At 49.5% G+C, this 117,056-nt stretch overlaps 6 protein-coding genes across 7 annotated transcripts; 2 read left to right on the forward strand and 4 right to left on the reverse strand.

The window, feature by feature from the left end:
• Positions 1–10,523: 10,523 nt before the first annotated feature.
• LOC104343918 (carbonic anhydrase 15) lies at positions 10,524–17,517 on the reverse strand. Its single transcript, XM_086474412.1, has 8 exons — positions 17,451–17,517; positions 15,732–15,767; positions 13,314–13,484; positions 12,944–13,104; positions 12,146–12,238; positions 11,755–11,821; positions 11,386–11,552; positions 10,524–10,742 (listed from the first exon to the last, which is right to left on the reverse strand). Exons 1-8 carry the CDS (start codon positions 17,515–17,517, stop codon positions 10,524–10,526), a joined length of 981 nt encoding a protein of 326 aa, XP_086330538.1.
• Positions 17,518–25,806: 8,289 nt separating this feature from the next.
• On the reverse strand, positions 25,807–71,079 carry DGCR2 (DiGeorge syndrome critical region gene 2). Of its 2 annotated transcripts, none has more exons than XM_086473923.1 (10): positions 71,001–71,079; positions 50,027–50,149; positions 41,376–41,501; positions 38,997–39,207; positions 37,957–38,033; positions 35,246–35,422; positions 34,007–34,210; positions 29,973–30,125; positions 29,050–29,286; positions 25,807–28,254 (listed from the first exon to the last, which is right to left on the reverse strand). In XM_086473923.1, exons 1-10 carry the CDS (start codon positions 71,077–71,079, stop codon positions 28,013–28,015), a joined length of 1,629 nt encoding a protein of 542 aa, XP_086330049.1. In that variant the 3' UTR covers positions 25,807–28,012. The 2 variants fall into 2 exon arrangements, with proteins under 2 accessions (XP_086330049.1, XP_086330050.1); XM_086473924.1 differs by having other exon boundaries at positions 38,997–39,216.
• An 11,185-nt stretch (positions 71,080–82,264) lies between these two features.
• Positions 82,265–84,980, forward strand: TSSK2 (testis specific serine kinase 2). Its single transcript, XM_009957992.2, is given in 3 exon segments — positions 82,265–82,334; positions 82,914–83,334; positions 83,336–84,980. Coding segments are annotated over 3 exon segments (978 nt in total). The 3' UTR covers positions 83,823–84,980.
• Positions 84,981–85,274: 294 nt separating this feature from the next.
• ESS2 (ess-2 spliceosome associated protein) lies at positions 85,275–94,774 on the reverse strand. Its single transcript, XM_086474446.1, has 10 exons — positions 94,538–94,774; positions 94,051–94,219; positions 92,982–93,077; positions 92,189–92,355; positions 90,202–90,319; positions 89,312–89,445; positions 89,066–89,168; positions 87,558–87,667; positions 86,530–86,645; positions 85,275–85,983 (listed from the first exon to the last, which is right to left on the reverse strand). Exons 1-10 carry the CDS (start codon positions 94,772–94,774, stop codon positions 85,698–85,700), a joined length of 1,536 nt encoding a protein of 511 aa, XP_086330572.1. The 3' UTR covers positions 85,275–85,697.
• A 1,279-nt stretch (positions 94,775–96,053) lies between these two features.
• Positions 96,054–98,049, reverse strand: GSC2 (goosecoid homeobox 2). Its single transcript, XM_009951295.1, has 3 exons — positions 97,740–98,049; positions 96,681–96,928; positions 96,054–96,158 (listed from the first exon to the last, which is right to left on the reverse strand). The coding sequence occupies exons 1-3, from the start codon at positions 98,047–98,049 to the stop codon at positions 96,054–96,056; spliced, it is 663 nt and encodes a 220-aa protein (XP_009949597.1).
• Positions 98,050–108,704: 10,655 nt separating this feature from the next.
• On the forward strand, positions 108,705–112,203 carry LOC104346517 (myosin regulatory light chain 2A, cardiac muscle isoform). The gene is made up of 6 exons (XM_009951294.2): positions 108,705–108,788; positions 109,480–109,555; positions 110,464–110,568; positions 111,770–111,845; positions 111,928–111,976; positions 112,105–112,203. Exons 1-6 carry the CDS (start codon positions 108,753–108,755, stop codon positions 112,201–112,203), a joined length of 441 nt encoding a protein of 146 aa, XP_009949596.2. The 5' UTR covers positions 108,705–108,752.
• The last annotated feature ends 4,853 nt before the right edge of the window (positions 112,204–117,056 follow it).

Here is a 117,056-nt window from a genome sequence, read left to right on the forward strand (position 1 = left end):
GCACACGCGGTGGCTTACAGCCACGGCTACGCCGAGAGCACCAGTGCTCAGCCGCAGTCACCGCATCAGAGCTGCCAGGAGCCACTCCGGGAAGAGGGGTTGGGAGCACCCAGCCACACCGTGTGCAGTTCTGGGGGAGACATCCCCTTGCCAGCCTCTTGGAAGAGGGGGTACGGCCCCACCACAGTCCCCACCCCCCAGGCTGTGCCAGTGCCAGTGGGGTGCCTGGCCCCTGCCAGGCTTTGGGTAGCCACGTGTCCCTGCAGGCACCTTCTAGGGACACAGAATCATAGAATCACAGAATGGTTTGAGTTGGAAGGGACCTTGGAGATCATCTAGTCCAACCCCCTGCCATGGGCAGGGACACCTTCCACTAGACCAGGTTGCTCCCAGCCCCATCCAACCTGGCCTTGAACACTGCCAGGGAGGGGGCAGCCACAGCTTCTCTGGGCAACCTGTTCCAGTGTCTCACCACCCTTACAGTGAAGAATTTTTTCCTTATATTCAGTCTAAATCCACCCTGCTTTAGTTTAAAACGATTACTCCTTGTCCTGTTGCAACAGGCCCTGCTAAAAACGTTGCCCTCATCTTATAGGCCCCCTTTCAGCACTGCAAGGCCGCTCAAAGGTCTCCCCAGAACCTTCTCTTCTCCAGGCTGAACAACCCCAACTCTCTCAGCCTTTCTCCATAGCAGAGGTGTTCCATCATTCTGACCATTTCAGTGGCCTCTTCTGGATTCACTCCAACAGATCCATGCCTTGCTGAGTGCTGAGTGCTCCAGAGCTGGACGCAGCACTGCAGGTGGGGTTTCACGAGAGCAGAGCAGAGGAGGAGAATCCCCTCCCTGGACCTGCTGGCCACACTGCTCTTGATGCAGCCCAGGATGCTTTTGGTTTTCTGGGCTGTGAGCGCATGTTGCCGGTTCACGTCCAGCTTTTTATTCACCAATACCCCCCAAGTCATTCTTGGCTGGGCTACTCTCAATCCCTTTATCCCCCAGGCTATATTGATACTGGGGCCCAGGAGGGATGACCAGACCCCCAGGAGCCCATCCATGGGGAGTGACTCCCAGTGAGGTGCAGAGCTCAGCCCCACTTGGTGCAGCCCTTGTGCCTGTCCCAGGGACCTGGACCCCCCATGACCACCATGGCTCCTCCCTGCCTCCTGCTGGCAATCGGCTGCCCTGGGAAGGCCAGGGGCCAGCCAACACCTTCACCATGGGGTGGGGGCTCCCCACGTCGGCCTTGCCTAGGGGTTTGCCTAGCTGGCAAGGAGAAAGCACAGCTCCGAGCAGTGCTGCTGGCTGTGTGTCATCCCTGCTGCATCCATCTGTCCTGTCCACCCCAATGCCCCTGTCCTGTCCACCTCAGTGCCTCCATCCATCCTACCCACCCAAGCGTCTCCATCCATCCCAGAAAGCTCTGATGGAGCTGCCCACCCCAGCTCTTTAATGCTCTTTTTTACCCAGCCATCCAGCAACCACTTGAGGATTTCTCAGGAAATGAAGCCAAAACGAAACAAAAAATCTTCTGCCAAGCTCAAACTCTACCAGATCCGAGGAGGTAGTTTCTGCTCTCTGCACTGTTCCTTGTCTGGCAAAGGGTCTAAGGGAGTGGAGCCTCCCAGGGAATGAGCATTGCAACAGCAACCCCAAATCTGTCAGGAAAGCAAATACCAAAGAGGAACTTTGAGTGGAATTGAGTTGCTTTCATCTATCTTTTGCTCACATGGACATGCCAGGGTGGGTGGGGATGACCCGAACAAAGCAGTGGTCCTGCTGCCAGCAAAATGAGCCAAGTGGCCCCTAGCGCTGCTGGGGACCTCCCAGCAATGGCAACACAGTGTTTCAGCGTTTCAGAAGACTTTATTCTGGTGGGAAGATGATGCTGTCTACTCAGATAAGGTGCTTTTCCCAGTACGTATTTCTGCAGGGTGTGCAGCTCTCCAGCAAGCCGGGTCTGTAGTCACATCCACAGTGCCTGCCTGAGGCTCCTGACTGGAGTAGCATCCCTGTTCCTCTCCCCATACCCACCCATTGCTGCTGAAGACAGCAGCTCCCCACTCCATGCTGTCCCAATGTCCCCATGCCCAAACTGCTCCCTCCTGCTCTGCCTATTATTTCCCCTGCACCCAGAGGTCACCCAGACAAACACTGCCACTGAGCTTGCGTGGATGGCCGTGTTTGCTACACCCCCCACTCCATTCCCACACTGGTGTTATCGCCACGTGCACTAAAATCAGCTTTGCCCAGCAGCGGGGATTTTGTGGCTGCCGTTTCTCTCTCGCTTCCTGGTGACCCTGCAGCCCCCAAGGATGTAAGGCACTGGGACATGCACCGAGTGCCCCAGGCCTCTGCTGGCCTGCCTCCCTGCCTGCGGGCCACTGAAGGAGGTCATCTTGGCTGGTGCAGGCACACACTCAGCCCCCAGAGCACTGCCCCACTCTGACCCCCACCAAAGCCTCACCCACCACTGCGCCTGGGGACGCCCTGGAGTGCCCCACTCTGGAGCTGCTGGGGTTTCCCTGGCTGCACCAGGCATTTTGTCCTCAACGGGGGACACCATGAACCTTCCCCAGGAACCCCGGTCAGCTCCAGGGACACCTGCCAGGCCTGCAGGGATGTGTGTCAGCCCTGCGGGGGCTGTGGGCACTGTGCAGCCCTGGCAGGGCATAGAGGGGAGGGGCGGGGGGACACACATGAGCCCTGGTATGCCCTGGCTCTCCTTCCCTCCTGCTTTTTGGCAGGGAACTGGCAGCAGGGCCTGGACCCCATCAGAGGTGCCAAGAGGCACCTTGTCCTCCAAAACAACTTTATTTGCTTTAGTCTGGCTTTATCCTGCTTCCCAGACAGGCAAGGAAGTCCCTGCCATGGCACAGACCCGTGCATGGGGCAAACCCCCTTCCCAGCGCCCTGCACAGGGGACTGGGCCCATGGAGGCAGTCCTAGTGTCCCTGCCTATGTGTGGGGTGACAGGCTCATGGTTTTCCCACCAAACCCCATCCCCACAGGGCAAACCCATGCCCAGGCTGGATCACAGACCCCTGGGCTGCTGCTGGCCACAGGGAAGGAGTCAGCAGCAGGATGCTCAGCCTGCAGTGGCACCCAGGGAAGGAAGGAAGGGCAACAGAGGGATCTGTCCTGCTGTGTTTCAAGATGAGCTCCTTTAAGACACACTTTCCCAGACAGAGAGCTAGCCCAAAGCAGCAGAGAGCCAGCAGAGTTGGTCCTGAGGGGCTGCCAGGCTTCATCCAGGAGGCGAGGGTCCCTGCAGCGTGGCCACATGTGCCCATCCCCCTTTGCTGCTGGGGGAAGTGGACTCAAAAATGGCACCAGCTCCTCTCTCCTGACGCTGAGCCCCTTTCCTTGCTCAGGCGAGGTTATTCCCCAGCAAACGCCTGCCTGCCGCATCCTCAGCCGGCCTCATGGTGCTGACAAGGCTTTCATCCAGGAGAGCGACTGCCTGGGTTTCCGCCAGCCAAAACTGCCCCAAGAACCGAGACCTCTTGCCAGGAAAGATACTTGCTTTTTTTTTCCACTGAGAAAGCTCAAGCCTCAGTAATTATTGATTCCAGTAGTTGGCAAATCACACCCTTAAGCAGTGGTTGAAGCTGGAGTGAATGACAGGGTAACACAGGAGCCCCCCATCCCAGCCACGCTGCCAGGTTTTTCCCCTGCTAAATGCTACATTTTGGGGAAGCAGCTGGCAGGGAGGGGGCGGCAGGGCAACACTTCCACAGGCCTTGAAATCCGTCTCGGTATCCCACGGGCAAAGTCTGTCCCTCAGTCACAAGACACTGGACTGAGCTTTCCATGTGCTCAGCCTGGGCCAGGTCCTGCTGGGCCACAAGCCGGGGTCTCACTTTGGCTCAGGTCTGGGCAAGCAGAGCTCAGGCACATCTCTGACTCCAGGGGCAGGAAACCTCGTTAATTATAGATGAAAAGATTTTGCTAAATCCTTTCCGTAAGCAACAACTGGCAAGGAAAAAACCTGCTGAATTACGGATCAGTGGCCCCAGCCCCACCAGGTCTCCCACACTCCCCTGCCACCCGCAGGACAGCGATTTTCCAGCCACAGTTTTACCCTAATAAGCCTTCAGCAGGGCTGCAGAGCCACTGCTGGGAGCCACACTGGGATGCAGGGTGATATCCAGCCCCCAGCAGGGAGGGAGGCACTGCCTGGGAAGAAAAGGCCCATTCCGCTCCCACAGCTGCCCTTGGTGAGGTTTTCTGGTGAGCAACTGTGCTGAGCGAAACCAAAACCCGTGCCTCTCCCCAGCTGCAGCTCTCACTCTTGTTCTGCCATCTCTTGTGCTGCAATTTTAAGGTCATTTATTTTTTCGTTTTCCCAACTTACCATTAATTTTAAAACACGGGGGATCTAATTTAGTAAATGAGATGCCTCAGGAAGGTGTTAATTAGCTGCAGAGAGAAGCAGTGGGTCCCATGGTGGGGTCGGGGCTTGGCAAGAGCTGCACTCCCAGGCTGAGGCTTGCAGGCGAGGGCTTAGCAGGGCCTTTGGGGGGGGGTGGGGGGTGGGGGGTGGGGTGGTGTTAATAAACCCTGGTGGTTTAGATGCTTTGGGCTTGGAGGGTCCTCATGGCAGAGACCAGAGGGAGGGGTGGAGGCAGAGGGGCGTAGGGCCACTAGAGCTCTTACAAACCTTGCCCCAAAATACCGCCCCCAGCCCCAGACAGCAAAGCTCTGCTCTGGTCCCCAAACCCTGCCCTGGGGTGAGGGTAGCTCCCACACCCATGCCCTTGCACTTACAGGTGGCTGTGCTGGAGCCCCTCTGTGGCGGCCACCTCTGGCCAGGTTTGCCCCCCCAAAAACCAGCCCAGGCTTGGTTGTTTTTAATTGCACATCACTTGGTGATTTCCCCAGGCCCCATGGGTAAGCCCCAGCATCTCACGCCAGCAGGATTTGTGGAGACGTGGCGGGAGTGGAACGAGTGCAGCTGGGGCTGATGAAACACCGTGTCTGGAGAGACTTGGGCAACGTGGCGCAGCCGGAGGGGACGGGGACATCCCGCCTTGCCCTCCCCGCAGCAGGTGCAGCCACCCAAACCGCCACCGTTCCTGGAGGCAGCAGGGCTGAAACTCGAAAGCAAGAGCTGGGGCTGAGAATAGCCCCAAACCCCAGGCTGGGGGGGGAGCAGTGCAGAGCCAGACCCCGCTGGGGTGGCTGTGGAAGGACAGCATGAGTCCCCCCACTTTGGTTCTGTGGCTGTGTCATACCCAAACGGCCTCTTGGGTCATACCCAACCGCCTCTGCCCTGCCTGAGCCGGGGTGGGTGCAGCCCCCGAGCACCCAGGCAGGCAGCTGGTGGCTCCTGCACCCCACCCCGACATCTCCCCTGCGCACATAGCCGCCTTCTCTGAAGGGTTTGGGGAAAGGCTGTGAGGAGCCCAGGCTGTGCCACGCCAGCGCTGGCCCCTCCCGGCCCCCCCAGCCAGCACCGCCATGCAGCTGTGTGGCCGCGGGGCATCCCCCAGCTAAATTTACTCCTCGCCCCCCACAGTCTCCAATCAGAAACTTGAAAGGGCCTCAAAAAAAGGAAGCGAAACTGTCTCCAGTGGGTGCTGACGTGTAAAGACGAGTGGGTGCCACACGGCCGAGCCCCGAGTCGGCTCAGCCCCAAGATGGTCGCTGTCTCTTTGCTGCGGTGAGCTTTGCCCCTGCCTTGCTGGGCTGTCACCTTGTGGGGCCACCAGCCACTGCGGCGGGGGGACAGGTTTTGGGGCAGCCCGAAGTGGCCCGAAATTGGCAGGGTGGGTGGTGATGGGGGACCAGGGACCCGCTGAGGCCGGTGGGGCTGTGTGTCATGGAAAGGTGTGTGTCCCCAGCCCAGGGTCACCCCTCCTGTCTCTTGGAGGGTCCTTGGCAGGGCCCTCCCCAGCAGGGACTCATCTGGCAGACCGGTCCCTGCCTTGGTGTGGAGTGTCCCAGCTGCTGCACACGCACACACACATATGTGCACACACACATATGTGCACACACACTCGCACCCCCCACACCCCCTCAACCCCCAGTGATCCCAGTGCATCCAGACCCCCCAGGCCAGGCACTGCTCACCCTGCTCATGTGGGGTTGAGGGCCAGGCCTGACCCTGACACTGCTGAGCTCCTGGCCTTGTCCCCCTCTGCCACCACCACAGGGCCTCCTGCTGCCACTCCACTGCCAGATCACCCTGAACCCTCTCTCCTTACCTGAATTAAACTAATCAGTCCCTGCCTCCTGCCAGGCAGCCCCTTAGCTAGGCTTGTCTGTTAATCCAACCTGCTGCAAGATGCACGGGGCAGCCTCCAGACTCCCACAATATGTGGGAGATTTCCCTGAATCTGGGAAATAAAATACAGACTGCAAATTAATAAAATATAGGTTATAAATTATAAAATACAAATTATGAACGCTAAAATACTATCAAACCACCCCCCTGGGCAGCCCTAGGTCAAAGCCCCAGCTGGAGACAGCCAGAGAGCCCTAGGCTGAGGTTTAATCTCACACTGCAATTGAAAGGGAATTAAAAGAAATAAATAAATGTTTGAGGCTGGCGTGGTTGAAAACACGACCTGAGCAACCAGGCCCACTTGTGAAGACGAGAGCATTTGCATAACTCTGTCAAAACAGCAACCGCCGCAGCACGCAGCTGGCAGGAAGGCACCAGGAGGGGCAGCTGGACCCCTTGTTGGGGGTTTATTTAGATGTGTATTAAACCCTAGCCACAGCCTGGGGAGAGGTAAACAGCCTCAAAGATAAATGCCTGGCCTTGTAAACAGGTTGCAAACAAGCTGAACTGACTCAAAAATAAACACCTTTCAGTTGCTTCAAGATATTTATCATCTCAAGTTTAGCGTGATAATAAAATAAAATTCCCAGTAGAGCTTCAGCCCTGGTCTGGGGACCGAGCAAACTCTTGTTTTCTGCACATACTTGGTGTAAACAGCTGCATCTCCCCAGGCAGGTGTGCCGATGGAGAGGTTTTGTCACAGGGCTGGTACTGCCCGCCTGGAGAAATATGATCATGAAGTTTGAGCCTTTGTTAGGACTCTCAAGATGGGTTGTTTGGGGTTTTTTTTAGCTTAATATTAAGAAAATTCTAGGTAGAGAACGTTGATTGCAGGGTGACAGCAAGGCTGTGGCAGCGATGGCTGGTGGGTGTGACAGAGGCAGCTGCTATGGTCTTCACTGGGTGCTTGGGAGGGAACAGAAGGGTTTGACTCAAGCAGTTAGGGAGGACTTTAAGCCAAATTTGGTTTTCTTCCCCTTCATGGCCTGCTGGGGTGAGCAGTGCCCATGCCATAGCTTTTGCAGCCAGTGCAGGGGAGGATTGGAGGGCAATGAGGGGTGCACCTCGGGGCTGGATCCTGTACCCAGCCACTGCCACCCTCACCAGCAGCCTCCCCACGCTGAACAAATGCTACCGGCCCCAGCCACAGCAGAGCCCCAGCCCTTTCCTCTTCCTCTGCAGCCACAGCAGGGGAAGAATACCGAGTTTAAACGTTTCTGCCATATTTTGGGCACTTTTGACTGGACACCTCATTCAGGCTGTGGGCAGGGGGGTGCCGCCATGCATCACCACCCCCCCAGCTGAGCCAGAGCTCCCCCGGGCAGCTGTGTTGACCGCAGCCCCGCTGCTCGGGAACAGCCTTTGCTAAAATTACAGCCTGGCCGAAAACAAGAGCCTGCTTTACCCAAACACCAGCTGGGAGCCAGGAATAGCCCCGGCCCCGGCACGTGCTACTTCCTCGGCGCAAACTTTCCGGCAAGCGGCACCCAGAGCATCGCTGCCCAGCCGTGCCGCGGGCAGGGCAGGCGGCGGGAAAAGCCATTTTTCAGCCACACAGCTATGGCATTTGGTGCTGAGGGGTTCCAGGTGCCTTTCCCAAGCAGCCAGGGCAGCCCAGCATTCCCAGCGGGAGGCGCAGCACCTCCCCAAAGTTGAGGTCCCAGGAGGCTGCGCAGTGTGTGCTGAGCCCGTGGGGTGGTTTTGCTGTTTGGCCGTACAGAGGGTCTTGGCTGTCAGAGCCTGCCCGGTGTCACTACTGCCCTCTGCCAGGGGCACTGCGGCTGGCCAGGATGGGTCCCCCAGGGAATGGGGACCCTAAGCACAGGGATGTCTGCTCCCAGGGCTCCTACCAGGCATTTTGCCCTCCTGCTGCCCTGGGAGAGACACAGCCTTGTGCCCCCGATGGACCCCCTGGGCAGGCAATGTCTAACCCTACTGCCCGGGTGCCACTCACACCCTTGAGTGGTACTGGAGAGGCCTGGGGGGCTGCAGCCATTTGGGGCTCACTGTGGCTGACCAGGTCCCACCCTGCTCTGCAGCTGAACCTGCTGCTCTTGCCAGCTGGGCCTGTGACCGCCCTGGGCTGGACCCGGCCACATTCATGGGCCAACTGCCCCACAGCCTGTGGGCGCGATTTGGGGGGACAAGGGACACATGATGGCATATGGTGGAACAGAGGGCACAGTGGAAGGGACATAGAGGGGGGCACGAGGACACGGGTGACAGTAGCATAGGTGACAGGGGTGACAGCAATGCAGCTGACAGGGGTGGCAGCAGCATGGGTGATGGGTGCAGGTGGCAGGGGTGGCAGCAGCATGGGTGACAGGGGTGCGGGTGGCAGGGGTGGCAGCAGCATAGGTGACAGGGATGGCAGCAGCATGGGTGACAGGGGTGCGGGTGGCATGGGTGGCAGTAGCATGGGTGACAGGGATGGCAGCAGCATGGGTGACAGGGGTGCGGGTGGCAGCGGTGGCAGCAGCATGGGTGACAGGGATGGCAGCAGCATGGGTGACAGGGGTGCGGGTGGCATGGGTGACAGCAGTGCAGGTGACAGGGGTGCGGGTGACAGAGCGCCCGCCGCCTGTAGGCGGGCGCCCCCTGGCGGCCGCCACGGCGCTCCAGCAGCCCCGCCGCGCCCAGCCCCGGCGCCCCAGCGCGGCCCGTGTCCGACGGGAGGGGTCTGCGGGGGCACACGGGTGGGGACACGGGGACAGCCCGAGCCCTCCGGGGCGGTGGCAGCCCGGGCTGCCCGCGGGCACACGGGGGAGCACGGCCCCACTCCCGCCGGCTCTCGCCGGGCTGGCCCCCCAGCGCGGCGGGGCGGGCGGGCAGGGCCGCTACCGCTCTAACGAGGTCTTTAACGAAAGGTCAACAGCACCGGGGCCCCGGGCGAGGCTGCCACCTCCAGCCGGTGCCAGCCGGAGCCCGGCGGGAACTACCGAGCTGGGCGATGGCCACCAGCACGCCGGCGGCAGGAGGCTGCTGCCCTGCACCACGCTCGGTCTTAGCCCAAGGGCCGAGCGCTCGGCACCCGGCGTGTGCTGCACGCCCAACGGCACACGGCAGCCCAGGGCATCAGCACTGGCTCTGCCCTCCCCTCTCCGGACCAGGGCGACTGCTCCGAGACACCAGACCCAGGCTCTGGGGTGGGTTCATAGAGCCCCAGCGCCCACAGGGGCATTGCGAGCACCCTGGCGTGGGGATCACGGGGTCTTCGGCTGGGCCCCTTCCCTCCTGGAGATGCCTCTTCCCTGCTGCCAGCTTCAGAGGGAGCCCAAGACTCGCAGCAGGAGGATGCTCAAGCCCCCTGCACCCATGGGTGCTGCAGCCACCCCTTGGGCTGGAGACCTGTGCTGGCAGGAGTTTGCCCCCAGAAATTATGAAAACCTCAACCTGCCCAGCTCTGCTCCTGGATAACAACCTGTGCTCTTAGATCCATAATGCAGGAGGAGACGGGAACATGCCTGGAGCTGCAGCACATTAATTAGGAACCACCCCATTCACCCAGGCCCTGGCTCTGCCCCTGCCTTGCCGAGCAGTGCAGGAGCAGCACCGGCAGCTGCAGCTATTTCTGCCAGTGTAAAATTAGCTCCGTGGAAAGAGCCATTGGTTCCTTGCATCCTGCCCCAGGGCACTGAGGGGTGCTGTGTCCCCAGGGACAGCCCTGTCCCTCCATCAGCCAGCCCCAACCCTGGGGAAAGCAACAGGGCTGTGTCTGCAAGCACACGGACTGCAGGGACACTGAGCCGCATGCAGGGCCAGGATTTGGCCTTGGGGATGTATTGCAGAGGGAGGAGGGAGTCTCATAGCCACTTGCACAGCCATGTATCCCCGAGTGCCACCCAGACACTGTCCCCCAGCTCCCTCCCCACTAACCCCACACCCCCGTGCCAAGCACCCTGCCCCTGCAACGCCGAAGGGACACAGAGCCAAAGAGGCAGCGACCCGCAGCCACCGGCGAGGACCTCGGCTTTATTCCAGCCCCTCCAGCATCCCCTCCTGGTGGCTCCCCCCGCCTGGCTACAGGGGCACTGCAGGGAGGCTCCGGGCTTGCAGAGACTCACCTCTGCAGAGATCCAGGTTTGCAAAACCTTCACCCAGCCAAGGTTTCGACGTGCTCTTTTTGGTATTTTTTTTTTTTTTCCCATTTACCCATGAACCAGGTGTGCTGCCTCCCCATTGCCTTTGCAGCGGGGCGATGCTCATGTGGAGACTGGTGAGAGGCTGGGCCAGGCCCTACGGGGTTGGTGAGAAGGGGCCAAGCAGGGCCAGGAGCAGCAGCGGGGGGAGGAGCTGGTGGCAGCCCCCACATGGGGACCCACCACTGGCCGTGGCCGCCCTGGAGGCGAAGACCTTCCGGCTGCGGAGGGGCTGCGGTGGGCGGAAGTTGTTGGTCATTTTTAGGAGCGTGGGACCAGCGGCCGGGAAGTGGAGGGTGCTGACGAACGCCTGCAGCTGCACAGGGGGAGAGGCAGGGGTGGGCAGCCGCTTCGCCAGGCACCCCGAGCCCCCGCCCGCTCGTGAGCCCCTATCCGTGCTGCCCCGCAGCCGATGGCATGGCATGGCCCAGTGCCAGAGGGTGTCCTCCCACCACCCCTCACCACTCTTCCAAAACCAGACCCAGAGGGTAAGTACACAAGGCAGGCTTTGCAAGGATCGGCTCTTGAGTTTTAAAGGAGCTAATGGTGTTTCACTGCCTGTGCTGAGCACTTAAAGAGCAGGTGGCCCATGACACCCTTAAGGAAATACGTCTACTCAGATGCTTGGGCAGCAGAGGAGAACTCCCTCCGTCCATCCATCCACCCATCCACCCACCCACCTCCTTGGAGGCTCTTCTGAACTCCAATGTTGCTTTCTGAATAGCAGGGCTGGGCGGGAGAGAGCTACGAATGGGATTTCTCCCCGCTGGCATCTGGCCACAGCTCCGTTACTTAACCCTCATAAAACTAATTAATTGCCAGTTTGCCGGGAGCGTTAGTAGAGAGATGACTTTCCTTGCTTAGGGGTCAGGTGAAGCACTAGGAGAGGGGCTGCACTTCGGCCACCCAGGATGTCCAGCCCTTTGGGTGCCAGAGCATGGGGCTGTGTGTGCAGGTACCTGCTCCCGGCCAATCTCCACTGGCTCCTCGAAGATGGTCCAGACGACAACCTCACTGCAGTCAGGGGTGGTGAGAGAGCCCTGGTAGCGGTAGTACCCAGAGAGCCGGCCGACATGCGGCAGCAGGGTGCTCAGGCGGAAGGTGGAGGCCAAATCCACAGAGTCCCCTGTGGGGTGAGACACAGGCACTCAGCCTGTTCTGTGCTGGGGACATGGGGGAAATGGCAGGGCTGTCCCCATCAGTTTCCCCGCAGCCAGATGGCCCCATGGACCAGCAGGTCCCCTGCACCCAACCCACGGGGTGCTCCCCTGCCCTCCCGCACCAGGATCTCCTCTTTCTGCCCCTGCCCTGGCGAAGAGGTGACTCACCAGCATGGGAGACATTACTCAGCCCCGCCACGATGGTGTTGTAGTTGGTGTTAGGGGTTTCAGAGACCTGTGGAGGGAGAGAGTAAGCAGCTGGGGCAGGGCAGAGCCAGGTCATCCTGCAGCACCGAGCATCCACAGGCAGGGCATTGCCACAGAGCAGCGGTGGGGATGGGTGAGCTCCCAGCTGGGACCCCCTTGCACGAAGCCGGTGAGGGGGGGCTCACAGCACCTTTCACCACTGAGGCTCCCCAGCACCTTCTGGCCTTGACCCAGCCTTCCTGCCCCTTCTCTTCCCTCGGGGCAACCATAAAATGCTCCCCCCAGCTGCACCGCAAGCAGCGTGTTCCTGGGGTTCCCCTCACGCTGGCAGCGTGAGTCCCCGCAGACTCACCTGAAAGAAGAAGCCGAGGACGGCCAGCCCGTTTGGATGCCCCTTGGCCTCTGCCAGTGTCCGGTACTTGACATTCATGTGGACAATGTGCAGCTGGGGAAAGCACAGAGGAGCCAAGCGTGGGCAACTGCCCCCAGCCGACCCCCCAGCAGCGGGGCACTCACCCATGGATCTCCCCAGCCAGCTGGATCTGGGGCAGCTGGACACTGAGACAACCACCCCCCACAAAAGCCCTCCTGGTCCTATGGGCGCTTCTGCAGGGCAGCTGCTCGAAGGGTGAAAGCACCCCAATGAAGCAAGCACCCTCTGAAGGCGGTCCCAGGGTACCCGCCAGCCTCAATACATAAATTTTGCTTTCCTCTGGCAGATAATTAATATTTTAGAGGCGCAGAGCCTCTTTCACCCAGAAGGATCCCAACGCACTTGGCACAGCACACTCCTGCACGCTCTTGCTTGCATTCACTGACTCAGCGTGTGGTCCCGGCGGGGCGCAGAGCCCTCCAAACCCTGCTAAGCGCCTCTGACAAGGCAGCCTGGCCCACGCATGGAAAAGAAAAACCTTGAGTCTTGTGTCAGCTGCTTTTTAACCACCCAGGTGCCCTGTGCAGTGGCTGTCCGTATCCCACCATCAGCACAAGCGGTGGTGAGGGGGAGTGCGGCCGAACCCACCGGTGCAGCCTCACCAAGCCTGCTCACCCCGCTGCATGGCAGCCTTGGGACACACCAGCATCACACCTTCCCGTCACACCAAGGACTCGGGCCACCCAGAGAGTGCGATGGATGCTTTTTCTCGCCTACCTCCATGGGGAGCTGGCGCCCGTCGAGGGTGTGCTCAGAGCCGTTCCCAGCTGGGCTGCCCCAGTGGAAGTGGAGCTGCAGCGCACGGTAGGTGCCGGGGAGGCCCCCGCTGCTGATGGTGATGTGCTCAGAGGCCGACTCGCTTGCCAGGCTCAGCATCACTGCAAGGGCAGTGGGACGGGATAAGGATGGGGGACAGCCCTGGCACACCTGGGCTCATCCTCCCCAGGCTTCATCCCAGCCCATGGGGCAGGAGCCACCCTGGGGCCCTGCAGCTGAGAGCAGCCGGGAGTGGTGGCGGAGCTGAGCCCCAGCCAGGACGGTGCCTGGGGAGCCGGGGTAGGGGAGGGTGCCCGGTCGCAGCACGCACCCGTATGCCCATCGTTTGCCAGCCTCCACTTGCCCGGGGGTGCTTGGTCGTAGCCCTCAAAGAGGATGTCCCCGAGGCCACCGTCCCGCTGCAGCCGGCGCCTGTCGATGTTCACGGGGGACTGCTTGTCGCCGCCGCACGTGGCTTTCAGCTCCTTCCAGTGGCTGGGGCCTGCAGAAGAGGAGCAGGGGCACTGCGGGCAGCCCCCGAGCCACTGCAGCCCCCAGGAGGGACACAAGGCCAAGGGTGGCTGGGTCCCCAGCCAGCCCTGCTGTCCCTCTTGTGTGCTCGCCTGCATCCCGCAGGAGCAGCTCTCCCACCCGGCCAACCTTCCTCCTTATTGATGAGCGGGGGCTTATTGCAGCCTCATCCATAATTCAGCAGGATTTCCTCGTGGGGCCGGGGGCTATATTTAGTCCAGCAGCAGCGTCCGTCCCTCCACACTGCTGCTGGTGAAGGGCAGGCTTTTCTCCCAGCCCCTTCTGCCTGTCCCTGCCAGCAACCCCTCACCACGGCCCCTGGGCTGGGGCTCACACTGGGGCTGAGCGGGGGTTGCTCTATGCAAAGGGAGCAAACTACTCCATACAGCACCTGGGAGAGAAGGACAGACAGGAGCTGCTGAGAAGGGGACAGAGGACTTGAGGCCCCTTCACAGAACATGCAATTTGGGTTTCACCACATTTCAGCCTACCCACACTGGTTTTGTCCAGTTGTGGCAGGTGTCTGCACCCTGGCCACACAACTCATCCTGAGGCAAATCCCACGTGGTGTCCAGCGTGACCACACGATGCCTGTCGGCACCTCCCAGGGTGGGAGGTCGCTGTGGCAGGAGCTGGGCGAGGATGTGGTGGTGCTGGCAGCTGGCTGGACCTGCTGCAAACCCACAGTGCTGCCTGGGGACTATGAGTGGAGGTCCCCACACCTGTCACCATGGCTAGACCATGCACCTCGTATGTGCAGCTCACTGTCACCATCACCCCAGCATCACCTCTTGTTGCAACACTCGTTGTGGTCCACAGCTGTGGGACATAACCAAGCACCCTGCTGGTCACTGCTCCAGCATGGCTGCCCTGACACCCTGCTCCTTCGCCTGGTGGCCCTGGGGCAGCCCGAGCTGCAGGTGCTCAGGGTGGAGGTGCCAGCACTGGGCACTGCTGGCGGCTGGGCTGCAGTCCCACCTGGGTTACAGGAGGTCTCTTGACATCTCCAGCCCTGCCCACCCAGTGCGGCCCCAGCCCCAGGTGAGCTCAGGGCGTTCCTCCGCGGGCAGCGCTGGCTCTGCTCTGGCACACGTTATGGCTGGACAGCCTTTGGCTGACCCATACACCCATTACCCCCATCTCCCCTATAATCAGGATCTGGGGGGCCATTCCCCCAGCAGCCCCCAGTCCTTGCGTTTACCTGCCTTCCTCTTGGGCAGACAAAACCACTGGCACACACTCACTCCTACCTCCTAACCACCCCAGGCTCAGCCCTGCCTCGTTCCCTTCTACTCTCATCACTCCAGGCAGCTTTTTGCCTGGAAAACCCAGGAGCTGCAGCCTGGTCTTGCCACTGCCCCACCAGCTCTCCAGCATGGCGCTACCAGGTGGCTCCACAAATTACCCAGTGCCTTCATTAAGGGACCGTTCCCCACAGCCCTGTCGCGGGCACATGGCTGGCTCTGTGCTGCCCAAGCCGCTTCCTGCCGGCCTGGCTCCCCTGCCGAAATCTGCCCTCGCCGCCGGCCTGATGACGTTAAATTGCTGGTAATACCGAGCGTTGGTCTGGCAGGGACAAGCGGAGCCCAGCGATTCACGCTCTCCAGCCATGGTTGATGTGCCACGGCAGCTGGGCACGGGGCATGTAAACCTAAGAGCTATAAAACAGTTGGGCCGTAACAGCTGATTAAATGCTCGTTGATCCCTAATTAACCTTTTACAAGCTATTTGCATGCTTTGAGACAAAGTGCCCCCAGCCATGCTTCCCTTCCCCAGCACAGGCAGGCAGGGCTTGCTGCCTGCCCAAATGGAGCCATCCCTCCTCCAGCCAGGCCCCTGTGCCCCATGGCCACCTCGATGCTGGTGCTTTGGTGGGGTTGCTTATGGCATGTTTTAAAGCCAGGATTTAATTTGCTTCATGTGAAAGAGGAGAGGCTGGTGCTGCCCCAGGAGTACCCAGACCTGTCTGGGGTAGGGGGCCAGGGACAAGCCTCTCCAAGGGGCTCAAGCGCTTGTCTGCAGTCTCTGCATCAGCATGGCTGGAAGTTAAGCTCTTCTAACCATTTCCACCTTGGTGTGATATGGGTGAATTCATGCTCCTCACTGCAGCCTTGCTGATGCTGCCCAGGGTGCCCTGGGCTGGGCACTGTGGGGAGACGCGGGGGTCCAAGCCCCGCAGAGCCCCAAGACCCCCCATCCCACACATGGCACCACTCACCACATTTGGGGTCCTGCGAGTCGTAACACCACTGCCCTGCGGGAGAGAGGAGAGCTCAGGGCAGGTGATGGAGACAGGCACCCGCTCCCCAAACCCACCCACGGCCATGCCTGGCCCCCCAACAGCACACGCACCCCTCATCACAGCCGGGGATACCACCAGCGCTTGCATTCATCCCAGTTATTCTTGGCGCTGCTGTTTTTGCACTCTCCCTGCCTCCCCCGGCCACTCCACAGGGAAACCTCCTTCAGCATCACTCTGCTCAGCTCCAAGGCAGCCAAGCCTCACTGCTCGTGGGGCTCTTTCCCGAGCTGCTGCGGGGCCACCCCCACCTTACCCATCTCAGGGAGCCGAGGCAGCCCCTCACCCCACACCGGATGCCTTGCCCGGCCCCCAGCAGCCCTGGGTGAGCAGGGAGCTGAGGGGGGGTCTTACGCAGCCCTTCCCCGGTCCTTCCCGTGGCTCCCTGCAGGTGGGCTGGCAGCAGAAGGCGGTCGCTGGGGGCTGCAGCAGGCAAAGGGTGGTGGTGGGCAGGCCTGTGCCCACGCTGCGGGGATGACGGCTCCCCCGTCACTCAGGGCCACCTCAGTCAGAGCTGCCGAACTCCCACCAGCGCTGCTGCCCGTGCTCGGCGCGGCTATGGGGACCGTGCACTTGATGCCGGGTGCCGGTGCAGAAGATGGAGGGATGCCGAGGAAGCCAGAGCCCTGCTCCTGCTGTCTACGCGGCCACCCAAGGCCATCAGCTCTGCAATGGGAACTGGGGAGCTCCCCCCTTCCCTCCTCAGCTCCGCGTCCTGCTCCTGGCACGAGGCACAGAGAAACTCGGTGCTGCCCAGGGCCAGCCTACACGAGCAGTCCCTGCCGATGGCTGAGGGGCTGCACCAGTGGGCTGGCTGCGGATGAGCCGAGCCACGCTCTCATGCCAGCCACGGCCGCTCGGACTGGCAAGACACAGGCAGCCCTGCCTTGCCTCCACCTGCGCTGCTTGTGGCCCCAGCCTGCAGCACTACATCCAAATCCCCGCCATGGAGGTACAGGAGATATCAGCCCCAGAGGAGAGCTCGGAGCGGGACAGTGCAGGACTCGGAGGGTTCCCAGGGCAGGGACTTCGGGCTTCCCTCCCTGTCCAGGAGCTCCTGGGAGACCCTCAGATCGGCACCCACCAGCCCTCGCCTGACCTCGAGCAGCCTCTGGCAGTGCTCGCTGCCACCAGCCCGGCCCAAACGCAGGTGAGCACCCCAGTGCCTCGGACCCGGGACGGCAACACCAGTTTGCTCAGAGTTTTCATCCTCGTTGGCTTTTCCCAGTGGTGCAGGTCTGTGGGCTGAAGCCCAAGACCCAAATGCCCCAAGGGGACCCAGGCCCAGACTCCTCCTGCCAGGACAGACAGCCCCAGGTGGGCTGAGACCTCCCTGGGCAGCGCAGCGGGGACATCCACCAGTGGGGAGGAGGGTGGTGGGAGGGCAGGAGGCGGCTGCTGGGCCAGACCAGGTGCCCCCCATCCCTGCCTCCAGCCCTGTTGGCGCGGCTGCCCCCAGCACCTCGTCACCCCCCCCCCGGCGGGTGGGAAAGGGAAGGGAATAAACGGGGCCAGCACAGGCGCACCCCAGCCCCGCACCCAGCCACCCCCCGCCCTCTCCCACCGCAGGGACCCACCGTCCCCTCCGGGGCCACCCCAGACGCCCCGGGAGGAGGGCGGGCGGGCAGCGCATCTCACCTCCCGCGGCTGCTCGCACGACGAGAGGCAAAGTCAGGAAAGTTATCCCCAGCCCCTGCGAACCCATGCCGGCGGCAGGGACGGGCAGCAGCGGGCAGGCGGCCCCCGCCGCGACGCCCCGTCCTCCTCCGCAGTGCGCCCGGGCAGGCGGCGGGGCTGGGGCGGGAGGCAGCGCTGCCAGCGCCCAGGCAGCCCGGAGAAATCCTCCGCTCCAGCCTGTGCACTGCTGTTAAATATTCATCACAAGGGCTGAGTTTTTAACTCCTCGGCTGCTAGGAGAGGGAGCGGGGGAGCGGCCCGGCCCCCAGCCAGCCCCCCTGCGCCGTGCCAGGCCCCTGCCCGGGATGCCAGCCCAAGGGCAGGCGGCAGGGATGAGGTAGGGGACCAGGGGGCTGGCAAAGCCTGGGGGTCAGCACGCTGCCCGGCCCGCTCCCCTCCGAGGGGTGAGGGGGTACCCCCCCCCCCCCGGTACCATCCTGCTCTCCATCCCCAAAGCAGGGGTCCAGCAGCACCCCTGCTGTGCCCTGTCCCACCCCACTGCATGGAGCCATGGGGCCACAGATGGGCTTCAGGGGGGCTGTCAGTAGTCAGAAGGGGCTGGAGGCACCAGCTGTGCCCCATTGCCTCCCCACTCTTTGCAGGCACATGCCGTGGGACAGCCTCCCCTCCCACCCCAAGCTTTTGCAGCCCCCCCAGTCACCAGCAGGTCCTGCATCTTCCACACAGGGAGACTGGTGGCTCCCATCAGGGACCTGATGAGGGGCAGGCAGTGCCATGGGGACCCACAGGACAGATTCAGCTCATCCCTGCAAACAGAGGCCCCTCTCTGGGCAAAGCCCTGTGGGCACCCACAGCCACCCCATCCTTGGGGCACAGGCGGCCTCTGCAGCCGTGCTATGGGGGACCTTCATCCCCCAGGGTCACCAAGGAGCAGCACACCAGCGGGGCAGGATTTGTCCCTTTCCCCTCCCGTGGGCATGAGGCTGCACTGCACTGTAGGGACTCAGGCTCTCACAGACACGCAGCGCTGGCCAGCCAGGGCAGGGGCACAGCGCCGGGGCATTAGCCTCAGCACCCCCCCAGGCATCACAGGAGTCCCACGCAGGCATCCCATGCTGGTGGATGTGGCTGTTCAGCTCCTCAAAATGGAGGCAGCACACGGCGTCCCCATTGCACCCGTCCAGGCAGGTCCCATGGGAGCCAGTATCCTGCCAGCAGAGCTGTGCTCTCGCAGCAGGCAGGTAGGAAGCGGGTGAAAACACAGGAGCATAGTGTTGTCACATTCTCCTAAAATATCCCTGACATCTTCAAGCAGCAGTGGAAAGGAGGCCACAGGGCCCAGCCTGCAGCTCTTCTCACCGGCATTTGGCCCTGGCCGGGAGCACTGCCGAGTCGCTGCCAGGATGAACAAACCCCGGCAGCAGCGCAGGGGCAGCGGGAAGAAGCCTCCTGCTGCCGGCTTGGCCGGGGACAGGCTCCGGCTCAGCAGAGCCACTTGGCTGCTATGTGCTGCAAGGGGACCACACACACGCTGGGGCTCATCCTGAATGGGGGCTCTTTGGGGGAGCTTTGTTCCCCCCCTGAGCAGAGCCAGCCCCAGGTGCCTGGGCAGCACCAAGCTGTGCGTTTGGGCACCGGTGCAGGGCACAGTGGAGTGCGGCAACGCAGGGCTCCCCCAAGGTGCTCTGGATCTGCGCCATGGCTGACGCTTGGCCCCTGCTCCGGGGATGAGGTAGTTTGCAGAAGGCTGTGATCGTCCTTCTGGAGCAAGCTGCAAAGGGTGGGCAGGCAAGGTAGAGAGTCTCACCAGGTCTGCAGCCTGTCGCCTATTGCTGCAGGGGAGAGGAGCTACTCTGGCACACAGGGGTGACCAAGATGTCCCTTGGAGGTGGGAGCCCACCAAGCGGTACAAGTACCTCCACCACCTGCCTGCAACAGGACAGCTCACAGTGCCAGGCAGTGGGGGAAAAACCCAAACCCTTGGGGCTCAGGAGCCAATGAAACCCACCACCCCTGGCCTCTTGCCCCCCAGGGCATTGACCAGAGCAGAGGTGCTCCCCAGAACATCCTTTTAGGTCTTCAGGCTTCTCTGGTGGTGGTTTTTGACAAGGAGGGCATAAGCAGAGACATCACCTCAGAGACTGTGTGGCCAGGAACACTAACAGCACCATGCTGCAGCACACGATCCAGCACACAGTGGGAACAAGTCCCTTGTCCCACAAAGAACCCCACCAGGGCAAGGAGCAGCACATCCAGCCAGAAGTCCTGCGGTGCCCAGAGAGCCCCACATGGCTGGAGGGAGACACAGAGCCCTGGCAGGGCTGAGCACAGCCCCGCCGAGGGGCAGGAGCAGAGCAAGGAAGCAGAGAGGGCACCGAGGCACATGGAAAGGCAATGGCAGCACTGAGGCGCTGTGCTGTACCCCACTGCTGCCTGTCCCCAGCTGCCCTTCTCCCCAGGGAGCACTGCCGGCTGCTGGCACCAGCACCAGGCAGGAGCAACCTCCAGTTTCTATAGGAACCAGATCAAACCTTGAAAGAACCACTCTGTACTTGTCGGGTCTCCTGCTGCCGCGGTGGTGGTGGGGACCTCACAGCCAATCCTCCAGGTCTGCACTGTCCTCGTTGGGAGAGACCACATCCATCGTCCTGCTGCCATGGAGCCAGGAGGCAGCCGAGGTCCCTGCAGGCACGCATGCTCACAGCGCCAAGGGCAGGAGCCACGATAGGGGAAAAAAATACCACTGAAAAATAAAAATAGTTACTTGAGCTGCAGCCATCGATCAGTCATGGGCATGGTGCCACCCTGCTGGGAACCCCCACCACGTGCACCGTCAGCAAGTGCTGCACCAGCACACAGCAGAGGTGCCAAGATCAGCTCCTGGAGGTAAATCCTGTGCTACCGCCTGGGAGCCTGGCCAGGGACCTGGGCTGACAGGGATAGCGACAAGACAAAGACTTGAGCCATCAGAGTGTGGCTCTCATTGCCCAGGGATGGGTGCACAAAGGGTTGGGGGCATCCAGAGAAGCAAGTGCAGTGAGGAGCTGAAGTTCATGGGTAATAAATACTCCATCCGCTTCTGATTTTCCATGAAGATCTTTGATCTCCATAATAAGCTACTGCTAGCTGGGGCAGAAAGCGTGGAGCAGGGCAGGGAGCGCAGCAGGAGCCCGCTGCAGGCGCCGGCACAAAGGGGACACTGTGGCCAGCAGATGCGCGCTGGCCGCACACCCCGGCACAGCCCCTTTATTCATCCCGTGCTCCCGCCGCCGGGGTCAGTGACATCTCCTCCCCCACAGCCTGGCACCCCCCGGGGTCACTGCCAGCACGCAGCCCCTACACGTGTCTGACCTGCACCCCCAAGTCCCCGCCCTTCTCCCAGGGCCCCAGACACACTGCACTGAGCGCAGCTGCTCATTACCCTCCCAGGAAAAGGCACACAGGTAAGAGCTCACAGCACCAGGCTGCCCAGCAATGCCCCTGCCACAACATCCAAGTGTCAACGCTGACAGCTGCCCCCTTCCCATGTGCGTCCCCGGGGAGCGGCGGTGAGCCCTGAGAGCAGTGGCTGCGCTCCAGGCACTCCTGGCTGCTCCCTGCAGCCGCAGTGTTGCCCCTGTCCCCAGGCTACGAGAGGGCAGGAGCAAAGGGCAAGTTGGATCTGCACAGGGTCTTGCAGCATCAGCAGAGCCCCACAGTGTCCCTGTCAGAATGAGCCCCCCCGGGTCCCTGCCAGATTGAGTACCCCCAAGCACTCGTGACATCAGGCAGCTGCTATAGAGAGATGTTTGTGTCCCACCTCCCGAGACCAGCAGCAAAGGAAAGGCTGCATCCCATCACCCTCGGCTGAACCAGCATCTTGTGGCCCGGAGTGGAGATGAAGCTCCAGGGGCTGCGCTGGTTCAGGTCCAGCAGTGATAGAGGCGGCTGTGGTGGCAGCTGCCCTCTGCGGGCACAGGAAAGGCAGAGCGGAGCCCTCCGCGGCACCCGTGGTGACAATGACACCGCACACTGGATGGCTTTCAGCAGTGAACGCATCCTGCGGCCACGAGCAGGGCACAGGGACAGCCCAGCAATGCTGTGGGGGCTTGTTCTGCAGCACTCACAACAAACACTGCGCGCCCAGCAGCTCGTAAAGAAACGGTGAATGTTTCTAGGGCCTAAGCTCCAAGCCTGGCGTGACCGGGGCCCGGTCTGGGCCGTGCAAAAGGTTGCTGGCACTCCTCCCATGCACCCAAAACCAGCCCCTCTCATGGCAAGATGGGATCAGGAGGCCAATTTTTAATTCTTCAGCTACTTCCCCAAGGTAAAGTGGATTTGACTCTTCATGGCTCAGGAAAATCTGATTCTGGCACTTGTACTGCAGGGCATGGACAGAGCTGTCACCAGGACAGGGGTAAGGAGGCAGGGGCTCCATGGCCCCGTGGCACTGCACTCGCTGCCCAGACGGTCGCAAGAGGCAGGGGTAGGTGTCAGCAGCACGGCTTTCCCCGCTCCAAAAGTGCCCCTTCTCCAGCCACCACACTGACCACGCCAACGTTTGGAGTCCCCCGTCGCGTTGCTAGGAGTGTGTACCCAAGGACAAGTAACCCGCACAGCAGCACTCAGCAGCTCTGCTGAACGCACCTTGCTGGACAGAAGAGGTAACGAGTGACTTGGACCTGCTCTTGCTCCAACCCGCATCCCACCAGCCTGCCAGCTCCAGCAGCAAGCCTGCACGACAAAACCAGCCCAATTGTTTTGAAGAGGCTTATCTATCCAGCAAGTTCTTTTGGGGGAATAGTCCCTGCTATCAGCCAGCTCTTTTCAAAATAATTTAGAGTTCCAGGCTCTTTCAGGAGAGGCAGCATCACCTCCCAGCTCGCTGCGGGCCAAGGGGACTGGCGGGGCAGGAGAGCTGCCTCTCCCACCGCACACCCTCCCAAGGGAATTGCCCTCGCCTGCAGCCTGGAGCATCCCGGGGCCGGTTCGGGCAGAAACGCCACCTGCTGTACATCTCCCTGCAAGACAGACGGATCCCGGCGCCGGACGGCAAACCCCCCGCACACCCCAAAACCACGGCTCTTGGCCAAGGCTTCTCCTGCCAGCCCACCCCAGGGCCCTCCCTCCAGCCCCCGTACCGTGCAGGAGGGGTAGAACACAACCGAGGAAAGGGCAGAAGTACCCAAACGCTTCCTTTTGGAACTTGATTAAAAGTTTGGAGCTCGAATTTCAGAAGAGCTGAAGAGGTCACGACAGCCGGACCTCTCGTCAGGCTTTTCCACCAGCTTCCCCAGCGCCTGCTGGGCGCATGGAGGCAGCATGGCTCAGTGCCACCACCGTCCCCCGCCGACTTCACGTCAACTCTCCACCAGACTCAGTTCACTCCCCAGAGCCCTGCTGCCCCACCGGGGGAGCTGGGGGGCTCAGAACACACTCTGCATCCAACACAACCACCTGCACCTCCTGCCCAGGGACTCGGCCTCTGCCCACAGGTCTGGAGAGGACAGCAGGAGGAGGCTGCACTTGACCTTCTTGGGTACACAGCTAAGGTTTTCTTAAAATTACACTCATAGAGGTAAAGTCCAGCGCTATTTACGCACAAAGGGACTTCGGCAGCCTCCCTGCTTGAAGTTAAATGCATCTATTGATCTTTTTGCAAGATCACAGCTCAGAAGCACAATTTAACAAGACCTCCCTTTGCAATGCTGAGGAACCACATCCGTGGAGAAATCAGGAGACGCTGGAACAGGCCATTTCTCTTACAGAACACAATTTATTTGGCATTTGGATGAAATGTTTCTCACAGCATCTTGAGAAAAAAAAAAGAGATTAGTGCCAACCCCAAAGAAAGAAGTTAAAACAAAAAAGTGTCACAGGGACCGAATTATTATAGTATCAAATTTAAATTCTACATGGTATTTCACAGAATATCAAAATCTTTTATACACTGCCACAGTTAAGTCCAGTCACAAACCAACTACACAGGAGAAGCCTGCAAATGCAGCGTTGGCCAAAATTATTTTCCAGAAGGTAAAAAGCAGTGTCTCATTCTCACAGCCTCCCAGGCACCTTCCAGCCCGACACTCGGGGCACGGCGCAGCACGGCCATGCACGCAGCTTGCAAGCACAGCATCTCCACTGGCATCAACTCCAACCCACTCAACATTCAAGGTGCACAACACTGGAAAATTAAAGCTATGTCGTATCGTAGCAGGCAGGTAATGCGGATTGTTGTTAGGGGAAGCACATCTTTACCACCAGAAGTGTCTATTCCAAAGAAGCACCTATTTCATTTGGAACTGGGAACATCAGAAGCCGATGTGTGAACTTTGATTCACATCCTCTGCACCCATCTGCTCTAATTTTAGGGTCCAGCTCCCAACTTGCAAGGGAAATTTAAAAGAAATTTCTGTATATTGCATGTTCCTTCGCTAGGGAGAAAAAAAGAGATGTTTCAGCAACTGACGCGTGTTACGGATTGTACGAGGCAGCATTAAAATGTCAGTGCTTTGGCCACTGAAAAGCCACATCTGAAAGACAGAAAGGTCTTTAAAAACAGCTTCAAATTAATTTAACATTAGGTGGGAAAAGAATGGTAAGAATTACTGGTCACAAAAACATCTTCCCAAGTGAAACTTGAGACACATGAACAGGCCATCACCCCATGACACCCGTGGAGGCAGAGCACCCACCGACTGTAAGATTAAGCCTTCAGAAAGTTTTCCACTTACTCCATTCTTCCATCAGCATCCTGCCATGAGCGGGTAAAGGAATAGTCTGAGGCTCAAAACTAGACAAGACCGAACACGACGCAGACAAGCTCTTTGCACATCTGAACGACAGGTTTGATCTTCTAGCACAGAATGAAACCCACCGTCCTTCCCACGTTACCCTACTCTACAACTCACCCAGTAAAAGAGTTAGAGGCTGCTGTGAGACTGCGTGCAGGTACCACGGGGAACACCGACAGAAGTGAGTATCTAGGGCTGCTCTTGAAGGAACAGCAGAGACCTCAACATGGCACCACAGTATGTCGTAAGGATGGGGAAGCCCAGGAGCGGTTTTGTCTGAGGCCACGACAGGAGGCACAAGCCCTGCGCCAGAACCGAGTGCTGCGGTCAAGGACCTCCCAAGAGAAAAGCACTCCCTGCTCACGCGTGCTGCCGGGAACGATGTGGTAACGCCACCTCCCTGCTGCGTCCGGAGGGACATTTGGGATGCATCAGTAGTTAAGAAAAACATCCAGAGAAGCGAAGAGTGGTGGGGAAAAATCAATGCACAAAACTCCAAAAATCTCATCAATCTAACGGCAAACAAACCAGAAAGGTCTTCGTCAGGCAAGCATCAACCCTCTGTAATTGGTGCTCAGGACAAACTGCTTACCAGTCGCCTTGCTAAGGGCAAGGAAGGTTTGCTAAGGAGTCAACTGCTGTCAAGAAAACAACACTTCCCCGGTTGGTCCAGAAGTCTGAGTCGTTGTGCTGCTTTCTGCTACAAAGGCTCTCACTCCATGAGAAAGTACACAACGTGAAAAAGCTACATTAAAAAGGGAAAAAAAAAAAAAAGACAATTTTATTGCCAAATTAGAAGCTCACCGAGAGGTAAACAAGCTGTACTTAGTGAGCTGCTCTGTTCAAGACAAAATTTCCCTTGTTTACAGTTAAGATGAAGAAGGATAGGGGAAAAAGAGAAAAAATAGCAGCCTCCGTGCCAGTATGCAAGTGGGAAAGGCTCAGAAGCAATGGGGAAAATATCAGACCAAGGCTTCAACAAAGAAGCCTCCATTTGGAACAGCTACAACCAAGAGCCACCAAGAAGTTGCCCGTTGTAACGGAGCTTACTTTCAAATAAAATTCACCACAGAGCCAAAAGTAAAATAAAAAAAAATATCGAACAGATTCCCGCAGTGTTAGGAGAAGTGTGAGGTAAGGTATCTGTTCACCTCAGCCAAAAAACACAGCTTCAGAGACTAAACCAAGCCAAAAGGCCTTTTGTTATTGCGCTAGGATCGTACAAAGAACAAATATTCCATCTGGCTTCAAAAGAAATCGGAAGTTTTCTATTTTGCACTGCTAACAAAATATTTTCAGGAACAGATTGTAGTAGCATAGACTTTGCAACCTACTTAAGTGTACACTATCACAGCCTGTCCTACAACAGAGTGTAGCCAGCTTGAGGGAAGTATTAACCCTAACAGCCTAGTTTATATCCCAGTGCTTAGCTTCACCTAGCTGGACACAGCACAAAGGTTACAGTCTACAGTATGTATGTATGTATATATATATATATATATATAATCTCGCCACCCAGAAACACACACGCATACACGCATTCGTACCTATAAAACTAAAGAAAAATCAGTACATACAATGTATAAAACGTATGAATGTGCTCAAAAATGCACAAAACCCGCTTTATTTTCATACTTCAGAAATGCTCAATAATTTGTACGCATGGTTCTGACTACTGCTACCCATCCGCTTCATTAGACCAGGACTTGAACTCAGAGGAGGAGACGGCAAAAGATCCCACAGGGTGGAGAATTGCTCCCCTCGTTTCATGCCACGGCTGTTAGAGCCAGTCAACCCAGAGAGCGGGAGGCGGGCGGTGGCACGGCTCCAGGCAGAGGCTTCCTAACAGCGCTTCGTCCCACTCGTGTGCCAGCAGCGCACCCCAGAACTGTGACTCACGTTCTCCGATGGACTTGACGTTGTTAGCCAGTGTCTGAACGTCGAGACACCAGATATGATCTCAAGAACAAAACTCACAGTCTTCTGTGCAAAAGGAGCTGAATTGTCAAGACCAATCCCCAAGTACAGTATAAGCCCATAGGCAAGACGCAGAATAGAAAGTAGCAGCATAATCAATGGGGAAAGAGTCAGCTGCACAGGGAAACCACAAGAGTGGGTCAGGATTTGTCATACAAGTATGATTTCTCATCATTAGTAGAAAAATAGATCACATACACATCCCCATGCAGTGTTTTCTTCCTGTCCCTCTAGGCATGTACCCTTCATAAGGCAACAGGAGAACGCTCACAAGGGGCATTCTTTACAAATTCCTTATAATTCATCTCATCCGCTGACTGCTACAGTAAGTCAAGGAGAAACAGAGGCAAAAGGAGGATGGGGGGAAAGGGGAAATTATTCGTACACTGAAATCCAAACTTAAAATCACCTGTAAAGATTATTTTGCACTCACCAAAACCGACAGTGTTTGACTTTGGGTTTGGTGAGGGAGTGAATGAATCTTTTTGCCATCTATAAATTAAAGAGTTCAATCTGAGGGGGAAATTTAAGATGATATATCAGACTGAAGCAAACTGCTTTACTGATTTAAGTACACTAACCCAATTATAACCCCTTGTGAGACGTGGATGAATGGTCTGGGGGACATGGGGAAATCCCTAGAATAGGGATGGCAATTTATGGGACTCAGATGAGAAACAAGTGTCCAATTAGAATCAAACATCATGTATAGTGCATGTTGATCGTCGTTTTTAAATGCTATTTGCAGAATTGTAAAGAAGTGAAATGGAGTGGAGGGAACACACTTACATGCTAAATACAGCATGCAATAAGAAAAGCAAGAACAATGGTCTTTTATCCATCCCAGTCTTGTGCAACTGTTCGCTCTAAAGGAGTTAAAACTACAAAGAAAAACACCTCAACCCTCCTTATGGGATTACAACAAACGGGGGCTTCGTATATTGAGGTCAGACTGCATCAAAGTTAATCGCTCCCCTCCTCTTCCCTAAAGCATCACCTACCACATGAGGATTCTGCCAAATGGACAAAGTGTTACACAGACCCAGTTTTCTTTATGGGCCACAAGTTTATCCAACAACATGAGATTTTGAAGCTAACAATAACAAATAACTGTAATTGCAAATCCTAGTTTTCTTAGTACCCACTTGTCACATATTGCTTAGATCATTCATCCTCCAGTCCCTACGGTGCTCCGAAACAGCAAGGCAGATCAAAACAGGCAAGTGTTTTATACCGTGTAACTCTTACTTGGTGGCATGTGTTTCAACTTTGAGTCAGTGTTCCTGCTCTGTAAAACAGGCCCTCAGCCCCTTCCCCTGCAGTTCCATCTTCTCTGCCTTTTCCAAGTGTAGCACTGAAGCAAGAGAGAAAGCAATTGATGGAACGTTGACAGCCCCCACCCTCCTTTTCCATCGTCTGTTCCCTGGGTCCAGTGGTATCCAGCCAAATCCAAGCAGCTTTTTTCTGATGTAGATTTTGTTTCCTCTCAGGTTAAGAAAAAAGAAAAAAAACCAAACCAAACAACTACCCATACTTTTCACCTCCTTAGAAGTCAAAGGAATTCTCTGCACTCTTTTCCATAGCCAATGGAAGAAAAGAGCAGTTATACAATCCATATTTACAGGACAAACCGATTAGTGAATGAATAACGACAGCCAAAAAACGAGAGGCACAATCCTAATCTATAACATAAAAGCAGTGTTCAAAAAACAAAGTGGAGATTCCTTCTGAAGTTCAAACCACGGCTTAGTGTTTGTCTGTGCAAACAGTTGCTAAAACTCTTTCTGACCAGCGATGGGCATTTTCACTCCTTTATACAATGGTATTGAGAGAACAGTGGCTGTGACGGCTGCCCGTAAGAGTTTCTGCCGGTGTGTTTTCATTTAGCGGTGTGTCAGGGGGGACAAGAAAGGTGCTGCTGTCAGCAGAGTCTTCCAGCTCCACTGGAGAAGGACCAACTGAGGGAGGAAGCGATCCCTCTGTAAGCTGTGGGGATACATCACAGTTTCCTAGTGATGGAGGACTGCTTTGCACAGCCTGAGAAAGAACTCCATCTGCAAAGGACAAAAAACAAGCAGAATCAGAACGTGCAGTGTATCATTTCACAGTCCCAAATAGATTTACTATCTGTATTTCTGGCAGCTCTGAGTCTTTCCTGGTTTTGCATTACTGCACAAAGAGATGACACTGCAAAAGAGGAAAATTATTTATCAAAAATAAAACTTGGATTTATAAATAAGATACTTGTACTAATCAGGCTCACTTATCTTGCGAGATATGCTGCTATAAAATCCCAAATTGGAATGATTTCTACAGTATGTGAATATAGCAGCTGCAAAACTGAAGAGCACTGGGTGAATCATTAGAAAGTGGTATTTTTGGTCAATTTTTGGGGGGTGTGGGTGGGGGAAGTGGAGAGGAGAGAAGACACTGGATATATTTTGTTCAAAATCTCTTGTACTTGACATTTGTTCTACTTTTTAAAACCAGACCCATCTCCAAAAGGCCAGAAAAGGCACCAGCATAGCGGAAACTAGATAACCAGGTAACCCATGCAAGGTAAGGCTTGAAAATAGGTAAGGTCTAAGAGTTAAATTGCTTGCAGCACGCATTCCACTTGTAATTTAGGTGATCCAAAGAACCTTTGGGAAAAACAAGCTTAATGAGACATTTTAACGAAAGACTTTTCCATCGCAGAAAGCAGAGATTTTATCATGAAATATATTTTCCCACCACAATCACTAAAACACATGATTACAGTCCAAATAAATAAATAAATAAATAAATACATACATCTACCCTCTAGCCAAAATGAAAAAGGAAGAAAAGAGAAGTTGTTGCCTGCATACCTGGAGTGGAATAAAGGATGCTGTCTGGATTGACAGAAGCCTCGTAAGGAGGAGGTGGGTCATCTGGATGTTGAATATCTGGATACTTGTAAGCAGTATAGGGTGGAGGCGGATCATGGAAATGAAATGCCCCACCTTCCCCATCATCTGAAAGGTGCAGCGGAGTAAGGCCAGTTCCAAAACCATCAGGACCATAATCAAAACCAGGCATCCTGCGGCCCAAGTTAAAATGGTGCACTAGTTCAGGAAAAGACAAAGAAGTAAGTGACTTTATCCCATGCTTTCCTCTTCAACTTAAGGCAGATCTCAACACCTTTTTCCACTTTTCACACCCAAGGAACTCATGTCTCCTAAAAAAAGTCCTAAAAAAGTCTACATAACCTATACAAGTCAACTCACTGCAGTTACACAATGATACCCAGGTCCACCTGCTCCCAGCCTGTTTGTCCTGCATCACATCTAAATTTGAATCTGACCTCTTCAAACTAAGGAGATCATTCACACACAGAAGACATCCCAGATTTGGAGCACAGACAAACAAAAATATTTTTCCATTAGCAGCTAAAAACATTCAAGTTCGAAGAACCTAGCAAGACAAACACACAGAGGCAGAGTCAAGCAAGACCATGACATTTCTCACCTTCACATGCATCAATCTGTCAATAGCAGACACAAGATATAAGGTAAGTGTTGATATAAAAGTTTTTTCTTTGAATGTGGAGTGGTTCAGAGAACCAACACTTGTATAAACCATGAGCAGTTCAGGCAGCCAGCGCAGAGCTACATCTGGGTACAGGACTGACCAGAGTCTATAACCAGACTTGCACTGATGTTTTCCACAAATTTGTATTTCTTCTGCTTTCTTTATTCTGAAGCACACACACTACTTAGATCAAGCCTCACTACAGATACAGGCTACTTACAATTTGCTCCAATCAAAGACTCTATGCGCTCCCTCCGCCTCTGGCGCAGCCGGTGGACCATGAAAAGCAGCAGAGAGAGGATGAGGAAGGAGGAAATGCAGCTAACGATCAGACGCATTCCACCAGCCATTGAGTCAAACAAACTGTTGCCATCTGTGACACAAAACATATAAAAGAAGCCTGTTACTTTTGTTCAAGACTCGTTTTTCTTCTTTTTCTGTCAGTAATGGAAAGATAAATGCAGAGTGGAGATTAATTCATTAGCCTGGTTTAACACTTCTCCGTATTTCAAAAACGTAAGAAAGTTATGAATCATGAGGTGATTTATTTATTGCAAGGAGATCTAAATGTTTCTAAAAATATCTTAATCGGCAAAAGGGACAAAATGTTGAAAGTCTCTGAAAATGGGAAAAAGGAAAGGTTAACAGCATTTTGCACATCCACTTGTCTCCCTGGCATGGCTGATGAAGTTACACTAACAAGGACAGCGAGCCTGGAAGCTACGGGAAAGGCCTGAGAAATGGCCTATCCACATGCTATTTCTACACGACTTCTGGACGTCTTAACTTCTACATTTCCAAGAACAAAATCCCTAAACATTGTCATTATCACCAAGATGTGGTCATCTAAACTCTACATGTCGTTGGTACTTCAGGAACTGAGGAGATTAAGGTACTCAGGAATTAAAACTTTTCCTAGAATCACTTAGAAAGCAAGTGGCAGAACATGAAACAGACCCAGGAGCTTAAGAATTCGAGAGCTCTATACCACCGCTAACCAGATCTGCACTTGGAAGGCTGTTGTGAGCAAGTTATCACTGTTCTACCAGGGCCAGCCATAATTTTTCACAATTTGGCTAATCACACTTGTTTATGCTTAAGTACCACGTGCACATACAGATACACTACACAAAGAAAAATGACCTCGAAACAACTGTGCTGTGTTCTTTGCACCAATTTACCATTAAAGAGTTCTGAACGAGGAATGTGCCCGGGTGAGGTGTGGATAACAAACAGATGAAGTGGCTGCACAACCCGGTCACCTACTGCTACAGGACACGAGCACTGCCAGGTATGAGAACCCCTCTCCTCAGCCACTGCAGTGCCACCACGCTTCCCTAGAGCAACCAGCCAGATCCTGGCCACCTCTCCTTGCTCACACCCACGACAGCTGCAAGAGCTCTCTCAACACTTTTCCTTTCACTTACAGCAGCTAAAGCTGTATCAAAGATTCCTTACAAAAGCAAGCTAAAAGCCTCACAAAAATTGTACGTACTGACGTGCTACAAATTCTAGTAACAGAAAAATCCACCTAAATTTATACATTGTTAACGTACATGGCTAACAGGCTGGTATTTATTACGTAAAGCTTTCCTGGCAACAAGAAATTCATTTAATAGCGCACTATGCATAGAGCTCGAACATTACACCCTCTCAAATCTGGCTGTGCAGTACAAAAGCCTCTGTGCTGTCAAATCTTTTAGCAACTCTTCCTGTCAGAGCTTAAGCCGATGCAGTCACACACCTACCAACCAACACACCCTCCCGAACATCACAGACCCGCCGTTGTTCCTCCTCCATTTTATGGCAATGCTGTCTTCATTAACATCGTAAATCAGTGCTAATAACTGCCTTAAATAAAGTGACTGAAGTAAAATGTACACACAGGCAAGCATGACGCAATCTTGTAGGCAGAAAGCCCGACTTCTACGCATTCTCTTTAAGCCAGCTTTTTTTAATTAAAACTGCAGTTCTTGGACCTTCCGGGGCGTCTTGGGCCTCTATCACACTGCTCCCAGCCTGTAAGAGCTCCTAACATTCAGCCTGTTTGGCTGGATAAACTATTGTGGAGTCCTAAATTTAAAAAAAAAAAAAAAAAAAAAAAAAGCCAAAGTCCCAGCTTGTACAGAACAAAGAGAAGCCACCACAGATATTTCCAACCCACATAAATACAAATAGATCATTTCAGAAAGGCTGTTTTACACTCAATACAGTAGTAGTACCCTGTAACCGCACCAGTTTAGTCACTAGAAAAGCTTCTGCACCATCACCTCTTTCTTTTATTACCTCTTCACAAATAAAGAGTTGCAGGTCTGTCTAAACAAGAGCCACACAGAGAAACTATATTCTACCACATCCACGGAGCAGCAACAGACAGACTACCTTGGTTTCAGCATCAGTACGTGAAAGATTTTCCTCTGCTATTTATCTTCAACTAAATGAGGAGAAGCATCTTTCAAGAGAGTATAGCTGTGATTGCTCAGCTTACTCCTACCACTGACAAATTCCCCTACTACCAAGTCCTTGAGTAATATTCGTTATCCACTTGTAATCACTGCTCACCCACTCACATTGCTAGAGCTGATTACCTGCCAACCCAACAGCAGGATTTATTTCCCCCTGGTTTCTCCTTGGGTGATTAATTTACTTACTGTTGATTAGTAAACTGTTTTCTTTCCTTTGCAACAGAGCTTAGGGAAGATATATGTAAGAACTGGACAAAGACAAATACACACTGATTAAAGAAAGTAATTCATTAATTTTGTCATCTGGAATAGTCATTTATAAACGCCCAGAAGGAAAACTGAAATGCCTCATTTAAAAATTTCAGTGTTTATCACTAGCTGAAGTAACTTCATTAGGAAGGAAGTTTGACAACTGCTTGATCATTCTTCTCTCAAAAACTAAGTTACTAAAAAAATCAGAACACTTCAGGCAAGAGTATAATGAAACAGTCTTATTTAGCATCAGTACAGAAAGAAGAGCTTAAGGATCAGAAAGGATGTGCTAAAATACACTCTTCAAATCAGTATTCATGAAATAGTTGAGACCCACAGCAATAAGCAAGGATTACAGAACACGGCATGAGGTTATCCCAGGTCATCTTATCCTGTCTGCTGAACGATGCTTTCCTGACACTGTTCCTGAAGGTAAAAAAAGTGAAGACAAAGTCTTAACTCTGCTGATAAGAGTGGGAGGAAGACTCCTGACCAACCTGCAAACATTAGCTATGAACATCTGTTAAGCTTAACCCTCAGAACAAAAGTGAATGACAGCAAGGAGGAGCTAGTGGCCTTTAATCATTAACTTCTGTAGTTAAGACAAATATGAAAGACTGCAAATTTGGAAGCCAGTAAGGACCCCCTTTTTGTAACAGGCCGAAACAAAAGCCTCTGATGGGAACAGCTGACCTTCCGGGTTTTCCATAGGAGTTCAGAACAACAGTTTCTTAGTGCACTCCAATAAGATTAGGTTCTTTTAAAGTACCTGGAAATAACAGTATCACAGAGTGGTTGGGGTTGGAAGGGACGTCCTGAGACCATCTAGTCCAACGCCTGCTCAAGCAGCATCAGCTAGAGCAGGCTGCCCAGGACAGAGTCCCATCGGGTGCTGAGTATCCCCACAGATCTAGATTCCACAAGCCATCTGCTCCAGTATTTGACCACCCTCACAGTAAAGTATCCAAGTAAGATACATTTCCTTTTGCAAGTCTCTTTACAGAAAAATACCCCCCCGCAAAATCTACATCCCCAAATGGTGACTGACAAACAGTTCAGTCAATCAACTGAAGATTTTACTGATCCAAAACAGGAAGCTGCACTGAGATACCAAATCCAATTAGCAAGGTTGCTTCCCACATGATCCCTGCATGCAAACTTACACACACGTATACGCTCATGTCTAGAAAAAGATTAATTAGTGCTCAAGAGAAAAGCCTTTTCTTTTTGTGACAACTAAACATGACAAAGGAACCATGCAAGATACTCTGCTAAAAATTCACAGTAGTGTCAACCTCCATACAGAATATAAGCGACTGCTTCTCCTATGTAGCATCAAGGATGACTAATTATTTCTAGTCACAGTCTGAAGTGTTTCATTTCCCATGATTCAAGATTTTTCCCCACAGGGGGTTTGCACCCAGCAATATCGAGGCATTGAAGGGATGCTTCATTTCAAGCAAAGTTATACCCAAAGATAACCAAGTTGAGCACTGAACTCAGTTTTCTTGACAAAACTGTAGCAGTCGAGACTTACCTGGGTCTAAACACGTAAATTTGCAGCACTCCTTAGGGTCTTTGCGATACTGCTGACACCCCTGGGGCCGTTCGCACAAAGCAGCCACGCACATTTCAGGTTCACCATTGTGACACGTGCAGCTCAAACAGGGATCATTCCCTTTGGGAGTGAAATAGTAGCCTTCATCGACAATGTTGTCTTTGATATCAACGCAAGTCTGGCCTAGAACAGAAATGCACATCAATATCCAAGTGTCTGTGAGCCTGCCAGACAGAAGTCCATTTTATTCTGTTACATTAAGTGATTTGTAAACATAAGCAGACCACCAGTTAAAAGCCATGCCTTCGCATTAAAACAACCTTGAAAAGGGATCTCGAAGGAGTGGGGAAGATAATGGATAGTCTGGAGGCACAACAGGAATGATTTACTGCTCAAAATTGACAAAGTGAGTTTTAAGTATTTAATGGAATTGACACTTTCAGGCATCCTCTCCAAGACACAGGGAAGCAAGTGGTCTGAAAAGTTTAAGCTTCACTGTCAATGCCTGCTGCAGCTCACTCCCTCTCTTCTGATACTTAGGAAAAAAACTGGATCTTTTCTGGACCAAACCTGAAGGACACTCTTAACAGACCAGACCTAAAAAAGGAAGCCAGGCAATAGTACTTCCACTGCCCTAGCTGCATCTTGATCCCTGCCCAGAAGAGGAAGTTTAGGTGTCTTCTGTCCACTGTCCTTTCCTCCCACTGACCTAAAGGCAGGCACCAAAACCAGAGAGGGAACACAGACAGTGCTGGGACCTGCCCGCTGAAGCAACTGCTCAGGGAGGGTGGCCTGCCCCCTCCACCCTGCGCACAGGTCCGCTGTCATTCTAATAACTGGCTGGAAAGAATTTAACAGAATTCGCCATATCCAAAATGAACCAGAAATAAGTGGTTCCCCATTTTCATGTGAAGTTAGTAATTTAAGAGTGATATTTATTAATAAGGTGCTTTTTCCCCAACTTTAAGTCTACTTTATTTTGGGCTTGATATAGCTGCTTAACAATAAGTTTTTAGTGAAAATCTGTACTGTGGCTGACAATCACACATTAAGATACTCTTATTTATTTAAACCAAGCAGAAATGTAACTCTCCCCCCCCCCATTTATTTTTTAATTCACTGAGCAAAAGGTAGAAAGGATAACTAACCAGTTTCTCCATATTTGCTATATGTATATTTAAACATGCAACACTTAACACTGAACTAAAACCAACTTACTCCTTTTGCAGAGGAATGAAGATTTCTCATAGCAGTTTTCAGCATACCAGCTGTGTAAACCGTGGTGCCGAAGGGTAGGAAAATGGAAACACTGAAGCTGGGCACAAAGAACGTTTTCATTTTCAGACATAGCCGTACCAAAGATAGGGTCAGGGGGCAAAAATACTTCTGAAGAGCCTAAAACAAGATGCATTGGTATAAGCAGCCTGCGGGTATGCAAAGCTTTAGAAAGGCTCTGTACTGTCACTCACTTCATGCACACCAACTCTGCTACAAGGCTACTGTCCTCTAGCTTTAGCTTCCATTAGCAACATTCCTCCGGGGGAAGGCAAACAGCAGGCACGGAAGGGGTGACTCACAGAGAGAAGAGGCTGCTGTTTTCAAAGCAGTGGGTAATTTTGTCATTCTGAACCAGTAGGAGCAATGCTCTGGTATCTCTACAAGTGCTGCTTTACAGAGTCCCATGAGGTTTGCCTGCTAATACTTATGCACACCTTCAAACATTGCCACGCTTGCTACAAGTGGAGCAAGAACCCAGGCCAGTCTTGTAGCTGGCACTCCAAACGCCTACTAGTGCTTCCAAAGATGTGTGTACATCTACCCTGTGCCACTGCCCCACGTCTCGCGCTGCTCGTTCAGAGTGCAGGGCAGTGCTTTGCAGAGAACAAGGCTGCAACGCTGCTTCTGCTGCTGCAGTGCTGGTACGGACTATTTGATTCTTCCAACTCACATAATTGTTAAGAGACTGCACTGTGATGGCTTCCAAACAGTGCAAGAGGTGTTGAGGGCATTTTATAACCTTTAAAATGTTGTTTCCAACCAGCGTCTCGCTTCACTGTTAAATCTGCTGGTATGCAAAGTTGCAGAGATTAATGGGAGACCAAAGACACAGCACTTGTGAAAGCCTATTTTCTAGGTTTTCAGAAGCCTGCTTTCCAAATCTGTGTGCTTAAACATTGACTTTAACAGCTCTTGCAGTCAGCATATTACATGGTCTTCTCACATGATGGTCCTTTCAAACAGTTAGGTATGACGGGGTTTTGTGGATTAAAATTTCCAAGCTATATAAAATTTCCAAGACCCTAAATCAACTTTTCAAACACACAGCAGGAATTCAGAGTCTGCTTCACGACAAGTCACTGAAGTTTAAGTAAAGTTTTTCAGAAGCTAGTGAATGCTACTATGTACTACTACAGACTATTTCATACAGGTATCCCTTTATTAAATAGAAATCTTGCAAACAAAAGAACATATGGTATTCAGAAGGCTTAAACTTATATATACATCAAATTAAGTAAATCTTATAAAAACAGGTATCGTGACTTTTCCATCACGTATGCCTCCCTGGTGGTAAACACTCTGTCAGCAGATGGCAGTGCAGTCAGCTTTCCAAAGAGCAAAGAAAGGTTCTTTTAAGGAGAATGTTTGGGTTGTTTTTTCTTGGGCTTCACGGGAGAAACCTGCCTGTATAAATAGTTTTGTCCAGACCAGAAATCCCTATGATGATAACAAGCTTGACCTTCCTCCCTCCCTTCCCCTGCTGTCCAAAGACATCTTTAGGTGCTCTACCTCAAGGAACTAATGACGTTCCTGCCTGCACAAGAAGGAGCACTTTCCTCTGAATATTCAGTAAATTCTGTTCACTTAAATGACAAAAGAAACCAAAATTTTTGTGCATGGCAGCACAGCAAACAATTACTGGCATTAGAAAGCTATGCAGGGTTCTACTACTTCGCATGTGTCAAAGGAAGTATTTTTCAAGACCCAACCGTTTAGCAAAGTTCTGTTCATAACTATGTATCTGTACATAATGGAGTTTTCCTTCCAGTTTTTCTGTTACTGAAAACTGTATACGAGAAGAAAACTGTTCAGATTAGTTTTCAAATGCTACACTGGGATTTACAGTGCTCATGCTTTAAAAAATCCCTCTGTTTTAAATTTTCAGTTACCTAAATCAATACAGCATTTAGACATTCAATTCTACACGTAAGAGTTCATATAATGACTTTAACATTAACTAATCCCTCAATTGAATTAGTTAAAAATAAAAAGTACAGAAACATAACTTTGCATTTTCAGCAGAGGGAGCCGCTTTTTGCAACTGAAAAACTTCAGCCAGTGATACCTATCACATTAATGTTCAGTTTTTCATATAAACTGGGATTTATTTCTGGGATTAGGCAAATTTTGTCCTGTTTAAGTAAACTACTTCAAGTACTTTAACAGGAACAAATCTGGGTAATTCTTCAAAATACAAGATTTTTTTTTTTTAATATATAAAAATCTACTGATTTTTAAAAGCTAAAAACCCCAAATATCCTACACTAGTCTGTGCAAATACTAGAATCAGGAATCAGCAGTTCATCTATACATTCACCACAAAGAATTACAGAGTAGTTTCATTTTTCTAAGCTTCATCAAGAAGAAAGCCTAAATAAACTGGAAAACCACGGGTTTGTTTTTTTTTTTTTTTTTACACAAGCCATCAATGTGAAAAACTATGACACTTTCCACACTTGAAAATACAGTTGCATCGGGTATTTTGTATCGGGTATTAAACTCTTCCATTTGGATACTGTAAAGCAAAGCAGCTCCCCTACGCTATTTCAACACTATCACTGAAAGAAGTTATGTTGTTCTTGCAAATAACATTCATGCTTTAAGACAGTTTCCATGGGCCATTTAACAAAGTAATAATCTGAGAGGCCTACCTTTATAAGCTACTTCCCAGTGACCTTCTAGAGAGTGATTTCGATTGGTGATCACATACTGATATCCAACCCAGAACCTACAAAAAAAGAGTTAAGTTCATAAAGACACAAGCCAAAAACATACTAACAAATTAAAACAAATTATAGAACCTTACAATGTCTTTATACTTAAAAGCTAACTTTCAAAACATTCTGATGATTTTTTCCTTAACATTTCAGCCATACATTGGCAATGTAAAGAGAGACACTACAGTTAAGGAATAGAGGAAAACACTTCACAGTTTTCTGTGTTTACAAATGATAACTCACTGTGTCTTTCATTTCTACTCATAATAAGCACCTTATTTTGTTGTTACAGCAGTACTTCAGTATCTGGAACCCAAAAACCACACAAAAGCAGCCAGAAGTCAAATATTTTATAAACACATACAACTTATATCAAGCTTTTGGATCAAACCATCTAACTCTCCAGAGACAGGGATACATCATTACTGAACTACTCCCGGTGATCTGTCGTGGCAGCCCATGAGACTGACAAAAAACCCACAGGCGGAAAAAAAAAGGAATTATGTTTGTTGTGAACTAACAGAATGAGATATCTAAAACCACCAGAATGTAGTTCTTGCAACTCAACATGGCTTTTTACTTCACTCTTATCTCAAAACTGCAGTCTTTGGTACTTAATGGAAACAAAAACTGAGTTGAAAAATTTAAAGGATTATTGCTATACAAGGCGGTGCATCAGTAACTCACTGTGGAATCAGTCTTCCCTGTTGCAGTTCAAGAATACTAGGTACGTTGCTGAGACAGTCTGAAGATAAAAACACTCTGTTGAACTGTAGCCTATCTGCTAATGTTAATTAAAACATAAAATACAGATGACCACTGCCAAACAGTCAGCCAGCATGCTTATACTGGGTTATTAACCTGAAGTCAATTTTGCCATCAGATTTTCTAAGCAAACTGAGCTACCAGCATTTGTATCACACAGAATCCTTTTTCATGTAACATGAGATCTTTGTCCTTTCCTTCCTACTCACCTACGCTGGTCCTTCCTTACAAACGTCTTTTCTTCCAAATCCCACTCCTGTGCCAAGATAAACCTTAGCTCCTGGTCTGCAGTAAAGGTGGCAAGGGATCCATTTACCCGCTGACATGTCTGCACGGCGTCCCAGTAGTTCTCGCCATTTAAATACACTCTATAACAGCTGGCCGTGCCCTCATAGTGGTGCCATCCTGTTGGGCACTTTCCTAGGAAACATGAAGAACAGAAGGGAAACCATTCCCCCCAAATTAGGATCTTCAAGATAATGCATCCTAATCAGTTTATGACAATGCATAATCACTTGGATGTGCACGCACAACTTACTGTGTATACTTCACCTCACCAGGAGGAGATGCACGCATTACAGAACACAGGAGACTTACTTTACTACAGTTTTTGATAAAGGAAAAAAAGGTTTAAGCGTATTTAAAAAGATGCAGCTCCTAGTAATGTTTCATTGCACTGTGACAGCCTTTAAAGTCTTTAAGACTGATGATCTACTGTGTAAGACATTGCCCTCCACATGTTTATAAATCCAATCAGTTCGATCAATCCAAGTCAAAACAAGCAGCAAGAAGCAGGAAGAAAAAAAACAGAGGTGGCTAATTTAATGATTCTGTCTTTCTGTTAGGTGGTTAGCAAAACATCCAACTTGCTGTGAAGCTTTCAACCTACTTTTACAAACAGTCCCAGTATTCACATAACCCTGCTCCCAAGTCAACCACTAAAGATGATGGGGGTTCTGGGGCAATTGTTGTTTGCTTTGGAAAAACACTACTGCAAAGTGGATCTTCAGGAAGTAAGAAGGTGACGGTGTGAACTTCTCTCAGTTAACTCAATTGAGGGAATATGCAAAAAAAGCCTTGAGGCATTTCTGGATGAAACAGGCCCATGGGCTTTTGATGGGCATTCTTGGGGATGATGGGTAACCAATAGAGAGAATCACAGAGACAGGTGGATGAAATTTAAAACAGACATGAAATATGATTTTAGCACCTGCATTTGAGGTATTAATTTTGCACAACACCTAAGAAAGGAACTTTAAATTCACAAACTGTTTTATGCTTGTTGCACGCATTCACAGAGTTCTCAAGCCTCTTTATTCCCTTCAGAAACAGGGATCTTTATCATTAAGTCATGACATAAAAACTTAGATTTTAAGACCTTAAATTAAATATCTTCCCTTATTCTCCATTTATATGGGATCTTTTAAGATTTACTGATATGTATTTTTAATAAGCATTTTTGTCATTAAAAAAAAAATTTAAAATTTAAAAGAAATCAACAAAGAGGTGAATTTTTACTTTTGCTAATCTCTTGTCTTTTTCAGAAGATCACACCAGAGTCTAAAGCAATCGCTCCCAATTACTGCCATACTGTCTTCCTCCCATGCCCTCTTCTTAACCTGTACCATCCCTCACTCCAAGGCTAATCAGTGCTGTCTCACATTCCCAAATCACTGAATGACCTCTGGAGCAAAGAGGGAACCAAGATAAGAGGAAGAAGGCAGGGGAGACTTACATGTTTTGGGCCTGGAGAGATTCAGAGGCAGCAGTCACTGCAAGCTATGATCAGTGGGAAGGACACTTGCAGGACATTTATAACACTTTAGATAAGGCTGGGACTAGGACACCGACACTGGCACTAGCAGTGCTGCAGGTGAGAAGGTAGGATGACATCAAAGTGATATTTTTGAAGATTCCTGACCGATTGATGGGAATAACATGGTGAAACCCATTCAAGTAGTACAGACTTCCTTGTCAGACTTTGTCTTCAGAGAAGCAAGTGAAAAATTTCCTTAAGCTCCCCACTCCATAAAGAATATTTTTCTGATTAAAAAGGATACAAAAACTCACAACATCAGAGGTGCACTTAAGTAACTAATAGTACTGCAACATCTTTAACATTCTCTTCAAAATTATTTCAATCAAGAGCAATCAATTTTTGTTTCCCTCTGCTTTCCAGGGAACAATCCTCCTTTCCAGGGAACAATCCTCCACGCAAGCTGACATCAAGAGACAAAGGCTGGAATATCACCCCTGCTGCACGCTGAAACCAGCACTTAAACCATGGGCTTAGTTTTCTTTAATTGCAGTAAGTTATAATAGAAAATTGTAACTCTGGCTTCACAGTAACAGGATTACTAGGGAAGCAGACTTCCTTGCATGTATTGGCCTGCTATATAAACTATGCAATATAACAGGACATACATAAAAGAAACGTACAAAAACCTTAAAAAGTGCTGCACAAGAATAACATCTGGTCAAAAAGCTAGGCAAGAGAAAAATCTATTAATTCCTCCTTGAAAAAAATAGCCTAAATTGCTAAATTAACTAGCAGAAGGATGGCCCAGATTTCCCAGTCTGCAACTTACTACTAAATCGGACAGGCTGTGCCACATTGACAGTGTGAAAGCGGGTCGTCTCTCCTCCTCTCCCTCGATTGTGCCTGGAGTCCACATTCTCCTTCCCATGGTAAGTTCGCTGGTCCCCTGTCAAGCCTGGGGACCAGAAGGAATAGTCAGTATTGGTGAAAGATGCAAAGGCAGATTTCATTTTATCAACCTGTCTCTGGGTTTTAATTCAAGACATGTATGATAAGAAACATAGTCAGGTTAACAAAGACGGTAGATCCCTGCAAGAACAGCTTGGCCATTTTACACAGTACATAACCAAAATACCTACAATTGAAAAGAACCAATGAGACATTACACGAGTCTTGCAGAGTAAGCAAAATATTTTGGCAGATTCTCAACAGCCTGCAGTTGTACACAGGACTTGACGTTCGTCATTTCGAAAGCTGCAGCAAATGCATCATCCCCAGTGCATTTTATCTGTCCCCATTTACAGAACTGCCCACTCTCCAGCTGCTTCGCTTTTCAGTTGTGTTCAAGGATACAAGACAACTTCTCCAATACGTTTTCTGACACATTCTCTGAGATCTAGGACAAAATTAAAACCAGGAAAGGAAAGCTATCTTCAGCCAGAAGAACAAGGTTTTTCATTCACTCTCAAACTTCTGAAGGAAACATTAGTTCATTATTTCTGAAACAAAAAACATACACACCTTCACGTGTCAGGGCTTCTAAGGGGCATTCATGACAACTGGATTCAATAACTTAGCAAGAATACAGTGCAAGAGATTATTTCAGAAAAGTGGCTGGGGGGCTCCACATGCCTACCGGGAGTAAATAAGGAGCACACAGTTCAGGTGGAGACACTGCAGGATGGGCCATAGCCAGCAAAACTAGCAAGATCTTAACTATTAAGTCTGTCACAACGGTGGAGAGAAACCTTCAAGAAAGATGGAGACGAGCACCAAGAAAGATTAATCTGGAAATAAGGGATTAACCTTAAAAATTAAAAATTAAGAACCCAAGACTATAAGCATTAGAAATAGCTACTAGTGTGTTACTTAATACTACTAGATGGTATTAAAAGTAAGAGAGTTTAACCAGCACAAAGTGCTATGCAGACATTCATTTCTATATAAAAAAAATCAGCTTATTTTCCTTTAAAGCTGATTAGCTCTATTTAGCTTAGCTAAACCAAATAAACCAGTCATGGTCCCAAATAAAGAGCAGCTACATAGTCTTCTTCAACAGATTTAACTACATCTGTTTTAAATACATTCAAAACCATGTCAATAAAACTTTCTCCTTCGAGACTATCTTTAAAAAGCAAGAGGCGCACAGCAATTTCATAATTTAAACCCAGAGTTGGAGACTGCTGGGTGTACTACTTGGGGGGAAAGCCATCCAGAAGACCCATCATCAACCAACGCACTTCTTGGAGCGAATGTTAGCACTGATGAGCAAAACATCACTAGCTGAAGCCCAGGAAGGGCAGAGTAGCTTTGCGTTCATCTGGCTCTAGCATACTGAGTTTGCCCTGGGTTAATGGGATAAGCAAGGGATATTTAATTATCACATTATCCTAGGAATTACATGTCTATAGAGATCACCCATTAAGAAATGGCTGTGCATAATACATTCACATGGCCTTACAGGAATAAAGTAGTAATTCTACTGTTCAATATTAGAAGACGCTATTTATCACAGGCAAGAAGTCAGTGCCAAGAGATTCAGTTAGCGTTCATTTCAAAGGACACAAAATGGTAAAATAATTTGACAGTGAAGATCACCGATTATTTTTTATTACTTTAAAGGCCAATCTATTTTTAGTTTTAGAATTTGACTGTTCTTAATCCTAATGGTTCAGTAGCAGTATTTACACTGTGATTTTCAGAGCGATACCGAGACACGAAAAAGAGCAAATCTTTAATTATAGTAAGACTTCTAAAATAACGCTAACTAATGTAGAAAGCTTTATCAAAGATCAGCTGAGCTCAGCATGGGAAGTTCTATTTTCCCATGGCATTAAACAGTAACGACTAAACCCAAAAAACCAGTAAGAACCAAATGCGCGAAGAATTAGTTCCCTTTCAGAAGTGAGAGCAGATGCAACACCATATGGCTGACCCACTACGGCTAAACAGAACGCCCACGAGGACTTAACAATTTACCTCCCCAGGGAATAAAACAGAAGTTCACAGGTTTTAACCTGTGAGGTTAAGAAAGGGTTACTTGGGCTAACATCTTAAATTGACAGAATTTATGCCAGATGCTTTGAAAAATAGCTACACAGATCCCACAAAGTGAGTTCAACCAGTCCTCACCCAGGAAGCAGGGCACTCGTTCCTTCCCCAGCATCTGCCTGTGTCAGCAGACTTGCCACTGAAACCAGGCAGGACTGAAGAGGCAGAGAGCAGCCACCACAAGTCACTTCTCCTTCAAGCCCAACACTGTCAGCTGCCTAATAAACCGGTGCTCTTCAAATATTAAATTGCTTCTACTTGACCCGAATTTTCAGTCTCTGAGAAAAGCAACGATGACAAGTTTTTTCCATGGCAATAAAGGAAGAGATGGTAACAAGCCTCTAAGTCACTTGACTGCCACGAAAAGCCGTTGCAGATTCTGGTGGCAAAGGTGTAATTGGACTACATTTTATATTGGTAAACTTTCAGATCTGAATCACAACAGTTCAACAATTGTTCAGAACAAAAATTAAGAGATTGAAAGAGGAAGAAATTTCGCTTACTATTTCTAACTACCTTTTAGTTGAACAAGCGCTGTCACCGCAGCCTGCAGAGCACAGCTCTGCTAATTCACAGGAAAAGCTTTGTGCCATGCGTACAAGTTTTGATGTTCCCATTGGGGACACAGAAAAAACGGAGGGGACAGATGCAGTCAAGTCTGAAAGAAATATGAGCTTGCCCATTATTCATAGCGGCTGGAAGGAATTCAGTTACGTTGTCCATACTCTTCCATGTACATCCATGGAAATTATTCTGCAGCATTTATCCACAGGATCTCAGCAACGTTTTCTTTGCACATAGCATCTCATTAGGGGAAGCCAAGCACACAAGCAGAGCAAAAAGCTCCTTTTCCACCCTGCCTCAGTGCCCCCATCATTCGGGCCAAGTAAAAGGAAGCAAAAAGCCAAGTAGTACAATACGGAACATGAGCTGAGACCACACAAAAGTGAGAGCTGGCACCAGCTGAGACAGGAATAGGCCAGAACATACACGTGCTGAGCAGCACCGCATGGGAGAACAAACATGACGCCAAATGGAAAACTGTGTTCAGAGGAGCTAGAGGAGAAACTGCAATCTGCCACGCATGCCAAGGTCTGCTTTGCACCAAGAAAAGGGCAGACAGATGACACTGACTAATACAGAGAGAACCCTGTAGGGTCAGGACTCAAAGGGGTGAATATCGGATTTTGGGGATTTGAACTACTTTCCAGAGTTACTGTGCCACAGATGACAAGTCACTCAAGCCAAACTCTTCACAAGGATAGAGGTACTATGTCAAATTATGTCAAAATGAAACCATTTGTGAAGCAACCAGGCACTGTCATATCTTATTTGTTCCAAGATTTGAGTTGGTTCTGTCTAAACATATGGATTCTCAAAATTTACATAAAAAGCTGCCTTGACCCCTAAGCTTCAAATCTTCTGTCCAGCATATTACCTACTAAAAGCTTGGGAAACTTTTAATTACACTGGTAATTGGAGAGGTGAGAGAACTTCAGGTTTCAATTCAGTTTTGTGCCTAAGGATTTGGAAGTACAGTTCAGGAGTCCCCAGAGAGGATTGATTCTTCCCAGATCAAGCAGCTCCACGCTTTGTGTTATGCTAGGAAAAAGATGCCAACCAAGGACAGCATCCTGCTGTGCTGAGCACTATTCAAATAGCCTGACAGTAAAGAGCTTATAATTTAAACATCACGAAGTAGGGTAAAAAAGATGCATCATATAGGAATTCAACAAGGGCTCAGAAAAGGTGTGGAAATGATCAGAGGTTTTTAGCATTATTATCTAGCTTTAAAAAAGGAGATATACTACAAAGTGCACAAATGTCAACAGTCACTTCAAGCCAGCACAATATCCTTGGTGAAACAAAACACAAAGCTGTTTATGATCACTGCAAAACCCCGCGCTGCTGCAGCTGCTGCCTTACCAGCTACTGGCCACGCCTTCAGCTGGCTGCACAGAGGAGACTTTGCAGGCTCAGAGAGGATACAGCGTGTATGCGCTGGGGCAAGTGACCTCCAAGTCTGCACATTTCTGTCTGATACAGTGTCTGGGGAAGTCCTTAAGAGCAGCATACGCAATGACATTGCTCAAGACGTGTATTTATAGTTAGCTTCCCAGCAATATTGTGTCTGTATGAAATCGGGCTCCTAATCTCAACATAAAAACATGTAAAATCTTACTGTTTGCCATGGAACTGCAGGGCAGCTCATCCTACTGCTAGGCACTGCTTGCAACTGCTGCCCCAGGACCACGGCCACCAGGATGGCCAGCTGTCCAGTGCTGATTGTGGCCTCAGGCTCGGAGGGGGAAAAACCCCCTAAGAATTCAGCTCACTGAAACTTTCCATCAGTGTTATTTCTGACCAAGCAGGTCTAGAACACAGTACTGAGAAATGCCTTGTAAAGGAAGAATGTGGCATCAGACAAAGGTGTGCACTACAGGGCGAGTTGAAGGTTTTCACATTCAGATGCTGGGAGAAGCCAAAGGACAGCTGATGGCACATTCCCAGGAATAACTGATCAGATTAATTCGATTTTTTTTTTTTTTTTAATAAATAAATGAACAGAGGAAACAGAATGATCACCAATATAACTGCAAGCTGAAAAACTAGTATGGATAGGATTTATGAAAGGCACTGGAATTTAAGACATCCATTCTCTGTTCAGAAACAAACATCAAGCCTGTAGCATAAGAATAAAACACAGATCAATAGCCAGAGCTACACCAAACTCTGCTCCACTGGTACGGCTGAAAGTGAGTTTTGACCAGAAGACCTGCAAAGAAGGTAGGATATTTGGAGAAGCTGATCTGATACTCTGGTAAAAGCAAAGCTGGAAATCCAATGAGCAGTAAAAGGCAAACTGCAGAGCCCTTCCTTCTTATGGGTTTAAATATAGAACTTTTATAAAGGTGGAAAAGTTATGCTACTACTTTGATTACTTGTATAGAAACATAAAAGGAAGTGAGTAGAAATAGTAAATTACCATTCATGAAGTCCCTATTTAAAATATTAATGTCTGTTTCTACCATTTCACAGAACATATCACTTCGGGATAAATTAGTTTTAGGATCAGTTATTGTTGATATGGAACAGTACATGAATTTCATGAGTTTCTACCACTTAAGTAGAACAGAGTGGCAGGCACATGCTACATAAACCCTCATAGAAATTTTTAGGATGCTCACAAGAACAAACATCTAATGGTTTTAGTCTACCAGAGAGATGAACTGAGTGTAAATCACTGCTGCAGATTTCACTAACATTTGGGTGCTTAGTGGGAAGGGCAGGGGAAATAGTACTTTACACATCCAAGTTTGGGACTGAAAGGAACTCCATCTTTTAAAGGAAAATGGTCATTCTGGAAAAAGACAGTAAGAACAAAACCAGCTATGATTACTATCTTCAGAGAAATATCTGGTCTAGTAAAAATACGCATTTCATACACTTATTCACACTGTCAATGAATTAAGGTCTTACCTAATTGTGTTCTGAAAAAAGTGCCCGAAGAAATTATTCTAACAAAAACGTCCTAGGGTTTGGGGTGCTTCTTCTACTTCAGACAACACATGGCTACCAAACTAATTTATTAACTCATGATCCTCTTATTTTAATAGAAGTTTGTTACCAAGATGCATGAAAACAGGCATAAAAAACGTAAACTAAACCAACAGTTCCAAATAACTTACAACGGTTTTGTATTAAATCTCTGAAAATACCAACATGCCTAAGTAGTCATTGAAACACACCTTCGTCACCACCACAAAAGCTTAATTTGCTGTCATTGATCTTTTCTGAGCTGCTCACATTGGAGTGTGCCATTAGTAGCTCAAAGGCTGAGAAGTACCATCTTCCCAACCAGATTCAGAGCCCTTTCTTGCAAGCTTTCTTTTCATGCTTCAGAGAGATTTCATGCCTTTTAATTTAAAGGTATTTTCATTCTCCAAGTTTCACAAGTCCAGGTGGCTTCACTAACTAGTTCTTTTAGTGTTCAGTCTGTCTTTATTGAAATTAAGAACCTTAATTAAAAAGTATTTAAATGAATCATCTTACACTTGCTCATCTAAATCCAAAGGCATTTTCTAAATTTAAAGCTGCATCATTTCTTGTTAATTCAGTAGCCAAAGAAGAAAGTTACCACTCCTGAGTATGACTATGTGCTACTATTATTAGTAGTATTAGGCTCTCAATCAACATCCCAGAACTTAGTCTCTGTGTTGTACGTGACCAGACTACGACTGGTCACGTACGTTGCTTTCCCCAACATAAGGAAACCATGCTCTTCCAAACTTATTCTGGCCTCGGATTTACATTCACTTGAGCTATTCCTTTTTATACTCCACACACCATTCACATGCAACCAGCACACCATCCTGTCCTTATTCTTAAAGGTTCTGAATAACACATGCCCTTCAACGCCCATTTCAGGTCACAATGCTATCCCACCAATTTTTTGTAACAGGTAAAACGGTGTCTTTACATCCTACACTAGTAGTTCTTGTTCCTCTGGTTTGCTGGCTACACTCCTTGCATTACTGTGCAAATATCTCAGTTCTTTCATGAACACCACACCCAGCTTTCTGGCTGTTTTACTGAGCACAGCCTTTTCAACAATTACTTATCCAATTACTCTTCTCATCAAGTGGAATACTTTTCTTCTCTATGCTGTCCATCATTTTCCCCTCTACTATTCTTTATGTGTTATCCTCCTCTTCCTACATACACACATGGCAACAAATCAAGTCTCTCCCAGACATCTCTTTTTAACCTCAAGTTCTCCTTATCATGTCAGGCCAGACCTACACGCAAAACACAAAAGCAGAGTCTATCCACTGAGAAATGTTACCTTTTATAAAATCCTCTTCCTAGCCATATACCAAATATTCTTTGTAACTCCAGTCCTTCAGTCAACATCATCCTGTTGCATCTTCCATGCAACAATTTAAATTGCCAACTAATACACTAGGCAACAAGAGAAGATAAAAATACTCTTTTCTACTAATGTGGATGTTCCAACGTTCCCACGAGTAAAGCCTTCAGTGCTCTTTGAGCAAATCCAAACATTAACATGACTTCGCTTTCCCCTAGCCATTGACTTCCATTAACCTCTAGAATTTTATTATTAGGTCCCTAGTTTTTCACATTTGGCCAAAGTTAGCTAAAAAGGAAGAAGAGTAACAACACAACCATAAAAGCATCTTTCTTTAGGACATCCACATCATAAAGAATATCCGTAAACAGAATACCAACGGCACAGCTTAATTGTCAATGTCATAAGAAACTACCAGCAGTTTTTCCCCTGTGCTGCAAATACTCACACAAACTAGACAAAAGCTTTCTAAAAAGAGCACTGAACACATTCTTTTAACTATTTTTGTGTAGCACACACTGGGGAGACAGCTAACTACACCACAAAGTTTAAATGTTAGATTTACTTCTCTAATTCCACTAGAAAATATGAATTTTTAGAAGCGCTGCTTGCTGTAAAATACCAATGTTACTATTATGTAGCACATCTCTAAACCCACTCAAAACTCAGAATGATGACAGACTGAATGCTGTGATGGAAATGCCACAAAGTTCATGTGATTCTCTCCCAAGCAAATTAAGTAGTTTAGGGGCAAAAAACTTCTTAAAGCAGTTTTTGAATGTAACTTAGTCACACTGTACAGATAAAAGTTTTGAATTATGCCACAGCTGAATTCATGCTTTCAGATTCCTGCTTCATTGTTCTTAGGAAAAAAAAAAAAAATTACAGGTCCCTTCACTTTCAGGACACACAGAAAAAGAGTTGCACTGGCCTGTTTGTCAAGAATAAATGAAAATGTTCGAAATTGTGATTATATATTAACAATAAAAAATTTTTGTTTGCTTCTTTTTTTAAAGACGGCTCAGTATCCAGTACCTTTAGCTGAGAACCGCTGCTGGTGATAAGCTCCTGAAAGCATACGAACACAAGAGTTTATGAAGAGTAAATACACCAGCTTGTTTGGCAGAACAAAGTTCTCCTGTTCAACCTAAGAAGCATAATCAGAACAGGGAGCAATAAAACAACTTCTCTGCCTAAGTCCAACAATTTTATCCAGCAGTTTGAGCGAGATACAATCAAAACAGTCACTCTGAATGTAACCACAGGCCTATGTGTCATTTTTATTTAATTGCAACATGATTTTTCCTTGTCTCTTTTTAAACTACAGACTCTCATCTCCAGGATACCTACTCAGACTGTAAGAATAGAAGGATGACTAAGACAAGCAAAAAACTGTGGCATTAGTTGCACAAAATTAAAGAAGCCAACTCAAAATTTGTTAATAATGGATACCAAACAATCTGCACTTTCAAAGGAAAATAAGCAAGCAAACAAAGAGTCACAGTACTGCTGCATAAGAAGCTGACACTGGGATGAGCAGTCTTCACAGCTTTACTTACCTGGACAGTCAACTTCATCGCTCTCGTCCTCACAGGTAGGCCACCCATCACACTGCCAACTTGAAGGGATGCACTGGATGGTACCACGCTGACACGCGAACTGCCCTGGGGTGCAGCGGAGCTCTAGGAAAGAAGAAAATTGTACTTTGTTTGAAGCATTATTTATTCTTGCAAGTCGACACATACATTAATCATCCTTCATGTAATGTATCACTGAAGCGTAATGGACAAAACCTTCGGATAACTCAGCCTGTTAAAAACTGCTTTGTTTCAGATCACTTCCATGTTTTAAGCTCCATGTTTCTGCTTTTAATAATTGGGAGGGCCGGCTTCCAGTGCTGGAGAAATAATTCTGACATCTATAGTAAAAACTTCCTGATAAAGACACCATGTGAGCAGCTATCACTATAGCATTACCCATTTACTTCCTGTGGGGCTGAGAACTACTTGTTCACTTTTGTCAGAACCAAAATTCAACAAAAATAGGCTATGGTACTTAAGCTCTAGACTACGTAATAAATTCAGAATCCTATTTCCATTCCAATCACTATGTATGCCAGGACGCACTAGACTCACGCAAATGTCCAGCCTGCTTTAAAGCCACTTCACAGAACTATTTGTAAAATAATTCCTATATCCATGAACCTGTTTCCACTTTCTAGCTTAAGCTCTTTTGTAGAATTTCTGCATATGAACACATCCTTCACAAGAAACTATCAATATCTGCAAACATGTAGTTCCTGCTTCTGCGAGAGAACTGCCTACTTGCCATCACTATACTGTCAGGCCTAATTAGCATTACAAAAAGTAGACTTTTCTTTCAAAGCTTTTTTATATCAGTTCCATCTATCAAATGCCAGAACCTAATAATTCAGCTTCATTTTGTGTCCCTCAAAACATTTTGCAGGGGAAAAACATAAAATAATTTGTCTACACAAGCGAACAATTCTAAGCTTGTCTACAGACAGCAGGTCTGTAAGTTGCCATTAGCATCCATAGGCTCACTTTCACCTCAGACCACCATCTTCTGGATGGTACTTCTCAATTTTCCAATCAATGTTGGAATAATTTAGCATGTTTTCCTCTCACCAAGCTACAACAATCCTAGGTAAACTATGTCTAGAGAACAAGCACCTTTTTTTTTTTTTAAAAAAAAAAAAAAAGGTGTTTTAAAGTAAAACACTCATCCATGATTTTGAAAGAATCAAGTAGGTAACTGTTTTGCAGGGAGAATCTCTAAAAGAAAATTTAGAATACAGGTATGTTTTCTCTCATCCAGTTTACAACCTAAGAAACGAGCTGTAATTGTAGTTGTTACCTTCTTGAAACATACGTCTAAACTAAATCAAGACAGAGGTCACATTCAGGTGTTCAGACAACATGACCAGTATAATAAAACCAGTCATCATGCACTCTCAATAAAAGCTGCACCCATACACCTAGTAATTGGTACAGGATATTGATAACAGGCTTCTAATTCGATGTTAGACTAAAATCCAGTTCTAGTACTGGTTTCTCTTCAAAGCACAGACCTGCTCTTCTAGAAAAATAAAAGCAGGCACATCCTCTTAGCAACCACCTACTCGGAGCAAACATTCAGGTCACAAAATGGCTAAGAACTCACACAGACCTGCCAGACTACTGACGGCAGCAACAGACCTTACAGCAAGACAAGGGTGTTCTCTCACCCATTTAGAGTTTTACTCAATCCAAACAGCTTATAGAGAATGAGCACAAGGGAAATGTTAAAAAAAAAAAAATCTACCAGCTTAGGTCATAATTATTTCGGTCATCCCACGCCCCCACCCACTCCTCACCAAAAACTGAAGTAATTTATTTATCCCAAAGAACGAAAGGGGGAATATAAAGCTTCACTTATCCAATGCAGCAAGACAGAAAAAATAAAATTTTACATTGGGGAAAAACAAACAACCAACCAAAAAACATCACCAAACCAAACAAACAAAACCTCAAGCTGAAATTAAAACTATTCAAATGTCAAGCTCACAGAAAAGCGTCAATTCTTCAGTAAATCATTTCAGCTTCTTTCACCATTTTTGCACAATGTCAGTACGCAGTGAAAAGTTTCTTAGAAAGTTCTACTATTGCAGTTTCAAGTACAGAATTTACACTGGAGCCTATGGTAGACACTTATAGGTTCTTTCACTTTAACATGTGAAAGACTATCCTCAGCCCAGCTCCAGGTTTCCATTGCATCCACCTGCAGTTATGGCAAAATTCAGTATTTTAAATAAACTCTCTAATTTTTTTTTAGTGCTGCATTTTAATGGAAGTCACGCACGCACCCTGTGAAGAAAACTGTACTGCAGTCCTCTGGTTTCATATGCAGCATCCACCAGGAAAGCACTACAAGCCAACATGCACATGGGAAAACCAGTAAATAACACTTTCGTCTCTCCACAATTTCATACATGCTATTACTATTTTACATACAATTACATATGACTGGTTCAGATAGAAGGATGACTCCATCCCAACATGATGGGCATTAAAAAATGCCAGTTACATGCCATCATGTCATTACTTCCTGTATTACAGACACTCCTCTCTGAAGAATGTGGATACATGGAAGAGTACAAAACATTTCTATTAAAACACCACTCAAACCAGCTGAACAATTATTCCCAATGGGAACCATGCTGTCAGATGCACTAATTACTTCAAACCACGGAACACAAACTGCTATCCAATTCTATTGCAGAGGGGGAAAAAGTGACACTAAAAGGAATACTGCAAAATCAAAATTTTTTGCATATTCTGCAAATACTGCTAATAAGACCTCCTGAACCATTCTAACCCAGAGCCTGTATCCCCACGCGCTACTGAACTACCAAATCATCGTGCAGTTTCTGGAAGAGTTTCATCTGAATTGTTTCACTTCTACGTGCTGCCTATTGTGGTTTAGCACAAAGAAAAATGAGATGCAATCATTTGAGAAAATCTAACCACCTCTCTCACTTGTGCTCAGGTTGGATCTGGACAAACCCAATGGCCTCCTTGAGGACTGGTGCTTAAGATCATTTCATTTGGAAGTGGATTTCCATGACAGCCCCACCAGATGCACGCCGGCAGGCTGTCATCTGGACAAGACCCAGCAGCAGGCAGGCAGCTCAGCAGCACAGCCACCTCCTTGGCCCTGTTGCCTCACACACAGCCCAGCTAGCCAGGGCAGCTGCCTTCAGAGGTAAAAGACATACATAAAACCAGATGGAAGCCTACAATGAACCTGTGAGATATTAGGCCAAGGAACAGAGAAATGTGGGAGAGGCAAGGATGCAAAGGATAGCTGCTAGTCTCCACAACCCAATCAGGTGTTTCATTTCAGTAGCCTATTTTTAAGTTAAAACAGCAGAAAAATGAAAACATTTCAAGCCTGTCTCTTCACTGCAGAAAAGGCAAGTCATGCTGCCAGCAGCAGAACAGGATTCATGAAGACATACGAGCACTAGCAAACAACAGTACAACACAAAGCAACCATCCATCTTTCCTGAAATGCAAGTAATTACTTAACACACACTAACACTTTGTACTTTCCAGGAGTGTACTAAAGAACTGTCTCTTTACCCACACAAGATTTCCAGTTCTTCAAAAGAGTAGCAGAGTTTCAAAAATACCAGTCCCACTTCGGTATCCAAAGCCAGATATCCCACACTGTTCATAGCTATTGACAGTAACTCACAGCAAGTAAGGATGAGGAAGAAAGTATCTTAAACTATCACCTCCTAGCAGCACTAAAAACACACATTTTCCACCAGCTGTTAGAGTAGAAACATTTTGTATTCTCCAAATCGTTAGAAAATATGTAATGGCACAAGTTGAGCTACAAGCAAGCAGCTGTTGGAGCAGAGGCACCAATACAGCATTAGTTAATGGCACCAACAACTGCCTAGAAGGGAAAAAATGGAAATGCAACCGCCTCCAGCATTCACATACGATGTGATGAGTTACATCAGCAGTATTATGATTCACATATGAAGGTCTAACATAAAAGGCTTCTTTTTCTTTTAAGGATCAGATGCAATCTTTGCTATGCTACAGCACAAAATTTAGTACACTAAAATCTCATTTTAGAGCAATTAAATTCATCTGGCATTTGCTGGGAAGAAGGGAGGCATGTAAAACACCAGAAATAGCAGCAATTGTAGTTTTTGCACTATACGGAATATAAACTTACAAAACATCACAAAGTTCAAGCAATTCGAGAATGTGAAAAGACTCCAAGCAGCAATGTGTCATTACACAGTCTCTTCACTTTACCTTCTCAAAGCACTTGTACCATGTTAACCCTTAACAGCCTTGCCAACCACTCCATCCTTCTGCCAGCGGTTACAACCAAGTACAGAAAAAACTACACAGCTTGCCAAAGGCTACAGATAAGATGAGCCTACAAGCAGAAGTCAGCTGTCCTGACTGCGCTTCCATGCCTTCAGGACAACAGTGTTTCTTCCCTAAAAATCAAGCAACCTGCTGGTTCACCAGCACATCCCTACCTGAACGAACATTTGTCTTTCAGAAATATCAGCCATTAATAGCAATTTATTCTCTGGTAACACTTCACCTCTCTAGCAACAGTTTATTAAGAGATACAAATTGGCAAGAGGGAGCAAGAAACTCCTTAACTTTTTATATAAAGAGAAGAAAATCTGAAATCAGGTTCAGACCATGTATCTGTCTACAAGCTTAATATGTAACCCAAGATAAAACTCGAGTTGTATCTGTCAAGTGAAGGCCAAAAAACCCAATACCGATTTGTTGGGACACACCATTAGATAATATAACCTGCCCATGAGTCACTCACCTGAAAGAAGTCTTGCCAAAGCTAGTCGTGGACCTGTAATTTGAAATTTAAAAGAAAACTTACAAAACAGTTGGAAACTTAATTAACCAAACACCTGAAATAACAGGCAAGATAAATAAATTTAAACAGTGCCATAAAACAAGAAGTCTTCACTGCCTTTAGCTGCCAAATATTATTTTTCCAAATTCAGTGACAAAACAAGATTTTTTGACTAACAGAAAAATCAAGGTTTCATACAGGAAAAAGCTATGTTTAAGGTAGTTGCTTTAAACTCTTACAGAAAGATTTTGCTTCAAAGATTTTCCCAATGTTGAATGCCAGGTGTTTCACAGCACTCACCACATATTTCAACACAGGCCTAACTAGCTTTTCAAATTTTCTTTACAGCACACTTATTTCCAGATTTTCTGCTAAGTGCTCAAAACAGACATTTAGAACAAGCACCATCCACAGGAAGGACTTCATAACAGGTGAATAAAATACACACCCACCCACCCCGCTTTAATTTCCAGCCAGCTTCACATGTTTCATAAAACAAACACCTTTTCACCAGTATAAGATGATCCAGGAAGCCCTTTCAGGTTTAATCATCTCATGTAATCTTTCCGTGTAACTGAGAACGTTTTCCTTCCGGACCCTGAGCACTGGGAAGCAACAGTGCATCCTTCCCACAGCAGATGCACACTTGGTCATCCTGCTGCCCTGGGCACCACACTACCCACAACTGGTATTTTCTGCTTCATTTTAAGTCTTTCAGAGGTGCATTTGGACTAGGACACCTCTTGCTTGCATTTAAACTGGAACTAATTTCTTATTCATCTTCCCCTTTTTTATGCAAGAGATAAGGGACAATTAGTTACTCAAAACAATTATTTTATTTGAAAGGCAGGCAGGAAGGATCTATATCCAGTATCTGAGACTACTTTTCAACATAGTAAATCTCCTGTTAGAGCTTCTAATATCAAGTCAAGACAGCACAGGAGACAAAGTGTTGATTCAATACAAGTTCACCTTGCTAGTTCAGTTTTCTGAATGAATTTGATCAGCTGTCTTTGAAACAGCAAGCTTCAGGTCAAATTAAGCTATTGTCTGTCCACATTTATTTTAAGTCAGATCAGCTACAGTTTCTCCCCCTGCAAACAGATCGCGTGCTCCAACTAATTCAGCAGAAATGTAGTTGTACGTATTCAGCATCAATTAATGTGGAACTGGAGCCTCATAATAGTTGTCTGTTAATGAAGCGAGAACATGTACTAATGTATTTACTTTATTTTTTTCAATATCAGCTCTAATAAAAGACGTTTTCTGATAAGCTGGGATTACACACATCTCCTCAGAGGCAGAACAGCTAGTTTCAGCCCTCTGCTACCAGAAGCTGCCCCGTGAAAACAGCTGGGACCTTCACCTCCATACTACAAAAAGAGACTTGATTACTGACCAGAGTCGCAGCTCTGACCCACGAAAAGCTGTACAGGGTCACACCACCACAGGCATAAGAGAAGCAGCAGGGGTGGAAACAGATCTCAGGAATAGGCAAAACCCAGCAAGCTGTAAAAATTTCTGCCAAGTGACAGAAGTCAACTGCCCATGGACCTCAAGAGAGTCCCCTTCTAGTCTACAAGCACTATTTACTCATCAAACACTTCTGCAGAGATAGGCTGGTGGGTAAAATGAGAATGCTTTGATACTGTCTTCACAGGATTATTTATCATCCTTCAATTCAGACAGAGATAAAAAAGGAATTCAGCCCGAAGAAATACTACATCCAATAAAAATGCCAGAGGCCCTGTCTCGGGTACATATAATAAACATCTCCTGTAAAGCATTAGACGAACACATCAAAGTTTTCGAAAACTAAATTTCAGCCTTATCTTTTCAAGACATTGAAGTTTATCATTACAGAAACCAGTGGAAAAAGGAACACTAGAAAGCCAGATCTCTCCTAAAGCAGAAACGTATCCCTGACAAACAGAAGATTCCCCTTACTTACAAACCACATGTTCCTAACTCTGGTGTACAAACTACCAGCGCTACAAAAACCACGATGTCTTGGCAATTCACATTTTAAGAGGTACAGATGAGGAGCCAGAGCCCTAAACTAAAGCCTCCAAAATACGTCTCCATTCAGGAGAGTGCTTTGATACAGAGATTAAACTAAGTGACTGCCATCACCGATTATGGAAGTTTGAGTTTTTCTAGTTGCAATTACTTGATTTCTCTGTAACAAAGAGACTCACCAGTCAGTGGAGTCGGACACATTAAGATACTCTTTTGTTAGTTAAGACTACAAATGCATGTTATGTTTTAGAGTTTACACAGAAGTACAGATTTGAATCTATTCCAGATTTTAATACAAAGAAATGCCACTTTTCATTTGCTACACTAATTGTTTGTTCTTGTCTGCTGTGCTTCATTTGTATGGAAATTTAAATTTGATTAAATGTACAAACCCAGCATTTAATGTTATTTCAGTTAGGAGCTATTACTCTAAAATGCACGTATTGGAAAAGATAAGCTCGAAGTACATAGTTTGGTTTTGCACATAAGCTTTTAACAAAGAATGGCAGTTTTGTGTGTACCTCACGTATTTTACTTATTTTGGTCACGTTTCTCAAGGCTGGATTTGGAGGATTCTCTGGCCTCATTTTTTACAGACTGCAGGAAAACAGAAGACAAAAATACTTCATGCTTTCTCTGTAAGTCACTCATTGTACCAAAACAGATAAACCAACCTGTAAGAGAATATTCCATTCAGATTTCAAGAGGCAATCACAGCTATTAAAAGGTGATTAAGAACTAACAAAAACTAACTGCAAATGCTTAGGCCAGTAACTCTTCTTATTCAGATTTTAACTTGTCCAACAGGTCTTTCTTAACTTAAGTATGTAGGCTTAGTATTATAAAATATAAGACCTGTACCTACATGCTGCACTATCATTTCATATTTTAACACATTTAAGAATGTTTACTCAAATTGAAAATTGCTTTTTTCTTAAATTGCTGTTTCTGTAAAACCTGACCCATGCTAAACTCTATGAGCCCGACCAGATCCTAGCATCTTCAGCATGAAGCCTAACTCCTTAAGTTCTTAGCTCCTGGAGATTTTGCTCAAGGTATGCCTGCAAACAAGTATCAGAAACAAAAACCAAAAGGAACACCACACCCATCATCATCACAAAAACACATACAGCTCCATATCTAGTATTTATGCTCAAGAGGAAGCATAACACAACCAGTATTTCCCTAGACTGGTATTTACTGAAGTATCTGAAACTTTAAAATGTTCTTCATATTCCCAATACAACACCTCCACAATGATTTCCTTAATTTAATCCTCAGAACATGATGTGGAAAAAATGTCTTTAAACTAGTACCCTGCACTTGAAAAGGAGTTTTCATAATTTGGAATTCTCTCAAGTTCATAGGTGAAGCTCACCTGAGCAGGTACCATATCTCACACAAAACTCCTTTACGTCCTTGTAAAGAGCATGGCAGTCCAGCCCGGCCTCAGCTCGTGGTGGACAGAAGTCAGTTGCTGAACAGCTTTCAGTGACAGAGAAGCTCACTACAAACTGCACTTAAGGGTGTTCTGACACAGCCTTTGAACAGGTTTTCTTGTTTGTAACTTGTCTGCGAGGTATCCCTGATCCCACGCAAAGGCTCTGCGCTCAGGCAAGTGAAGCCATACCTAAACGGTATTTCCCCTCAGCTCCAGACCTCGGAGAAGCTTTCACTATGCATTCATCTTCCAGCAGGTTTCTTTATGTCACTTGGTGAATGTTACTTTCATTAGATGTTTTTAAATTTATCCTTACCACACCCACTGCTGCATTCAGTGTAGCAGAGCGAGTACATACAGTACTTTATAGCAAGCCACAGTAGGAGAAAAACAGACTGTGCTAACACTAACTTATTTTCAGAAAAGAAAACTATTTGTGAAGCTCACAAGTCACTGGACAATTATCCATTCCATAGATTAAGTCTATTACTTAAAGTTTCTCAGTAGAATTGGTTCTGTTTACTGTTCTTCAAATTAAAAGCCTACAGAATAATTAAAAATAAAAATCTACAGAAGAATTAAAAAGCTATAGAAGAACAGAGCACTCCATTTACATGTTCAGTTCCACAGAACATACAATGCTCGGCTATTCATCCCTGCTACTGAAAACGTGCCTAAGCACGATCCTTAGGTCATGTAGCTTTGGTTCATCATGGCCTGAGTATGCACAGGAAGGTATGAAAGTGCAACAGCGCATAGCACAGAGCCCAGGAAAAAAAAAAGGGGGGGGGGGCTTTGTGCTATACACATAGCCAAGCACAACTCATACCTATTCTCAAATTTAATTCCAGCTCCTGAAAATGACAGATTCTGAAGTTATAATCCCATTTAGTAGGAATACATCAGTTTCAAAAAAAACCAAAACAACACCATTAGAAGCATCGGCATTTTCTGCATGACCTCAGCATGCAGTTTCATGAAGTAATTAAAATTGTGACAGCACTCCAGCCGAAAACTGTAAATCCTTAATGAATAACTCTAATGAACATTCTGTATTACTCAGTGTTCTGTCACAGTAAGTTATGCTAGATGACCCTAACATCCATCAGAAGATTTTACAGCACAGTAAGGAATGGTAGCAGTTTCCTTCCCCTCACCCTCTCTCATTGATATTATACCTACACCCTGCACGAGCTTGGAACTGACCCAGTTTCTCCTTGCTCACAAGTGTCACTCACTGCAATTCATTGTCTGCTCTTTGTCTGGAGGGCACACTCAATGCCAGTAAGGATGAAAAAAAAGAAAAATCAAAACAACAACAACAAAAAAGCTAAGGCAGCATAAGAGACCCAGCATTCAGCCAAAGCAGCAACATCAGAGCTTCTTGAATGGGAACTCTGGCTATGATTTCCTAAGACCTAGAAAATACAGACTTTGTGCTTTGTGAATGTGCACACTTATTCCTAATACCGAATCAGGAAAAAAAAAAAAAACCACACAAAAAAACCCACCGTATTTCCCAATTCCGCAGTACAACTAAAACCAAACAGAAAACAAAACTTGCTACTTGAACTAAACAGACAGAATACTGTGAACTAGGAAATGCAGTGTTCCAGACCAAAAACCAGTTTATTTTCACAGCAGTGAGGATACCAGCTAAGGAACAGGCTTGCATTTTTCTCCCCGCTAAGAAACTTGTATTATGATAGCAAGTAAATAGGCAGAAATAGGCAGAAGGGAAAAGCAAAATACAGCACTGGCACAAAGAGCACTCAGCACAAACAAAACCAAAGTCACAGGTACTTGAGAACCTCTTAATATGGCTCAAAATTAAAGCCTACAGTTCCTCTATACTAATAACCTTGTTCAGGACTTCAGATGTTTTGTACAGCCTTAGGTGGGACTTAAGTGTTTTAGTACAACAGTGACAAGTGACCTAAACCTGTGCAGCACCAAATTTTTGACCCTTTCCCTAAAGAAAGCCCGCAGTAAGTGGATCAGTGAAAGTGCCAATCACACCTTACAGTTAAAGTCACAAAACAATTTCAAGCAAACTTAAGAAAGAAGTCAAGACCAGAAGAATACAGTGTGCAGTGCAAGTTTTGGAAAGCCTAGAGCCAGCATAAGGGAAGAAATGATGGCCATCATGAACTTTGGAGGTCAGGAAACCCCCTGCATGGTTTGCACTGTTCAGCAGCGGGCAGCCTGCCCGCACACCTGCGCCTCGCAGTCACCAGGCTGGGGTGGCTTCCCAGCTGGCAGCGGAGGGACGTGGTGAGCTGGGGTAACAACCCTCGCACAAGAGCCCATGGGACTCCCAGCTTCCTCGTGCCAGATGACATACTGTGGGCAGACAGCAGGGACATGGGGAAGATGTGGCCTTATTAAATCAGTAGTGTCAGGCAAGGGTACTACAGTGGAGGAAGTAGAAGGGACATAGAGGACAAGCCCACTGGAGTCCAGGTTTCATTAAACCCTGCTACTTATGAAACGTGCACATGGGTACTAAAGAAAATAGCACTATTCCTCATATAGATTTTAAATACAGTCACGCACACAACATATTATTTCTCCCAACAAACGCAGCAACAGAGAAAAAGTCCATTAAGAATGACATCACTAGTGAAATACTGAGCAAGTCATCAGTTCTGTCCAGAAAAGAGCAGGTTTGGACAGACAGATTATCCTGCATACACTACAAATACTTAAAACTACCTGGGTACCTCAGCTTAGCTACTTCCAGATTCCATCCTCAACCCTCACCTCAAAACTTCACCTTCTTATAAACACAGCTTTTACCACAACATCCTCATACTCCATTGCATCTAAATACTCTAAACCATCATATTAATGTACACATACTCTTCTTGCTCATTTGCAGTTCTTCACAAAGCTGGGGTCATTCTGAACAAGGAAAAGCATCTGGTTCTCAGCTCTGTCTTCACAAGTTTTCAGCATTACCTGTACCACCTCCTTCCTCTCAGGAGGAGGCATCAGCACTAGTCCTTCACCGATACAATCTCCAGTACATTTCAGAGTCACCTCTGGGATGTTCAGAACTACAGAGCTGTGCCAGCAGCCCTAGAAGGACCAGTCTGGTAATCAGAAGTACTCGAATACCAGGAATGTTCCTCCCCCCTGTCCCCCCAATTTCTGATGGTCTCTGCACAAGCTGCTTGCTGAAAGCCTCTAAAAAGCGATACAGAGAAACTACTGATAAAAGTAATCTAGAAAGCACTTCTATATCTTAAGCTATTACTTGGTAGCTGCCTAACCAAAATTACACCAAAAAATCTAAGCATGTGACATAGTTCCTCTCCTCTTCCATCCAACTCTATTCTCAGGATTAGGAAAAGTACACATCCTATCAAGTCAGTTTGGACCAATATTTGCTCCTATGCAAAAGAGTTTTTGCTTAAGAAGGAAGGATCACCAGGGAAAGAAGCTGTATTTCCTTTGACCACATAAACTGTAGGTGTCAAAAAAAAAAAAAAAAAAAAAAAAATTCGCTAAACACCAACAAATACTCTAGAGATCAGAGTTTTCCACTGAGGGAAAAAAAAAAAAAATCCAAAGTTTTATATGAACGATACTCGTATTTTCTTTAGATCAGGTTTCAACAAGAAGATTATCCAGATGAAACACGATAGCAGCAATTCAAGAACTGTCAGAGCAATCAAGGCTAATTTGTAGCCAACATCAAATTGAAAGTAGGAATTGCCAGATTTCAGCAGTATTAGTTAGCAAGCCCATTTACTTTCAACAAGACAACACATGCTCCTATTTTGCAGGAAAACAAATGGTTAGTATCTTTGTTTTCCCAGTACACGATTCAATAGCATTTAAACATATCCTTAAAAACTTTCAGCATGTGAGCAATCCAAACAAATCTAATGAAAATACACAATTTAAGGCCAAGTGTGTATTTAGAATACCTTGCTGAATTAAAACACGAGGAACTGTAATACTCTTTAATGCCAAACAGGTGACAAAATCCTACCTATGAAATCAGATATTTTTAATCACTCCACTCTCCAAAAACTAACACCATTTCTTAATTTCAAAACCAAATGAACATGGAAGAAGCTCCCTACAAGGCCCTAAGGAAAGTCGGGATCTTAAACAAGAATCTAACAATTCAGGGAGACAGGAAACCTGCACATGAGCACTATTCAAATGCAGGTCACACTAAAAAAAGATTCTGCTCCTGTTTCGTATTTTTTCTTCACCTCTTGTACAAGACTTGATGAGCAAGCACCTAGGACAATTAAAAGCAAAAATTTGATATACAGAAATATTTTGGCCTCAAATATGGAAAACTCATTTTATCCTTTGCACAGTAGCTGGTGCAGTGGCTGTTGTGTGCTGGAGCAAATGGCTCATGCTTTGAATAGCATTCCCCTGCTCAACTGAAGCTGAACATGGCAGGAACGAAGCCAACATTAGTCACTGCTGTGTTTGTCTACATTGTACAAGTGCTTTCTTCTTCCATGGTAAAACAAATACCTGAACAAAAATTTCACATATCAAACCTCTAAGTTTAACAGTTTTATCAGAAGTCAGCAAATAAAAATCCAACTGATTTTATAAGACACTTAACCCTTTAAGAGTAGTTTTCTCTTTCCCCACACCTTCTAACAGCTCAAGTACTACCAGTGCTCTTCAGCTCTTCAACCAGCTTCTATTATGCACACGTGTCAGGTACTATACCATGAAACTTGATCTCTGCCATTTTTTAGCTGTTCCATCAATAGAAAAATTACATTTGACTCCATTATTGCTCAGAAAGACACAGAGGAGCACTCATATACTATAGCATCCTTGAACCACTTCTCTCCAACTTACTACCAGAATTGAGGGAGGACGATGCTTCTGATCAAGTCTTTGCACTTGGATCTCACTCCCGCAAGATTCCTGATTTTTCCTAAAGATTTTTCCAAGATCTCATTAATAGAGTACATCTATGTTACTGCATTTCAATCAGTAAAGAGTTATTTAAGCATAACAAAATTTCACAAATTCAACAGAGAGAAAACACAAATGCAGCTTTGACCATCTCTAGTTTTAAAGAAGTTGGAACATGTTTTAGAAGTTTAGCACACACAAGGCAAAATGCTACTTGGGCACAAACTCAAACCAAGCAGGTGTTAGATGCGGGATTATTTGTTTTCTTTTAAAGTGTATAAAAGACGACATGTTACTTTTAAGTCAGAAGAACTCTTTTTATTTAAATTGCTAAAGATATATTAGCACAGACAAATCATACAGATACTAAAGGACAACACTAACTCAGTTTTATGTAAAATTCTCACTCATGCAAAGGTGATGCTTGACACCTACCCTTGTATCACCCCATCTATCTTCCCCCAGATCTGAGGTCAGAGCTGGGCTGGGAGAGCCACACTCCGGGCTGGAGCTGACCTCCCTCCACGCAGATCTAAGGGCTGCGCTCACCCACTTCAAACCTCAGCTGCTGTGGTACTGCCCACTCTGCAATGCAAATGTGAGTGTCAAAACACAAGGTGATGGAGGCTTCAGCATTTCAAAGCGACATCTGAAGCTCCCCCAAGAAAATACAGTTCCAGCCAGCCCAGAACACCCAGCATCGTTCTATCAGAAACAGCACTTAATCCCATTTTTCTACTACCTTTGGTTCTCAAATAATCTCACTATCTCACATAACTGGTCTCATAGTGGGAAAGGTATAAGGAAGCACAGCAGAGGACGTATATGAAAGAGAAGACAATACAGGAAAAAAATGTAACACAAATGTAAATATGATAAAGAAAAATCAGTAAGTTAAAGGACAAAAGAGGAGGGAATGTCCCAAGAGCAGCCACCAAAAGCTAATTCTACCTTTCCACACACCTAGCTTGCTGACAACTGTCAAGCACTAACCAATAAACAAAACAGAAGCTAAATATCATTGTTAGATCAACAATTTTAATTAACTAGGAAGCTGAATGTTATTTTGTTTAGCTATAGTTAATGGGGCAACTATCAATTTCCATTCAACTTAAAACTGTATTTCTAAATAATCTAAATGATAGGTATCAAACACTAATAACTTCCTTAGGAGCTCCATATAGCAAATGCCATTAAAATGCCATTCATCAAACACAGACTTAGCAGGCTGACCCTTTAATACAAAGACAAAATTAGAAGTTTCACAGGTAACCACAAGGTGCCAGAGGATTTCACAGGTTGGGGAATGTGAATTAAAGGTTAATCCCAAACTCACGTTTTTAAGCAACTCGGTTGCTAGAGTTCTGCTACAGCTAATCAATGACTTCATTACATGATCTGCGATTTCTCCTTGACTCAATAGGTCCTTTACAAAACGACTCCTGGAAAAAGCGTGAGCCGGCCATGCATGGATCTTGAATGGTACATAAACCCTTCCAGAGAGTGGAAAGGCAGGAAGAAACGGGCACGGCCAGGCACCCACCACACTTATCACTGCTGAAAACCTGGTGGGTCCTGGCACCTGAACGGTCTTGGAAAACTGTCAATCTGTTCTTTAAAACTGTAGCATAAGAGGAACACATGCACGACACTATTTAGACGGGAATAATAAGCTGCAACTGCAGAACATGCAACAGACTGGCAACTAGACTTACCAAAAGAATTTGGAGTCTCTATCACAGGAAATCATCAAAAATGTGCTAGACACATATCCTTAGGAATTGCCTGGGTTTACAGGTTTTGTTTTGGGACAGGAAGACAGACAACCCAATCTCTTAGTACCATTTCTAGCCATAACTTTCTATCAGTCCACACAGAACAAAAGATTAGCACGTTTTCCTCATCACAGCTTAGCCCTTAAGATCATACAGGCCAAGATCAGCAGAGCCTCTCATCAAGCCTGCCATTAGCCATGATCTGTTTCTTTTCTATCTCAAGGACTTCCTTGCTCTGGGTACCAGTGCAAGAACCCCTCACACACTTAGTTTGTTTTAAAATACAAAACAAACTCAAGCACCCACCTACCCTGAAGGGCAGGAGCGGTGATGCCACTGAGCTGTTTGCAGGTTCTGCTCTGGCCACACTTCAGAACCAGAAGCTCAATTCGGGGTATGCAGGCTCCGCGTGGCACAATGCCCTTGCCAACGCGAGGGCAACCGCAAGTTCTGTTCATCACGAAAGAAGTTATTTATATGCATCCCATAGGATGAAATGAGACCTTATAAAATTTGCAACAAATCACCATGTAAAAACCCAGAGACCCAGGCATCACTCAAAGATGGACCACAGAGTAGTTACTACTCTTGCATTACAATTCGACATCAAAACCAGCCCTAACAAAGCTAATTCCAGGGGACAGAATTATTCATTGAAGTCTTGGCTGGTTTTCTGACATTCACTAGGGGATTTTATATCTTTCATACTTAGTATCTAAAACTCCTCTCTCTCCAAGCTAGCTGTGCCTTTTCCTCTAACTACTGAGAAAGAAGCAGCACTTCTACAGTGGCCTCCTCCCACTACAGAGACAGGCTGCAGCAGTGCTCTCTTCACCACTTCTGCTGTTCTGGCCTCATCTTCCTCTACTCCCAAACCTGCCATGGGGACATAGCAGTCACATGTTCGCAAAGCCCCAAGTTCCCTTTCTGTTTATTACTTCCCAGAACCAGAGCAATGCATGCCAACAGCCCTCTGCCTACTGACTGCTTTCTTCTCCTTTACTTCATAGCCACGACTAGCAGCAAACCCACTCGCATCTCAAAAATTCTGCCTTATAATTAACATCAGAAATTACCAGTCTTAAACTATCAGACCTGCTAATAAGGTCTGAAACCTTCTGCCTTGCCTGTCTGCTACACTGACAGCAGCCACAAGAAAGCCTTTTCAAATCCATCAGCCTCACTTTGCAGCTTGTAAGAACAGCAAAGCACAGGAACAGCAGAAGAGAGCACACTAATATGCAACACTAGGAAGAAAAAAAACCCACAACCTAAAACCAGTAGATTAAGTAGTAAGGGGATGAGGGGGGAACAGAAGACTGGAAGACAGGCCAAGCCTACTTTCAGCAAACCTAACTGACCAAGCGTGACAAAGCCCCTCCTGCCCCTCACACCTGGAAGCCCTCACTTGGGAATTCAGCTGAACACAAAGACAGGGACTGTAGTCAGCAACACCATGGAACCAAATAAATATTACTCACCACAGCTCTCGCCAAGGTAGAGACAGTGAACAAGCAGCAAAATAAGGGCTTCTTTTTGCCTACCCTTTAGAGCAAAGGAACGCTGGGCCCAGGTCACATTTTAGGACTGACATATTTGGGTCTCCAATTGAATTAACCAATACAATTCAACCAGCCAACACCAGACACATTCAGCCACGGCACACAAGCAGACCACCTTGAAACAATGTCGATTGTGGGTTTGTTTAGACTTCTGCTCCCTGGAGCTCTGCCTTGTATTTAAGACCCGACTAAGGCACAAGAAAGGGCTGGCAATTTAAACACACTTGTCAATTGTGTTGTGTCAAGACACCAACACCCCATCGGTAAGAGCGTAACTGCCAGCCGCGTACAAGCAAGCACCAAAGTGTATGAAGAGTTCAAACTTGAAGCTAAAGTTGTGGGGCTTTTTAATTAGACCACTTGCGCTGGCAAGTCTTTCTAAGCACTGCTGATTAGTTCAGTTGTGCAAAATTTTTAAAAACAGAACTTGGGTAATAAAATTATTTCCTCTAGCTAGCTTTGAAGTGGAGGAAAAAAAAGCTGCAAGAACAAGAACTCAATTGGCTTTTAGCTGCCTGGCAAATGCTCTAATAAGAAAGCCTGATGACCTACATTCACAAGGCTCTGTACTAAACCACTATTACAAAATCCAATAAAAAGTCTGACCATGTTTAAGTGTTTTCCATTAGCAAGCAGCAGTATCTTGTTAGCGAAATATGAAAACATGTTACTGTCTTTAGCGATGATGATCTTAATTAATCCTCTAAACACTATTCTGAAACATGCCATCCTGATCGTTCCGGGCTGTTTAAGTTCACAATGTTACATAAAAACACCAAAACCTTTGCTTTTCGATTGTGCAGTGGGACATTAACAGAAACAAGAACCTCTTACATATTCTCAAACTGTGCTGCAAAACTGAAACTGTAACAATTTACATCTCTGATGCTCTTTTGACAACTGACAGAAATGCACTAGTGTTCAGAAACTCAGACTACGTCCAAGCTAGCACCAGTACAGTTTAATGTGACTCAGTTACCACACCACTGATATATTTCATCACATAAAGACAACAGCTCTCAGCCAGCTAGTCAGATAACCTGAAGCAGATGTTTTGAGTTGTCCCGGAAAAGATATTATTAAGCCAAACCCTACTGTGGTAAATATCTCCAAAAACAAGTGTCTGAACACAAGATATAATCAATTCAGTAAGTGCTTAAAGGAAATACTGAGTTAGTCCTTCACTGTACACCCATATAGTTGGAGCAGTTCGATACATTCAGCTTCAGTTCACATTAGCAGCTTCCAAACACACGAATAACACAACTACTTCAAGAAAAAAAAAAAAAGAGAACTCTCAACAATGCATTATAAAGCGGGCAACTAGTCAGAATAAGAAGCTTATGGTCAAAACAGAAAGGGAAAGAGGGAAACATTGGGACAAAAAAATCCAAGCGGAGATTCTCTAAGGCACGAAATTACCATTAAAAGTCCACAGGCTCAGAGTTAAAACAAAACAAAACAAAACCAAACCTAACTGCCCACGGTACCTTCAAGGAGCCCAAGTCTCCACAGCTAGGGCTGATGTCATGGTATGTGGATGTAGTTGATGCTGTTAGTGATGGCAGTAGCCTAGAATAGACTTGTATAATCAAGACAGAAAAATCAGGAAAAAAAGGAAATTTTAATTACTGTCCTAATTTACTAAAACCCATTTCACCCTAAATGCAGAAGAAAATAGGTCCACGTAAAATCACAGCCTTTCAGATTGCCTGAAAAGATACTACAGTTGAGGAGGCTTAAAAGAAGGTTTTATTTATCTGAAGAGCACAGCAAGAACACGGATACAAAGCTAGTGTCAAATTAACATGGAAGTACAAAGAGGCGCCTGATTCGCTGGGAGTGAATTGTGAAGGGACTACACATTCAACTCAGAGTACATAAAACCTCTCCCATCACCCTGCAGCACTCATTTGATAGCTCCAAGTACAGATTTAAGCTAAGCAAGCTGCAAGCATCCTTTCTAAACTAGTAATACAATTGCTACAATACACAGGTTTAAAGAAGCAAAAAGAAAAACAAACACCACTAGGAAAATAAACTCTAAGTCCAAATACTCTAAGGAAATTCACGAACCTCCCCAAAAAAAAAGACAAGGGAGACTTCTTCACCACTGATTAAAATAATAAATTTGGATCTGTACATCCTCTGTACTTGCATGAACCAGATTTTCCCTACTTGCACCTTTTGTTTCAGGATCAACCCATATACCAGTTAATCTACTAAACGGGTGATCTGTTTGAGACAGCAGATTCAAGATATTAAATGAAGCAAGCTAAAAAGCAAATGACATTGGCAAAAAATGTGAGGCCACCCTCAAGTGATGGGCTCTCTTCCGAGGAGGAAGGAGAGGCATCACCATGGACAGCTCAACCACCACACTCACCCAGAGCCTCCAAGTAAACAGGATGGATGAGTGTATCACAAATGGGAGTTCAGAAATTCCTCATACAGCAAGGAATTCCAGTTGTAACAGTACATTCAGACAGATTACTCCACATTAGGTTCAGGAATATATACGGTTTGAGCAAAATTCAAGGAATGCATATGGAGTTGCCACAGAGAAAACCTAATTCTACAAGTTTCAAAGCCAGTGGTGTATAACCTGAGCAGATGAGAGTTAGGGTTTGCTCACAAGAAGGATGCTTCTGCCAGTGTGGCTACAGCACCACAAATCTCTAAAGCAGACACATAAGAGCACCAGTGAAAAAAATTCATTTGCCTTAAAGAAGCAAACCTCAGTGAAAAACTTGTCATCATCCATCAAGCGCCAGCTGCTGACAGGGATTTGATACCAAACTGGAGCAACAAATGTTGTAACACAATATGGAAAATACCATTTCCTAATTTCTAGGAGGCTACAATGCTCAACACCAACAGAGTTCAGGGTCAAATCGACCCACCTGTAAAAGTACACAGACGGCTATGAACCTCTGCTGAATCTCTTCAACCAGCAATTCAGCTGTCTGTAGCACTTACTGCCAGCAATAAAGGAAGTTGCTTGACATCAGTTTTACATAGGTATCTTCTCCCACATAAAAGCCTCTACCTATAACAATACTAGGTTAGCAACTCCGGGTATTTTGGGGGGGCAGGGGGGGCTACTTAAGAGCGTATCATAAGCCCTACATATATACTGCACTGCCAAAAAAACAAGCTAAAACAAAACAAGGCACACACCGAGCAGTTTCAACATCTAAGTTAGTTATTTCAGTAAGACTGCCTACACTGACCCAATTGCATTTCAGCTGTACTAGGAACTTGCTTAATTGCAGTTCACTAATACTGTTACGTTTTATTAGTCTGGATCATAAAAGTTATTTTGAAGAGAAATAACAAGGGGATTTCAAAGTACACCATCGTTCCTACTCTCCTATTGACAAAGGAGTGAGTACCACCCAGGAGCAGACACACAGTACGACGGGAGGACGGTTTCCAAACCTGCAAAGCCACTCCAAGCAGCCTCACACTTCAGCTATTGATGCTCTCTGGCAAGAGCAGACCAAGATACGAGGGCTCTGCCAAGCTCCAAGCAAGCTCAACACCCAAAAAGAAACCCCAACTGAGTGATGTACCTAGAAAAGTTGTCATTTTCAACTACCAAACACCAACCATTTCTCCAAAGTTAATCATCTTAACATTTTAAAGCACCGTGCCTAGCAGCTACCACACAAACTCTATCATTAGATTATTTCCCTAAAGGAATCAACAACAGAACTAGGAAGATTTCATACCAACTGAGATGCAACATGATTCTGGCATGATCAAATGGCACTCTGAAAGCCAGTTTTTTTGTCTTGTTTTGTGGGCACCCAAGGCCCACAACATAACAGCGGGTAAGAAAGAAGCACCTGAGAACTTCATCATGCCACCACATTTTCACTGCTAACTACCTGTAGGGTTACGCAGTTTTCTACCCAAGCCCTCAAACTTTAAGATGGATTTTTCTACTTTAACTCACAGCCCTCCCAAGACCCAGCCAGCCAGCGCAGGGGTCCGACGTTTCCCCCCACGACTCGGCCAGGTCCCACTTCTTTTCAACAGTACAATGAAGCGGCAGAGACGCCGCCGGCTGAGCCCCGACTAACCCCGAGCTCGGCTCTGGGCCACGGCGACCCCACAATCGGACTCCTCCCGGCGCCCCGTCCTCGGCGGGAGGGGAACGGCCCCGGCGCCCCTCCGCACCCGCCCGGCGCTGACCTCCACGGGCGCCGCTCACCGGACGCTAACCCGGCCGGGCCCCGCGCCCGCGGGCGGCTCTCGCCCGGGCCCGCCGCCCGCTCTCCCGCCCCGGGGGTGCCCCGGCGCCCCCCGTACCCGCACGGCTTCGGGCCCGGGACCCGCCCGCAGGCTGAGGAGGAAGGGCCGGCACCCCCAGCCCCGCCGGCCTCTCGCCCGGCCCCGCCGCCCCTACCTGGCCGCAGCGGCTCGGTGATGCTCAGCACCAAGAGGAAGAGGAGGAGGAAGGTGCCGCTGTCCGCCTTGGGCACCATTTATCCTCCGTTCATCCTCCCCCAGCGCAGCGCCACAAACCCGCGGGGAGGGACGCGAGGAGCGGCGGGAGGGGCAGCGGGAGGAGGGGCCGCCGCCGGGCCCGCGGGGGGGCCCCGTCCGCACCGAGCTCTTCCCCTCCCCCGTCCGCCGCCGCTCCCGGGCGGGAGCCAGCGGCCCTGGCTGCGGCGCCGGCTGCGGCGGGAGCAGCGCGGGGGTCGGGCGGCTCCACGCTGCGGGCCGCTCGCCTGGCTCCGGCGACGCACAAGATGGCGGCCGCACCTCCCCGCCGCCTTCCCCCCCCCCCGCGCCGCCACGCCCCCCCTCCACACTGCGCGCCGCTCGGCCAATCGGCGGCGCGGGGGCGGGGCCGAGCGGCGCGTTCTGCACACGCCCCGCCCACCTACGGGCACGGGCGGGGCCGGGCGACGCGGGGGGTCTGAGGGCGCCGGCACCGGGCACGGGCGGAGGTGGCGGCGGCTGCGCGCGGGACGTGCCGTTCCCCGGCGGCCTCCGCCCCCGCTCCCCGCCCCGGGACGGCCGCCACCGGTACCCTCTGTCCCCCCCGGCGTGGCCTTGCCCAGTCCTTTCTGTCCCCCCGGGGCGGTCATCGCCAGCCACCTCACGTCTCCCCAGAATGGCCTCCACCGGTGTCCTCCGTCCCCGCAAGGACAGCTCCCACTGTTTTTCTCTGTCCCCCGGGATGGCCATTGCCAGCCACTACCATCCCCCCAGGATGACCTCTACCAGTCCACTCTGTCCTCACCAGGATGGCAACCCGAGTCCCTCTGCACCCCCAGGATGGCCCCCATCAGTCCCCTCCGGCCACCCCAGCCTTTCCCTGTCCCCAGCTGGGATGGCCTTTCCCGCTTACTTCCATCACCACCAGACGGCCTTTCCCCATTCCCTCCATAACAGCATCAACCAGCCTTGTTTGTCCCCCCAGACAACTTTTCCCAGTCCCCTCCATCCCTGCTGCCTTTCCCTGCTGCTGCAGGGACTTCCCAGCCCCGTCACCTTGCGTGTCCTCAAGGTGCAGACACAAAGCACCGGGTTTTCCCAGCCCCAGCAGGCTCAGATGTTGACCATCATTTGCCTGTTCATTAATCTGCTCCTGCTGGCTCACTGCAGGGTGAGACAGTCCCTGTTTTCACATCTGCAGGGTGACACCAACAAGCAGCACCTAGCACTGGGACGTCCCAGCCAGGGCACCGGTGCAGCATCTTCCAGCACTGCACCAGTGCCAGCTAGTATTTCCATACCTACTGGAAACACTGCGTTCCTGATTCCCAGGCCCAACCAGAGAGGAAACGCATAAAAAACCCTAATTGTGTGGCTCAGATCATTGTTAATGGCCCTGTAAATGACAGGCACCTGTAGGAATTTGACCCTGGGTGTTGCTGCCGTCAGGCCAGGCAGGCGGTGGCTGTCCCCGCCAGGGAGCCCAGCCTGGGGAGGAGGTGCTAGCCCTAGAGTCACAGCTCTCCTGGTGCTGAAGACCAAAAGGGTGTTTTACCTTCAACACCCACCTCCCAAAGTGATCTGGAATTTCCTCTGAGGATTGGAAGCGAAGCAGCACTGTTGGGGCAGTGCTAGGGCACTGGCTTGGCCAGGGGCTGGGCACAGCAGCTGACCTGCCGTGGCTGCTGGGGTCAGCAGAGAGAATTTCCTCTGCAGGGAATTCCCGCTTTTCAGTAAAACCCTATTCAAAGCCAAAGCCAGAACCTGAGAAGCTGCATGGGAAGTTTTTACTCTTTAATGTTTACAACAAAGCGTTTTCCACTTTTACGCTACAATTTGAAGTTTTCAAACAAAACATAGAAATTCCAATAAGGACTATTTTGACCCAAACTTCCACACTGCCTCTTCCCCTATACCAGTTACTCCCTATACCCAGCAGCAAACCTCCCTCAGCAGTGTTCCCAACAGATGAACAGATACTTCTGCTCTCACACGGCTTCTGTTCCCCCTCAGCCACTGCCTAGGCCAGGCACTGGCTGCCAACCTCCAAGCAGGAGGATGGGGGCTTCTGCAGGTTTTCTGGGGCACTCGCTGCCTCTGTCCCCGCAGGAGTTGTTGCTGTGCTCAGGTCAGCAGCATCGGAGAGACGCTTTTTCCAAACCTAAATGTGAGGTTTAACACAGCAGTGGAAATTGGTGCCCACCAAGAGCTGGGAACAGTTGCTCCCTAGAGCTGGGGTAGCAGCAAGCATCAACTGTGGTTCCATTGCCTGGAGCTGTGAGCCCTGCAGGGCCCCAGGAGGGCTGCATGGCCAGGGATGTGTGCTTGGGGACCCGCTGGAGTGCGTCACAAGCAGCTGGGGGGGCTGCCTGAAGATTTAGGCCAAAACCCATTTTGCCAGCTCTCATGTGCTGCCAAATACTGTCATGGTCCGAGTGTCCGTGGGGACCTGAAGGCTGACAACATCCTCCAGCACGAAGGCACAAGCATTAAACTCCCCAGCTCTGCTCCTCCCAAGGCATGCTGTGGGGGAAGGCTGTTCTCAGCCTGCCTTCCTGCAGCCCAGACTCACATGCCGACCCCAGACTGATCCAGGACATTCCTTATCCACCCCAAGCCCAGGACACCCAGGGCCTGGGCATTACACCACACGTGACAATGCATAAATAAATGCCTTATGATGCCTCCACCATGAGAACAGGGCGCAGGCTGCTTGTCCCTGGCTTTCTTCCCAAGGGAAGGCAGACCTCATTTTCCTCACACTGCAGCCCGCAGCACCCCATCAGCTCTGAACAGAGGCGGGTCTGGAGCACACACTGGTGCCAGGCGAGCCCAGCAACCCACCCAGCACCTTTGAGCAAACCGGCAATCAACGGCCCAGCCACGCAGCAGCACAAAGGTGAAAGGTAAGAGGCACCCATTTCCCCAGGCTGTGCCGTGCCGAGTGCTGTAACGCTGGTGGAGACCGACGTTACAGGATGGCCAACGCCCTGGCCGAGCCGCAGGCAGGTGCAAGGCAGAGCCACCCTGCATGGCTGCACCGGCCCCGAGCCCCCAGGCAGGAGAGGTGAGGAAGGAGCATGCTAGTGAAAACACGCCAGGCACCTCTGCCCAGCACATGCGGGAGCTGGCACGTCCCAGGCACTCCCAGCTTCCTACTGGGAACGAGCGTTTCTCTAACCAGTGAGTGCAGATCACCTGTGCCCAAAAAGCGGCAGAGAAAAGCTGCTGTGCCCAGGAGGAACAGAGGGAAGGGGCTTACTGGGAGGGTGTCCAAACCCAGCTCTTGCCCTGGCCTGACTCTGAGCTGGGGTTTGCAGCTCTCTGCTTGGGGCCAGCAGCTGTGAGCTGGGACTGAGGCAACAAATGCAAATACGAGGAAGCGGGAATAGCTCCATCTCCCACTCCCCTGAGTGAACGGATCCATTTCCTACGTTTTTGAAAAGAAATAGCCCAGTCCTCCAAAACAACAAAGCATCTCCAACCACAGCTTCCCTTCTGAGCTAAATAATCAGAGAAGCAAAAAGTAGCGCAAAGCCCCAGCCCTTGCTGGAACCGGCTTTCGAGTGGGTGCAAAGCTGCAGCCCCTGCACGGCCCCTCCACCGCGGCAGGGGTGGCTACCTCTGCCCCAGGGAAACGCTCTTGGCCCTGAAAGTGAAGCGTGCAGGGAACCAGCTTACAGCTCAGTGCCTTTGGGAAGTACCATCGCAGACTCAGCTCCCTGCTGGAAGACACAGCTCACGTGGGCCACAGGGGATCAGTAAAACTAAGCTGGAGTGCACCCTCCTACCACAAGGCAGTGCCCTCGCTGCTCCACTGGCCACTCCAGCCGGGATGTCTGCTCAAAGCATGACATGGGGTGATTGTGAGAGTTTCTCTTCTCACTCACTCGCCTCACCAAACCCTGTGTTGATGCTTGTCCTTCTGCTCAGCATTTTCTTACCTGCGCCCCACAAAGAAAAGAGCAGCCATCATCTCTGGTGTAATCAGTGTTTTGCTTCTTTAAGGCATCTGAGCCTGCCTTCTCCATCCGGGTTAAGCAGCTTGTGCCTTGTCCTCACTGGGTCTTCACTAACAGTTCTTGCAACTTTCTCTCCAAGAATTACGTCCTGATTCCCCAAATCAACCGTAACCCACCCTCTTTCCCACCCGCTTGTAAGAACAAGAATCCCTTGTGGTCCCTCATCTTCTTTCCAGCATGGAGCAAGGAGCCAAGCCCCAGACTGCACACGCAAGCACCCACAGACTCTGCACATGATGATGTTACAGCCCCACATCACACCACACGGCCCCAGGTCCACTGGGGCTCCCACGATTTCTTGCAGGCAGCTGGTAACCCACCACAGCCAGCCCTGCCACCCAGGACAGCCCCGCTGCTCACTGCCCACTGCCTCTGCGCTGTTAGGAGAGCTCCAGGTGCTATTCTGGCTGGGGGAGGAAGCATGCTTGGGCCTTGCACATCGGAAAAAGGCAGATACACAGGAACAGCAAAAGGCAAATAACCCTCTGAAAAACAGCAAGGCGGGGAAAAAATCACAAGTCATCAAAACCCAAAATGGTTTTTCACACTGGATTTGGCCCTTCAAGGCACATTATCTGCTAGTGCTACAGCAGCAAAAATATCTGGCGACAAAGGGTTTACTGATTCCCTAATTACAGATAGCAGGGGCTGAACTGCAGCAGGAAGGAGAGACCAGACATTACAGCAGGCGTTACAGGAATAGCCAATCTGAAGAGCACTACTTCCCCTTCAAGAGATCCAGTTTTATAGCACTTCATTGGAAATAAATTACATTCCCAGCAAACACATGAAGGTCCTTCAGTCTGGCAGAATCGAGACTGTGACTTTAGTAGGGCTGTCTGGGTTAATTCACTTGAGAGCGAACACAAAACCAACACTGTCCCACAGAGTATTTAACACAATCTGCTTTTAAGCATGAATTGCACCACATGGAACTAATCATTCTCAGGTATCATGTTCCCCTCTCTGCTATTCCAGCTACATCTTGGTATGAATACAACCAGTTTGAAATGCTACGGAAGACGCACGCCCCATCCCGCTTCTGACCCACATGTACACCCCATCCACAGTCCCTTGAACACTGCTCAGCCTCTGTGCATCCCACGCCCAGAAGAGAGAGCTCCCCACCCAGCAAACGGGTAGGAATCATCTAACAAGATGATGGAGCTCAGGCACAAAGCTTGAGACACGCATGCTGATCACAGCCTGCTTCCGCACCTCCAGCCCATATTCTGACTTCTCTCCATGTTCCCATGCTTGTTCTTCTCTAATCCCTCCCTTTCTCTAACCCTCATCTCCTCCCAAAATAACCCTCCTCTAATTACTTTTTCCCTGTTGGGCCCAGTCTTGCTATGTCTGTAGCCAAATTTGGTGTTTCTGATACCTCTCACTGGGTCACCTCCACCTCAACAGGTGTCATGACCCAGGTGGTCCCTGTGCTCCTCCTCAATCACCTGTGAAGCTCAGCCATTTCCCCGGGTGCTCTCTGTAGCGGTCCAGCAGCTACCTGTTACCTGCTGCATCCAGCCATCACTCATGTTATGTCTACTCCTTCCTCCTGGTCTGTTCAGTGACCCAAACTGCAGGCCAGGGCCTGACCATCTGCCTGCATACCCTAACAGAGAGGTCCTGCATTTCATGGAGATATGCAGATCGTGTGATCATTATGAAATAAATAATTACTTTTTTTAATTACCTAGGAACTTCCATTGTTATTTAGCCAGGTCAGTCCTTAAAAAACATCTCTGAAACATGTAAACATTAGTAAATGGATTCCCTTTACATTCGTACATGAGTACCTGAGAATAACTTTTTTTGCTTAAGGAAAACTTAGCCTTCAATTAATTCTGAACTAAAAAGTGCAAAAATTACTGATTTCTTGCAGTCATGATTCCTCGCACAGCCATGTTGATTAGCTGATTTTTACAAGATGCATTATAAAAATCGAGTCCCTTGAAAGGGTTTTTCATAGTCAGGGCCAGGAGTTTTGGAAGCAGCAGCAGAAACTGCACAAGAGGAAGCTCTCCACCAAGACGAACACAGCTTCAAACACCCCACACCTTACAGAAGGCTGCAGGCACTGCTCAAAGAGCTGCATAAGATTTTCCACTATGTTCCCTCGGTAAAACATCACCTGATTATAGCAAATGTCAAGACTGCCAAGTGTTACACAGGCTGTCTTGTACTCAGGCATGGTGCAAGAAGTGTACATATCTAGCTACACCTGCTCCCCGCTGAAAGGTGCTTGGTGCTTCTCCAGGCTGGATCATACCACACAAGTGCTCAATCCCACACTCAAAGGTCAGCTCATACTGGAGTAAACACAAGTTCCGAGTGCACACCAGGTATGGTTAAAACCGCTCTTCGTTTTTTCGGCTAATTATACAAATCAGCCAAACGCTTCAAAGAATGGGAGTAAAAAAACAAACCAGAGCCCCAGTGTGGCTGTCAGAAGTACCACTTCTGTTCTTCAGAATGACATTGTCACCCATGCTGGTGGATGAAGCAGAATTGTTCCTAGCCCCTGTGTTGAGATCATCAACATCATCAAGTCTTTGGAGTCACACACACAGCAGCTGTAAAAACAGATTTGAAAAAGCTGAAATCAACACAAAGCAAAAAGCCCCAGAGGCTGATTATAGTGAAGCAATCAACATGTGAAACAGTAATCCTCAGAGCCCTTCTGAGGAAGGTGTTGGTGTGAGCCTTTCTCAAGAAAACTAGAAGCTGGAAGTCAAAACATTAACTCCCCCACTGCGTAAGGCTTTAAGAAAAAGCCAGCTGCAAAGCCCACAAAAGCAGCCAATAATAAGAGCTACAAAATAGAGAGGCTGGATGAATAACATGGAAATTAACTTAACAGAAGTCACCTCCTTCCCCTAACAAGCCCATGAGGAAAAAAAAAAAGAAACCGCTCTAGAACACAGCCCTGGTGGAGACAAGAAAAGCAGCATCCCACCCTTTTGAGGAAAGCTAGCTGATGGGGAGCAAGGCCACCATACACACAGGGCTTGAAAGATCATTCGAGAAACACAAAAAGACAACAGACAAAACTTCACCTAACATGTGAATAGATATAAAAATATTTAGGTACATTTTAGGAAATAAAAAACATTTAAGCTACTTCCTTTCTGTCAATGAAACTAAATATAAAGATCACAGAATCACAGAATGTGAGGGGTTGGAAGGGACCTCAAAAGATCATCTAGTTCAACCCCCCTGCCAGAGCAGGACCACCTAGAGTAGATCACACAGGAACGTGTCCAGGTGGGTTTTGAATGTCTCCAGGGAAGGAGACTCCACCACCTCTCTGGGCAGCCTGTTCCAGTGCTCTGTCACCCTCACAGGCAAAAAGTTTTTCCTTACGTTAATGTGGAACCTCCTATGCTGCAGCTTGCACCCGTTGCCCCTTGTCCTGTCATTGGACATCACCGAGAAGAGCCAAGCTCCATCCTCCTGACACTCGCCCTTTATGTATTTATGAACATCAATGAGGTCACCCCTCAGTCTCCTCTTCTCCAAGCTCAAGAGACCCAGCTCCCTCAGCCTTTCATCAGAAGGGAGATGTCCCACCCCCTTCATCACCTTTGTGGCTCTGCACTGGGCTCTTTCCAGCAGCTCCCCGTCCTTCTTGAACTGAGGGGCCCAGAACTGGACACACTATTCCAGATGGGGTCTCACCAGGGCAGAGGAGAGGGGGAGGAGAACCTCTCTCGACCTACTGACCACATCCCTTCTAATCCACCCCAGGATGCCATTGGCCTTCTTGGCCACGAGGGCACATTGCTGGCTCATGGTCATCCTGCTGCCCACCAGGACCCCCAGGTCCCTTTCCCCTACGCTACTCTCCAACAGCTCAGTCCCCAACTTATACTGGTACCTGGGGTGGTTCTTTTCCAGATGCAAGACTCCACACTTGCCCTTGTTGTATTTCATTAAATTTCTCCCTGCCCAGCTCTCCAGCCTGTCCAGGTCTCACTGAATGGTAGCCCAGCCTTCTGGGGTGTCAGCCGCTCCTCCCAGTGTTGTGTCATCAGCAAACTTGCTGACAGTGCACTCCATTCCCTCATCCAGGTCACTGATGAATACATTGAATAGTACTGGTCCCAGTACCAACCCTGAGGGACCCCACTAGATACAGGCCTCCAAATAGACTCTGTTCCATTGACCACAACTGACTTCTTTCCTTCAACCAATTCACAGTCCACCTCACTACCCAATCATCCAGACCACACTTCCTCAGTTTAGCTGTGAGGATGCTGTGGGAGATGGTGTCAAATGCTTTCATCAAGATAAACCACATCCACTGCACTACCACCATCTATCCACCTGGCTGTCTTCATAAAAGGCTATCAGGTTGGTCAAACTTCCTCTCGGTGAAGCCATGCTGACTGCTCCTAATGACCCTCTTATCCTTGATATGCCTACAGACAGCACCGAGGATAAGTTGTTCCATCACCTTTCCAGGGATGGAGATGAGGCTGACCTGTCTGTAGTTACTTGAGTCCTCCTTCTTGCCCTTTTTGAAGACTGGAGTGGCATTTGCTTTCCTCCAGCCCTCAGGCACCTCTCCTGTTCCCCACAACTTACCAAAGATGATGGAAAGTGGTCTAGCAATGACTTCCGACAGCTCCCTCAGCACCTGTGGGTGCATCCCATCAGGGCCCATGGATTTATGTGTGTCCAGCTTGCTTAACTGATCCCTAACCCAGTTCTCATCAACCAAGGAAAACTCCTCCTTTATCCTGACTTCCTCTGGGGCCTCAGGGCTCTGGAACTCCTGAGGACAGTCTCCAGCAGTACAGACAGAGGCAAGGGCAGCATTCAGTAACTCCACCTTCTCTGTGTCACCAGGGCACCTGCATCATTCAACAGTGGGAGTATCAGTTTTGTCTGCAATGTATTTGAAGAAGCCCTTTCTGCTGTCCCTGACCTCCCTTGCAAGGCTTAACTCCAAGGAGGCCTTACCTTTCCCAGTTGCCTCCCTACATCCTCTGACAACAGTCTTATAGTCCTCCCAAGTGGCCATCCCCTCCTTCCAAGATCTATAGACTCTCTTCTTCCACTTGAGTTTGCCCATCAGTCCCCTGTTTAACCATGCAGGTCTCCTGGCTCCCTTTCTTGATTTCCTACCCGCTGGGACGTTCCGATCTTGAGCTTTGAAAAAGTGGTCCTTGAATATAAACCAACTATCTTGGGCCCCTTTACCTTCTAGTACCCTATCCCATGGGATTTCCCCTAGCAATTGCTTGAAAAGGCTGAAGTTGGCCCTGCTGAATCCAAGGTTGTGATCTTGCTTGGCATTCTGTTCCTACTGCACAAGATCCTGAACTCCACCATCTCATGATCGCTGCAGCCAAGGGCTGCCCTCAACCTTCACCGCTTCAACCAGATCCTGCTTGTTAGCGAGTAGAAGATCTGATCTAGCAGTGCTCCTCTCCCAGTTGTAATAGACACCCACAACAGTATCTTCCATGCTAGCGTGCCCCTTGATTCTCACCCACAAACTCTCAACCCACTCCTTATCCACCCCCGGACAGAACTCCATACATTCTAGTTGCTCTCTCACGTAAAGAGCAACTCCACCTCCTTGCCTTGTTGGCCTGTCTTTCCTGAAAAGGACACAGCCATCCATGACCACATTCCAGTCATGTGAGCTGTCCCACCATGTCTCTGTAATTGCCACCAGATCATAATCCCTTGACCATACACAGATTACTAACTCCTCCTGTTTATTCCCGTGTGTTGGTATACAGGCATTTCAGGGAGTGAGCTGAGCACACTGACTTCACCCTAGGGGGATGGGAGGCCTTCTGGTCCTCATTAATACTAGAACACTGCCCCACCAGTGCAAACCCAGCTACATCCCGTAGTCTGAGGGGAATGAAGAGAGACTTCAGGGCCTTGGGACAGCTACTGAAAGAGTCTGGTGCACAAAGTTATTTTCTCTTCCCTCCTTCCAGTTGCAGGTGATGACATGGGAAGGAACAGAAGGATCCGGTCTGTAAAATCTTGGCTCCAAGACTGGTGCTACAGGCAGGGCTTTGGGTTCTTTGATAATGGCTGGTTTTATAAGACACCAGGCCTGATGCTAATACGTGGGGAAGGCTTATCTTGTAGAGGGAAAAGGGTTCTAGGGCAACAATTAGCAGGGCTCATACCTAGAGCTTTAAACTAGATTCGAAGGAGGATGGGGTTGTAGCTGGGTTTCATTTCACTTGTAACCTTTCAGCCTCACCTTGCAGCTGGGCCACTCAGCTGAGCAGATCGTCCACCCGCTCCCACCGCACACGGCCGTACTCATGGCTGTCCCCTGCTGCCACCGAGAGGCTGTGGCATTCCCTGCTGTCACCTGGACACCTGCAGGTTTACCTGCGACCTCTGCCTGGCTCGCCACATTTCTTCAGACAACAGGTTTTGGCCGGGTTGCCACCATAGCTGCCCGCACCAACGGCTCAGGCTGCTGCGGTACACCCAGTTACCACCAACTGAACTTACCGAGTTCGCCTCTTGCAGTAGCAGAGCGCTGAGATCTTTCCAAAAGGGTGACAACCACTAACAAGGCTCACGATTTTATGGTTGCAGGCGTACCTGGTCCTGTCCGCACAGCCAACTGGTTAGCCTGCCGCGCCACGCACAGAAGATGTGCCATGCCCCCCTTTGCTTGACATTGCTCGGTGCACAGGGGCCTTAGGATGAAGCACCCTTGGTTTCTCAAACTGGCAGCTTCAGCACCCTTCCCACACCAACTGCCATGCCATGCTCTGGCTGACGCGCCCTGCTCTGGTCGCAGAGGTCCCCAGGCCACTTTTTGTAGGTGTCAGAGGTTGGTGTTCCTCTGGCAATGCCCAGGTCTTGCCTGCATCTCCCACAAGAGCTGCCAGCTCCAGGCGGACCTCTCTGCTGCCCTGGCGTCTCCTTCCCTCAGTAAAAGCCACTCTGCGCGGAGATCGGCCACTCCAGTGGGGGCTAGGCCAGCTCTGGAGCAGCTCCCCTCTGCGAGTGATCATTTTATGAAGAAGGCAGAGCACGACTAATGCCTCTCAGCAACTTGATGTTAAGTTTTGCCCTGGATGACACCATCCAGTAGCTTTATAAAAGGACTAAAAGGTCCTTCCAAGCGTCCCACACAGGGGTGGCTGCCTGAGACATCACAGCATCCAGTGCCCACCACAGCATTGACCTGGGCAGCCATCATAGCGCAATGGCACACCACCGCCAACTCAAGCAGCTCCCTCCCAGCTCTCCCCCCATGGATGATGCTGTGGAGCTTGGTGTGGTGGTTTGGTCCTGGCCAGATGCCAGGTGCCCACCAAAGCCACTCTATCACTCTCACTCCCCTCAGTTGGACAGGGGAGAGAAAATATAACAGGCATGGGGGTCAGATAAAGACAGTTTAATGAAGCAAAAGCCATGCGTGGAAGAAAAAGAAAACAAAAGATTTTATTCTCTACCTCCCATCAGCAGGTGATGTCCAGCCACTTCCTGGGAAGTAGGGCTCCAGTACACGTCACGGTTGCTCCAGACAACAAACGTAAAACCAATGTCCCCCCCTTCTTCCTCTTTTCCCCAGCTTATATTGCTGAGCAGACATCATATGATATGGAACATCCCTTTGGTCAGTCTGGGTCAGCTGTCCTGGCTATATCCCCTCCCAAGGTTTTACCCACCTCCAGCCTCCTGGGGAAATGTTGGGGAGACAGTTGTGATGCTGTGTGAGCCCGGCTCAGCAGAAGTCAAAACACTGGTGTGTCATCTAGCTACCACTGCACAGCACCATGAGGGCCGCATCTCAGGCAGACCCATTACACTTGGAAAGGAAGGTCATAGCCTGAGCAACATGCCAGGATAAGGCTCTTACAGCAAAGTGAAACCCACCTACTGTGAGCAGCTGAAACGCAACTTGGCCATCAAGATAATCAACAAGAAGAAAGCTCCTCAGGACTTTCTGGAAATACTTCTGCCCAGAGAAATAGAGGCTTTGAGACGTTTGCACCATCCATCAATCATCAAAACCTATAATATTTTTGAGACATCAGCTGGGAAAGTGTACATCGTGATGCAGCTGGGGGAAAATGGAGACCTCCTGAACTACATCAGGATCACAGGAGCTACGAAAGAGGACATTGCTCGCATCAAGTTTCGGCAGTTGGCTTCCGCCATCAAGCATTGCCATGACTTGAACTTCACTCACAGGGACCTGAAATGCAAGAACATTATTCTTGATGAAGACCTCAAAATCAAGCTGTCCGACTTTGGCTTTTCCAAATCCTCGTCTGGATGAAAATGGAAGAATTATTCTCAGCAAAACCTTCTGCGGGTCAGTTGGGTACACAGCCCCTGAAGTGCTAAAGGCCATTTCTTGTGACCCCAGGATTTCTGACATGTGGAGCCTGGGTGTCAGACTGTATATAACAGTCTACGCTTTAATGCCATTTGATGATTCCAATGTCAGGAAAATGGTCTGCCTTCAGAAACAACACAGCATTCCCTTCCCCAACTCAAGATACCCCACTGTTGAGTGCAAGGACCTCGTTTACCACCTGCTCCAGCCCAATGTGCCTCAGAGGCTGTGCATAGATGAAGTTTTGAAACACTTATGGTTGCAGACTCCAAAATCCACAATCCCTTCCCCCCTGCCAGCTGCAGAACAGGGTGAGCATTCCCAAAACCTGCATGAAGGAAAGCCCGAGCACAAGCAGCAAGCCAAATCCCATTCTGCAGAAGGGGAGGGAGAGGAGAAAGAAACAAGATCCTCTTAAGGATGGCTGGTTTTAACAGTATCACAAAGTTGGTCTAACTTGTGAACTGCTCATTCTTAACTTCAGCTTCTCTGGACCCTTTCAGCAATAGTCCTCATCTTTTGCTTTACAAAGTATAGGGACAGAAGACCCAAGACATCTGATGAGGTGAATGAACAGCTTAACACTATTATTCCCAAACGACCTGTCTCTGATATGGTTTGCAGCGATGAGAGGTTACTGTCAAAACACACGGGAACATTTCTTTCAGTGCTGCTGACATTTAACAGCTCTTACACTCACGTTTCTCAGGTTCCTGACTACACCGGCTGCAGAATTCACACATGCATCAACCACACTTGGGATTCGGTAAGCAAGGAGGCAGGTTATTAGGAAGTGTGAACTGATGTCTGAAACTGTATGCGTACTGTTTTCATAACATACCAATTCTCTTGACAGCCCCGCCATACATTCAAGAGCATCAGTTTAAAGTCCACTTAAATTAAAGAGAAGCCCTCCAAAATTCCGGGTCACTTCCCATATAGACATGGTTGTATCCTGTCTTCTGCAAAGTACAAAACCAGAGAAGTTTGGCAAGCTGGAAGAAAGTCCTTTCAGGAAGGCTTACCACACTGCAGATGACACAAAATTAAGTGGGAGCATCAATCGGCTCGAGGGTAGAGGGGGTCTGCAGAGGGATCTGGACAGGCTGGATTAAAGAGCTGAGGTCAACTGTATGAAGTTTAACAAGTCCAAGCGCCAGGTCCTGCGCTTGGGTCACAACAACCTCACACAGCACTACAGGCTTGGGGAAGGAGTGGCTGGAAAAGTGCCCAGTAGAAAAGGACCTGGGGGTGCTGGTTGACCGCCGGCTGAACATGAGCCAGCAGTGCGCCCAGGTGGCCAAGGCAGCCAACAGCATCCTGGCCTGTATCAGCAGTGGTGTGGCCAGCAGGAGGAGGGAGGTGACTGTGCCCCTGTACTCAGCACTGGTGAGACCAGGCTTCGAGTGCTGTGTGCAGTTTTGGGCACCACAGTATAGGAACGAGGCTGAGGTCCTGGAGTCTGGAAAACATGAGGAGCGCCTGAGGGAACTGGGGTTGTTTAGCCTAGTGAAGAGGAGGCTGAGAGGAGACCTTATTGCTCTCTACAGCTACCTAAAAGGAAGATGTAGTGAGGCCGGTGTTGGTCTCTTCTCCCAGGTAACTAAAGAGGAAACGGCCTCAGGTTGCACCAGGGGAGATTTAGATTGGCTATCAGGGAAAATTTCTTCACTTGTGGCATATCTCACTTCCTTCACAGTCACAGTCTAATCTACTATGTCAGACATTGGAACAGGCTGGCCAGGGAGGTGGTGGAGTCACCATCCCTGGAGGTGTTCAAAAGATGTATAGATGTGGTGCTTAGGGACATGGTTTAGTGGTGGGCTTGGCAGTGTTAGGATAATTGTTGGACTTGAAGATCTTAAAGGTCTTTTCTAACCAAAATGATTCTATGATTTTAATAAATAGACATATCTGTACAGAAATGTATTTAAATGCATGGCCATCTTAAAAAGAGAAATACATCTTAAAAAATATCACCATTTTCCAAGAGTCCAGGATCTTCTCTACCGTTACAGGAAGCATCTTTTTGCCACAGCAACCCTCTGCACCCCAGCCATGCAGTTCAAGAGGAAGTTGTAGTATGGCAGGAGATCCTCTGCTTCCAAAGAGCACATCGCAGGCTATTTTAGCTATATAGTCAAGAGCAGTGCTGGTCCCAGATCTTGTAGCCGCTGGCTTCCATTCCGGCAGCTGGATCTAGACACCCCTTACTACCGATTGTTCCCAACACACAGTCTGCAGACAGCTGAGCACAGCCAGTTCACTATCGACCTGCTGGTGACTGGACTATTCAGAAGAAATCAGACACCTTCTTTCTTTTAGGAAGCTGCAGTAAGTTGTCTGTGATCGATGTAGTGTCCTGAGATACTGGTGTCTGAGACACTGTCCTAGACTGGGGGGTGCTTGTGGGTGTATGAGGCCCATTTGCTGGGGTCTTGTAACCGGGAGTGCCTGTGTGGGCTGGGGAAGGAGTATAGCTGGCTCGCAGGGCTTTGTCGGTGTATTTACTTGCAGTCCTGTTCACTAGTCTCTGCAAAGCTGGCGACATCACTGGGCTCAGCCCTTTTGGCGTGAGGCTGGAATAAAACAAACCGTTTTAAAGGATTTTACAGTAAAAATCTGTGATTTTTCAGGAGATCTTCAATGCTTCTACAGGCAAGCTTGGTGTCTGCCACCCCCACAGACCAGACCCACTGGCAGCAGAAGTCATTCTGCCTGCAGGTAAATGAAGCCTGTCTCTCTAGAGAGAGAAGTGACAGAAACCTCACAGAAATGAGTGGCGCTGCCTGCCCTTCCCTCTGAGCCTGTTCTGTCCCTCCCGTGACACAGTCAAGCAAGCCTTATCATGTCTCCTCTGTGCAATGAGGCAGGACAGCGATCCAGATGCACTGCTGGGTGGCTGCAGGGCAGAACAGTAATGCTGATGAGAGGGAGTATCAGGGACTGCCACCAGCCACCTTCCCTCAGGAATCAATCGAGTTTTAAGTTCTAAAAGCTTTTAGTTTGACTTTACCTTTTCCTGCTTCCAGTAGTCTTATCGTTTCTCCCTTTCTACATACACGGATTTAAACCTGATCAGAAAATACCCACCCCCAGTTCTGCTGTCAGAACAGAAGTCTCACCTGGCCAAGTTTTCTGTCACTTTTCGAAGCGCCTCCTGCTTCTTTGCTCGGTTTTTAGCTGCCACTTCGTTGGCCATCTTGAGTCCTAACCTCTCACGACGCCCAGGCTCCAGGATCTAGAAATGCATCACACAGTTCACTCACCAAGGCACTCATAGGAGTGCTGCATGAAAGAGTCAAAGCACCTTCACAGCAGGATTCCAGCCCACAGGGACCTAAACCCAGGAGAAGTGGGGTCAGCCCACACCTCTCTGCTGCTCTGTAAGAGGCAGGACACAGACAGACCTCCAACCTGCCTTAGCAAGCAACGAAAACAGTAAAACCAGTTCAGTCAAGGAAGCAGCCACTACCTCTGGCACTTCCTCCTGCTGTCTCTCCTAGACAATGTCACCTGTGTCTTGCCTAGCCTTGCCTCTACCCAGCCAGCTCTCAGGCAAACACAGACATGGCTAAACAGCAGGAGAACCAGCCAAGGGCTTCAGAGTCTGACAAAACAGAGGCACAAACAGCAAATGACACCTTTTTTAAGCTAAGAGTTTCAGACAGCTCATATTTCATGACACCAGCAGGAGACAGGTGGCATGCAGGGCCATGTGCCATTAGCAGAGCCAGAGCACCTTTTCTACTCTCAAGTGATACATTTGCCTCAGGCTGTGACAGCCAGAAGATCAAGACAGACGGAAATCCTACAATTTCTGCCCATTCATACATTAAACCCAGAGAAATCAGGTGTCTCTTCAGCTTCCTCTGAAAGCCTCTCTGTCCGGGCCCATCCAATATTCTCAGTCTCCTGCCAACTGTGTGTGTTCCACCTTCGAGTATCTCCACCAGGCAGCTTTCATGTGGAGCCATGTCCACCTCCACTTTCCAAGTAGAACCTAGATCATCAGTCTCAAGGACTGGGAACACAGCCTAGAGAGGTGTCACAGTCCCACAACAACATTAATCTATTAGTTACTCACTGACCTTTCCCTTCTTAGTCCTTTCTCCCTCCCCAAAATGACATGCCAATTCAAAACACGAAATACCTTGAAGGCTGGTCCAGGCGTTCTGTCCACATACGGCGTTTCTGACCCTTCCAAGCGCAAAGGGGTGCTTTCAACTTCACCCCATGTCATAAAAGGAGACTCATTCACACCTAAAAACAAATTTAGAGTCATGCTGATGCAAGATATTTGACTATTCATTCCCTAGAAAAGATACAGAGAAGCAAATTATGAAATGCAGCAAATGCAACAACACACAAAGGAGCCCCTCCACTGCAGAGGAAATCACAGCCAATCTTGAATAGTAACATGTGGTTCCCATTAAAAGGGCATGACCTTAAACTCACAGGATGCCTTTGGCTGTGTCATCCTCTAGGTTACAACCACCAAACACTTGTCATTTCCACGTGTTTATTTTTCCATTTGGTGAGCTTTTGCTTAGTGACACTTCTGTTTTTTCCTCTACAGTGCTAGTCTTCCCCTCTGCTATGCTGTGAAGACTCCTTCAACACAGGTAACTATTTAAAAGCAGGGAAACGGGCAGAGGACTTAAGATAGAGGTAATAGCCAAACTTAGCCTCACTTCTTCTTGGGGCTAGCCTCTACCAAACAGTGACTGCACCTTGTCTAACAGCTATAACTGTAGAATAGATTCTAAGAGCCCGATTAAGTCACTGGTTAGAAAATCCTGCTGTCCAGGGTTTGGAAAAGGCATTTACAAGGGAAAAAGGAGGTGTGCTTCAACTGCCACCTACAGGCTTTCCGGAGGAAAAGCCTCAGTATGTTCTCCTTTTGGCCTAACAACAAGAGACAGGGAAACATAATGGCTGGTGAAGAACAGCTGAAAATTCAGACAAAACATTTCAACTGGAAGGAAAATAACCAGTTTGTTCTAACAAAGTATTCTGTGGCTAACACATCTGAACAAACGGAATCTATAATACACAGGTGTATCCAGACACAGGAAGAACCTAGAAAGCAGCAGACCTGGAGGAAAACAGTAGATTAGACTGTGACTGTGAAGGAAGTGAGATATGCCACATCCCTACGAGCCAGGCTGAACCATCACTCAGCAAACTACTGGACCCACTGACACTAATGCTCCTCATTTTGAAAAATGAGCACCCGAACTCATTGGAAGCTTAATGTTTGTGAAACCTTTGAATTCTTATCTTTAAACTCCAGAGAAGCATCACCCAGGGGTAAAAAAAGCAGCCACAGCACCCCAGTTGCCTAGGAAGGCTCACTGCCCTCTAGATGACTCCTAAACAAGGGCACAGCAGCTTGCTCAGAGCCTCTTGGGGACAGCAGGACTCCTCTTGCCAGCGTATCGGACTGGGATTGACGCACTGCATCGAGCTGGCGTACATGGTACATGAGAAAGTCACCAGCTCATGAGACGTACGCAGATAGAAGGCTTACCTCCTTGTCTAAACCAACGATACCTCAGTGTGACCAAACAGAGCATCAAAACAAGTCCAGTAGCAGTCCTCTCACACCAGGGGGAAAAAAAAAAAAAAAAAAAAAAAAAAAGAGGAAAACCATCTTACCAGGGGCAGGAGAGGGGGTAGCCACAAATCCATATCCATTCACTTTCGGAGACTCTTGGGGTATGAGTTCTTTCCCATCTGGTCCCACTTTGCCCTGTTTGTACTGAAATAAAAAAGACAATGCCATTCCTGCAGAGAAAGGTGTGAGTCACCTGTATCTAGCATACACAGTCCTCCTGGGTGATGAACACCACCAGAGACCAGAGTCTAACGAGGTTTCAGTCAGAAGAAGTAAAATTATCCAACCTGAGCATTGAGGGCTGCAGCTTGTTGGAGCTGTGATTTGCTCACAGCTTGGCTAAAAGGGTCCTTCACAAAACGGGTGTTTCGATGGACAACTTCCCTGGGCTTCTTAAATACGTCATCCTCATCAGGTACACCTTGAAAAGCAAAAGGCCTTTTCAGAAAGGGCTCAGGTAAGGCTAGGCAGCGTGCTCTAAAGCTCCTGACCAACCTGGTAACTTGCTACATACTCCTACACAGCACAGAATCCATCAGAAACTGCAGTGTGTACCTCTAGCAATTTAAAACAAAGTCTGCACTAAATAAGTGCTTTGTAACACCTGAAATCTATAAATTAAGGTCAGATTTTTAATTTTTCTTCTTAAGAACACAGTCAACAACTCTACTTTTCTACTTTGCCAGTTTGCAGAAGTTATCATTGTACATTTATAGTCCAAAAGAAAACTGTGTTTACAAAACTATGTAGTTTTCTATAGCAACCAAGGGACCAACAAGCCCGAGGAGCACCCTTTGAACAGAAGCAAAGAATGAATAAAGACAACAAGAAAGTGCTCATAAACAAGACAGACCAAACTGGAAAGAGCTTTGGCTCCTGAAAACAAGTGCTTCTACAACACACATAATGAGCTGCTCAACGACAAACAGAACACAATCAAATTCTGCAATCAGAGGCAAAGGAGCAAGGTCCAAAGAAAGAAAAAAAAAAAAAAAGAGACAAAAAGACTTTTTTACTTTTTTTTTTTTACACAACTTTACACATCTGAGCCTCACAGAAGAACAAGTGCAGTATTACCAGTAAGAGCTGCTCAGTCATCTACAGAAATGCTGTAACCACTGCTTGGAGTCAGCCCACCTAGAACCAATGCCTCTCCTGAGAAACCTGCAGGCCTCACCTGTCGGATAATACATGAGGGTGTTTCGAGCCGTGTACTCCCAGGTCTCCAGTCCGGCTTTCACATTCTCCAGAGCTTGCTGCTCTGCTGAAGGAAGCATCAGGTTCTCATTTCGTCGCTGAAAGGGCGATGGGGGGGGAAAAAAAAAAAAAAAATCAGGTCTGAAACATACTCCTGCAATCTTTTAATCAGGCATACACAACTTGGAGAGCTCGATCACGAGCTACCTGCCCCAGCACGCTTTGCAACTGGCAGGGCACAAGCACTCTCTCTCTGGCAAGTAGCATTTGCAAAACCATCCTGTTCCCAGGTGAGCTTGCAAACAACTCCACAAGGCAGTTCTGGTATAAAATCAGGCGAGAAGGAAAGAACTAACTTCTCAGAAAGTTCATGTTTATGACTTTGTCTATTGCACCTTGGGACAACACTTGTGACGCTCCGAACTTTTCCTGTTTTTTCTCTGTCCACTAATCAAAATTCAAACGAAGCATTCGTTGATAGCAAGGGAAAAGTAACACACAACACTTATCTAATATCAGGGCACTCTACAAAGCTTTGGCATGTAACCTTGGGAGAATAGTTGTACCATCCCAGTCCCGTGCAAACTGTGTTAGCTGAGGCAAGCAGGAACAAGAGAACAGACACTTCTCCTACACTTAGAGAGCTTTCAAACACTTCCATAGGCAGTACAGGTATGGAAGCCCTCGATAATCACACAGTTACTCGCACACAGCTACCAGCGTAGCAGTATCACCAATACCAGAAATAAATTAACAGAACCAAGTCAGCCACCAGTAAGTCTCACGCTAATTAAACTACACAATTACTGCCAGAAGCCATATATTAGACATCAACTGATGTTGTCTTTAACAGGTATCATCCACGTACATCTCAATAGCAGCATCATCACCGAGTTCCCTACACGAGGCACAGCGAAGTTGTCTGCTACACCAACAGACATGCTGTGCGAGTGCATGCAAGGTCTGAACAGAGTGCTGGCTGACAGGAAGACACACATCGACAGCATGGGACTGGCTTCGACCTGAAATAACCCCTGTGCTTTGGGAGTGTTCTCCTGCTGCCTGCCTTTTAGTTCTGGATGAAAGCATTCGAGCAAAGAAGATACATAAGGAGCCACAAAAGGTATTTTTATTGTAACAGACTCCAAGAGTTTACCTTAGCTGGGATAAAAACACAGCACTCACTCACAAGAGCAGTAAAGACTCATGTGTCAGGGCTAAACTTCATTACAAGGCACTGCAGCTCTCCCCCGTCACTGACACATCTGGCGACAGCGCCAGCTGCTCACAGCTGATGGAGAAAGATCGACATGGCAGCCCCAGAACAGCTTGTGAACCTCCTACAAAGCCACCAAGGAAAACAGCACAGCCAGCTACACTGTGTGCAGTACTGTGCTTCGGCAGCTGAGTGGATTATTACTGATAACAGAAAGAGAAAAATGAAATAAGAAAGACAATTAACTGTGAATAATAACGGGCTGACGAACAAGCAACAGGAACTGTTCTCAGCTGCTCCTCCTGGTATTGCTGTTCATGGGAGAGTCTGCCAAGAACAGCAATACTTGTACTTAGTGCAATGCTTCACAGTCTCAAAGCTTTAGGAAGAGACAGATCCTCAGCAACTGTCAACACTACCCTTGCATTACAGATGGGGAAAAAACAGGACTGCACAAGGAAGCCATGACCTGTCACAGGACCCAGGAAACCCACACTTCACTCAGATTTAGATGTGATCACCCCATGCACCTACTACCTTTCTATTCTTACTCAATAATACGAGTAATTCAACAGCCCCAAGCTCAGAGCCAACGACTTCTCTATCTGGATTTACAGCAGGATTTGAAAACTGATGTAAGATAATATTCTAATTAACCAAATAAGAAAGAAATACAGTAAAATGGTTATTTCCCCATTGTGCCACTCTGGAAGAATGGAAGAGCAGAGATACAGCTGAGCCATCTCCCTACCTGGGCATACTCCTCTTCTGCACCGTACAGCCAAGCATGCTTGACTTTCTCCTTCTCTTTGGCCACTTCCATGATCTGCTCAAATGAAGCATTATCCTCACTTGTGTGTTTTGCCAAAAAGGTGTCCAGACTGGGAAGTGCATCTTTATCATCTTTTTCTGCTTCTCCTAACAAGAGGAGGGAAGAAGCCCAGGAAAGGTTAATATCGCCCTTTCTACGACAGCACTAGACACAACTCTTAATCCCTTCTGACAATGAGCCTTCTATGGACCCACCAGTAATTAACAGGAAGCTTGGTGGAAAAAAAAAAAAAAAAAAGATACACACACCAGAGTGGTGTGATAATAAATTATCTTTTGGAAGACATACAACCAAGTTTCACATAAAACCTTTTATGGCATTTACAGCTATTTGCGTTAAAGGGAAAACGTACAAGTAGCCAGCTGCTAGCAGACGTTTTTAATATACTATATGAATAGCTCTGCCCCTACAATCTTTGCTTATTTACTGAATTAATTTCAGGTGATACAGAAAAAAAAAAAAAATTACTGCCTTCAAAAAGATCAACTGAGTTAAGAATTTACACAGCCATAAAGAGACTCATAACCGAGAACTCACACACATGATGTAAAACATATCAAGTTCAACTTCAGAGTGATCATTTTCACCTACTTGAAGGTTTAAGAAAACTGCTTGAACATCTGCTAAACACCCAAAACCCTCACAAGAGACAGATCACAAAAGTATTTTCCTGCTGCTGAAGAATTCAGCTAGAGAAACATCATTCTCCTACCTTCCTCTGCAGCTTTGGTGCCCGCTTTGGTTTTATTTCCCAGTGGAACGCCACCTGGACGCACTTCTGGGGTTTCAAACGTAGCTGGAGTAACATCTGTGGCAGAAAGAAAAGAAAAAAAAAAAAAAAGACTCACACAGTTACTAGAGCACAGAACAGGACACTTGCTGCAACATCCTCCACCACGGTGAGGGTCATGTGCCAAACAAGTCACAGAAGACATATCAAGAGAACAACAATTTAATTAAAAAGGTGTGAAAAGAACTCCAAGATACTCTATTTGGTTCTGTCCCAATCACTGAACAAGATTTCGCCCTCACCTCAGCCATTATTTTTCTCCTGCTGGGAAAAAGTCACAAGAGAGCCACAGCCAAGCGTCTTTGCCACCCTACCCACAGCTTTGGCCAACAGAAGCAAGCAGCAGCATAACAACCTTAACCCAGGCCAGGGCCAGCACCTGCAGTGTGGAAGTGAAACCACTTGGTGACACATGCCCTTGGCCACCAGAAAGCTAGTGACCTAAACCCCACTCTCAGCGCTCAGCCAAGGACTAGGCTTTTGCATAAGAAACACCTGAACTTGAAGTGAAAACAAACATACAACAGGGTGTTGGCTGCCTGCTGCACGAGCCTCTGATAATCATGAGCTTCCAACACCTTCTGTTCCCAAGATATGAAAATCTTACACACTTGTTGATGCAACAAGAACACTTAAAACTATAGTAACAATTCAAAACACAGCTTAAAAAGTTTCTGATAGTACAATACTGCACATTAGAGCATGCAACATTCCCTAGGGAGCAGGAACTTGGAAAAAGATGCCTATGAAGAATGGTTATTCAGTAGCTGTCTTCTCCATAACTACTCCCTCAAGAAGGGATTATTAGACACCATCAAAGAGAAATTCAGCATCAGCCATCAGACACTGGCTACTGCCCAATCGGGTATCCTAATTTCCACGCAATGTCAATCTCGAATCTTTAAGATAAGCACTGCTGGCATAACATTAGATAAACCAGAGCAATAACATTAAATATAATTTATCTATGCCCCAGTGAGACAGTTCTTACAAGGTGCAGGTGTATCCCTCGATGACTTGCCCAAGGAGGAGCCGAACTTGATAGCAATTTGTCTCATTTTCTCCAAGTCACCGTTTTCTTCGGCCTCCAGATATTCCTTCTGCGCTCGCAACTTCTCCACGTCAGGAAAGAAGTCTCGCTGAATAATTTTCTCTAAACTCTGCAAACAGAAAGACAACTGCAGGGCCGCCCTGGGACGCCTCGGAGTGCCGGCTCAGCTCGGGGCCAGCCGCACGCAGCGCACGGGAAGGACGGGCGGCCCAAGCCGAGGCCGGACCGCTGGCAGCGCGCTGGCCGCTGTCGCCGCAGGAGCTGCCTCGTCCCCAGGCCTGACCCAGGGCTACACAGCGCAGACCCGAGCCGGGAGCCGCCCGGCCCAGAGAACGGGGCCTCCCGGGCCCCGGCGCGGCCCGCCGCGGTCCCGCCTTCCCCCGCGCCAGGCCCAGGCCCAGGCGCAGGCCCGGGCCCACCGGCCTACCTCGATGTAGGCCTCCTCATCCAGGATCTTCTTCGGGCGCTTCGCGGCCGGCGGCGTCGCCTCCTTCTCCGCCGCCACGGCGGTGCCCGCGGCGGCAGCCGGCACCAAGGCGTCAGGCGAGGCCGCTGGAATCGTCGTCGTCGTCATCGCTGTCGTTGTCGCCGTCGTCATCGTTGTCGCCGTCGTCGCCGTTGTCGCCGTCGTCATCGTTGTCGCCGTTGTCGCCGTCGCCGCCATAGCGCCGAGGGCCCGGGCAGCCGGCGAGCGCCCTGACCCGACCCTCCTGCGCCGCCGTTACGAAGCGGGGCGACACGCTGTGACGTCACGCCGCCGCGCCACGGGGAGCCGGAACGGCCCGCCCCGCCCAGGAGAGACGCGCGGAGGCGGGCGCGGAGGCGGCCAGCGCGCCCCCTGCCGGCCGGGAGGACCCGCTCGGTCCCGCTCTGTGCCGGCGGCGCGATCGCGGCCCGGGGAGGCTGCGGCGGCGTCACGGCCCGGGCGCCGCCGGGACGCGGCCTGGGGGCAGCCGCGGGGGCCGCAAGCTGTCCCTGCCGCTGCGGGCCGGGGCCGGGGCCGGGGCGAGGCCTTTGGCACCCACAGGCCGCGCGTTGGGTGTCTCCCCCCCGCCCCGCCCCAGCACCCCGCCGGCCGCCCGCAGGGCTCCTCAGGAACACCTCGGGCTCCCCGGAGCGGGGACCGGCACCTGGGTGGGCGAGGGCTGCGTAAGGTCTCCCCGGGGCTGTGGGGCAGGTGAAGGCCCGGTGGGGAGCTGGCACCGCCGGCAGGCTTGGCCAGGGCCCCCCACCGCCAGCAGCTTTCCACGGCACGTACAGAGGTGACAGGACAGTTTTATTGATGTCACTGCTTTACAGGATGGGGTTTCTCTTTGGCCTTGCCAGGGACACGGGCACCCCTTGCACTGACGGGACCGGCAGGGGCTGGCCGCGAAGGTGAGCTGGATGCTGGCTGTGCCAACCCCTCTCCCCACCACGGCGGGTTACCTCTCCCACAGGCTGTAGTGAGAAATCCGTGTTTCTTTGTTGAGGAACAAACCACCTGTTCAGTGAGCTTGACCCCAAAAGCAACTCCATAGGCCATCGAGGCGCTGAAAATAGGAAACACTCCTCTGCAGGGTATTTTGCAAATCTACAGTGGTAAAACACACACAAATAGAACCTGCACAGAGCAAAGACAAGACGGGGAGTCATCCCTTCTCTTGAAGCACACACATTGAACACTGATACAGCTCTGTCCCCTGCACAGGCTTTTGGCAGTGGATTCTGCTTAAGCATCTGAGGGTCATGGCTGGTGAGTTATTTGCCACATGAACTAGGTTTGGAAGAGCAACAGGGACGTGAAAGTGCCATGTCTGCTTTTGCCTGCCCTCCTCCTCCAGGAATCACAGAGATCCCCTTTTGCTTCATTAGTCCCCCTCGAGTTACCCTCCTACAGAACCTGTCAACTACGGGAAATGGATGCTCTTGGCATTCATCTGCTGAGCCACAGCCTGTGGTCACTAACAGCTCTCCTCGGAGGGCGACTTGGTGCCTTGAAGGATCAGCGCTGACGCGGACGCCCTCTTCTGATGCCGCCACTTGGCCCGCCGATTTTTAAACCAAACCTAGAAAGTGCAAAACAAGAAAACAACTTTTGCATTTTGTGTGTTACTTGGAGAGGGGCAGGCAGGGCTGTACAACATAAGCTTTGTGAGACTCTAATACCTTTCCCAACATGAAAGCTTGATACAAAATTTAATCAGTCCCTCCCCTGCTCAGATACACGTAAAAGGCACAAGGGAGCTGGGACCCCCCATGGCAAATTCAGAAGACAAGCAGATCAAACAAATAAGGAATATACACTGGGTGCAGGGGATGAGCAGGATTGGGCACGTCTGTGTGTTTATACAGGCAATTCTAGGAGAGAGGGAGTGCCTGAGTTTATGGGACCGGACACCAGAACGAATCAGCTCAGCAGAACTGCTTTACCCTCTTCCAAACCTAAACCCTGTTTTGTCAAATACCCAAGAATAGTTTTTGAAATGAGACCCTGGGACTGCAGCTCCCAAAAGAGACAGCACAATGACCCGGTCTGCGTTCTTGGGGGGCTGCAGCCAGCAGCACCTCACCAAGTGGCAGGATCTCACCTCCACCCTCTCCTCCTTCAAGTGAATGCGGTTTGCCAGGTGCTCACGGGTGATGACGTCCGGGTACTGGTTCTGATGGAAAAGCGTCTCCAAGGCCTGCAGCTGGTCCTCAGTGAATATGGTGCGATGCCGGCGCGTCCGGCGCTGTATCTGGTGGAAAGTCTGCAGCTCGCTGGGGTTCCCCTGGGTGTTCTTACAGACCCTGACTGCTGAGTGGAAGAGCCGCACGGGCCAGGGCAACCGGGCGTCTGCAAGGGGAGAGGTACAGCGGCAGGGTTAGGGGTGGGGGGCTGAAACACCCACCTTGCTCAAGGCAGTTCAGGCACAAGTTGCATCCACACACGCTGTTTGGAAGGAGGCAGCCGGACAGCTGACGTGGGTGCTGAACTGCCTCATCACCATGCAAGTGAGAGAAGGGCTTGGGGCATCACTTTGGGAGAAGCGTGTAGGTGGGGAGCACTGGTTGGGTGTTCTTCGTTTACTTACCAATTGCACTATGGCCAGCTCCAGAAGGTGGGTGGAAACTCGCAGCCTGGTGAGGAGTTGTGTTTCAGTCCTGACAAGGGGGATTTCTGAACTCTTGAGCTGCATTTTTAAGGGTTTGCTACTTTTTTTTTTTTTTTTTGCTAGTTGCAGTAATTTTACTAGATGTAGCCAAAAGCTCTTAAAGGACAAGTGAAGTTCCCCAGGGCCAGTGTTGTCAGGAAGCACAGGCACAGCTCTGTGCATGGGCAGCATGACCATGGGGCCCCACACTCCACTGAGAACTTCCACCCTGGAAGCATCAGCCTCTCGAGTGTTTTACACTAAACCAGTCATATCCAGTAATAAATAGCACCTGCTGCTTTTAAACCCGCAGTAGCACTGCAGGTAAAAGTGCCTGCTCTGGGAAGCCATGCTGAGAAAGGAGCTCAGCTCTCTGGAGCTGGGGTCTGAGACCACCATGGTGGCAGGCCGGACGCTTACATTATCAGTCAATGCCCAGGTTTTCCCCTTCCCCCGGCACTGGCACCAGCCCCTCCGCAAGCCCTACGCTGTGAACCAAACCCAAACACTCACCCAGCCAACTCGGCGAGTCCTTCAGGGAACGGGCTTTTGTGTGAGAACAGCAGCAGCAGTAGCAGCCTGCCCCGTCCAGCTCTTCCTCCTCCTCCTCCTCCTCCTCCTCCTGCAGGGAGCTGGCCGGGAAAGTCCCCAACTCACACAGCCCTTTGGGTGCGCAATCCAAGATGCTCTGGAGGCACAGTGGGACCAGGACCTGGGGGCTCTTCTCTGCTGGGCTGGAGAGGATGTCCTCAATGCTGAATGAACACGGCTTCTTGAGGCCTCTGCTGCCGGCGCCAGTGTCCGACGCTGGCTCTGAAGACATCGTCTGCCGGCACCAGTGGCTGCAGGACCGGGCAGCTGAGGCTGACCGGGACTTGCTCTCCGTGTGCTAACTCCAGAGTGGGGTCTCGCAAGGAGAAAGACAGCTTAGATAGCTTTTAAAATGGACTGGCAAAGCTGTCCAGAATTGCTGCTTTGTCTTGGCATTTCAAGTGACTGTTATTCTCGCAGCCGAGTTTTTATTTTATACACACATGCACTTTTTCTCCTTCTAACCTAGCTGCTTTATGACTGAAGCAACCCTAAATATATATATATAGAGAGAGAGATATAATCCCTTTGGAAAGAAACCCATAAACCCCCCTGTGAAGAAAATAAATTCTAACTAATCTTGGCAGCTTTGTGAAGGGTTAGTGTGGATCTAAGATTTAACTAATCCCACAAAAATGACTGGAGAAGGAAATCTGATTTCTCCATCTCGGGTGTAGATTTGAGGTGGTTATGATCTCCATTGTGCTGCAGCCTCTGATCCAAGGAAGGGGGAGGATAGCTGTTCCCAGCCCGGAAATGGACCAGAGGATTAACTCCTTAAAAGAGGCAAATTATCCCTTTCTCTGGCCAAATGATAGCTTTCCCATCAAAAGAGAGCTGTCATATCATACAATATGAGAGAGCAGAGAGTTCAGCTTAATAAAAAATCATTTTTAACCATAGCACAGCCTTTGGCTGTGCCAGAACTCTCTGCAAAAGTTGATTTATTTTCTGCTGAAAGCAGAGAAATTGTATTTTCCCTCCTTCTTCCTTCCCCCACCTCCGCTGCCCTAATCACAATGATAATGCAGATGCTTTGCATGTATCCAACATACTCTTTGTAAGGATTCAAAGCCCTTAATAAATTAGATTACTGGCAGCTCGCGGCAGCTCTGTGGCATAGCTTATTGGCATGTAGCCGCCTCCTGTACAGCTGAGCCGTAGCCCTGCTCGGCGTCAGGAAGGGAAGGGGAAGATTGCTGCCTGCTGCCTCCGTGTGCAGGCAGGCAGCGAGGTCCCGCGGCAGCACGGGCAGGAGTGTGGTCTCAGTGCCACAACTAATGGGCGGTTCAGCGAGCCCAGAGCAGCCAGGCTTCCCTAAAGCATTGTCAGTTCAATTCCCAGCTTCTGTCCAGCAAGAGAAACTGGGATGAAGCTGCGTCCAAGAGCAGTGACTCAGGACGGAAGAGGACGCCTGGCACCGACCCTGCCAAGGGCAAACAGCTAGGCCTGGCAGATGCAATCCACAGAAGGAGGGAGGGCATCTTCCACCTTGGGTTCATAACTGAGTAGCTGGGGTTAAAATAGAGAAGGTGTGGTTGAGCTCAGGTTGCTTAGGAAAGATTAAACCCAAGGTTTCTTGCCCTCAGTGTGGTTTAAGCCAAGGTGAGTAGCAAGGCTTCAGGAGCTCACATGGGGAATGTTCTCCTGCTTGATGTTTCTTTGCAGGGGACAGAAGCCATCAGTCCCACTCATGGCACACTGAGGTGACGCACAGGTGAGTGCTGTGAAACCACTGCACATCCGAGGTCCTCATGGCACCTCATGACTTCACGCTGAACAGCCCAGCAACCACTCAAGCATCATGCGAAAATGAGAGCCAGTCTCCAGGAGAGCCCTCTCTCAGTCCGCATTCTTTTATCTTTGCCTCTGCTTTCTGCCTGCCCTTCCTCACCCTGCTGGTCTCCCAGTGCCAGGAAGAGATGCCCCATAGCCGCTCTACCTGTGACACTCAAGTCTCTGTAAAATCTCACTTAAAACCAAACCACTTTTTTTTTTCTTCCATCCATTTATTTGCCTCCTCTTCAGCTATTCCAATGGTGTAACATAAATTATAACCGTGCTCTATGAAACTTTACATATTCGCTGTAGGTTTGAAAGGAAGACACCTTCATAGCTGCACGGTCTGGACATGTTCACTGCCGCCCTGCCAAAGTGTCAGCACTCCAGAGAGGCACTGGGGATGCAGTAATACCAGGGATCATCGCAAACTACTCCCAGCTTTTATGCACATACCCAAATGCTGACACAGGAGATGGATGTGGGGCCAGGTTCTGCTCCCCACACTGTGCTGGTCCAGGGCGACAGCAGGCCTGAGCCGGGCAGGCTCAGGATCCGATCCTTTCTGTTCTTGGCTGTAATAATCATGCACCCGAAGCGGATTAATTCTCCTTCCCCATCCTTAACAAAGGGCGCCTTTCCCTGGCCTCCCCTGCCCGTCCCTGCCTTCCCACCGCACATGCACTTAGCCTATTAGGATCTCCGCTGATTGCTTTCTTTCATTCCTCCCGTACCTTTCACTTCAGAAAATGGACTGGTAATACTTCTTTTATCAAAGAATTATGGGATTTAGGACCTAGATCTTACAAAGAGACTTTTGATAGCTGCTGGTAATCAAATCCCAATCGGCAGACACTTCTCTGCACCCTGTTACCAGAGAGGAATAAAGGAAAGGGATTATTGATGTTCTGTTTACTGAGCCTCCAGAAGATAGGATCGCTGGGCTATTTCATATTAGAAAAGAAAAATAAAACAAGAAAGAAAAAAAATGCGGACAAGAGAGGACAATATAGATATAGATAAAAAGAAAAGAAACAGGCTCTTATCATTTTCTTATTGGTTAAGAAGATTCAAAAGCCATTATAGAGGATTAGCAAAAAGGTTAATCTGCTTTAGCTGTTCACTTGTCAAAAGTGAATTTATAGGGTTTGAAAATCCTTCCTATGGTGAAACCAAAAAAAATCCCTCTCTCCCTCCCCTGCCCCTCTCTTCTGCAGGAAGCACAAGGGGATGGGAATGGGAGCTTTGGAGACCCTAAAACATGGGAGCAGCCTCCCCTTGCTTTGCCCCTGTCTGAGTGCTGGCACCCATGGAAGCTCTGGTTTGGCAGCGCTTCCCCCCACTCCCTCATCAACCCCCAGTCACAGCACAGCCCCATGTGCCCCACAGGCCTTTCCTCTGCCAGACACAGCACCCCATGGTGGAGGTGGCAGCTGCAGGCATGATTTTGGTGCTGTTCATTCATTTTGGGGCTGGGGGAGTCACCATTCCCTGGAGGGGGAGCGCACCCCTCATGCCTCCTGCCAACCCACCACCACCTCATGGGTCGAGGCAACATGGCCTCCAAGCGGGTGCCATGACAGAAGCTCGACCCCAGCCACTACTCCCCACCATCAGCAGATGCCAAACAGGCTGCTGGGCCAGCCCATGGCCGGGTTTTGACGGAGTGGGGTTGGACTGGACCCTGTAGAAGCCCTGTCACTGGGAGGCGGCAGCGCCGCACTGTTTCAGCTCCCGTGAGTGGAAGGATTTCATGCACACGGGGTGGTCCCAGTACATTCCTCCGCCTCGCTCTTCCCACCCGGCCCATAAAGAGTTTCTGGTGAGCTCTTTGCTCTGCAGGTGCTTCTGACTGTCATGGGGACAGGTCTGCTACTTCCTTTCATGCTGTTTGAAGTTCACTTGAGCCAGAAAACTGTCCAAAAGGATAAGGCAGACACCCAAAGTGACCTTGGCACCACAATGTAGCACAAGCAGTTAGGAAGTGATCTAATTCTTCTCATCTCTTCCACTCAAAAAAGCTCAGAGCTGCTTGCAATCCCACAATTGCAAAACAACTCAGGCAGAAGAACAAGTGAACAGAAAATCAAAATTCAGCAAAAGGATTTGCAAGAACCAAGGCAGTTTGTGTTAGAGAGAGCCTGGATGCTCCTGCAAGCCCTGCTCCAGCCTCCTCCCCACCTCCAGAGCGGGAGAGGGGAGCTCCCACAGCAGATCCTCCTCACAGTGCTGCAACAAAAGCACCTGCCTGGAACTGGTGAACCCCAGGTGCAACTGCAACGCCCAGCTGAAATCTCAACCCCTTTAACATCAACAGCAAACTCCATGGATGCTCTGAGACATCTGGTGCCTCTGCACTACCCCTGCTTGGACACACCCAAGTCAAGGACCCAAATTTACCCTGGGAACCCAAGCACTATAAATAGATCCTCCCTTAAACCCACAGCCACAAAAATCAGAGAGCCCAAACCACTGAGAGGCATTGAGATTTGCGATGAGATTGGGGCTGCTGGTGGTGCCAGGCAGGTGCTTCACCTTGGGCTTAACAAGGCTGCAATTAGCCAGGGGTGAGAGCACAGGCTGTGCAAGGGGGATCCCTCCATGGGAATTTGTTTCTATCCCTCTCTCAGGGCCGTGCACAAGGGGAGGTTTGGTTATAGATGGGTCAATAAACCCAGGTGGGATCGATGGTCTTTGCTGGGGTGAGAGTTGGTTTCTGCTGCTTGATGCCAAGGTATCCTCTCCTTGCCAGCAACGGGGACAGCTCAGTCTGTTCATGACCAAGATGCTCCAGGTATTTGCGGTTGGACACCATCAGAGACAGCGCCCAGCAAGGGGACCTTCTCCCCGCGCCCACAAAGCTGATCTCACGCCCACAAACCACCGCCCCGCTCTGCTGCCCAGGGAACAGAAAAGCCTGCTCATAAATCAGAAATAAAACGAACCTGGCATCTTTGGCGAGCAAATTAAATTGTGGGCTTTGGAGGAGTGTTTCTGTTTAGCCTAATCATTAATAAATCAACAGGAGCCGTAAGGAAGAGGAGCGGGGCTGCGCCCCATGCTGTCCAAAGGGATGGAGAGCTGTGGGGCAGCCCGCTCCATCCCCTGTGCCCCTGTGTCCCCTCGGGCACCCCAGGGAGAGCAGGGGGAGCCCGGTCCCACCGCTCGCTCCCCACCACCCAGGGCTCACCCGCCCCCGGGGAGAGCTGCAAGGCACAGGTTAATACATCAGTCTGTCTCCAGAACAAACGGTTTGCTTTGTGCGCCTGACAAAAGCCTGTTGTAAATGGCAGCCCCTCACCTCCTCTTCTGAAAGGCTTTTAATTAAAACGTGGAAGGGGCTTTTCTGTGTACTTAAAAAACCCCAACACCTAGTTAGATTTCAGCACATGCCCATTTCAGGCATCAATTTACTCTCACCTTCCTGCTGCATTTCCACGCGTGTTCCCCTGATACAAAATCCAGAGCTTCCAAACCCATTTGCTTTCTAACACTCCTCGCTGAGGTGGGAGGCTCGGTGCGGCTGGGTAAGGATTCCGAGGTGAACACTCAGTAACAACAGGGTGTTATCAAGCAGGCATTCTTTATTGCAGCACTGGGCGGCACTGGGGATGTTCCACCACGAGTGCTCCAACAGGCTAGCAAAACATGTCAGTTCATATACACAAAAATCATACATATGCATCAGATTTCCTGAGAAGGGCAGTCTTATGGTGATGAGTTCCCAGCATCCATAGTCTCCCTCACACTGTCCTCTAGTTGAATCCTCCTTCTTGAGCACAAGCCAGGGCTCCTTTCCTGATGCAACCTTTTGTAACAATCAGTCCTGTACTAGACAGGTCTCCTTAATGTCTGGAGCTTTGTCTCCTTGATGTCAGGAAACATGTTATCTATTTATCAACTTTGCTCAGCAAATAGCTAAAACCACCCTTGTGGGGGAAGGAAAACGCAGGAAACCAAAGACGCAAGCAAAACTAAACAAAAATATGCGAGTAAAGCTTTTATGTATCACAGTGAGGCCTTAGTCAGGGATTGTCAGGGTTTAGCTCTTTCACCCCCTACAATTAGCACATGCTCTTTAACTAATTTTCCATTTGGTGTGTGCACAGCAGATAATGCTGCTATTTATGGCTTTCTTCTGTCAATGCTGCACCTCCTTCTGGGGCCGTATCCTGTGAACAGAACAAGGCACATCTCCGGCACGGGCCAGCAGCTCGGGGATGGGGATATCATCCGTCCTCATCCCTATCTCCAGCCTCATCCTCAGGCCAGCCGCCTCCTGGCTCTGTTCTGCAGGTCTCTTCCCCAGACCCCTGAGCTGGGAAAATCCTCATGGCCATCACTGAGCTGATACATCTTTCCGAGTGAAAATGGAGCTGAAGCAGGCAAAGCTGCTAAATTAAGTCTGTCTGGAACAAGCCATTACACACTGAAACCTTCTGAACACCAAGGGGAGATGGATAAAACCCTCCAAAAGCTCCTGAAGATACTGCCAGCAGAAAGGGGCTGCGGGGGGTGTGTGATGAGCAAGGACGAGCCCAAGGAAAGGGAAGGATGCCCCCCAAACCTCTACCCAATGGAACTGAGATGCAGGGATGTGGCCAAGGGCACAGAGGCCGTCTGTAGCAGAGGAGATGGGCTTCAGCCACCAGCCAGCACTGGGACACGTGGGCCACCCCCATGGCCCCCCTCGGTGTGAGCACTGGGGATGGGGTAGCCACCATGGCCAGCCTCAAACTGCAGCTCTGAGCTGCTCAGGAATCCATCTTTCTACCTTTAATAACCTTTCTTCCTCTAAAAATAATCATTACCAATAAACAACTATACCAGCCAGTGTATATAAGCATCAAATTAAGTGGCTGAATTCATTTGCTATGTTTGATACAGCCTTGTAAACCGGAAATTCCTAGGTCTGGAATATCTATTGATTTCAGCAAACATCTAGTATTTTACTGTAAGTACCAACAGCCATTGTAGTTAATCTACAACAGTTTAATTTAAAATGCATTAGTTTAATAAAAATGCATAAAATAGAAGAGAATTGCATTAGCTTTAATAAAAAGGTTCAATTTCATAAATATTATCTAGTCTAAAATGCATTGATTTCCCAGGAAAATGTATTGGTCAAAGGTAATTTACACTGGTTTGAATGGGAATGTACCAGTGTGTGTACATACGTATTAGTTTAGTCAAAAGATATCCATAAGGAAACCTCAATGGCGTGGAGTGATGGGCTGGCTCTGGAGCATCCCAGCCCAGCGAAATGGCCGCACTCAGCCAGCCCTGGGGTTCAGACACCCCCAAATTGGCTCTGTCAGTGTCCAGGCTTGGGGCTACCCATGGGTGCGGTGCTGCCGGGCGCCCTGGGACGAAGGGAGCCCCTTACCAGACACAGGCAGGACTTGGCTCAGGCACAGGCACGCATCTCGCTCAGGCAGAGCATGGGCCTTGAAAAGAGCAGGGGTTAATCAAATCCTTTTGACTCCATTTTTTATCGAGCTCAGGAGGGGCTGTCCTATTAATTAGAAAGTCTTTTTCATGTAAAACACAGGCTCTTTTGCAGATAAGAAGGGACGATGCTTGATTTTGCCATGGCACAGATACCTGTGTTATTCCCTGACACTCATTCACAGGCTGCATCCGCTTCCCAACAGCTCTTATGTTCACTACAGAGCTCTATAGGCGTATATGTACATACAGATACATTTAAAGCACTCAGTTTTTCCCAGATGTCAGTAAGTCCCCATAGCAGTTCTATTTTTCCCCAGTAAATCCACAGCCAGGGAAGGAAAAGATGAGCCTGGAGCCGCCTCCATCCCCAGGCTGGACCAGGATCCTCACCGTGGCGCAGGCAGGACCCGGCCCATGCAGCACCAAGGATTATGTCTGACAGCGAGCAGTGAGCAGCGGAGCAGACGCACCATCTTACAAAAATAAAGCCAGCCATCTGCCCCCCCCATCCCCGGCCAGGATTTCTGTGCTGCACTTGGTGCAGCCGGCCCCTCGAAGCCCCCAGACACCATCTCACCCCCAACCACAGCGTGGCAACACTGGGGAGAGATCAAGGTCTGACCTCTTCCAGGCTGGACAGGCAGAAATGCTGCTTTTCCCTCCAAAAAAAATATTCTGAGAAATCTCCACAGATCTAGGGCTGCTTCCTGCACCACCAGCCTTGCCCCAGCATGGACACGGAGCCAGGGACGGGCAGTGCCCAGGCGGTGCCACTGGCTCCACAGCCAACTGGTCCTGTTAAACCACTACATATCACTTCCCTGGTGCTTATGGATTTTTCCTTAATGCCACAAATTAAGGTAATTTGGCTCAGCTGGCCAGTGAATCCAGCTGAACTTGGCAGAGGAAGGAGCATCTACTCTGAGACTGATCCCCCTCATCTCCAGCTGTGCCTGGGGCTGGTCCTCGCCCCAGCTCTGCCCCTCGGCTCTGCCACCTGCCCTTTTGCTCAGACAGAACCCCAAACCCATCCTGAAATCCCTTCCCTCAGCTGCAGCTTCATCCAGACAGTTTTTTCCTCTCTGGGCACTTTTCCCTACACATTTCCCTGCTGCCTGCTTAAATCCTCCCCATAATGCCATCCTTGCTGGCTCGGCTGTGGCAGCCGGGTGTCGAGGTGTGACCAAGCGGCAAGTGGCAGGGATTAAACACGGTATTTGTGTCCTCTGTGGAATGAGGGCAGCGTCTGGGCAGAGCTCAGAGCTCCGGGGATCTGGTTTCATGCTCTCTTTTGTTCCCAGCCCTGCCCCAGCCCTCCCCGCTCACCCACCAGCCTCCTCGGCATGCGGAGGGGACGATGCTGGGCAGCGGTGCAGGCAGCGAGGCCGGCAGCCCCCTGCACTCCAGCCACCAGGTCAGGGCCATGCCAGGCACAGTGGAGCTTGGAGGGCCACGGCAGTGGCCGACAGGCATCATCAGGGCCCCGGCCATTCCCACCCCAGCACACCCATGTCACCAGGACAAGGCGAGAGGGAGGGGAGATAACAGGCTAAAAATACCGAAGACAAACCAGAATGGCCAAAAGGGCTGGTCCCAAGAGCCAGTGGTTCGGCTCCCGGAGGGCAGCAGACCCCGGCAGAGGTTTTGCAGGATTGCTGCCTGCCTGCCCGTGGGTTCGGTGGCTCCTGCTGCAGAACTGCAGCCCGTGGACAGAGCGGCCGTGCCATGCCCAGGCTGGTGGCGTGAGCGCTGGTGCTCCTGGGGGCTGCAGGATACGGCCCCACACCGGCTGCCAGAGCCTGGGATGGGGAGAGTTAATTGTGTGCTTCTCTCCAGACCAGGAGGAGCAAGTGTTTGGCTTAACTGGGTGACAGGTGCCTCGGTGGGGGGTGACACATGAGAGAGGAGCCCTGTGTGCCTGCCTGGCTTTGCAGGAGCTCAGCATCTGCCTCCAGCCTCACCCCAGTGCTCTTGGATGGGGTGCTGCATCTGAGCTGGTGCTGCAGCAGGGTAGTCCCCTTCACCCAGAGATGGCGTGGCCAGCAGCCTCTTCTGCTCTTCAAGCATCACACGCATGGGACCCCACTGCAGGCAGGGCAGGGGGGCTCCTCTGCCTCCAGCAGCCAAGCAGCGCACCCGGCTTTGCCATGCCCACACTGTGGTGGGGCATGAAGGCTCCCAAAGATGCCCGGCAGGACCGAGGCAAAATATCCTTGTCCCAGGGCTTGGGGGACTGTAGCCTGGTGTTCACCCTGGCCAAGTCCTTCCTGCACATCCCAGCAGAGGGGAAAAGCCTGGCCCCAGTCCAAGTGACAAACACAGGTGGGGTTGTTCCTCTGCAGTCCCCCCGCAGGTCAGCATCTCCAATGTGGGAGCTGCGGGGCCGCCTGGCACTTCATTAACCTTGAAACCCTCTCTGGCTCACATGTCACGTCAGCCGGTGACAAAAACAAGCTGCTACTCCAGATTAGAGAGAGAGGGACAGAGAAAGTCAGAGACAACAGGGTTGGGGGTGGCTAACTTACCTATTACAGCCAAAAGTGGGCATGGGGTTATTTTTAACCCGGAGAGGGATGTATTTATTGTTTCAGCCCAGGGGAAGCAAGTGACTGCCTCCGAGACACCTCTTGCAGCGACATCGGCGGCTGTGCAAAGCCATGGTGAGTACCGAGAGCCCGAAGCTCCAGTGGGAAGAGGCAAAATCCATTAGCTTTTTCAGCAGGATAGCTTTAATGGGCAGGGAGCGATGGAGGTGACAGGGATGTAATGACCAAGGATCCCTCCTGCCCTGGAAAGGGGGTGAGCAAGTCGGGGAGCATCTGGCTGCATTTGCAGCGTCCTGCAGGGAACAGAGAAGTGTCTCCCAAGCTAGCAGAGCTTTCCAACTGGGGCAAACCATTCTGGGGTCCAAATAGCACCTTTCTGCTTTCCCTTCCTTCTTGCAGCAAGAGGAAGAGCTGTTGTGACCCCAAAAACCTTCCTGCCCTGCCTCCTCCTAGCAGGACACACTCACTGCCCGCTGCCCAACCCCCCCCATTAGAGGAAAAGGCTGCCGGACTGAGGGACAACGGGCAGGGTGGGAGGGTGAAGGGCTCCATCCTCTGCTCCTGCGACACATTAAGCCGTTTCTGGCTGTTTCAAGCCTCAGTGCAGGAGAAGGCAGAATTTTTTAATAAGCAAACATTTCAGGAGGTGCTGTGCTCTTAGCGAGAGGCACAGAAAGGTAAGGAAGGACCTAACGACTGCAGCCCTTGCATGCAACCTCAGCAGCGTCCTCCCAAACCTGGGTTTCCATCTGAGGAGATCTCACCCCAGTGCCGATCCTTTTGCCTGCCACAGCCTTTGGTGGGGAAGCGATTTCCCACCTCATCTTCCCTTGGGCCTATTTTGCTAAATTCATCAGGAAAGCAAAGGTGGAGCTGTAGTTTAAGCAGGAATCTTAACACCTCTCAGTATCAGAGGGTCGCATGCGCCCAGAGCTGCTGAGCAATGCATGGGGAAACCACCAAGCACCCAGGGAAGAGAGCACAGTGGCAGCACCAGCCCAGAGCTACCATGAAGGACTCACGACTAAGAATAGGGTAGTTTGATGCTTTTATTCCACACCATAAAAAGCCAGTGAGTTAATGATACATACTTGAACCCCTGCAGGCACCCAAGAAAGCCAAGAAGAGGATTGAAGGTGCTAATTCCAATGTCTTCTCCATGTTCGAGCAGGCCCAGATCCAGGAATTCAAAGAGGTAGGTGGATTTGGTAGAAATGACCCAGGGTCCTTGATGCAATGTGACCTTCAGCTCTTTCCTCAGCGCTTTCGGATCACTGACAGCTGGTTTGCAACAAGAGGCAGCATGTCCGGTTTTGGGTCGTTTTGTTTTAAAAGTGAGAATAACAACTCAGCGACACTATTAAATACGGCATCGCCTCAAAGCTTCCTGGGAGCCCACACCCTGCAGGGGAGCTGTCAGCATCCAAGAGAGAAGGAGAGCACCTCCCACCTAGCTCTTACCTGCTATGCCAGGAGCTCTTCACGCCTTACCCCTGCACAGCTGGCACAGCTGGTACTCCCCAGTTACAGAGATAACTGGTCTCAGTTAGGGGAGCTGAAGGCTCACCCTGTTCCCAGTTGGTCTCATCCCGGGACGAGAAGGCTTTGGCCAAGGCATGGGCGTTGTACAGCCTTAGTGTTTGGGCTGCCGTAGGGAGCCATCCCCCCGTCCGAACAAGGGTGCAGGGGCCAGCATTGCTGCTGGATTAGGGTGACAGTTGTTGCTCCCTTACTGGGTAAGGATTGCCGGACCCCATCGCATGCAGGGCTCAAAGCGCCCTGTTCCCATCCAACACCATGGAAAGAGGAGGAGAATACTAAAGCCTTTGCAAAGGCCAACAACTCTCCTTCTCCCTGTGCTCCCTGCCTTCCTCCTGTACTTCCAGGCGTTCACCATCATGGATCAGAACCGTGACGGCTTCATTGACAAGGCGGATCTGAGGGACACATTTGCCGCACTCGGTGAGGCCCCTTTTAGAACCTTCCCCTCCCCAACAGCGTTAACGACATTAGACCGAGTAAGAAAGAAACCAGCTGTGAGCTCCCATTTAACCAAGCCCCAGCAGTTAACTGGGTCTCCTGTTTTGCCAAAAACCTCCTGATCCAAGCCCACTTCTGTTGGCCGGTGAGATCCCGTGTGGGGAGACTCAGAGCAGCTCCTGCAGCAGCAGATTTTTAATCCTGTAGGTACTAGAGAAGAGCCAGCTCCTGGCTTAGACACAGCCAAATGCTCCCTGCCTTCTCACATGCTAAGAAGCGTGTGGCTGTGCCCGTCCCACGGCGTCCCTGGGTGTATGGGCATTTGGGCGACTGACGGGATTGGTGGGCAGCTGTGAAGCTGCAAGCTTGGCTCTCTCATCACGGCGGCCAGCACGAACCAGCGATGGGGCCAGGGAGTCCCAAAGACAAGCCAACCTCAGAGAAAAGGATGTAGCCATTCGGTCCTGTTCGTTGCTGACACTGGGGGCCAGGGGGAACCCCAGCACTGGTGGTTTTGACCTAAAATGTCTTCCCAGGAGGGCTGAAGCAGGCTGATCCGTGAGGCAGGGAGGGAAGGAAGCAGCACAGCTCAGTCCTTTGCAGCCTTCTTTTCTGTGATCCTGGAGCCCAAGAAAACAGAGCTGGAGATGTCCAGCCCACCCATCCTCTGCCAGTGCATGATTCTCCTCCTTCCTCACTTCTGCTACTGCCATTCCTTGTCCGAGGTGTCTCCCCAAGGCTGACCTTCCCTTCGGTGGAGGAAGAACCTCCAAGGGAAGGCTCCCATGGTGTGTCTTTTAGCCCCCAGCACATAAAGCAGAGCCCGGAGGTCTGCAGGCGTTTGCAGCCAGACATGGACACGCGATTCACCCCATGCTGCTCTCCCCTAGGACGCCTGAATGTGAAAAATGAGGAGATCGATGAGATGATAAAGGAAGCACCTGGCCCAATCAACTTCACCGTGTTCCTCACCATGTTTGGGGAGAAACTCAAGGGTGAGAGGGCACCTGGGGAGCTGGGGGCGGGGGTGGTGGGCACCCACACCACCAGCAATATCCTGTCCCACCTGGGGAAGCCACCCAACTCCCAGGGCCTCCGTCACCCTTCCAGATGAGACCCGTCAGAGGCTCCCTGGAGGCCTCAGATGGGGAGCTGCTAAAGGAAAGGCAGGTGGCACTGCGGTGTGCAGAGCCCGGGAAGTGGGTCAGAGCAAAGGTGCTTCCCACGCCACAGCCAAGAGGTGACACCTGGGGACAATCACGGGATACTTGTGAAAGGATCTCCCTCACCCATCCCTCCCGTGTCCCTTAGTGCTACCTTCTCCCAATGACAGAACAGGGACTCCCGTAAAGATAGAGGCTTCGGTGGACCAGCACCAGCAATGTCTCTCCCCAGGAGCTCCTGTCCTTGTCCTCCAAATCCTGGACTTGGGCGTTCTCCCTGTCCTGAGACACTGCAGATAGGACAAACTCAGAGTCACGTACCCTGAGCAACTGTCTCCAGGGAGGTCCCTGCGCCCCAAAACTCATGCTGACTTGCAATACCAACAGTCCCAAAGGCAGGGCTGGGGCTGCCTGGCCAGAGACCTGGATCTCATGCCGTGTCTCCCCAACCTGTTGGTGGTTATGTGCAGGTCTCCGTGCCTCAGTTTTCCCAGCCATTTAAAAGAAAAAACCAACCCAACAGGCTCTGATGCTGCTGTCCCCATAGAACGAGGGGACAGGAGATCTTGCAGCACCTCTGAGCCTGCTGACACCAACAGCGGCACCAACGGCCACCCTGGCAAGGGCATTGGCTACAGCATGACTTTGACCCAACGGCCCCATCCGGCTGCACCCTCCATCACTTCCAGAACCCAAGGCGTGCAGCCTCCCTACAGACCTCCAGGAAACTACGCGGCCCCAAGGGCCTCTGCATGGAGCTCTATAAATACACCCAAAAGATTAGATTAAACACCAGATGCCAGAGCAGTGGCGACACAGCCTGCTTTGTGGGCACACCATGACCCTACGAGTGCTCCTCTACGTCTCACCACCCACACTCAAGGCCCCAGCTGCAGGGCTGGCATTCCTGAGGAGCCCCTCCACTTCCCAGCCTGCCCCCCCCCATCCTCTCCCTGAAGGCTGGGGGAAGCAGGAGGCTGCAGCTGGCTTCTTCCTCTGCCACCTCCAATGGCCCTGGTCATGTCGTCCGCAGGTGCTGACCCGGAGGAGACGATCCTGAACGCCTTCAAGGTGTTTGATCCAGAGGGGAAAGGCCTGAAATCTGCCTAGTGAGTGCAGGGGTGGTCAGGGCGGAGGGCGGGCGTCCCCACTGAGGTCTCCCTGGTGCTCACCACGCACTCTTCTTTGCAGCATCAAAGAAATGCTGATGACGCAGGGCGAGAGGTTTTCCCAGGAAGAGGTACGAGCTCCTTCCCACCCTCTGCCAGCCTCCCGCGCCCTCCATCCCAACAGACCCCCAGCCGTTCCCCCTGCCCCAGCCCCAAACCCCCTCTGCGCCACCTTTCCACCCTGGCTCTTTCCCAGCAGATCGATCAGATGTTCGCAGCCTTCCCTCCAGACATGTCTGGCAACCTGGATTACAAAAACCTTGTCCATGTCATTACACACGGAGAAGAGAAGGACTAGCCCACGCTCGGTGCTGGGGCTGGCACCACGAAATCGCCTCTCCCCAGGCTGCACGGGGAGGCGTCCCTTTGCCTCTCCCCCTGGGGAACACCTGAATGGTGTCCACATTAAACTGCCTTTTGGCAAGAGGAAATCCAGCCACTGGTATGAGCGATGTTTGGGCTTGCGTGGTGTGTCTGTGCCCAGTGGGAGCCCCCAGACCCACCCCAAACCCTGCTGCCCCCCCTGGGCCTCCCTCCCGGCCCTGCTGCCCATCACCGTTGTGCGCTCTCGAGTCCCTCTGCCTCACCATTTCCCAGCCTGGCCCACGTCCCAGCCCCAAACAGCCTGTTTCGCACAGGGCTGTGGCTAGCCCCCACCTGGTCCCACCAGCCCAGGACCAGCACTGAGCTCGGCTTCCCTTTAGGCAGCAGAGAGCTGCCTGCTTCTCCCAGCTCAGCAGGGATCACCCAGCAAGCACGCTCATCCCTGCTGCGTCCCCCCATGGCCTCCCCGGGACCGCGAAGCAGGCATGGAGCAGGTCCGGGACCGTGGTCCCCATCTCCTCCCCAGCAGCCGTGCGGTGGCTGGCTGCGGGAAGCACGTTGGCTTGTGCAAGGGGAACAGCATCCCGCCGTAGAGCAGCTGTTCCCGCCAACGGCTGCTGTCAGCAGTGGGCGAAGCCAGGCCAAAATATCCCCTGGTGACATCTGAAGCCTGCAGAAAGTGTTGGGCTCCTCTTCCAGAGGGGAAGGGAGATGGAAGGACATCCAGTGCACCGACGCAGAGGGGCAGCTCAAGAGTGAAAGGATTTATTTGAATAACGTCATTTGAATTCTCCCCCTCTACTCTGCTCTGGCAAGGCCCCACCTGCAGGGCTGCATCCAGCTCTGGGGCCCCTAGCCTAAGACAGACATGGATCTGCTTGAGCGGGTCCAGAAGAGGGCCACGATCACCTGTGTGATCATGGGGCTGGAGCACCTCCCCTATGAGGACAGGCTGAGAGAGCTGGGGTGGTTTTGCCTGCAGGAGGCTCTGGGGAGCCCTTACAGGGGCCTTCCAGTACTTAAAGGGGGCCTGCAGGAAAGGTGGGGAGGGACCTTGGAGCAGGTAGTGTAGGGATAGGATGACAGGTAGAGGTTTGAAACTGAAAGAAGGGAGATTTAGATTAGATAAAAGGAAGAAGTTCTTCACTGCGAAGGCACAGGCTGCCCAGAGGAGCTGTGGCTGCCCCCTCCCTGGCAGTGCTCAAGGCCAGGTTAGATGGGGCTTGGAGCAACCTGGTCTGGTGGAAGGTGTCCCTGCCCATGGCAGGGGGTTGGACCTAGACGATCTCCAAGGTCCCGTGCCAGGAGCGTCGGCCTGCTCCTTCTCTCGCCTCTGGAGAACCAGCTGGCGCAGCTGCCCGCAGCCCACCGGCACTTCCACTGCCCACGGCAATGGCCGCCCGTCACCCACCCCCCCCCGCCACGGGCCTGACATCCCCGGCGGGGCGGGACAGGGGTTGGGGTTGGCTGGGGAGGACACAGGTCAGCGGGGGATTGGCCGGGGCAGCCGGGGGGAACGGTGGATTGGCCGGCTGCGTGGCCACAGCCCCTCCCTCCCACCTCCCCCCCCCCCCCCCCCAGGCGCCGATGGCGTCGGCGGTGCCGTTCGGGGCGGGGGCCGTCGGGCAGAGCTGGGCCCGATCCATCGCCCGCGGGAGCTCGGTGCCGCCCAGCAGCGGGTGGGCGAAGGGCTGGGCCAGCTGGGAGCCCTCAGCCGATGCGTGGCGCAGGACGGGCTCCTGCAGCAGGAGCTGGCGGGTCCTCTTCTCCAGGAGGCTTGGGTGGGAGGGAGCGCTGTTCCGCAGGGCCCCTGCCCCAGTCCGCCCCCTCCGCCCAGTCTGCTGAGCAGGGATCACCCTTGGGCTTCCCCAAGGCGGTGCCGCCAGGTTTAAACCACCCTTCCACGTGGCTTTGCCTGCTACGGCTTCCCGAGTATCGGCTGCAGCGGCACACGGCCAGACCTGCCCCAGCCTCCAGCACCGGGCGAGTGCCACCGTGGATCTGCCCTGGGCAGCTTGATTCCTCCCAAAACACAATATTCCCCTATTATTTGCATCGCTGTGGTTGATCGAATCTGGAATCATCATTAAACGCAAAAATAAAGGGGTTTGACAAGCAATGAAAAACAATTTTGTTGCTGAGACGAAGCCAAGTCCTCCACCGTCCCAAGCATCTTCCACCAGCGCCGGGGGCCCCGACCCACCGGAGCAACAAGTGACACCCAGGAAGGGCACGGCAAACAAACGAGAGGCCAGCAGTACCACCCCAGTGAGCGCAAACGGTGATAGGATTGTGCTGCTGCTACATCATCTTTGATCAACAACATCCAGGGCTGCCACCGCGTGCACAGCCCAAATCCCAGCCTCTGCCACGAAGCAGCATGTTGTTAAAAAGCCCAGTAGCTTTTTCCCCCACTAATAGGTGGCTCATTACCTCAACCCTGCTGATTTTTTAATAAACCTAAATTCCAAAAATTGTCTAATGATTATTTTTATTTAGCTTTCCCGTCTCCACCCCAGTGGGGTTGAAGGTTGTTCTGGAAAAGTTCAGGAAAGCTACAACCAATTCCTTCAGGAGATCCATCACATCAGATTAGCAATTTAGTTTCTTATTAGCTACTTTCCATCCTATCACATTAATATTTGTTTTCACTAATACAATGCAGGAGTCTTATCATATTAGCAACTTTCCCATCACATTAGTGAAACCACTAATACAACACAATACTAATATGACATGATCTGGTGGGAAATTGCTAGTACAATAAGACTTTCCTACCATATTAGTACAGAAACATTGTGTGTCCCAGTTATGGCTCTCTCTGAACCAGGTGAATACCTGGCATTTCCAAAACCAGCCACATTCACCGTGTCCTAAGCTGCACGTGTGGGATGGGAGGCACGTTCAGTGTCGCGCACCGAGGAACCCACTCTGCCCCTGTGGCGCAGATGACTCACAGCAGATGCATTAAACTGCAATGAAAATTCCTCATTCAGAAGTAAATTAGTGAAATTTGGGTCACCCCCACCATGTAACTGGCTCGCTGGCACCAGCTTCTCCATCCGGGGTGGTAGATGGAGAGCCAAGCCAGCCACTGCAGACACTAGGAATGGGGGCTTTTAGATTTATATCTTTTCCCCAGGTCCATTTCCTGTCAGATCTGCAGAGACTCATCACACCCTAGAAATTTTGGTCAGTCTCATGCAGATGGGGCCATGGACCACAGCATCCCAGATGTGAGCTGAAACATCAACGACGAAGCACCATAAGATACCGCCTGTTTGGTTTGTCTCATGCTCGAGGCTCCAGACCATCAGCTGAAGCTTCCTAAAGTCTCTCCCCATTCATTAATGGCAGTAATGAATTCATCCTGCTCTTTAAATAGAGTTTGATGTATGAGCCTGCCTGCTCACATCTTGACCTCTTCTTGTCAGGGCTTTGATAGAAGAGATAGGTAAACAGCCTGGGTGACCGTGCATCTATTGATTATTAGTGCAGGCAGATTTGGTACAAACACCGTAACAGGACACATCCAAACGAGCTTTAGGAGACGAGAGAGATCAAGCATGCAAGTCTGCACAGCCTCATGTGATAATTCCCAGTATGCAGGAGGAGCTTGCAGGTATTTGGTCCTGCAAAGTGTCTGGAGGAGCAATGCTGGGTGGATGCTGCTGGATCCCAAACTGGCACAGTTATCATAGCTTGAGCTGGGGAACAGAGGCTCAGCCAGCAACAGCAGCACCACATCCCTTTTTAAAAGCTCTTTTTTATCTCTCAATATTATTTATTGCTCCGTTAAATTGGCAGTTCCCTTGGTGAGGAACATTCTCCCCCTGCAACTTGGTGCTGCTTCATAAGATGCCAGACTCAGGGACTAGCCTGCTAGGCACCAACCCAACCATCTTCTTTCAACAACATTCATTACCTCAAGCTTTCCTTAACAAAAAAAAATAATCTTGATCCTACTGGCTGCAACAGTGGAGAAGCTCACAGAGAAAAAGGCTTTTCTCTTCGCATCTCCGAGAAAAGCCTTGTGTTTGATCTTGCCTGGATTCAGCCCTGGTCCTGCTGCAGCCAGGGAGGGCACTAGGGCTGACCCCGCAGCCCTCACCCTCAAAGCAGGTCCCCCCCAGCACCGCTGCAGCCCCCTGGGCTCCTCTGTCCCCCCTGATGCTGCTCACCCCACTGCAGGGTGCTGCAGTTCCTCTCCAGCCAGGGGTCAGGACCACAGAGGCAGTGGGGTCTTGCCGGGGAACAGCCCCTATTTCCAGTGGGAAGCGCTGGAGAGACGAGAGCCCAGCAGGGAGCTGCTGCCCAGTCCCTGTCCTGGGGAGTGCTGGGAGCCCACGCTACATGCACCAAAGGGCTTTCCATGCCCCTAAACCAGCCCTGAAGCATGTGCTGCAATGTCTCCCTGTCTGCATGTCCACAGCAAGCAGAAACCCTCATTTTACCGATTCTTGCTTCCCTTTGCAGTGTTTGCATCATCCCACAATCTGGGACTTTGAAGCCTTTCGCTCTGACTGGAAAGTAGCATCAGGGCTTCACCATCCCCAGCAGTGCTTCAGGGCTACAGAGCTGCCATTCCCTCCCCTTCCTTGCCGGACCCACAGCCAGCTCCCTGGGCTTCTGACCTGGTTTCTATCCATTTTGCTCGTGGAGAGGCAGCGATCACCACATCTCCGCCACTGCCCTCGGCATCCAGACACCCTCAGGGTGCCCACCCTTGGGAGAGAAGCAATGCTTGGCACTGCCAACCTGGGGAAGGTCCCTGCAGACAGAGACTGTTTAGGCAGCCAATACAAGGGACAAACTGAGGATTCACTC

The sequence above is a fragment of the Leptosomus discolor genome, chromosome 16 (genome assembly GCF_034619465.1).
Source record: "Leptosomus discolor isolate bLepDis1 chromosome 16, bLepDis1.hap2, whole genome shotgun sequence".
NCBI classification, from domain to species: Eukaryota; Metazoa; Chordata; class Aves; order Leptosomiformes; family Leptosomidae; genus Leptosomus; species Leptosomus discolor.

Excerpts from the sequence above, each read along its gene's own strand:
- LOC104343918 (XM_086474412.1), bottom strand. The coding sequence starts at position 17,517 with ATGGGTTCGCAGGGGCTGGGGATAACTTTCCTGACTTTGCCTCTCGTC. Across the intron at positions 15,768-17,450 it reads CGTGCGAGCAGCCGCGGGAG|GGCAGTGGTGTTACGACTCG; the intron begins GTGAGATGCGCT and ends TCTCTCCCGCAG. Across the intron at positions 11,553-11,754 it reads GAGTAATGTCTCCCATGCTG|GGGACTCTGTGGATTTGGCC; the intron begins GTGAGTCACCTC and ends CTCACCCCACAG.
- DGCR2 (XM_086473924.1), bottom strand. The coding sequence starts at position 71,079 with ATGGTGCCCAAGGCGGACAGCGGCACCTTCCTCCTCCTCTTCCTCTTG. Across the intron at positions 50,150-71,000 it reads CACCGAGCCGCTGCGGCCAG|AGCTCCGCTGCACCCCAGGG; the intron begins GTAGGGGCGGCG and ends CTTCTTTCCTAG. Across the intron at positions 34,211-35,245 it reads TTCATTCCTCTGCAAAAGGA|GCCAGACTTGCGTTGATATC; the intron begins GTAAGTTGGTTT and ends TTTCTGTTCTAG.
- ESS2 (XM_086474446.1), bottom strand. The coding sequence starts at position 94,774 with ATGGCGGCGACGGCGACAACGGCGACAACGATGACGACGGCGACAACG. Across the intron at positions 93,078-94,050 it reads GAGGGATACACCTGCACCTT|ATGTTACTCCAGCTACGTTT; the intron begins GTAAGAACTGTC and ends TTTCTGCCACAG. Across the intron at positions 86,646-87,557 it reads CGCCTGGACCAGCCTTCAAG|ATCCTGGAGCCTGGGCGTCG; the intron begins GTATTTCGTGTT and ends ATGCATTTCTAG.
- GSC2 (XM_009951295.1), bottom strand. The coding sequence starts at position 98,049 with ATGTCTTCAGAGCCAGCGTCGGACACTGGCGCCGGCAGCAGAGGCCTC. Across the intron at positions 96,929-97,739 it reads GGACTCGCCGAGTTGGCTGG|ACGCCCGGTTGCCCTGGCCC; the intron begins GTGAGTGTTTGG and ends CTCCCCTTGCAG. Across the intron at positions 96,159-96,680 it reads TGAAGGAGGAGAGGGTGGAG|GTTTGGTTTAAAAATCGGCG; the intron begins GTGAGATCCTGC and ends TGCACTTTCTAG.
- LOC104346517 (XM_009951294.2), top strand. The coding sequence starts at position 108,753 with ATGTTCGAGCAGGCCCAGATCCAGGAATTCAAAGAG. Across the intron at positions 111,846-111,927 it reads AAAGGCCTGAAATCTGCCTA|CATCAAAGAAATGCTGATGA; the intron begins GTGAGTGCAGGG and ends TCTTCTTTGCAG. Across the intron at positions 111,977-112,104 it reads AGAGGTTTTCCCAGGAAGAG|ATCGATCAGATGTTCGCAGC; the intron begins GTACGAGCTCCT and ends CTTTCCCAGCAG.